The sequence below is a fragment of the Cyprinus carpio genome, chromosome A13, assembly GCF_018340385.1.
Source record: "Cyprinus carpio isolate SPL01 chromosome A13, ASM1834038v1, whole genome shotgun sequence".
Taxonomy (NCBI): Eukaryota; Metazoa; Chordata; class Actinopteri; order Cypriniformes; family Cyprinidae; genus Cyprinus; species Cyprinus carpio.
Window position 1 is genome coordinate 6,712,553 of NC_056584.1, and position 144,179 is coordinate 6,856,731.

Here is a 144,179-nt window from a genome sequence, read left to right on the forward strand (position 1 = left end):
CATGCAGAATTCGCAGTCACACTGCAATAGTTTAACTATCCATGGTGTACATTTTCATTGCCTACTAACTTAATGCACCGAACCCCAACACAATGTGCTAAAAACTAACAGCGGGCACCTGTGGGGCAGATGTCCTTGAACCACATTTGGATCCTTCCTCTCTGTCTTACAAAACAGCATGGGGTAAGGTCATAATATCATAGTAATCGATAAACACTGTAGCTTAATTTGATCACTTACAGTATTCCCATGTAGTGCATGTACTGTACTATGGTAGTATCCACCGCAGTATCATGATATTATTCTTGAAAGCATTCATTTGCCATGCTACATGCCCAAAATATAATTTTGTTTGCATATCACAGTACATGTTTGTAAGGCATATACAGTGCTGTAAATTTGAATGGTACTCCAGAGTTTTTCAAAGAATAACATAGCATCCCTCATTCTAACAAAAATACTTTTGTTTCCGGTAATAACATTTCACTGAATGATTTCTATATTCAAAAACTGTAGTATTTACACAACAATCCAAGGTACTTAAAAAAAGAACATCATAGTATTATGCAGAAATAATAATAATAATAGTAATAATAATAAAAAATCCTTAAAAACTAAAACATACTGTGGCAGTACCATGCTTGGTATAGTGATGAAAATAGATGGTAATACCATGGTACATTTACATGGTACCAAACGTTTTACCAGTTTATATATACTTCGCTACTGTATTTAAGCACAGTTTTTGGAAATGTCCACTTAGTATAAAACTTTTGAGGAAGTTTTCTTCACTACATTTTAAAGAAGAAGAAGAAGAAGAAGAAGAAGAAGAAGAAGAAGAAGAAGAAGAAACAACTGATACCTTTACTTCGATACGCTCGAAGTCATTTCCTCGAATATATCTTTGCTTAAGTATGGCATCTGGATACTTTCCGTGTTTTATTTACCATTTACGTAGAATATAATCTTGGTATTCTATAAGATTGGTATGCAGGTACTTGAGAAGAATACAATGATATTGGCAAGATATCAAGATGGTACTACAGTATGTCTAAAACCTCATACTTAGAGTTTATTTATTTAAGATTTATAAATGCACATACAAGGAACAGCATGTCAGATGGGACCTGCAGAAATAAATACACAATTGTATAAACAGACAAACAAACAAGCGAAGACACCTTGGGTCCTTCATAAAGACAGCAGTGCGCGCTTGAGTACTAGACTAGAGCTGCTGCTGCTGCTGCTGCTGCGTGAGGTCAGAGCGTGGCGCAGTCGGCCTCGGGCAGCAGCGAGCGCTGCTCTGCGTCTGAAGGGAAGCTTGCCGTGCCAAAGCAGGCGGAGTCGGAAACGCGAAAGCCCAGCGCTCATTATACTCCCTCCCCCGCCGGAGGTGTAAACGATCGTGGTGGAGCAGATCAGGGAGCCGCCGTGATCGACTGCCCCAGAAAAGCGCTGCGTTATCCGGACGGAGAATCATCCGCCAGTCGGTTGCCCCCGTTCTTGCATTTAAGCGCATCCAGAGGAGCCGGCGTGACATTACACGAGCTCTTCTCTTTCTTCTCAAACAGAAGACGAATTCCCCCAGTCGCCCCAGGAATATCTCCCTGGATATCTACCCCAGAAATGGACGGTTTCGCCGGTAGTTTAGGTGAGTGCGTCTGTCTGTGTGCTGAAATGCTGACTATTAATAGATGCGTCTTCTGCAGACATGGCGAATATAGACCCAAGTGTGGAATGTGTGTGTGTGTGCTGGCTCACTGTACATTCGTGTCAGCTGTATAGCCACGCTTCTCTGACACTGCATTCGTGGGCAGAAAGCTATAATGAGAGCAGCGTTGTGTCAAGAGACTCATTCCAAGATGCACGATGGCCGTATATCTTTACCCTGGTGTTTATTTCCGATGTTAAACTCTGCTGTGATTGGAACATGCTCGGAACACACAAACACTGCAGCTCACGCTGTATACCAGATCTGCATTTCTCAGGGAAATACCAATGCTTGTTTGCAATGAAGCAAAAGGATAGGGTTAACCCTACATTCTTAAATGTTCTGGGTCAGAGTGTAATATCCAGCCGTTGTCATAACACTCAGCTAGCGTCTTATGTTTTTTTGTCAGTGCACGAGAGTCGCATTATTGGCTTGTGCAGCCTTTTGCAATAATGTAACGCGGCATGCATGCTAACATAGTTTATGTATAGCTATAAGTATAAGACCAGGCCAATCATAATTGGAAGTCACAATGAAAATGCAAATAAACTCGAGAAGAGAGTTTAATAGTGACGCAATCGACTCGGTTAGAACTTTCTTTTAAGAATCTTAAAACATTTCTTAAAAATTATATGGTTTATAAAACCAAAATAGCACACTGAGGCTTAAATTAACACAGATACTGTTGCTGAATGAGGACTACAACCACGATACTGTGAGTTTATGCTTGACAAATCTGTCATCTGTTGCAGCAGCTTATTATTTATTTAATTTGCAAATCTCAGCGACTTTAAATTACTGTGGGTAATTTGTATTTTGGAACAAAACATGAACGTTATATTAACCACAGACCTTGATTTACTAATAAATCAAAAGGAACAATTATACAAACACACAGGAAATTCATAAGGAAACCAACAGTGAATTGGGTTGCCTTTTAAGTTAATGTCATGATTCAACAGCTGTTGTACAGATATACATATACATATATACTACATATAACTACATATACATACATATGTATGTATATGTTATATGAAAAATTAATAGAGCAGCAGTGCAGGCTGTGTGATCGTGGTGTTGGTGGTTTTAGAGCTCTGGCTGTCAGTGGAGATTATTTGGTCAGATAACAGTCCATGCCAGAGGCACAGGAGGCAGCAGGAATGTATATTGTGTTTATGAAGGGTCCACTTGTGGTTTGTGAATGTGCAGATCTGTTGATGTACTGAGTCACTCAGATAGCTACAGGTGACAAGTGTAATTGCATAATGGACTGAATGTGCTCTGACACAGAGAATGACATGACCAGCTTTTATTGCTGCTCATAAACCACTTGCATGTTTGCTGAAGCAGTAACAAAATATTACAAGGCCTTTTCTGTTGGATAGATTTTCATTTTAGTAGGGACTCTTTTCACATTTCCGGGTTTGTCAGAAGCAGAAGTGGGGTAAAATTATATAGTGGGGAATGGCAGGCTACATCAGATATGTTTTTTGCATTTCCCTTTGATCAAATAGCAAAAGAAAAACTCTACAATGGTGAAAAAAAAAACCTTTCAAAAAGATGAAAAATAGAGAGAGTTTGATACTGGCAGTCAAGAGAGAAAAATATCACATTTACTGTTCTTTTTGTAATTTGATGCAAAGGTAATATAATACAAAGTATAGTGTTATAAATGTACATACATTTAAAAAATGATGCTGATGACCATTGAAATGCATCATCACAGTCTGTGAAAAGGATCCATTTTACTTACGTACTTAAATAGTATTTAACCACATTTAATAATGCAATATAATAACATAATATAAACCACATTTAATAATCTATATATATATCACAGTCAAATAATCAAGTCAAAGCATTCAATAATATATATATATATATATATATATATATATATTATTATATATATATATATATATATATATATATATTATTGAATGCTTGTGTTTTTTAAATGAAATTAATATAAGCAGATGTATAATAATAAATAAAATCCTGTTATCAACTACTCTTTTGTGTTTTGACTTAACACAGTGTTTTAATAATTAACAGATAATATAGTTGAACTTGAACTTTTTTTTATAAAATAAATATTTTCATCGATATATACACAAACATAAGCAAATCTTAAAAGATCATTTTTTTTAATTACTTAGAAGTACAAAAATATTTCATTTATGTTTCAAATTCATTGTTTTCTGATGCTGAAGTGCTTCATTTTAATGCAACAGTGTCAAGTTGTGTGGGACTTTGCCCTGTAATTGTTGATTTGAGAGCGGCTGTTTGAATATCCTGTCATATAACGGCTGATCAATGAAATTCTGTGCTGATTATATAACTTGATTCTGTTGCTTGGTTACGCTCGGAGGAGGGTTGAGCGCTCAGTTTGTCCTGCTCTGAGTTACCTTGGTGATGTCCCAGTGTCTGGCAGGGATGCGATACAAAGTAAAGCGACACAGAGATAAGTTTCAGACTTTTCTGCAGGTGTGGCCTATATGATGGAAAACTTTATTTTGGGCCTGTTTTGAAATGGCAGTACAGTTTTGTGTATATGGACATTACGCTGTGGTCTGAATTATTGGATATGACTGCTGCTGAACTGCAGTGTGTGTGTGTTTGTGTGTGTGTGTGTCTGTGTGTGTGTTGCAGTCTCTGCAATATCCTACATTGTCTAAGCAAAACCCCCCTTCAACACTTACCAATGATTTATAGTTTCTCTTTTTTTTCCTATAAATAAGCTATTTTTTTATCTATAAATAAGCTAATTGTTATCAAAGTACATCATTAAATTTAATTTATTATTCCATTGAGTCATCAGTCAAATCGTAGATGAAATCTAGTTTTGGCTTCCTTTATTTTGTACTGGCTTTGATTTCCCCGAAACTGCTTTTCTAATGCCAGAGGTAAAGGTTTCAAACACAAAAGTGCACTAAGTGTGTAGAAAACCAGATCTAGTATCAGTTTTGCACAACAGGTACATCCGTCAGAGACCGACCGCACGCAACCTTGGCACAAACCTTGGCGCTTGCCCTCTTGTCACCTCCGTCTCTGCGTCACACATGGCACCGGCAGAGATTAAACCCACTCTTTCAAAGTTTTCAGTATGACGTGCAGGTCCGTTTGACTCACTTTGGTTCTTGGAAGATCTAAATGTGGGTTTTGACAATGTATAATGTGGTTTCGGTCATGACGACAGAAGAGCAAAACTTGCACAGCTAAACTCAAAGATGTGTGCATGTAATAGAAAGCGTACTGATTCACTTTCATGACACCTGTGTGATATGGGTGTGATAAAAGGAACATTCTTTTAATGCACGAGGCAAGTTCATAGAAATGTACTTTGTATTAAGGTTGGGTTTGGAAAACTTGTTGAAAACCATTTTCAAGAAAAGTTTATTTTAGTAACTCTAAAAATGTGCTGTAACCATCAAGTAGAAAACATAAATTATTCAATTCAGTTCAAGTTTATTTGTATAGCACTTTTCACGATACAAATCTTTGCAAAGCAACTTTACAGAAAATTAAGTTTCTACAATATTTAGCATTTAGTAGGAGCTTACCAGTGGTGACTGTCGCAAATTATGAAATTTCAATAATGATCACACAGAACTTGAATTTGGCAATTTTTTTTTTTCAGTGAAGTTGATTTTAAAAAAAAAATACCAAAAGTTGTTTGTTGAGATTTTATTTTATTTTATTTTAGTTGACTTTTAATTTGTTTTTTTTTTTTTTTTTATGTTTGTTTTTATTTTTTTTTTCATTTAACTTCAATTTGGCTGTTTTTTATTTTTTATGTTTATTTTTGGTACCAAAATAATTTGTTTGTAAATTATTTATTTATTTTATCTTTTAATGCATTTTTATTTTATATTATAATTTTTTCTTTCTATCAGAAATTAAAAACATACTCATAGAAGAGATATTTAAGTCATTGTATTATTGAAACACATTTTTTGTGTATTTTTGAATAAATCAATAGAAACAATGCATTTACACTTGTGTTTTAGATCAGTGCCTCTTAACTGGTTTTGCTTCAGAACCCAGATTTTAGATTAACTTGTTAACTTGTTAAGATTAAAAATATTATTGTAAGTAATAAATGAACTGCAACTAACTATTATTATTATTATTATTATTATTATTTTGCAGTTTTCATTGTATTCAGCTCTGCCCAATCAAAACAGACCTGAATCACAATTTTGGGTTGTGACCCAATAGTTGAGAACTATTGTTGTCAAGCGTGCTTCTTAGGGCTCAGAGGCATGTGCTTTTACGAGTGTAGGTCAGTAGGTTGGCCTGTGAATGGTGTGCTGCCTTTTAAGGCATGTGCGTGTGTTATGATGATGTGTAAAAGACGCTAAAGCAGGGTGCCTGATAGAGGTGTAGGGTCTTGCTCATGGCTCCTCTGTTAAAGGTCCCCATGTAGGCCTCAAGCGTTCAGTGTGCCGAGATGGCACCAGTTTTTGCTCTGCACCCAATCAGCCACCCAACTGTCAAACTCAACATAAAAATAGCAGCCGCCCCCGCTCCTTCCGCCTCCAGGTGCATTCCCCACCTCCATTGCTCAATCCCTGGCCTCTGTGGGGCTGTGTGTGGGTTATTCAGCTGTACCAGGCCGGTGTGACCAAGAGCTCAGGCAGGATAACCAGATGGTTGCTGGTTTAAGCCCTGTAAGGTTCAAGCGGTGACCTAGTATGGCCTTGATTATGGCACGGTTTTCCACATGGGCGTTCACACGTGAAAACGCAACCAGAAGCTATTTGTTTTCAGTTACAGTTGGTGACAGTTGCTGTCGGTTTGTCCAGTGATTCATCACATTTTTTATGCAGATGAACAGCAACGGAATGCGACAACTACATACATGAGTGAAGACATTGGTATGGAATAAAAAAGATAATTGCCATCTCACAATTCAGACTTTTTTTCTTTAAGCTGATGATACATGGGACAACTTTTTGATCAATGTTGCCGCCAACGGGCAAACAAATGAGACACAGGGCCCACGACCAATCTAAAGTATCCAGATAGACATTTGTTATCCATTCTCAATGTTAAAGTGCCCAAGCAACATTGCTCAAAAAATGTTGCCCTAAAAAAAATGTTCAAAAAATCGTGCATACATTACAATAATTGCTCAAATACATGAACATACAAACAACTTGCATGTGTAAGCAAGTAAAAAAAAAAAAAAAAAAAAAAAAGTAGTAATAAGATCCTGGTGGATGACACACACACACTCACACACACACACACACACACAACAGCTGTCGTTTCTCCATTAAATTAGCCTGTATGCCCACGATATATTGCCTAAGCTAAACTTTAGATAAATTATTACATGGTAGCTCATGAGTCATGGATGTTAGCAAGACAAATTAACTATATTTGCCTTTTGGATAATTAGCTGTAAATTCGAGGCACAGGTAGCTTAGTGTTTTGTTCATCACTCACCTCCACACCAAGACAAACACGACTGGAAAGGGAGGGAGGGCTTCACTTCTGTGGCTCTCTGCCTGTCTGTGATGTGCCGATCAATGTGTGCTACACTTCAGTGCTGCACGGAGACGCGGAGGGGAGAAAGGCAACTCGACAGAGTCTCAACATTTCCAGACCCGACCTGATATTTAAATTTTTTTTTTTTTTTATTTGTTTGACAGGGAAAGCTGTGTGCGAACAGAAACACACAGTCACACACATGCATACATAATACATATATTCATTTATAAAAAAAAAAAAAAAAAAAAAAAAAAAACTCCCCAGAAAAAATGGCATTTTCTCTCAAGGAAGAAAAAGGGCAGGTGCATAAGCCCCCTTTGATTTCTATGTGTGCACGTGCCTGAAATGCAGTGTCATGCGCCAACGGCCTGATGATTGCAGCGGGATCCATGTGAACGTCCACTTATTTGGGCATTTCTTTATGAGATAAATGCTATAGCCACTGTTATTTCTTGAATATGGGTATATCAAAACGTGTAAACTCAGAGCGAGGGTTTAAACTTTTAGTTTGGAATCGATTAATTTATTGATGTATTCTCCTGTGTTTGCGTAGGTTTGTAAATTATTTTCCTCACAAATCTGATAAAATGGCGCATGTTGCGTTCCCAGATAAACGTTATAATAAACCCAAACTCACAACAGATGGAGTTTGAAAAGCTCCACACAAGTAAATGATAACAGTTTGTGTGGAGCAGCATTTACTGTGAACAGAGCTGCTCTGAGACGCACGCACGTAACCTACACGCATGTAAACAGTTAAAGCGCATATATTAAACCTGCAATGCAAATATTTATCTATTTGAATCATAGCGCTTGTGAATTCACAAAAGCATTATACTTTATTATGATTTTAAAATGGGTTTAATATATCATGCAGCCTTGGAAGACATAATGTGTTAATGTGTTTCATGCATTCTGGTCTGTGGAATGCGCCACTTCCGGTATTTTTTTGCCGGTTACTTGACACTGCAAAATGCAATCAAGGATTAATTTGCTAAATGAAAGCTAGCAAAGAAACATGTTTAGTTTGAACATTAGCTCCAAATGGTTGCTTAATAATGTGTTTTGTTTTAAAGTTTTATTTTGTTTGTTGTAGATTAGTTTAATTTTTTTATTTGTTAATCTTTTGATTATAAGCGTCTTCTAAATGACTGTTGACTTATTTATTGGAACTAGCTAGATGCACCAGTGCGCTGGCTTAGGTTTCTGATTCAAGGAAACATAACAGAGTGTTTTTGTGTGCTCAGTTTTCCTCAGTGTTTGTGAAAACCCCAAAAGAGTCAGATGCAAATACATTCTAATGTCACAAGATAAACACAATGTGACCTCTGTGAAAGCTGTAACTGGATGTGAAGACCATATCATTGTTGAAATCCCCGACTTATGTTGGTTTGTGATGAATGGGTCTCCAGCATCGCTTACGGTTCATTTGTAATGTGTCATACTGGGTTTTCTGCGTGAGTTTCTTTTGGAAGTATCTGATTGTTTTCTCTCTAAATGACATGTGATGTGGTTTTGGTGTGTTTGTGATTGCATATGGCAGTTGTTAATGTTAAAGTGTGTGTGTGCTGAGTTGCACTTGGAAAGACAGGTTGAGGATCAGATTTCAAAATTCCTTTTTTTGAAAGAAAGAAAATAAAAAGATGGAGTTAAGCCGGACACAAACAGACAGAGAGAGAAAGCAAAGGGAGGGAGAGATCCGGAAAGGGACACACGTGTGCCCGAATGCTTCCAGATGCTGGAATGTTGCCTCCCAACTTTATGCATTCCTCATTCCCTTCTTCCCTCACAACAATGGATGAGATTACAGCTGAAGCACGAAGAGAAATATATGTATGTGAGTGTGGAGAGGACGGATAGATGAAGTGTGATGAATTGCAGAGCTGCTGATGTCCACAGATTCCAGCATATATGCACGTCCTTATTCTGTGCTACACACTAGGTCCAAAATACTCACCAAGTGCCAAATGTGAGTAAAAGCTGCCTTTGATGAGTAAGTAAACTAAATAAGTTGGCAGGTAGCTGTTTACACACTACACACACACACACTGTTAGTTGGTAGGTCCTGAAAAATACAGTTCAGTCAGATTATTTTTGGTGTGTGAGTTTGTCTGTAAGGGTGGATCGTATGTAAATCACTACAGTCCAGTGTCACAGCCTTTAATTTGAGTAGTTTCTCAGCACAGGACACTCGTATGGTCGAGTCCAGAGTTAGTGAAGGAGTGTCTGGAATTTCTCCCAGAAGCCCACTTCGTCTCTGTTTCTTTTTCTGTCTTTCATCCATGTTTGTTTCATTTCTGTTAATTGCCTGTATACTCCACTGAATTTCCTCTAGGGTTCTCAGGGGAAAACAGGAAGTAGTACAACAACAACCTCTGTTGTCTGTTTTTTTTTTTTTATCAAGAAACACACACACACACACACACACACACACACACACACACACACACACACACACACACACACACACACACACACACACACACTCATGCAGATGAGTGAGATGAATGATATGAAGTATTTTAATGTTGCCATTAGGGGTGGACAGTATTATATCTTGATTATTAATTGAATATTGAAAACTGATATAATGTATCTTGATGTTTATGTTTTTGTTATATATTTTTTTCAGTCATTGGAACCTTCATTTCAGCCAAACTCACTTTCTTAGATAGCAGATTCACAATGTTTGAACTAAATATTGCAAAAATCCAATCAAAAACAATCAATGCATGTTTTCTACACAATTCTTCACTAAATTAACTTTTTCACAAATGATTTTCATTTACACTAACGTTCATACTTGTGGGGATGGTATGATTTAAAAAAAATGTTTTTGAAAGAAGTCTCTTATGCTTAATAAGACTGCATTTATTTGACCAAAAATACATTAAAAACAGTTATATTGTGACATTATTACAGTTTAATATAATTGTTTTCTAATTTTAAAAGTAATTTATTTCTGTAATGGCAAAGCTGAAAGCTTTTTATTATTATCAACAACATTGAAATGTATTCTGCTTAATATTTCTGTGTAAACGAAACTGATACTTTTTTCAGGATTCTCTGATTTAATAGAAAGTTCAAATGAACAACATTTATTTCTGTTATTTTAATGCATCCTTATATATCCTTTATTTATTTATTATTTATTTATATATTTAATCTGACCCTAAACTTTTGAGTGGTATATGTGCATCAATATAAAAATTTGTGCTTTATATATAATTCATTAAAACATATTAATACATTAAAAATTATTAAAATGTATTGAGTAATGACACTAATATATCATTGCATATCAATTTATTAAAACTGATTAAAAAGAAATCCATCCAACTTAACAAATAACATACTTGTTTTGCTATTTAAGTTTAAATCAAAGATTCTTTTAACAATTATCTTAGTGTATTACAAATCATGAGTATATTTATTATATTACTTTTTTTAATCAACATATTTGTAAATAAATGAGAGTAGGCAAAATAGTTTCCATGTTATCATGTTTACTCTGGAAGCTCATGCACAGAAAGTCTATTAAACACACAAGGCTTGACTGATTTATTAGTCCTGGCCCTGGAGCCAGCAGCCATGAAATTGAGAATTGAATTAAGTTGAATCAGCTAATTTGAGATCTGTTTTTCTCTGTTTCTCCCAAGTGAGAAAAAAGAGCGAGAGAATGGGCTGTATTGGAGGACAGTGCTGGTGAACATAAGGGGCCAGATTTTGTGGTGGCTGTGTTATAACCTTAATCAGGATTAATCAGGATGTGCCGCCATCCCTCACAAGTGTGTGTGTGTGTGTGTGTGTGTTGGGGTTGTAATCTCAGGGTGGAGATAAATCCATATGTACAGTAGAACAGCATGTTATCTGAAGTGGTTCAGGATGGATTAAGCTAATGGTTGGGTTGGACACAGATCTTGGATGAGGTTTCAGGCACTCTTTCTCCACTCATGGAACCCAGTCAAAGTTTTTAGACACACATATTGAGTTCAAGATACAAATGGTCATGAAAAATACCATCTGGGTTATGTGTGATGTGGTTATGACTCTATAAAGGGTCCATGTGGTGCACTAAAATGTGCGTTAGGATAAACAGCAAGTTGTGCTTTAAAAGTTGTAGTTGTTTATAGTGTTGTTTGTCTTTACAAACCCATCTGGACACACACACACACACACACACACACACACACACAGGTTCTGTGTCGCAAAAGACAGGTGTGCGCTCAGCGGGAGCTGGGTCAGTATCAGATGTACTGCTATAGATGTGCCAGATTATCTGCTCACAGGCTCTTTTCAATTAGCTTGCCTTCTAAAGTCAATGGCTTAGTGTTTTCATTTGTGCTGCTTTGGTTTTTTACATATTAAAACAATATTTAATGGACATTCTGAGGTGACTCAGCCCCCCACATGCTCCAGATTCACCCCAAATAGTCTTGTTTGTTTTTGCTTCTTTTGTGCTGGTTTGTGCCGGTAATATTTTCATTTATGCTGCTTTGGTTTTTAAAACATTAGACATTACATTATAGGCAATGAAGTCTTCAGCCCTCCCACATACTTCAAATTCACCCAAAGGCCTATAAAGAATTTAGTCAAAAACTAAATGAAACCGATATAATAAAAACATCCGACTCTTCTCTCTCATAATGTAAAACCAAGAATAAAAGTTGCGTATTTCAAAGAAATATCATGGAATCATCAAAGAAAATACTCCTGGTACACAAATGAACCTGGCTGAAAAGTTTATATTGCATACCCTTGAATCATAATATTGCATGTTGTGTCCTGGATGATAATTGATCATAATTAAATAATTAATTGATGATTATTCTTGGTCTGTTTACAATATGGTCATTTCATGGAAAAATGAAAATTAAGGTATAGATTTTTTTGTATACTTTTATATATATATATATATATATATATATATATATATATATATATATATATATATATATATATATATATATATATATATATATATATATATATATATTTTTTTTCTTGGTCTGTTTACAATATAATCCCCTTTCAAGAAAACAAAGCATAAGGCGTCAACAGATTCATCTACTATCTATTTATGTTTTCTGAATAATTCATGCTCAGCAATAAGCTTTGAATTTACCACAAAAGAAAAATGCAATGTGACTGGTGGCTTATTTAGCGGAGAATATAATTTCTGATGAATAAATCATTAATTCTTATTCTAATTTTTACTTTCCCAAACTAACCTTTGTAGAGAACTGTGTGTGTGAAATGTGTGTATATGATGAAATAGGCTACAAACAATGTTATCAAAATGAAAAAATAACCTTTGTAATGTTTTTATTGTGAATAAAATAAGTAGGCTAAAATCAACATCACTGGTATCATATTTTCTTGTTTTAAATCACATAAAAACCAAATGGCATTTTATTGGTTATGAATAAAGCCATCTCTGATTTGAATATCATCTTTAAACATGCAGCATGTTTTTTATTTTTTTATTTTTTTGTTTAGAGGTTTTTATATTGTTAGCGGAGTAGATTACATGGCAAGGGGATTGTATTGTAATGTATTGAATTGAGTTTGCGGTTGCTGTGAAATGAATACTGTGTTGTACAGAAGACTGGGGAGAATTGACTAATCGGATGAAAAGGGTTTCAGGGTTGCCCACACATGCGAAACAAATATTAAAGCATAAACTCATTTTTCCACATGAACAAAAAATTGAAAAATATAGCTTTATTTTTGTTTTTCCATTTCTTAAAAAATAATAATAATAATAATAATACAAATAAATAATCACACCATTTTTTATTTCTCTTTACTTCTTTATAGAAAAATCAAATGACCAGAAAGTACATGAACAGACCCAGACCTAATCTTTGTGTTTTTCCTTTTGGTTTTGTAAATAAGTAATGAAATATTTTATTTGTGCACAGAAACTAAAATATGAATATCAAGTTTATTTATTTATTTATTTATTTATTTATTTATTTATTTATTTATTTATTTATTTATTTATTTATTTTTCGTTTTGTAAAGACATAATGAAATGTATTTTTTTTTTCTGATTTAATTAGCCTAATTGAATGAATGATACCAACAATTAAGTGAATGCGACTATTTAATGTGATTTGGTTTGGCGTTTGGATTTTACCTTGTTACTTTACCTTGTCATTGCCTATAATGTAATGTCTAGTATTTTAAAAACTGAAACAGCACAAACAAAAATATTACTGGCACAAACCAGCACAAATGAAGCACAAACAAATGAGACCATTTGCGGTGAATCGGGAGAATGTGGGGGGCTAAGTGACCCCAGAATGTCCATTAAATATTATTTTAATATCTAAAAAATCAAAGCAGCACAAATGAAAATTTTTACAGCACAAATGATTGAGTCTATTTTGGCGACCTTTTGTACAGCACAAATGATTGAGTCTATTTTGGCGACCTTTTGCATTGGGTGTAGGCCTAACTTCGTTTTGTTATTTTAAAGTATTTCTTGTAATTTTATGTGATGATAACTATGTTTACTCAGTTTACTGCAAAATATTTTTGGAAGTGCACGACTGACAAGACTAGTCTTGTCTAGATTTTGAAACTTATGGGAATGACCACTTCTCTTAATCGACAGGAAGTGTACTGTACTTGACTGAGGTCTCATTAAGTTTTTTTTTTTTTTTGTGTGTGATGTGCTGACAGATACAAGCTCGTTCTGCTGCTGTGGGTTACTCTGTCTCTGTCTGCCATGCTGTGCAGCTTATTTTTAGCCGTTTTGTCACTTATAAATCACAAATTTGCAGCGTCAGTCATTTTCTGCCATCAGACGCCTCCACGCTATTCTCCTGAAATGCTAAACTACCACACGCTGGCTACAGTCACACACCTACACACACACACATGGATACACACAAAATACTGAGTATAGCTGCCTTGTAAAAACACAAGGTTGGACTTCACAGTTAAGCTAAACAAAGTCAGCTAGTGTGATATAACCACAAAAAACATTGATTTAATTAAATAAACATCACATACTCTGATCATGATATGGCTCATGATTTGGTGTTTCCTTCAGTTTCATAATTTAGAGTTCAAATCACAATTGCAATATTTGGTCAAATTCTTTCTCTTTGTTGATATTTTCTGTATTACTAAAAAAGATATACATGGTTGTTTTACTGTGTCACGGAGCTACCCTCCGTGTCTAGGATGCCCTATCTTTAACCACCTTTTTGATAAAGACACTTACATCTTTGGGGTTTTAACAAAAAACTCTTTGTTTACCTTGAAGTGGCAGCGATGTGGAGTGCTGTTGGGCGTGCGCACACATACACACTCAAGCATGCATACACAATTAGCCTGTGGTGTCTCATACTGGCTAAATCTGTGGCAATTTCATTTATTTTATATTGCTTTAACAAACTTTAATTTGGATCAACACACATGGGGGCGGCCATCTTGATCTGTTAAAGGACCTGAACGGGTTTTAATTTATTTTTTTGTTTATGCTTTTTTTGTTGTTGTTGTTACTTTGATGCATTATGAAAGTGGAAGATACCAAATATGGTGAGAAGGGGGTTTAATTTAGTATTTATTGATGTTCATGCTCTTCAGTTTCAATAATTGTAGCTGAAATGAAGCTAGTATGTTTTGCTGTGTTTCTTGTCTTTATGTGTTTGAGGAAATGCTGTTACTCACCCACTAGGGTTGCAAGTTAGTCTGTGACTAATGTGTAGTGAGTGAAGATGCTGTTGGAGAATACAGATATTGAGTCATGGTAGTACCAGTAGAGCCATGGCCTATGTCATTTGGTTTATTTTCTCCTATTTCTTTTTTCGCATGAGTTTTGAAGTTGGACTTTTGTATGCCTTTCAAAAATTTTCCCCTTTTTGAATGTTTCATGTTTTTGAACGAGTGGTACATTGCAACATTTGTGCTGGCTTGGGAGCAAAAGAAAAACTGGCATTTAATGTCCTCCAGTCATTTTTAATAGTATTTTTCTAATGGTTTCCTAAGTTGATCCCTGACAAATGGTGTCAGAAGTGGGATCCTAATGCCACCCAAGACCAGACAAGATGAGGTGCTGGCCAGAAGAACAGCCAGGGTTAAGTCAGGAGGCACCCAGTTCTACTGAGGTTCCAGTAGCAGTTGCTGAGGGTGGGGGTGATGCTATTATACCTACTCCAGCTGTGGGCTCAACAGAAAGAGTAGTTAAAACTCTCCTGCAGTCACAAGCAGCTTGGGATGACCAAATGGAGCAAACGATGATGAAGCAAGACTAGCGCTGGCAAAGTATGCAGCACCAATTCCAGCAAATTCGGCAACAGGTCATAGAGATCCAGGCTGGAGGGGACCGACCCTGCCTTCAGCAAGCCTGGTGCCAGTGAGGAGAAAGCCCATCCTCAGGACTGATGGTCCATCCTCCACAAAAATTGCTCCACACGGCTCCGTGGGGTTTAAATAATGCCTCGATGCGAATCGATGCATTTGTATAACAAGAAAAAATATCCATATTTACAACTTTATAAACCGTAATCTCTAGCGTCTGCTAACTGTCATACATGCGTACAAAAAAAGTGGCGTCCAGCGCCTTTTTTGTTCCATCATATTTCTTTTTACGCATTTTTATAGTGTTGCGCATTATAACCATTCACACGTGGTTCTGTTGAGCTTATGAATGCAATGGCCCATCAGAGGCATTCAGATGAATCATTGCTGAAACGCCAGTGTTTTGTTCAGTGCCCGCACTGATTTTTGTTGTTTTGTGGATGTCGGGCGCGAGGTTGCCGCTCGGTGCAAGTGCAGAAGTACGTACGATGTACATATAAGAGAAAGTGCATAAAGTCGCGCTAGACTGAAGTCAGTCATGATATTCTTTGATAATGTAAAAGTTTTGAATAACTGAGGAAATGTCAGCATTACAATTAGTGACTTACAATGTTTTTATTAAATTGTTATTATGTTAAAAACAAATTCAGTCATATTACTAATATTTTATAACATGACATCCATATGCTACTTGATTAATATATATAGGCCTAGTTTGTAGTTAATAGATTAGACTAACATTAGATTTTGGATTAAAGAGCATGATCTGGCCACGGCACAAGAAGCAGCTAATCTTGCAGAGACATACCTGGCCTCTGGTTGAGAGTTCCAATGCAGCTTCGGGCGTCAGAGTCAAGAATGGCCAAGTAAGGCTGGGGTTGAGGGTGGTCATTACCAATGCAAAGCAAGTTTAAGTGGTAAGCAAGGAGATATAACTAACAACCAGGACGTTAGATGCTATTATTGTGGGGAGTTAGGACATACTAAGCCCTTTTGTCCATCTAGGAAAATTAAGCATTTTGTTGTATGTTATGTGATGTTTTATGAAAACACGTTCATGTGCTAATGTCTCTGCATAATTAGGGTTGAAAGGAGTGGACATTTGCACTGTGAGGTCAGCCAGCACAATGGAACTGCAGATTTTATGCTCCACGTAAACATGGGTCTGTCCGGAGGCCAGGTGGCACGGAGCGATGGCCTCATTCCGTCCCCGCAGTGCAGCAGAACCCAGGGATGACTCTGCATTTTCACTCAGGAGAGCTGGATATTTAAAGGCAGGCCACTGCAGTCCGTCCAAATTTCTCTTGTAGTTTTCCACAGCATCCAGCTCAAACATGACTGGTAAAAGGATTTCCATATTAACCAGGTGCACAGCAGCAGAAGGTGCTCACAGTTTGTCCCATCAGATAATCTGTGTGAGGTGCAGACAGGGGGCGCTGCATACACTTTAGAGAACTGGAGGCTGAACAGGGAATTGTGTGTGTGTTTGTTTCTTTGTGTTCATTAAACATAACATTTCAAGACTCTTTGAACTTTTTGCAATGAGTAATTAAAGGTGCACCAGATAATACAGTGACACCTAATGATTAGTGCTTTTGACAGATGTTTAAAATGAAGGATGAATATCCAGTCTTAGAAGTGTCCTAGAAAAGTTTTTTATTTGTATTTATTTATGATTTTTTTAAAATTATATTTCTACATGGGCACCATGTTGACATAACGTCAAATATACACTAAACTGTAAAAAAAAAAAAACATAAATTGCACTGGAAATGTCATTCCCGGACATGCATAAATTTTTAGTTATGCATGTTTCCATAAACTCTAAAACACAACACTTACGCAGTGCAAAATTTAAAATACAGGTAAATATTTTGTATACATGTAATATAAATGTAAACACTTACGCAGTGCAAAATTTAAAATACAGGTAAAACAACTAACGTTTGAGGTCAGTTTTTATTTATTTATTATTTTTTATATATATATATATATATATTCATCAAGTAAGCATTATATTTGTAAAATGTCACAGTAAAGTCCTTAAAAGCCCGAAACAATTTATTCAATATTAATAATACGAATTGTTTCTTGAGCAGCAAATCATCATATTAGAATGATTTCTTAAGGATCATGTGACATTACATTTTAATATATATTAAAATAGGAGATAGTTATTTTAAATTGTAATAATATTTTAATTTTAAAATTATTGTAATTATATTTTTTGATAAAAGAAATGTAGTCTTAATGGGCCTGAGAAACATTTCCAAAACATTAAAAAGTCTTACAGACCACAACCTTTTGAACCCTAGTGTACACTTGCTAAGTCATATGGAAGTTAGATAATTACAGTATAAACATTTACTATGGCATATATTGTATAATAAAGTAGACCAAAATGATACCTGGGTCAATTCCCAAGCCCATTTACAATGTGAATAAAAACTGGGCTAATTTCTTCTTCATTTGACTTTTGGGTTATCTGAAAGAGATCGGAGTTCTTTTAAAATGCAGTAAACTACTTAACAAATACAATGTTTCTTTGTTTTGTTTTTTGCAATGAAATAACTGAAAAGCTTTTTTTGTGATATTCCATCCTTGTGATAGGTGTCAGTATAACACACAGATCCACTAGATCCACCAGCTGTGAAACAAACAAAAAAATGCTTAGTGCACCTTGCATCTAGTAAAAACCATGAGTGCATTCAGTATTCTGCTCTAGAGACAAATCTTTAGTACCTAAAGTTAGCCAAAGGGTTTTTAAGTAATCCAAATCATTTGTAATTAAGCATTTGGAAGAAGATGTTTTTGAAGGATAAACTGTTATTGCTGTGGTGAATGTATGTGAGCTACTACAGACTGAGTATTGTGAGCCTGTGCACGAACCGTTTAGAACCGTGTGGTTCGGTTTTGCCATTGGAAACATTTCACTCCGATAGTGCACATTAATTCCTGTAAGTACCACGCTGGGGTTTGAGTGTGTGTACTTCCCCTAACATTTCATTTTGATCTTGCTTGAATAAATTTGAAAGCTTGCATAAGCACTTCAAGCTAAAGAGCAACAGAGACAGACGTGAAAGTGGAGAAACAGATGTAAAAAAAGAGTAAATAAGAGAAATATGTGAAGAGATATAGAAAAAGAAAGTCTGAAGCAAGATGAATGGCAACAGAAACAATTGCTTTTGTTTTAATATAACTTACAGATTTTTGTACCACTGAATGTCAAAAATAGATGAAACATTCTTCATGATATCTGATGATCTGATTCTGGTTTGCACATTTGATGGACACTTTAGTATCCCATGAGTCCATTGGTAAGATGTCATGGATTGCAGGTAAGCAACCCAAGTAAGTCACATGACAAAACCAGCATGTCATGGGTGTGAGCTGTGAGGCGTGTGGCTCAAACGTATTCTTTTCACTCAATTACAAAGCAGTTTCGGTTGGACTCATTTATTTCATAATGCACTGTCAATTGTGATAAAACCGACCTGAATTTATGTTTTTTTTCTGAGAAAATATTACAATAAAAATTTAAAGATTAATGGCAGAATTTATGATTATCATTTATCGGTATGTTAACAAAAGGATGAATAGACTAATCAGAAAATAATAAATACATTTATTGAGGGCAAAGAATAATCACTAGATTAATCTGAAAATTAGTAGAAAAGTTATAGTTGCAGCTTTATATGCTACATACATTTGAACTATATAGAAAATACTTTTTTAATGGTTACAAAATAAGTTCATGAAATATAGTAGCTACCTAAAGAATATGTGATTTTGAATGCAGTGTCCCATTTAAACTTCAGTAGCAAAAACAGAATTACTGTTGCTGCCTATGATGGCAAGACAAGCAAGAGTTGGGATGCTAGCTGATGATCTGTCACTTGTGCTTTTTTGGAGACTTAATGGGCGGTTAAAAAAAAGTGCTTTAAAATGATCTTATTATTCAAGATTAATGCTACAGTGCCTCCCAAGTCATTGTGATATTGTGAGCTCTTGTTACATAAGGACATTCTTCTCACGGATAGCGAAATTAAATTTGAGATACCATTTGGAAAAGAGAGAAGGGGAATTGGCAGAGACAGAGAGAGAAGTTACTGACAGCAGTTCTCCAGTCAAACGAGTGTCAGCTTGTCAGTAAGTGTCAGGTTTGCAGTTTAAATTCTCCAGCAGCCCTGCAGCACTCTGGCTACGTGCTTCATTTGATTTCACTCCTCAGTGCCAAAAATTGACACGCAAAGATTGACACTGTGGACTGCGTGCTGCGATCCGAAGACAGTTTTTTCATACACGTCTGACTGGGCATGAGCAGAGATGCTAATTATACATCTTAAGGTGCAGTCACAATTTTGGCCTTTCAAGAGAAGTAGGTGTTTGTCAGGGTGTTGCTAAATGATTTAAAGGTTTTTGGAGTGATTGTTAATGATAAGCCATAGCTTTGCCAGTTGCAAACTTGTCCTGCATGAAACTTTGCCCGGATCAATGTACAGTCCTCTATTCTAGTTCAATTACTGCACACCCGATCCATCTGCTATTATTTAACTGATAATGTGGCTTTCATTAGTGCAGGTTATTTGAACTGCGTCCTGCCATCTGCATTTCCTTCATTTAATGTGCAATGAAGCATGATCTGTATGTTTGTGTGTCTGTGAGCAAGAGATGAAACTGTTCATCAGTATTGGTTGTACTTGAGAAGGTTTTTATTAACCTCAATTGTAGTTGATGATTAACTTTCTCATGTACTAGAAAGAAGGTTCATTCATCACATAACATACTTCCATATTGCTTTGATTTCATGCTGCTGACCTGGTTGTATGGCAAGATTAACATTAACATCCATCCGATTTCTGGGTGGGCAGGTAAACTTCAGCAGATCGTTGCTGTTGCTGAATATGTTTGGGGACTTTCAAATACTGTTCTTTCATTTCTTATGTTGCGCCCCATGTGCTTTATTGAGGCGTCTAAACTGCCCTAGACCAAACCACTCCTTCGATCAGACTGAAGCATTGATGGTAATAATATATTTTAAAGCTTAATTTTCTTCATCCCCACTAGGAATTAGTCCATGCAGTCTTTATATACCACAGGAAAAGCCATTAACATTTGACACAGGTTGTTTGCATTCTCCTGATGTTTACACTCCCTCCTCACACACACAGAGTGTAAGCCGGCTCCACACCTGTGATTTCACTCAGGCAGTGGTGTCTGTGATCGCTGCTCACAGCAGAAAGCCGAGCGAGCTCTCATCTGTGGCATGCTGCTTGAGTGTGGGTGTGTGTGTGTGTGTGGTGAGCAGAATTGGCGGCAAAGGACACTTGCCGCCAAGAAACTTGTTTAAATGCAACTCTTTCAGGTTCGCCAAGTCTTGCATTACCATACCAATAATTTAATGGCATGTTCAGAAACATATTTGTGGGATTTCATGTGTTGTAGGATTGCACACAGCTTTTTTGAGTCTGTACACAGAGATTGTTGCCCAGAATACCACAGAGATTGGTTTATAATGTATGGTAGCGCAATACAAGTTTTGTGGGCATTGCAATAAATGAACTGTTGGGTTGCACCATTAGACATTCGTTGTTCTCTTCATGTATGCGCAGACTTTGTACTGTTTTGGAAGACAAGATTCAGTGGAATGTCAAAACATCAAAGCCTAATTTGCATGTAAATAGTCTTTTGGTTTTGGCGCCACCAGCAATAATCCTTTGGAGCATTTTAAAAGCGCAAGTATGCAGAAGCTAATAACAGCATCTGGTAGCAGTAGTTGTTCCTTTTGCAGGGCGGATGAAGAACGAGAAATACCAGCAAGAAATGTACAGCCAACTTTTTCCGGTCCACAAGAAATCCAGGTGAAACGCGAATGTTGCACAGAACATTTCGGCTTAGTATTGTTTCCACTCGGTTCTCATGGCCCCTCAGTACTGCAGCTCTCTTCCAGGCTAATTGGAAACAGGGATGCGAGGAATGCAGCCGATGCTGCTGAAGGGTTCAGCGGTGGGCGGCCAAATCTGCACCCACACACTTTTGACACACACCCATTTGCTGGGGCACAGCAGGAGGGCAGAAATCATGGCTCTCTTAGCGTTTCTTCTTCAATAAGACAGCCACACTGTAAGCTTTGATGTACAGCGTGTGTGGCTTGGAGAACAAAGTGGCTTAGTTGCGTGTGGATTTGGAATAACTGCTACTGTAGGCCGTACCTGTTCATATAATGGCTCCAAGCCAATGCATGTGTTTGGGGTTTGGGAATTGAGAACTCATTTTGGCCTTGAAGATCGAACAAGTTGTTTATTTTTAAATACCAAAGCCAAATGGTTTTCATAACAGTTTTGTTAAAGGTTATTGAACATCTGCATTTTTTTGGTGATTCAGATCCAGATATAATGTAATAAAATGCTCGGACAGTGTTTTCTGCACCGCGGCTGAATCTACAGAGGCATTATTTAACAAATGGTGCAAAATGATGTAAAATAATAGATTGAAAGCAGTAAGTATGTAACACATTTTTCTGCTGACTCACAAATCTGTGACCGTTATGAGAATGTTCTTTTGAATTAATCAGTCAAAATGAACCGCAGGTTTTTACTTTAGCTCTTATCTGACTTGTAAAAAAAACAAGAATCTTATTACGTGTTATGTTGTAAGGTTGTCTACCAAAGTTCTTGTAATTAACTACGGATTGTCATATGAACAACCAGTCAGTAAAGATACACATTTATAATATTGTTGAACAATAAATTAAAATCTCAAATATGTTGTCAAATATTCTATTGTTTTGTTTAGTTTTTGCTTATAAAATGTTTTATTTACATATTGTTTAATGTAGTTAAATATAGGATCAATTATTTGGTGCTTCCTCAAAAGTACTAATCAATAAAGAATAACATTTTTATTTAAAATCTTTTAAACTTATTTTAAAGCAGTTATATATTTTTTTATAACAAATTTCTGTTGCTTTTGCTGATTATTTTAAAGCAGTTATATATTTTTTTATAACAAATTTCTGTTGCTTTTTTCGTTCGTTCGTTCAATCATTCATTCATTCATGAGCCATTAAGTTAAACTGGAACATTCATTTTCTTATGTGTCCTTGCTTGTGAACAGGGATAGTGAATGGGAATCATGGCTAAAACATAAAAAAAAACAACAACAAAAAAAAAAAACATACACAAACAAAACCGTCTATGGGAATGAAGCTCGTGACGATACATTGGTGTGTAAAGACACAAAATTATCGGTCTGTGCAAGAAAATGAACAGTATTTATATAGTTTTTACCTCTGATAAATGCCTGACTGTCTGAACTGTGCTGAGCGCATCCTTGACACAGCCTGTGCGTGAGGCATCTTCTTCTTGCTTTACGGCAGATTGCAGACTTATAAGTGCATTACCGCCACCTATCTCTCAAATGGACCATTGACACTCCCAGTTGAGATTGTAGATAGAGTGTCAATGGTCCATTAGGTAGATAGGTGGCGGTTATGCATTTATAATTACGATATATAGATATTTTCTTTGTAAGCGATTCGATATGAGGCAATACCGTTTATATCGATATACAGTAGTTTGATATGAGCGCATCTGAAATTATAGCGGAGGACACAGACTGAGCTGCTGTGGAGAAAGTGCATGATCCAATTTGTTCTAAACATGTGACGAGCTTCTTATTAAGGCCTTTAAAAACTGGTAAGACATAGTTTATAGTTTTGTTTCACATATTGGTTTAACTTAAGCGGCTCGGCCCGTCATATGCTCTGACAGAAAGGCTGCGTGTGCCGCTGAAAGAGACACTAAATAAATAAGCTTTCCATTGATGAATGGTGTATTAGGATCGGACAATATTTGGCCGAGATACAACTTTTTGAAAATTTGGAAACTGAGGGTGCAAAAAAAAAAAAAATACTGAGAAAATCAAGTTTTCATATATTTACAGTGGGAGATTTACAAAATATCTTCATGGAACATGATCTTTACTTATTATCCTAATGATTTTTGGCATAAAAGAAAAATTGATAATTTTGACCCATACAATGTTTTTTTTTTTGTTTTTTTTTTTGCCTATTGCTAAAAAATATAGCTCAGCAACATAAGACTGGTTTTGTGGTCCAGGATTACATATTTCCATTTTTCTAGCAGAAGTGCATGAGCCTTCTGCTTTGAGATTCTCCACTAAACTTCACACAGAATTCAGTGTATGAGCACCGCCGCGCACATGCACGCCAAACAGACAGAGCTCAATAAAAAAGGAGCGCAATAATTCTGACTAAAATATACGTTCCGCTGAAATATTTGTAGTTGGACAATAATTGTGACATGCATCATTTTAAACCTAGAAGTAAGTCTATGTTTATGATAACACTGACTGTAGAGTGACTAATGGGGTAATCAAAATAGCCTAACACAACTCTGTGCTTTTGTTCTCATTTATTTTCATTTTTAGTTTAGTGAATTTAACTTCAGCTTTAAAAGCCTTATTTTTGTTTTTAGATTGCAATGTTACAATGTTAGAATAAATGTAATTTTAGCCCTTTTTTGCACAAAATATAAAGGCTTACATAGTTACATTCACTTTATTTGTTTTCACAGCCTTTAATATGCATTGTTTTGTTGGACAACATTTGACAGTAAGTGAAATATATAATATTTAAAAAAAAAATTTTCATCCAAATGCAAAAATGAAAATAGAGAGATATATCGTATGTCGCAAATCGGCCAAAAAATACAGAGATATTAATTTTTGCCTATATCGCCCAGCCCTGCGGTGTCCTAGCACAACCTTCCTCTAACAATCTGCAGTTGAAAAGCCATAAAAGGGTTTTGTGGCCAAGTTAAGCAACAAAAAAGCTTCAGACTTCCTTACTGTGTTGTACAGTGCCATTTATGATGCCACCATGTTGCCGGATGTTTATGTAATGCTTTTGTTAGCGTCTTGATCACAACCTCAGACGGCCCTCTCACGGACAATATGATGCAAATTACAAAGATGAATGAAAAACACTTAGAAAACAACATGCTTTATTCCGATTAGTTTGCTTTGTTTAATTTCTGGGAGTCAGAATGCAGCTTTTTGTAAGTTTGCAGTATTAGATTTAGATATTTACAGTTACAGAGTCACTTAGTACCAAGTAAGCAAGAATAGTTGCCAATAAACCTCAAAGTCCGTGGCTGGACACTATGCATGTCGGTCAAATGGCCCTTTCCTGTTTAAGTGGGCAGTTCTTGACCAAAATAAACTGCAGTGTGGACCAGACTTCATGCTGATTCTCAAAAGCCTTACTACATGAGACTAGCTGATGTGGGAGGCATTTCCCTAAACGCTAGTTTGCGTGTGACTGCTGTATGTCGAACATGCCTTGTTTTGTCAGGCTCACCCCAATGTGGTTTCTTTCTGTCTGTGTATGTCTCTTTTTCTGTCATTCCTCGCTATGTCTGTGTGTGTGTGTCAGTCCTATAACTCATGGCAGTCATTCTCTCAGTAGCCCGTTAGACCTCAAATGCCCTTATCACGGTAGGGACCAGCTGTGCATATGCATGCATGTGTGTTGGTGTATTTCTGGCTCTCTGTCTTTCTTGTTCTAATTTAGCGAGGCTAAACAAACCACGTTCATCACGGGAAGGAGCGGTGGAGCTCTGTAAATGATATTACAGAACCTCTGAAGCTGAAGTGTGATGTTAAAAGACTTTACCCTAGATAAATATTAATCTTTTGAGCGGTTCGAATGTTCTGTGACGTCACATAACTGCCAAATTGAAACTCTGCTTTTGCGCTTTTGCTGGTGCTGAGCCAGAGACGTACTGTACACGCTCTGCGCTTGTCATATAATTGCAATTATGCAGTATTTATTTTAAGTTTCAGACATTTAAATAAACATAAAACAATACATTTAGAGTTTGTAATATACACACTGATGTCTATGGAAGCAGCAATAACAATCCATTTAAATATAATTTGCCAACATGTTTTATTCATATTAGATACACATAGTGTGAGTCACTATAAAGTTCACCAGACACTTACTTACATGTATTTTGGGAGAAATTGATGAATTCACGTGCTGTAAAACCGACTGACTCTGACTCTCTGAGAACTGCAGTGCGAACAAACACGGCAGTGATGACATGGTAAGCTAGTTTGTGAATATTTTGAATAAAAAAAAGAACAATGAATTAAAAGCAATACATCTGTCATATAGTGTCATAGTGGCCGTGGTGTCATGAGGCAAGCATGACGCGTCACCATGGAAACAATGAGGGAAACGTCCTAAAATAATGGTTGCCTTAAAAAAAACCTCACTCTGGGGGGTCAGCTAGGATATTTTAAACTTACTTGTGAAAGGGTTATAGGGCAACTATTACTAAGCCAGGTTGATTCCCCCAAATAGTGTAAAACACTAGTGCTTTCAAAGCATTGCTATTTTTGTTTGAGAATCTGACCAGCTCAGCACAGCAACACTGACTCAGCCAATAGTGTGAGATTGGGGGGCGGGGCTATCTGTTTGTCAGACCAATTGCGGACAAGGAGGCTTTTCAGAAAACCTTTTGAAAAACAATTGTTTATATTTACCAAAACATATTTATTTTTTATTATTATTATTATTATTTTTTTAATTTTTGCTTTCTCTGGGAATTGAACCTATGACCTTGCTATTGTTAGTGCCACATTCTACCGTTTGAGCTATAGAAAAAAAAATATATATATTTTTTATATTATTAATTATTATTTTTGCAATTTCATTTAGTGGTGCAAATGGCTGGACATTACACACTTCACCTTTTACTTAATAATAATAATAATAATAATAATAATAATAATAATAATAATAATAATAATAATAATTTTACAAACAGCAGTTTTTTTTTTGTTTGTTTTTTTTTACCTGCTTACAAATGAAATGCATTATAGCAGCTAGAGATGTGCAAAACCACATTTACTACATCACAGCAATTTATCATTAGTACATATTAGTATATTAGACTAGACTAACTGTCTAGTCACTTATTTTTACTTTACATTCCCCTGATCAGGTGTTCAGATGGGGCGTGTTCTTAAGTTCAAAGCCTGACAGAGCACAATTGAATGTAAGGAAATGCAGGGGTCTTGAGTTTTTTTGTTTTGAATTGTGCAAGATGCTAAAAAACAATGCAAGATTCAAAGCAGTCACCAAAGATGCCTGTCAGTGTTTTCAGGAGAATTAATTTAAAGATGCAACTTTCTAAGACTGCTTTACTCTGCAAACTGTCCCAACAGCTGAAGCAAAGCATGTGGTCACAGGACACGCTAAATAAAGCAGAAATATCAGAACTAAAAATAAGAAAAAAATCTAAAACTAATCAAGCCCACTAATCAGACTTTAAGTCAGGGCTTTTCTAGTCTTACAGGGCTGCAATTTTAACTATTTGTAAAATGTCTAGTCCACTTTATAACTAAGAATTGCCCACTTATGAAGAAGGGTATTCTTACCATGATAGTAAAGGGTTTTTAGGATCCCCTGATTCGCCCTCTCAAACTCTAGTGCACTCTGGTCTCTGACGTTGACACCTCTATCTTTCAGCAAGAGAGAAAGAGCCAAACTGATCATACTGGTATCAGAGTGCATTACTCTCAAATATTGTGTAACCCTTAAAGCCACCGTTCAGACATGCCCAAATGTGTCATGTCAAAAACCATTAGCCTCATTATGATTTATGCAGGACAGATATGGAGAGATATGGAGCAAATTAAAAATAAGAATGGTGAAGAGGAATAATAATGCAGTAAATCAAATCAGAGATCTTCAGCTGGGTTTGACACCACAGAATGGATATGCATGTCTTTACCTACTCAAGTGGAAGCTTGCTTGATCTGTACCTTTCTTCTTTATCGCCACTAAAATAAAGAATCTTTGGAAATGTGCCCTTGAAAATGTTTTTTCTTCTGTCTAGCCTCAGTGGGTGTTGTGAGTCACCGGTTAAGAGTTTTGGTTGAAGCACTGAGAATTTCTGCGCTTTCACAACACTGTATTTATTTATTTATTTATTTATTTTTTACATGTACTGTAGAGTTTATTCACTCAAATGCTGTTTAATCACATTTATGGATTGCTGAAGTTAGTCACCCCTAGCCAGACTACCGACATAAGATGAGGTCTTCTTTACAGCTTATTCTGATCAAAAACGTCCTATTTAGGAAAGTTCTAGTAATTTTCATAAAGTAGTGGACTGCTAGTAAAGCCAAATCAGACTGGCACTGCTGATTTGTTGCAAGTTCTTCACAGTTTTATGTGTGACATGCATCAGTTGGTCCATGGGCGTTGCATCTGAGACTGAAAGTGACTCTTTCTTGGCTCCACAGAGTGATGTGGTGTGTTGGTTGACGATTTGGGTTAGTTACCAGAATGTTATAGGTTCAGACCCCAGAGCTTTCTGAGCATTACTCTTAACCCCTGTTTGCTCAAAGAGGACCGTCCCTATAATAACTAGAGTAATAAAGTGTTTTTAGATAAAAATGTCTGTTAAATGACTACTTACTCACTCTCATAAACTGCTGGGGTGTTTGATATTGCTGTAGCAGTGCGTTTTACTGGTGACAGTGTTTCTGGGAAGGGGTCGGGTGTTCGTGCAGATGCTTCACTGAAAGTATGTTCAGCCCTTCTGCTTTCACCCTTCGCACACTCTCTCTTTCCTGTGTGCCACCGGCTGCCTTCCTGTCATCTCTATTTTAGTGTGAGGTCTGTGGGCCTCTGACAAGCCTCGGTTTCCTTTCTCGAGATGACTGTGTCCACCGCCAGGCCACACAACAGCGGGTCCTGCTCCTCAGGCATGCTGGGACATGGGGAGTGGCACATGCCTTGTGTTTACAGCAAAGTTATTTTGCAGGTCTCGCTCTGGGATTTGTGCATTATGCCAACATGTTTGTGTCTATGGTTCAGGCCTCTCATTTGTGCCCAAGTTTGATTTAAAATTGTCAAGAATTGAGCCAAGTGAATTAAATATTATAAAGGGGGTGAAGTGGGTAGATTTACGGACATAAAAGGTTGGAATTTGCTCGGAGATCTGTTAAAATAAAATATTGCACCTTTTACTTGTTTAACACCAGGTATACACCTCAGCACTTATGTTACGTATCAGCATTTTGAATTACTGAATTTGCACACCTGTGTAAGGCAGTTTCAACAGTGTTAAATTTGCCTTAAGGTCTCACATGCCAACATGCCCAGTTTGACCGACCTGACTCACAAAAAGAGTTAACCTACTGCTGAAAAAGTAACTGATAGATCAAAAGTCTCATTTCATTCAAATTTCCAGTTGTGCAAGTGTGCCTTTTCCTTTTAAAATGCTATTGATCACTTCTTATGCATCTTATGAATCCATAAAAAAATAGGAGCCGATTAAAAAATAAAAATAAAATACATACATATACATAAGTGGAAGTGGACTGCACAATATCGGCTTTTGTGATTGGCCATAAAACATGCAGTTTGCAGCTAATGGAAAACGGTGTCATTCATTGATGCATACTGTACGATAATCCAACCAAAACATTTTTTACAACAACAGTAATGTGCTTACCTTAGTGTCACAGTTTAACTTCAGACAGAGCTAGCCTTTTGTGAAGCACATATTGTAGACCATAAAACAGAACTTGGCACAGTCCCATATTCAGTGTAGATTTTGATTAAATTATTCAACTTTGCTCTCATTTCAGAGTTACAATGATAATAGAGCCTTCATGTCATCTCCCTCAATAGGTGTAATTCACGTTTTAAGAGTTGAGTCAATCTAGCACTCTTTACCGTATAAGTTATGTTTAGATTGCTTGAATATAAAGTTATACATTCAAAATCGGATCCCTTATCATGCTAAAAAACTGTCACTCATGAATCATCACTTCTGACTGCTGATCCCTCGTGATTGGCTAAAAGTGCGGCTGGCGATGTCAGTGTCACTATCAGCCGAATCTGCAGTAGTCGTGTGTGTTTAGTAATGTCATGATGACTAATTGGATGCTGTACATGCACACTTGGGTTTTCTTTGTTTATCAATTAGCCTATACTGTTTAGATATTTGACTGACCCTAAACAAGCCCAAATTTTGTCCATCTGCCCAAACCAGTTTTTTACCCGCACAATCAAATTTAAAAATGCCCAGTCTGGCAACACTGGCAGTGTTTAGTTTATGAAAGAAACTGCATTTTTTTTTTAACAAATCTAGTCAATGATTCAATCACCCATTCACAAGGACAGTCCTGAATGAATCAGTCGTTTGAACAAATCGATTGAATAAATGAGTCAGTGACAAAGACAGTGACTTACTGGTCCTTTTATTTTCATTTTAAAGTATAATTCCAGTACTTAAAACCATTTAATATGTGTACTAATATTTTTTAAAAGATATTTTTAAACTTTATATATAAAACATTAATCTCATAATACTGATAAATAAATGCATTCATGCCACTTCTGAGCCTCTTAAACAATTTATTGTTCAATTCAATGTACTGTTTTCAATATTTTTTATATATATAAATATAAATGTATGAATTCGACACAAAAGATGACACATTTAATATGGTAAAAATCCATTACAAAGATGCCCCTGCAAATCACTTTAAGGAGTCAAATATCGCATACATTTTTGTCATTGATTAGAAGGTGCTCCTAAATTTATTAAATGGTGTTTTTAAATCATTCTCCCATGCATTTTATTAAACACAAGGGCTCATTAATAGTGCTTACATTATTAGCCCCCCTCCACCCCCTACCTCTTCCAAGATAGGGTCTACCCAGTGAAGTTTGGCCATTTAAGAGTGTGTGTGTTTGTGTGTATGTGTGTGCATATATTGAAGAAAAAAGAAAAAAGAAATAACTCATTTCTAATCCAGGTAATTAATGGGGAGTGGTTGAGCAAGTCAATGGAATTTGACATGTTTTTTCAGAGGTGGAGCAAGTTATTATATTTTAATAATAGATTACACTTCACACTATAATTATATGATAATTGTATTATTTATTTATTTTTATTTTAACCCTTACAACTTTTGTCTACACCAGATGCAAGCAGCGCGGTGCAGTGTGACAGACATTTTTCTTAATCAGCGAAAATGCCATGCTGGGCATTATGGGGTCAAGCTTGATGTTTAATACAGTATTTAAATTGTCAAATAGTAAAATTTTGTAACTTTTCATGATTATATCCTTGCTGGTTCAAATATATTATTTTTCAAATACTTTTCTGTATCGAAAAATAGTGGTGAACATTTGCAACTCTAGATGGATATCACTACTTCGGTGTCTGAGGGTTAAATGCATACATTTTCCATTTATCATGGCAACATTACTTCTGAAATGATGTAGTGATGCTGTATGGTCTCAGTAAAGTAGTGCATTTTGCATTTTGCAGTCTGCCAGATTGTGCTGATCTGCTGCATCCTCTAGAACTTAGTGCTTTGCATTCGACCCATGAAAAATTGTGATCAGCAATAATGCAGTGGATACGTTTGCAACAGTCCTCGATTTGCATAATTGCTTTTGCGCTCAAGCAAATGAACTGCACTTTGGTGCGATTCATTTTCTGTGAATTCCATTCTAGCAAATATTGCTGCAGATTTGCAGATAATATGCCAATGAACAGTTTGTGCAAGTGAATAAAAAAAAAAGACTTCCTCAGAAGACAGTTATCCAATTTGTGATTCTAGAAACTGTATGATTTTACCAACCAGATATAGACAATGTCCTCCAACAGCTTTGGAATGAAGTTGATATATGGTGTGTATATAGAAAGACTGCCACTGCTGTGTTAGTACCCATGTACTGTTATCTCAGTGCTTGACCAAGATTCACTTACTGTAGTTCAACTGGTAGAACAAGTGCCAGTAACAGCCAGATCAAAAAAATAAATAAAAAAATAAGCCTAACACTGCACTTTTTCAACTTGTGCATAGATTGTGTTGCTAGAGAGAGAAATGAGAAATGTTTATTATAAATATTCTAATTACTTTAATACTGTAAAGATAGAACAACACCGAAATTGTACATTTATTTAGTAAAATAAAACTATTTTCTAGTTCATTATCTGTATGATCCACAAAGCTCTAGACTTTGAAGAGTTTTCAGGGTTCAAACAGTTTGCAAGGTTTGGAATGTGCTTGAATTTTGATCGGTTGCATTTCAAATCAGAAGTTCCATTTCACTTGGGATACTGCCATCAATGAAACTGCCTAATGTAGGTAGTAGGCTAATGTAGCTTAGAAGGTTTTGGAAAAGAGCTAATATGTCTTTTTTGATCTTTCAGATGTAGGCGTACTCCCTGTTTGTGGTTTGTAATTACATTGTAAGATGAAATAAGTTTGGCTGAATGCAGACCTTAAGTGTGCAAGTGCATGCATATGCGTGTGAAAGACTTTGACAGTCCCTATGATTGGCCTTTGACCTACTTTCTTTTCATTCCTCGTCTGTAATTGTGTCAGTATGACACTCGTATCCAGTGCAAGATGACGTTTCCACCTCGTGTGCTGTCTCTTGCATTATGATTATCTTCTCAATCTCCTGTCGTTGGGTTTATGGGCTTTTTTATGCTGAAGGATTGTGGTGTATGTGGCAACAATATTTCTTCTCTCCTCGGTTCTCCTCTTTCTAACTTTCCTCCTGGCTTCCAACTAGTTGCATTTTGTTGTTGGTTTTTTGTCCAGCTTGGCAGCTGTGTGCTGAAGGAATGCTCTCTCTCACTTGCTCTCCTTCTCATTGTTTCATAGCTCTCCTCAGCGACATGCTGGCCCCTTCACAAACGTGGGATAATTAAATGTTTCATTCTTTTTTATACACTGCTGCTATGCTCCACTCCTTCTACTCAGGTGTAAGATTAATAAATAGATGTTGTTTTTTGAACGTGGGCCCACCAAGGCACACTTACCATTATAACTCATTGAACTCTGAGAGATATAAACTGCAAATATATGATAAGCACACAAGTTGTAGATAAACTTTGACACTAAGACTTGGAATGACGTTCAGGTAAAGACATGAGCCCCTAATAAACACGCATGCACAGTCATTCACTCACATTGTTTTGCAAAGCATTATGGTCATGGGATGAACATAGGATTAGTGATAGGGCTCATATTTTGTGTAGCAATCTGAAATAGTATGCTGTATAGTTTGTAATACTTGATTGTAGGATTCTACACTTCATAAAATACTATCCAGATACACCAACCGCTTTGTTGTGTATTATTTGCATTAGCATCTAGTTAAATTCATTGTGTAAAATTGTATACTACGTAATGTTATTTAAGGTTTCTTGGATTGGATCATTAAGGTAACTTAAAGGAACATGCCACTATTTTTGAAAATAGTCTCATTGTCCAACTCCCCTAGAGTTAAACAGTTGAGTTTTACCGTTTTCGAATCCATTCTGCCGATCTCTGGGTCTGTTGGTTGCACTTTTAGCTGCAGCTAAGCATAGATCATTGAATCTGATTAGACCGTTAGCATCTCGCTCAAAAATGACCAAAGAGTTTCGATATCTAGCTGGGGACTATTTTCAGGCACTGTGTAATATCATTGTGCCTGCTGCACCCGTGGTACAGCAGCAAAGTTACTTGATTATTGAGAGTATAGTTCCTAGCCATATTAGTCTAGAAAATCACAAATTTTCATTTTCTGTAGGTCTTAGTACACGATACAGAAGAGTCAAGTTTTGAATGGGAAAAATATCGAAACTCTTTGGTCATTTTTAAGCGAGATGCTAATGGTCCGATGAGCCCTTTTATATGTTATTTGTATAGTAGAAAAGTATAGTTTTTTTAAACATATAGTTTTAGGATTTGAAATATGCTACAAGTGTACATTCAATACAATAAAACAACCCTTTTTCACAAGAGAGCTCAGGATAGTTGCTAATGAAGGGTTTGCAGTGCCATCAGCCAATCAGCATTGTCATGTTATTTTTGTAATTAGTCACATAACATGTTTCGGGAACAAAGTTCCAATGAGCGAAGATGACAGCATTCAGCTTGTGTATTTCTGAGGTCTCATGTACCAGCCTATGCTATTGAGCTTATCACTATTTATACATTTGCATATTAAATGCTGTAGTATGCAAACTAGGGTGCTTGAGTTGTTCTCTATCCCGGAATAGTCTCAGCAGTTATTTGGAATAGCAATTTACAGCTTTGTTTTGCATCTTGATGTCTTAAATCATATGATGTGACAAATATTTCAGCATGTGCACTTCCAGCAGCCAGTGCACAGTCTTTTGAACGAGGCTTGCAGAGCTGCAGTTATTTGCTGAAGTGTGCGTGGCCAGTTTCTGGAAGCTTTGACACCTCCACGTGGTCTCCTCCCCTCTCCTGGGGCTCCCTTCCCCCCCGTCTCAGCACACATTAAAACAACATGCACTGTGTGTGTGTGGCTCCATCGGGACGGCAGAGGTTAAAGACGTGCGAGCTTTAGCCACTCCCTTAGCCAACCAAGATTTTCTTTTTTTATCCCTTTATCTCCTCCTCCTCTAGTTTCCCTTGTTCTCTCTCACCCTCGTGCTCACTCGCTCGTTCTGGCTTTTGTGTGAGCGGGTGTATGTGTGTGCAGCACTGTCCAGGAAAAAAAGAATGTGTGTGTGAGACACAGAAAGACAGACACAACCGGCAAAGAAAGACTGCAAGGAGTCAGACAGACCAGAAAGGAGGATACGAGGAGAAGCGTAGAAGCAGACGTGCAGCAGTGAAGATTGCAGACGTACGCACGAGTGGAGAATGGAAGACAACACAACAGGTTTAGCTCCAGTGTGCAACTCGGCAGCCACGCTGAACCACCACTGCACCGGTAATACAGCGCTGCGGCATTGTGGGGAGGGCTGTATGTGTGAATGAATTTATGAAGCGGGAGTACTGAGATGCATGCATGTCTGCGTGTGTGTGCCTGTGTGTGCGTGCGCAATGTATTAACACGAGTCTTCCTTTTTGTCATTTGGAGGTTCCCCTCTGCACACCACACAGAGAGGAAGTGTGTAACGCTCTAACCTCACTACATTGATGCACCTCAGTGTGTGTGTATGTGTGTTTGTTTAGTGAGTAAAGCAGTTTATTTGAATGCTGGTCCCTACACCAATGGAGAGTTCTGTGGTTGTGTATGTGTGTTTGTTTAGTGAGTTGAGCAGTTTATTTGAGAGAGTTTTTTTTGGTTATTTGTAATTTGATTTTTAGTTTTTTTATGTTTAAGGTTGTGGTTTTCTGAGAATAGATGATCAGATGTCGCCCTCCAAAATCCATTTTGCTTTAAATATTCAACATCCATTGAAAATTAATTGAGTTTGACTAGATTCTTCAAGCTACATCCAGCAGACTCGGCATTTGAATGCTGGTCCCTACACCAATGGAGAGTTCTTTTCTCTTAACCAACTGAATATGCGGTTTTCCCACAAAAGATGATCCAACATTGCAAAAACCATAGACTTATATTGAACATTTCTGACTGTGTTCAAACTAAATGCACCAAACTCGGCACAGCCCTACATGCTATCACACTTTATCTTTTCAAACCATTAAACTTGCACATTTACTTACAGTGTAGCAGATCCTTGGACCTTTGTTGAGGGAATAGGTACACTGTGGAGGATTTCTCATTTAAGATTTTTGTTAGAAATTAAATATTGAGAAGAGTGTTGAAAACTTTGTTCTAAGTGTAAAATAATTATTCATATTCAGAGCTTTCAGTTTGGTGTGAAATTTCAGGTCTAAACTACCATTAAAAAAAGTTTGAGGTCAGTAAGATTTATTTATTTATGAAAGAAATAAATGCTTTTATTCAGCAAAGACACATTAAATTGGTCAACAGTGACATTGAAGAGATTTAAATTGTTACAAAAGATTTCTATTTCAAATAAATGTTTCACAGTTTCCACAAAAATATTAAGAAGCACAACTGTTTTCAACATTGATAATAATCAGAAATGTTTCTTGAGGAGCATATTACGATGATTTCTGAAGGATCATGCAACAGTGAAGACTGGAGCAATGACGCTGAAAATGTAACTTTGTTCACAGTAAAAAAATAAAAATAATAATAAAAAAAAATAAAGGATATTGAAATAGAAAAGACAAAAAGGTATTTTAAATTGTAATGCATATTACGATGATTTCTGAATTTTTGGTAAAAATAAATGTAGCCTTGGTGAGCATAGGAGGCAAAAAAACATTAACAAATCTGTGTTGACCCCAGACTTTTGAATGGTAGTATATGTCTTTAAACAGAATTAGGTCTAGTTACTATGGTGGTATATATTCTATATACTTGCTTAAACTATGCATTTGTTTGGTAATATGTCTTATAGGACTTTCTTCTTCTAGTCAGATTCATGAGATATAGTAATATTCATCGACAAGCTGAACAACAAAGACTGTAAAATGTTTCTGTGCAAGCTGTTTGTTTTAACTTTAGTAAATATCTTTCTGTCTGTCTTTCTCTCAATCTGTCTATATAGTGTATATAACCTTCAGTCCTCAAGGCATTTAAAAAATTTGACCTTCCAGATAAGGCTTTCTCAAGTCAACATTCAAGGATTATCTTGATAAACTGTCATTTTCTAAGTTGATGTTTTTGTCTAGCATGCGTGTGTGTAGATGCTTGTATCTGTATCTTGTGGCTTTTTATTGCGATGCCACGTCTGTACAGAGTCTTGTTTGTGGTGCCTCATTCATGGTGAACTGGCTTGGGGGAAGTATAAGCAAATCTCTTTGTAAAAGTGTGTGCGTGTGTGTGTGTGTGTGTGTGTGTGTGTGTGTGTGTGTGTGTGTGTGTGTGTGTGTGTGTCTGAAGGGTTAGGGTAAGAGTATTACTACTGAGGATGTGAAACAGAAATACTCAGGTTCAGTGGCTGAATGTGGGCAGAAGACTGCCTCTGGTCAGGGTGTTTCTTCCTTTCATTGTAATAAACGCTGGTTGAAGAAACAATAAATATGTGAACGATTAACTAGTGTGTGTGTGAGAGAGTGTGAGTGTGTATGTTTGTTTGCACACACCATTTGTGTATCTACCTGCAGTATATGTGTTCAGCTGGTGTTCTGAGTGTGTTTGCAGATTGTACACAAGCTTTTCTATTTACTTCCTCCCCTGTCTCACTTTACCTTCTTTGTTTTTTTCTTTTCTCTTCTTATTTAATGAAAGCCAAAGTTTGTCTTTTTTTAAAAATGGTAAAACATTTTCTCCCATCTGGGTTTTTGTGCAGAGACAACTGTATGTAAACCATTACAGGTTTATTTCCTCTAAGTGTAAACACTGTGTGTCTGTGGCCCCTTAAAACATTGCCTTGTTTGTTTAAGCATCCAGACTAGCCCAGCCCAGCATGGCAACAAAGGCTCGACCAATAGCGTGAGTTTGGGGTTTGTCTGACCAATATGGCAGATAATGGAAACCTGTTTGAAAACATTATTTTTGCAATTCCATTAGTGCTGGAGAAAAGTTGTTTTAATTTTTAAGGCAATGAAAAAAGGGGAAAATTAAATGATGTTGCATGACAGTTGCGTAACAATGATATTACAAAAGTTCATCTCTCTTTTTAATATCTCTTTTATCTTTTCATGTCTTTCATTAACATGCTTGAGGGCCATCTATATATATATACTTTTATGGCGATACTGAAATTATGGAAATATCACAAATGTACAAATCACCATATGCATTTTGTGATGACTTAAAATAACCAGATGATTGCTGATTGCTTATTTTAATACTTCAAAAAGTTCTGAAAAGTCAAAGTTTTAAATTGAACACAAATAGCAGATAATAGACTGGTCATGCAAATGTATAAATATAAATTAAATGGATTAAATTGATGATTTTCACGATTACACAAATAAACAAAAATTATTTAGATTATATTTGTACTATTTTTTACAAATGAGAACGTTCCCAAAATGAGGATTTAGCTCACTTCTGAGTACAAATTTGTGCTCAAAATATGGTTAGGTAGCCACACACACACACACACACACACACACACACACACACACACATGCAGGTTCTATTACAACCCGTCTGCTTGTATTTGATGCTGGAGTTGATGTATGTTAGGCGAGATTCCAGCTCAGACAATTTTCACAGATGGACAACTGCTGTCTGCTGTGTGTGTGTTTGTGTAGGATGTGTTAGTGTGTTTAAGTTTATCTAGCGGTCAGAGGGTAGTTTGGAATTGTGCAATTGATATCTAAACCTTGTGAGCATGTGAATAGGAACTACTCGCTGTTCCGCTTATATATCCCTTGACGTCTGCACAGATATAAATGATTTTAAAATATACATATACCATGAGGAAATGACCTTTAGTTGCTGTTAACAACAAAATGTCACCAAAAAGCTACCATTATATTACAGTTAGGTTTTTGGCCACGGTACAATGTGTTTTTGAACATCCATTCCTTAGATGTTAATTCTGTAGCTTTCTTTGAAGGACTTTGGAGTACCATGGTATTGTGAAGATAGTATTACCATCTGATACCATCATTGTGATGGATTCTGCCTAATTATTTGCTAATACAGTGCTGAAATCTATTTCTAGAGATCAGGGTGCCTAAAAGCCAGTGTAGTAGTGATATGAGTATTAAACAGGGTAACACTTTATTTTAAGGTGTCCTTGTTACACGTTACATGTACTTATTATTATTATTATTATAATAACAATTAGTTATGCTTAATTACATGCAAGTAACCCTAAGCCATACCCTAATATTATAGTAAGTACGTATAGTTAATTAAAGGGATACTCCAACCCAAAATGAAATTTTTGTCATTAATCACTTACCCCCATGTCGTTCCAAATCTGTAAAAGTTTAATTCGTCTTCGGAACACAATTTAAGATATTTTGGATGGAAACCGGGAGGCCTGTGACTGTCCCATAGACTGCCAAGTAAATAACAGTGTCAGTGTCAACAGTCTGTTTTCTTTTAAATCAAAGCTAAATACACGTAGAAACAGCACATCCTTATGGCGCGGATGATACAGGAGAGCATACACAGCATGGAGAGACACAGAGGAGACTGTTGACAAAGGAATTGTTGAATAAAGTTGTTATTTTCTTCGCTTACAAAAAGTGTTCCCGTCGCTTCATATAACCCAGATTGCACGTTTGATGGCAGATGAGTATTCTGACGACGACTTTCATACCTTTTATGGACCTTGACACTGTTATTTACTTGGCAGTCTATGGGACAGTCACAGGCCTCCCGGTTTTTATCCAAAATATCTTAAATTGTCTTCCGAAGACGAACGAAACTTTTACGGGTTTGGAATGACATGGGGGTAAGTGATTAATGACAAAATGTTCATTTTAGGGTGGAGTATCCCTTTAATGTTACTCAGTGCTTAAATGCATTATTACACTGTAAGAAGGACACCTTAAAATAAAGTGTAACCTTAAACAGTTTAGTGACAACAAATAAGATGATGTACCTATTAAGTAACACAGGCTAAATCAATGTGTGGTTTTATAAAGGGGATGTGGCGTTCTCTGTGCATCTCTGTGATAATCCTGCTCGTCTATTAGCGAGCAGGCCACCGTGTAAACCCGTCTCTCCACTTGCTTGCTGCACATAGTTGGCCCGGCTGCACAGTCTAATGTCTTTAAACAAACATGTCACCACACGAGCTAAACAATATTAAATCCACTGAGTGCCAGGCAGCAGATCTCACTGCAATGCAATAATTAGCACTTCATGCAGACACACATTTTATGATTTCCGTGCACAGGCCTTCATTGTTGGGAACATGTTGGCTGTGTTCAGAATGGAATGCTAGCATACTGCATAATGTGCAGTGTGCACTGTATACCGCATACTATTATTTACAAATACTAACTGGATAGGGTAGTGCCGATAGACGATGTTGCAAGAAGGACAAATAAAATAAAAAAAATGTCTACCATTTGTTGCACTTTCTTTTATTAAAAAAAAAAAAAAAAAAAAAAAAACAAGTGCACAATTTTTAAGACTAGTGTGTTAGTATGCTATTTAAACACAGCCAAGGTTTTAACTCTCAAGTTACTTATAGATTATTAGTCATAAGTTCAAGTTGCTGTGCAGTGTGTACTGCTATTTTGTGCAAGTGCAGCAGGGTCTTCTGTGTATTGCAATGCAGTAAGTTGCATAGTATGCTTAGTATAAGGATTACTACAAAAATGGTGTAATATGCTGTTCTGAACAGCCAGTGGTTAATTGGCAGATGACTGTGCTGTCATTGTATGCTGTGGATTGGCTTAACCTAGAGTCTGTTTTGTCTTTTGACAGCAACTCCGGTCAGTCTGTCCATAATCTAAGAAGGAGAAAAGGTGGTGAAAAGGCATGTCACAACATTGCTCTGTGCCACTTATCATTATCTAATCTCACACGGGCCCCACAGATGTGGGAGCACATGTGTGTATCTTGTGTGTTCAACCCCGGGCCATTACAATGAATCATTAGCATGAAGCTTCAGTGCTGTGTAGTTAATTATGTCTGTTACATGCCTGCTAGTCTGCTGAAGGCAGAGGAATCCCATTCATAAAGCTAAGCCGAACCACTCTAACTGCAGCTCGCCACAGGCTGGAATAAAACAAACGGACTGATCAAAATGTTTTGCTTAAAGAGGTAGTTAAGCCTAGAGTCGCTGTATGCAAATGTGAGCTTTCATGTCTGTTACACATGTATGAGTATGTAATCCCCTTTGTTGGGACAAGCTGAATTCTAATGTTTAATTCATATTGCATGCATGCAACAATGATACTCAGTCCCCAGAGGCTGTCTGGAGCTGTGTGTGTTAGTCTGTGTCACTGGTACTTTCACAGTAGGACTTCAACCCTACAGAAGTATCATGGCATTACCACAAAAATATATATATTGGACTAATAATCATCCTCCAGTGGTAGCTTCATGGCAATTATTTTCAAAAGAGAATTTATTGCTGCTGTATTAGCATAAGTTTTGGGTTCAGTTGTGTAGTGTGAATCTTTGCATGTTCGTACTTACTTATTACAGTGCAATATCTGTGTAATAACTTGGTACTAACCCTGAATCTACCCCTAAACCTATTTCATAATGCGGTACTTTCCTGAGTAAGTACAATGTAAGTGAATGTGTGAAATAAAGTGCAACCAAAAACATGATAATACTATAGTATGATGTCCAAAAAAGGGTGTTACAACAGTACAGTGTACACAAAGAATGTGGAATGTGTCTAATAAAACATGATAATTCCATAGTACTTTTTGCAAGCATTCAGTGAACATTTAATTATGGAATGCATGTGTGAGCGTATAATAACACTACTTCAGTTAAATGTTTTGTTCTCTAAACCATATAAGACTTTCACACACACGTAACCAGTTCAGACATGTGCAGCTTTGTGCTTTACTCCAGTTTATAAGTGTGCCAAGTGTTTTAGTGATCTCCTTACCCCGGCAGCATGACTTGATTATTTTTCTTGCCAGGTACTCGAGAAGTCTCTACTGCTTTATGAGCATCAAATCCAACCCAGTTTTGTGTGTGACTAGTCGATGCTTCTGTCTAATCCTTGTCCCGTACTCGGGAAGCTCACAGCTAAAGACCACAACAGATTATCAGGGCTATCTGTTAACAATAAGTGTTGCAAATGGTGAACATTAACAAGACACATCAATCAATGCTAGTGAACGTTGTGTTTGTTTGTGACTAGAACCTGAATGTGGCTGATTGCACCACTGAGTCTTATCTCAGCTGTAAATCTGCCATCAAGTCCTGAGGACTTCCTCCATAGACCTGCAGTCAAAATGAAGCATGCCGAAAACAAGTCTTACGCGCATGCAGTCTGGCCACGTGCCATGGGATTGTCCCGTACCGGGTCTAGGATCTCACTGGAGTTGTGCGAATGAGTGTTTGTTGGGCTGTGGTCCGAGGTTTGCACATCTTGTATTCGAGATAAATTGGTTGCATTCTGAGGAGATGTGTGTTAGGTTGGAGGTGTGTGTGCATTTAGGTGTACGTGCTGAAGGGGTGAGGGAGAAAACTAAGGAATGTGACGAGCTATTGTGAAATATGACACGTGTGTAGGCCTTCCTTACTCTTAGCCTGCAAGGAATCATGGGTAGAAATGTGGAAAAGGACACATTTATACTCCGTTTAGGGGACCCCCATTATGGAGAAACATCACAGCTCTGATATATTTGGTGGAGGTTACCTGGGGATACTTCATCACCTTCCAACCCTCCCTTTTTCTTTCTATTTAGCGCGCTCCCTCTGCCCTCGTTATTTCCGTATGCACTGCCAGTATCAAACAACCTCCCAAAGTGATTTCCTCTAAAAGAAATGCATTGTATTATAAATGTTTGCCCTCTCCCTATTTCCGTGGGCTGCTGAGATAAGACCGTTTGAGAGGAAGGACCTGCAGAGAGGGAGGAAACCGCGGGCAATGAAAGCAAATGAAATATTGCGTCCTCTAGACTTCGGATTTTATTGACTACTTCCTGCAATTTTGAGATGTTTGCTTTTAGTTTCTTGGTCAATTTTTGACTAAGATAAAACAGTTGAGCAACGTTAGCGTGAGTGGACTTGTGTCTAGTGGATATATACACCCCAGTGGTGTATTTGTGGTAACTTGGGAATGTTTGCTTATGATCAGGTTCCTTAGTTCAGTGGCTCACAACTGGTTTTATTCATTTAAAGATAATGGGCTTCACAAGTTTTGGATAAATTTTTCGGGGGAATGCAAACCTTTTGAGAGAAAAGGACAGACTTAACTGGTTTAAAATGGTTCATTCTCAGTAGTAGCATGAGATTAGCAATAGCATTGACAATTGTCTTATTCCATATTAGTGCCTGATCTTTCAACATAAGATTTCTTGAAACTAGAAACTCTACGTTTGGCTACTTTGCCTCAAAAACCACCCCACTTATACAGTTCTTTAAAGTTTTTTTCCCCATGTATTTTGCCAGTTTTTTTTTTTTTAATTTTTTCACCATTGCATAAATTAAATAGCCAAAATGTGCTTCTTTTTGTTGATAACAGCTGATTTCTAAATGAGTCTCATTATGAATACATCCCACATAACGCATTGTCACATGCCTTGTAAAAATTCATAAAAATGTAACTGAGCAGCTAAAGAATAACACTGTTTCAGTTCAGATTTTCCTTGTGCTTTGGACTTTGAACCCTGGTTAACAAGCAGATAGCGCTGCAAGCTCGTGCAACAGAATACATGCAATTCGTGTGTGTAGAAGAAAACATAATGTTCTGCATTTTATTTGCTAATTGTTTAAGGCCATTTCACAATTTCAATCATCATACAGTAACCAGCAACCATCAACTCTTCCTCTTCTCATGGAAGACATGTGATGCAGTACTAAACAGTCTCTCGCTGTTGGTGCTTGTAATAATTTTTGCGTCTTTCTCAGACAGCTTTAAATACTTCCACGCTGCTGACATGTTGCATTATAAATAGTGTGCGCCTCTTACTCTACACTGGTTGCTATTTTATCACATCACGTCATTGTTCGGTACAATTTATTCTGTCTTTTCGCTTATTTGGCCCGAACACTGAAAGAGTTTTTATTTGCTACTTTCAGCCGAATAATTTTGGTTGCGGAACATTGGGTGCATCCCTAATTTCTGCTACTTTCAGCCGAATAATTTTGGTTGCGGAACCTTCTCATAGCATCAAATATTCACATGATTATTCTTTGAAATGCTGCCATAATCTGGCCTTCAGATTTCAAGACTTATAAAGTCTAAACGAACAGCAAAACTATGAAGGTGTTTTATTTTTAATGGTAGTTTTCGTGGTTCACAGAAGCAGGAGTGAGAGGTTTGATATGCGACTAGGCTAAAATACTGAAAGGGTTTTTATTTGCTACTTTCAGCCGAATAATTTTGGTTGCGGAACATTGGGTGCATCCCTAATGGTTGACTGAGGTTGAATCGTTTCTCTCACCATGGCTGCAGTTGCCAGATTGGACCGATTGATCTTTGTGCTAACAGCTAACTGTAAAGCGGGTTAGCACAGCTGTTGGCCTAGTATCTAGCTAATGCACTTGGCTTCATGTCTAATAATGGACTCTGGGTTAGAGTGCACAGAGGGTCCCTTTGTTGGCTTGTTTGACGTGTTTTGTTTGGGTATTTACCCACTGACTTCCAGTTAGGAGGTGGTGGGTCGGTCTGTGTGAGTGTGTGCCAGGGCATTCCTGAACCTCCTCCCCATTTCCACACAGAGCTCCGCAGTGACCTAAAGACTTATCGTAAGTGCTATGTGGGGAATTTGCCGGTGTTTCAAGAGTTGGACGTGCGGTGTGGTAATAAGCTTCCTGTATTTGTGCCCATGTGTTTTGTTTGTGAATACTGTGTGGGTGAGTGTGAGTACTTTCAGTGATTTATTAGTGGTATAAAAATGTCCTATGGTTTGGTTTCAAGCTTGGATCGGAGATGTGTTGGTGTGTGAGAGTTTGAGTTGTTATATGGTATTTTATGCTTCTTAAGCTAGCCAACTGCAGCTCAGATCGCAGGGCCCCTTCGGTCAGGGAACCAGTCCAGCAATCAAAATCCCAACCACAGTAACGCCTGGCAGCCAACTACAGTCCTGCAGCACCATCCAATGCCCCCCATACAGAACCCAACACTAAAGTACTCTAATGCACTGCAGCACCAGTAATACTGCTAAACTTCTGCTGCAAAGAAATGCACTTATTGAAAGTTCAGTAAAAAAAATGAACCCCCCCCCCCCATTATGTTGTTCCAAATAACTTTATTTATTCTGTGGAACATCAAATAAGATACTTTGAGAAATGTTTTTTTTTTTTTTTTTTTTTTTCATACACAGACAAAACTGTTTGGTTACCAAGATTCTTCAAAATATTAGGTAGTAAATATTAAAGTAATATTTTATTTAAGTAATAGGCTGCTGTTTGTGCCACTTATGTTAATCTAAGAACAAAATAAAAATAAAATCATTCACTGATTTTGACTCCTTTGTAACTTTTAAGGGGACAAAACACAGTTTCTGCCAATCTCATGCTAATCTTGAGTACCTATAGAGTGGTATTGCAGCATTCATATCTGTGAAGAGTTTTTAGTTTTATCAGATTTACAAAAGAAAAATAAAGCTTTATGCTCCTCTCTGAAAACAGTCAAGCTCCAGGAGGCGTGCCGTGGGTGGAGCTAAAGAGTCACGTGCAACTTCTGCATAGCGATCGTCTGCAAGCTGTGATATCGACATAATTAATTCCCTTAACGCTAGGTTCTTTGAGAAGCTGAACAAGATTCTCTTTCCCTCACATTCAAAAACACACTTCTTTGGTGACTGTTGATTTCGTGGTCTAAAAAAGATGAAGTAGTTTGTATTTCTGCCGACGACTAACATAACCCAAATGAAGCATGTTGATGGGCTGCTCTTGCTCTCACTCTGGTTGAGCACTCTTCCAGGAGAAGTGCCCATACAAGGAAGTCCACCCTTTATGACGTCATACAGGGCCATACTGAAAAAAAAGGAGTGTCTTTGGCACAGAAATACTAAATAAGTCAGAATGCATTAAATAGCATTAGACATACCCTATAAGGATTAATCTATATTTTATTTATATAAAAAAAGAAAAAGTGCAGTGCACTTTTTATTTTTAAATTCTATACCTTTCTATTAATTTTTATCACAGTTATCATCAAGACCCCACCCCTTCATTTCAGACAGATGAAAGGAAAACATTATTTAGTAAGCCTAGTTCACACTAGAAGACCGACTCTTCTCGTTCTGTCATATTTGACTGCTAGTTCATGTCTGTTAGCTTTGAGGGTGTGTATAAATGCTAATGTACTTCTCAAAGTGGACAAAATGCACTTTTAACAAATATTTGCTTTTAAGATGAAACAATTTAAATATAACATTTTTAATAAAATGTACTTTTTATTCAGGGAAAATGGCCTAAAACTATTGCCGGCATCAAATATTGATAATCCCTGCTAATTTATGACATCTGTCTCTGATTAGTAATTGCAAGTAGCAAATCATGGTTTATTGTTCTTAACTCCAGCCTACCTGTGTTTAGGTGCATTCATAGTCTCAAGCAAAAGAGCTTGAATAGCAGCAGCCAGTGAAATTGCTAAAGGAAAGTGCCAAGATGGAATGCATAAAAATGGCCATTGCTTACCACCGATTGCATCTGCAACTGATAAGCTTTCTTTCTTTTTCTGTTCTGTGTATATACAGCCGCAAGCCTATTCTCCACGTTTTCTGTTGACATTAGTGGTGCCTGGTGCTCTTCAGGATCAGGAAAGCACAGATGTCACGGCTGCAGTGGTGCTCTATATGGGCAGTGTGGCCACTGACGCTCTATGGATATATTCATCTAGACAATAGAGAACTGTTTTCAATTAACGCTACAGTATGAGAAGTCTGTGGAATAGTTTATGCTTTTATTTGCTGAAATAATCCAGATAAGAGGGATTTATATTTAAAATATACTTGCGGTCTTGGAAAGTTTGGAATATGGTTGTTGAAAGAATTCTCTTATGTTCACCAAGGCTGCATTTATTTGAAAATACAGTAAAAACAGTAATATTGTGAAATACTTTATACTGTTTTGTAAGCTATTTTAATATATTTTAAAATGTAATGTTTCAGCATCATTACAACAGTCTTCAGTGTTACATGATCCTTCAGAAATCATTCTAATATACTGATTTGCTTCTCAAGAAACATTGAATTGTTATTATCAATGTTGCAACAGGTGTGCTGCTTAATATTTTTGTGGAAACCGTGATACTTTTTCATTATGTTTTGATGAATATGCAGTTCAGAAGAAGAGCATTTATTTGAAATAGCTCTTTAGTAACAGAAAAGTCTGTACTGTAATTTTTGATGTATTAAATGTGCCCTTGCTGATGCAGTTCAGAAGATAAATAAAAATCCCAAACTGTAATATATTTCATCATTTTCATTTTAATAATTTTTATTATTGACAATGATATTGTTGTCCATAGAGAAAAAAAAAAATATCTGACAAAACTTCTATATTGTGCATCTGTATATATTAAATGTGCCCTTGCTGTTCTCTTTCTTTCTCTGCCAGATGACAGTATTTCTGCAGCGAGCACGTCAGATGTGCAGGATCGCCTGTCGTCTCTTGAGCTGCGGGTGCAGCAGCAGGACGATGAGCTGATGGTGATGAAGGCTGCGCTGGCAGACGTGCTCAGACGTCTGGCTCAGTCGGAGGACTCCGCCGCCGCTGCCAAAAAACAGCAAAGCAGCAAAGGTAACCTAGCACTGCTGTGTGTGTGTGTGTGTGTGTGTGTGTGTGTGTGTGCGTCTTTGCCTCCAGTGATCCTCGCACTGTTTACATGGAGGAAGTGTAGGAGCGCAGCCAGACCAGGATCTGTTAACGGTTTCAATCCAGCCTTGACCCACAGCACTGAACGTTTCCATTTGAATAGCAGCTGTGTGTGTGTGTGTGTGTGTGTGTGTGTGTGTGTGTGTGTGTGTGTGTGTGTGTGTTTGAGAGAGAGAGAGAAAGAGAGAGAGAGAAAGAGAGAGAGAAAGATAGTGTGTGATCTTGGGGGAAGGCATTTCAATGTTTGACCATTAAAAATGACTTCACTTTGTTCTCCTTTTAACACACCGTATAAAACACACTGGCTGCCTCCCGACCCATTTCTCTCGCTCTCACACACACGTTTACAACTTATGTATACTTTATGTAAACTTTATGCAGCTTAAAGTTTTTTGATGTTACAATATTTTTTAATATGTAAAGACTAAGGTTGACTTGTGAAGAGTGTAAACAGTGTGGCGCTGACAAAACATTGCTCTGTTTGTATGACAACTTGCTCCACCAATTACGTTTTGCGCAGACTACCTGATAATCTACTATTAACCACTGGATTTTAGAAATATCAAGAAAAAACGTAAATGTTTCTTGTTCCATAAATGTTTTAGAAAATATTATGGTACATAGTTGTCCCATGACCTAATCATGTTGATGCCCAGTTATCATATTGTAAATAAAAGCATTATTTTTGCATTATTTGATCAAATTTTCTGTAAAATATCCCTTTTTATATAAAAGGAGTGTTTAAAATACAGAATACCTCATATACATATGTGTCAAGTCAAGTGTCCCTTTTTATATAAAAGGAGTGTTTAAAATACAGAATACCTCCTATACATATGTGATATAATGGCAAATATAGCAGGTCATGCAGGTATTCTTTGAATAATAAAAAAATAAAAAGGCATACTGTGTACACTGTGTTTTGACCAAAAAAAAAAAAACTGGCAGCTGTGGTTGCCAGAATAATTCTGTAAAAATAAAGCAAAAATAAATCTTTACAAAGCAAGCTATAAATTTAGCAATTTACAAATAATAATTTATAGAAAACTGCATAGATTTACTATGTATACTAAGACAGTGGGTATAGAAAAGAATCACCCTCCTGTAAAATAATCACATTGAGTTTCTTTGCAGCCTGAAATGAAGACAGACTCAGTTTTTGTTTTATCCAGCTGTATTTGCTCAGTGCATTAACTCAGATTCTTTTCTTTACCCACTGCATATAGAAAGTGTAGTGTTATACACACAAATACAAAACGGCATCATGGTAACATAAGATTATAAAATAATGCGATTAAACATTTATGTATCAACATAATATGTAACATAAAAATCCTATTGTACATTACTGATAACAAAAACTATTAAGAAACAATTATTTAAACAAAATGGGATACAGGGAATTCTGGGAATGTCAGTTTACAGTCTTTCACTATAAATTATACAATGACTTTAGATTGAACACTATTTTACTGTAAAATTACCTGAAAGGTAAAGTCAGAGGTTAAGGTTATATAGTAAGGGAACTTGCTATTAACCAAATAACAGGGTTTTACTGTGGGATTGTCTTTTACAGGTAAAATTACAATTTTATTTTACATTGTACAGTATACATATTATATTTTAATGTGGGATTGTCTTTTACAGGTAAAATTACAATTTTATTTTACATTGTTTTTTTTTTTTTTTTTTTTTTTTTTAATTACAATTTTATTTTACATTGTACAGTATACATATTATAACAAGTTTGTAGGTGTTTAGGAACAGAAACTGAAAAATCAAATGTTAATTCTTGTTAAAACTACAAAAGTAAGTCAGCCAAGAACAGTGAGTGATTTTCTCTCTTTTTAATTTTTTTATTGGATTAACATTAACGACACCGACAGCAGCCAGTAAATTAGGCCTGGTCACTTTAAGACACAATGCATGGATCCAATATAATGAATTAAGCTCTTTTGCATCTTGTTGTGCTTGAATGTTTAAATTGGTGAGGTGTATTTGTTCGTTCAAGCACAATAAGACATGAAAGAGAACTCAATTCAGTCTTCGTTGTGCACACAGAGAGCACACCAAATTGAGATCTCTCTCTCATGCCTTCTTACGCTTGAGTGAGTACTCAGTAGTATTCTTTTGCGGTGTCTTGTGCTTGAATCCTAAAAAAAACTCTTAAATATTTAAATTGGAAAGGCTTAAAAACACATGCACATGATAAGCTTTTGTGACAATGTGCAGCAGTGGCCTGTCAACTGTCCTGAGTGTCTTTCATGCTGGCCTCGGGCAGTCGGTAGAAATCACCAGTGGCCCCCGACAGCTGTGGGCCCCTGTAATTGTCACCACCTTACTTCCCACTAGCGATGGCCCTGCTGCTATTAGTGCATAAATAACACTCTATACTTCTACATTCGTGTCATTTATACTCCTCAAGCTTCCTCAGATTTCATCATTATCATAGTACACATGTACTGTACGTGTGCAGCTTTATTGTAGATGAAACAACAATAGATGCCACAATAGTGAGTGTTTCTGTGCAGGGATTAAGAGGTACATGCAACTCTAGCCTAAACAAATATAAAAGCGTTTATATTGGTCATAACTTCTGTAGAGAAATTGCACAGATACCTGACATGGATGAAACTTTTTAGTGTGCAAGTGTCGAGTGCCTGTGTTTGCACATGCTAACAAATGAAGTACAATTCTGTGTATTCGGTTGTATGCTTTGTGTTAAAACTTTATTCCCATCAGCATCAGCAAATCAGGATCTTGTTTAGCACAAGACTGCTTAGTTAGATTTCCATTTGTATGTCAGATGATAGGTTTTGGAAAAAAAAATAGACTTGAATAATTATACGTATTAGTGTGCAAATGTCTCCATTTAGACCAATTGACAGACTAATGAATGTTTTACTCAATACAAGCAATAACAAAGAGCAGTTTCATCACAATGAAATAATGTACAGCAGAACAAACCTAGAAAGATTATTAATCATTATAAAAATTTCCATGACCTTGAAAAGATTTTACTCAGACTTTTCCAGGCCTGAAATTCACTTGTTGTTTTCAGGTTTTTGCCTACTAAAATTACATGCTTTGAATAGACAGTATTATACATTTGTATTAATATTTTATTTTGTATTATACATATTTTTTCGTTTTAAATCTAGTGTTGCACAGCTATTGTTTAGTTTGAAGTCTAGTGTGACGCAGCTTAACGGTAGTATTAGTGTGTGTATGGAAGAGAGAATGTGTGTGTTCAATTGCCAGACAACCATCAGAAAGAAGGCCAACCTCTGACTCAACACAGAGCACAGCTTGGAAAGCTACACTACTCATTCTTCATCATGACTGTTTTCCACATTTTACAGTAATATTCATCAAAACTCAAAGCTAATAGCCAAAGCAAACTTCAAAATAGTGGTATTATTAATTATAAGCATGCAGACTCCATCCTTACTAAAACACTTGTCATAAAATGAAGGTCAGATCTCTTTTTTTTTTTTTTTTTTTTTTTAACATGAAATTAATATCAGATTGAATCTTTATTGTGAGCATACTGAAAACAAAAGGGTGCATTCCTTCTAAAAACTATTTATTAGATTAAATTTGATATGTCTGGGTTTCAGGCTGCAACTGTTTGAATTCAGCAAATTCTTTGGATCTCAAAATAGCTTGGTGCTTAAGCTAGTTGAGACTGCATTTCATCAATAAAGAGCCTGACAGAACATCTCTGTCAGATATAAGCAGTTCCAACCTAATCCTGCAGTAATGTTTTATACACATTTTATACACTGTTCAAAAGTTTGGGATCAGAAAGATTTTGTAAAGAAATTTAATACTTTTATTCAGAAAGAATGCAAATGGTAACAAATGTGATAATAAGATAATGTGACATTGAACAGTGGAGTAATGATGCTGAAAATTCAGCTCTGCCATCAGAGGAATTAATTACATTTATTCAGAATAAATTAAAATGAATAAGTTATTTTAATTTGTAATGACATTTAACAATACTGCTTTTTCAATGTGTATGATCACATTAATGAAGCCTTTAAGAAATGTATTTGAAGGACATTAAAAATATTTAGAGCAATAGTGCATAAATTAGGAGTTTATTAACATTTAATGTTGTTGTTATTAATATCCGTAAATTTGTCATTTAAAATGAAATTATTTCCATTCAAATGTGCATTTCCGTGCAGAGAAAATGTGCATTTTTTTGAGTACGTGCACTTACATTTTTTTTTTTCTGTTCATTTATTTTCATTATAAATTGTGTCATATGATGGTTGCTAGTTCTCATTTTTCACATTCTCAGTCCCTGAATGAACCACATTTTCTTTCCACTGCCCATATTTACTCACTGCGCCCATTATGACCCATTTTTCTCACTTTAACTCCTCTGTTTCTCTTTCTTTCTCACCATGCTGACTCACTGCTCCTATCACATTCAATCCCCATATCTATTCCCCCTCATTTCCCATAATCCCCCACACACTAGTATATTTCCCCACACTCTCAGTCTTTCCACTCACGTCCTCTCCCAAACCTCAGTGTATCCTTAACCAACTGCTCTCTGGACAATATCTGTGAAAGGGCTCAATTCACTAAGGAGCAGAGAAGCGTTGGATCCTTCACAAACTGCTTTTCCCCGTTAGAGATGAATGCTAATCTTTGATTTATTGTTTTTGTGAATAATCTGATCACTTATTTGGCTTATCACGAAATAAATTTGAATTGATTTTTGCAAGCTGTCTGGTTCAGTAAGACAGGCTGTTATTGAGATGCTAATAAGAGTGTCTTCTATCATATGAAATACACTGAATGTGATTAAGAGTGACTATGTACGTAAATCCAGCAAACTGTCCTGTATTTTGAGCATGAAAGTGATGGAGAATACCAGTGGTTTTGGTGATGAACAGCTAGTGACAGGCTTCTGATGGAAGGCAGATAATTCCTTGGTTTCCTGTTGGAGTGAGGTCAAATGAGGACTTCCTGTGCGGCTGTGCTGACTAGACACACACCCACCCACCCATACAGAACCATGCACAGGAAAAGATCATCTTATGCTTGAATGCTCAATCTCTGTCCATGAAAGCCAACTCTCTAAACACATGCATTAAATATTTATTTGACCCAAACAGCATGATCTGTTGTGACAGCAGCGGGGGATTCCAGTAAAGTCACCTATTACTGACACACGAGTCTGAACGATTAGGTTTCTTTAATTATAACAGTATGATGTCAAAAATAAAAGACTGTATATAGTTTGTTTGACATTTACTGTTAAACATGGAAAAACACAGAATTCCTTTATGACTGCCCACTGTCCACAGAATCACAGTGTCTGTAATTCGAAAAGTTGACCCTTCTCCTACCCAATGCATGTTTGTTTATTAAATATTTTGGCTAATTTTCAGCTAGCAGTAATGAAACCAGAATGTAATACAACTTTGTCAGAATATTATTTTGTGCATTTTACTAGAAATGTTCCTAAGAGCCTGAAAGTGCATTTTACCTTTTTTTGTGTGTGTATAATACTGGTACTTGGTGTAATAATAATAATAATAATAATAATAATAATAATAATAATAATAATAATAATAATAATAATAATAATAATACTAGAAGAAGAAGAAGAAGAAGGTAGTAGTATATTATTTACTGCTACTATTAAAAACTATTAGCAACAACAACAATAATAATAAAAAACTATTAATACTGTATTTGTATATTCATAATATATTATTTATAATTATTATTATCAATAGTATTAAACATTATTAACATTTAATTAACTAACCATAAAACCATCAACAACTAAAATTAATAATAATAATAATAATAATAATAATAATAATAATAATAATAATAATGCAATGTAGGTCATGTTGGAAAAAAGTGTATGCCAAATGCATAAATAAACATTATTATCATTTACTATAAATTGTAATATTTATACTGTATTAATTTATATTAGGTAGTTTTTCTGTGGTGTATATATATATATATATGTATATGTATGTGTGTGTGTTTGTGTGTGTGTGTGTATATATATATATATATATGAATGTATATATATATGTATGTATGTATATGTGTGTATGTATGTTTTTATCTTATCTTTATTGTTAGCACATTGAATACAAAAGCTGAAATGACAATCAGTTGTTCTAAGGTTTTTATTTGTATTTTTCCTTCAGTGGGCAAAACAACAGTCCACAATCCATTTGCAAACATAGTGGTAGTTCTAATAATTGTTGAATCAGTTGATCATCAAAATAATTGTTCATTGTAGCTATAGCAATAAAAACATTGCATTTTACAGAATTTAGCAGATTTTCCCATAAAATCAGCATAGAACATATACAAAAATTTGCTGATTCTGTGTGGAGCTGGAACTGTTTTAATTTAAAAACAAACCAAGAGAACTAGATCATTAATATCTTGTTAAATTTGTTGATGCATTAAATAGAGAATGAATGACATAAATGTAGAGAAAAGAAGTGGTTGGAGGTTTTTCAAGCACACGCACCGGTCACATCTCTCAGCAGTCTGATGAGGTCAGCCACACGCTGTGTGTTTTTGTTGTGGGCTAATGGAGTGTGAAATGGAGCCATGTGGTACTGACATTGCATCGCCAGCTATAAGATAATATACACGAGTACACATGCCCTGGAGAGAAACGATTAATCAAATCCACCACGCAAGGGCTGCAGGGTGCCGTAACAGAATAGATACACAGGTCTCAGTCTCTCTCAGAAAACTAAGGGGTCAAAGTGAAGTGACCGGTGAGCAGCCAAGAACCTAAATCAGATATTTCCACATGCAGGCCATTCAGAGAGAGTTTTAAATAGCATGGCTGATGCAAACCATTGCAATCATGGCACTGAGGTTTAGCGTGAGAATACCAAGCTCAAATGGACACCTCAGTCTGTTCTGTAGTGTTTCAGCACGACCACAATAAGGTCAAATGCTAGTTTAACACGAGTCTGTATGTCTCAGCTAGGATCCAGACATCTGAGACTGCTTCTGTTGTTTATTCTTTTTCTTTCGAATTTAATTTATTTTTGCATTACAATGTATAATATACAGTAGAATAATGTATTCAAAACCAGGTTAAAATGGAGCATAAATCGCAGATTTTCATTCTGGTCTGGTCTTTTGGAATCCACTATATGTTAAGAATACAGGTCAGAACATTATATATACATAATACTGTCTGTACAAATTACATCAAAATCAGATGTTTTCTATTTGAATATATTTTAAAATCTGTCAAAGCTGAATTTTCAGCATCATTACTCCAGTCTTCAATGGCACATGATGCTTCAGAAATCTTTATAATATGCTTATTTGCTGCTCAAGAAAAAATAAAAATTATAATTATCAGTGTAGAAAATGCTTGATGTTGCTATGGTGACTTTTATTTCATGTTTTTTCAAATGATTTGTATACAGTGGCACCATGTTTTGAACACTTAAGCCACACTTATTACAATTTACAGTATGAATGTCATTGCATCTTTTTATGTCAGTGGTACTGTAATTAAGATGGACTAGTATATCAGGTGACTGATCCAGTTAGCATGTCTGGATTCCTGCCCTATTTAAGTCAGACATGATCCTCCCTTTACAGTCTATCCCGTCTCACTCTATTTCCTGACTGTTGATTATGTTTAATTATATGATTTCCAAGCATGCAAAAGTCATAGAAATTAATAGAATCTTAAGTCACAGAAGAGTCTGGAAATGTCTTTAGTTAATATAAATATTTTATTTTCTCTCACAAATGTGAGTTTTTATCTCACAATTCTGAGGAAAAAGTTGCCATTAAAAAGTTGCAATTAAAAAGCCCTTTCAATGATTTCAGTATAATGAAGTATAAAATGGACTAAAACCGATGTGTGACATGTCTCCTGCAGGTCAGACCCCGCTGCGTGAGGCCTATTCAATGTCCTGTATTGCCAATGGCAGTTCCAGTGGCCGCAAATCTCACAAAGATAGTTCCACAGTGTCTATAGCCAAGAAAGAGACACTCTCCTCTGCCGCTAAGAGGTAATGTGCGCACACACACACATACAGGTTTCTATTTTTTTTGTGGGGACATTCCATAGATTTAATGGTTTTTATCTTTGGGACCTAAAAAAAATGTCCCACAAGGTCCAGTTTTACTAGTATTACTATACTTGTGGGGACATGTGGTCCTCAAAAAGTAGGAAAAACCAGGTACACACACACACACACACACACACACACACACAACTGAAATATGCAAATGATCTCATAGCCTCCTCTACACATTTTGGATGATTTCCCTTCTCTGACCCATTTCAGCTCTCCACTAATGAGCTGATGATTTGAAGCAGGTGTGTTAGATTAGGGAGACAATCAGAGTTGTAGTGGCAAACCTCCATGACTGGTTTGGGACACCCTGTGCTAGGATACTCTTAATTAATTTTTAACAGATACACTTTTAAAATGTACAGTCTTCTGGAAAAATGCTCCAAAAATATCGACAACTCATCTTTCGCTGACATATTCAAATGTTGGTCCAGTCAGATGTTCTCTGTTTAATGTGTGATGTTCTTTCAGCCTGAAGAAATATATTCATCTGAAAGTCTGTGAGTGTTTCACCTCAGTGTTGAGATGCTCAGCTCTCCTCATCTTTTTATGTGTGTCAGATCTTCCTCTGTTGACCTGCATGTTGTTTTTGCAGTGGTGGCGAGCGTAAAAAAGACAAGCCTCAGATGGAGGGAATCAGGGAGAAAGAGGAGGCTCCACAAGCTAACGATAACACCCCCTCAGCACCCAGCACCCCTCAGGCACCGTCCCCTTCCAGCAACCCCCCCTCCCCTCATCCCCCACAGCCTCAAAGACAGCTCTCGGAGAACAAGGGGTCAACCCTGGCCAAAAGGTTCCTCCCAACAGCCGTGCAATTTCTGGCGGCATTCGAGCAGCGTTTGGCAATCTGCTTGCAGCGCTTTCGCAACCTATTGACGTAAAGCCAAGGGGCAGGGCTGACATGCTTCCTCAATCAATATCAGGATCAATAGAGCACAACAGTTGTTATTCACAACAGTCCACTTTTTATCTGCTTGGTTCCGGAAGTATCTTTCCCATTCATGTTCTCCATTCTCCAAACCAACCAAATCCACACCATTAAAACATTTCATTTGAAGAAGGAAAATGCAGTTTTTTTTTTTTTTTTTAAAGTAAATGTAATACACATCCCATAAAGCATTGCACATGTTGTAATAAGATCAAATACAATGGTACATTACAAAGTAATTAATAAAATTATGCACTTCTTCTCTTTGATAAGTTTGAAAAAGTATAAGAACAATATAAAAGTATAAAAACAATATAAAATATATAAATGTATTTTTAAATCTAAACACTATCATTAAAAATTTTGGGGTCAGTATTGATATTTTTATTATTAAGATTATTATTATTATTTAATGGCTTTTTTTTAAAAAAGTATCTAATAATATTTTTTTATGTTTTTTTTTTTTTTTTTTTTTTTTCTATCTATGTAGTTGTATAATGTAGGGAGAACAATTCTCTTCTATCATTTGAAAATAATAGCCATACATAAGTTTCTCAGACTTGAAGAAACAACCTCCAATCAATACTCATTATAAAAACCAAATTTCCAGGCTCTTAAATTAATTATATCTAAACAAATTATTGCTTTCTCATCATTTATCATTGTTTGCCCCTCATATTATGCTAAATGTCCTGCTAGCATCAGGCTGACAGTACAGGTCAGAATATGTTATGCTCTGGATCACTCCAAGCAGTCCACCCAGAAGTGGAAAGTAATGGAAAGCAGATGTGATGTCCTCTCAGTGCTCAAACCCTTGGTTCTTGCTTAATAATCTGCAGAGTAATCAGGCTAACGCATTAGACCAGCCATTCTTCAAAACCATTAGCAAACCTTCTAGTCTCTGCTTAATAACCCAAGAGCCAACCTGCTGAGTTATTCATATTGACTCTGCAAGCTGTCCCATCCAATTAGCTAAAGAGAAGTGGAAAACCAATTAGCTGACTCCGTAATGTCATTTCACGGCCCGATCCATGCTTGTTTGACGATGCAGCAAGAAGATTATTAGCCAGGATTTGGCCACAGTCACATTACTTAACCTCTGCAATCGATGAGGATTCCACTCACACTAGCAAAGACTTGAGCTTTCTTATAAATAATTAGCATCAGAAATGCTAAATTTGTGATTGTTGTGATTAGCACAATGTTTTCTAGAAATCTTGCCGAGATTGTACAGATGTCAATATAGTGATGCGAGGTATGTGGTTATCTGAAGTCTACTTCAGATTAAAAGAAGAACTCTTAAATAGAAAATGCAGTAAATGCAGGAGTGCTATATTTTACGTGGTGTGTTTTGCTTATAAGACAAAAACTAGCATAGATATTAATGCTGGTCTAGGTTTCTGCTAGTAATGCAACTCAACTAGTGAACTTAGTAGACCAACTAAGTTAGTATCATGGTATTACATGGTCATTTTGTGATAGATGGTATGGATAGACAGTCATATGGAGCACTCACACAACTTTTATCACACATATACTAGAGATCGACATCGTTAGACCTGTATACCTCACAGGTGGCCCTATATATAGAACTCAAGCCAGTTTTTCACATGTGGAAGTGTGTCCGCTCTGCCCTGGAGTACTATCCATTCCCTTCCCTTCCCTCCTCTCTTACTCCCATGTTTGGTGAGGTTGGAGGTCCTTTGCTACAGCTCTGACCTGTTTAATGGCCTCAAGCCCAAAGTATACTTCAGGTTTAACTTGTACTCTTAGCATATGCAGCATATGTGTACAGCTGATAGCACAGCCTTTCAAAGTATACACCGTTTAAACACAGATGTCGACACTCGCACTCTAGAAAGTTTTATCCTTGTCCAGTGTGTGTGCTATTTCTCTATAGAAGTTATGACCAATAAAAATTTCTTCGTACTCATTTAAGTCTATGGAGTCGATTAACGCGTATACGCGTTTTGGGGTATTTTCTCCTGATAACCCCGAAAAGAACTTAAATTACACTTTCAGTTTTGATCGTACAGATAAGTGCAATACATCAATCGAATCTGTAAAGGGTCTACTTTTTTTTGTATACAGACATAATAACAACAAAACTTTGTGCACTTATAAAATAAAGATAACAAACAAGGAGTGCTGTCTGCAGCCTTTGTCTGCGCTGATCTTCAGATACAAATGCGTCATTAAAATGAACTGTAACTCAGTGAATACTCAACGAAGAGACATGAGAGAGACATCTATAGAAAGCCTGACATGTCTCAGTGAATACTCAACGAAGAGACATGAGAGAAAATATTCTGTGTTAAGTAATCCATATGAAAACAACGCGATGTCCGTTTTTTCACGTCTCCCTTCATTATCTTCTAATGCGACCACGCCCCCGCGCCGAGCGCGCTTTTGAGATTCAAATGTTTCACTGAAGCGCGCGGCTTTTGAATACGCCCTCACAACAGAAGACAACGCAGCGAGACTGTTCTTCAAGTTTTTATTATTTTACTGTTTGCTTCGCGATGAGAGGAATAAGACATAAATCACCCCAAAAAGATGTGATGTGGTTGAGGATTTGAGATTTGGATTTCCTCAGAAAAAAGAATGAAGCACTTTATTCAGCAGAGTTCATAAACATGAGTAAGTCTCTTTTTATTTATTTATATACTTGTACTAGTTTTCACATAACGTGTAAACATTTTACTAGTTAGACTTTTTCCAAAGACTTTTTCCAAACTATAATTCCTGACTAAATGTATAATCAAGTGAAATATTATGAAGTTTCAGTAACAATATACACTACTATTCAATTCAAAAGCTTGATGTAAATAATATAAATGTAACAATAAATGTAACTGTAACAAATGTAACAATCATTGCTGTTCTTTCAATTTATCCCCCCTAAAAAAAACCTAAAAATAAAAAATATTCTCAGCTCTTTTCAACATTAATCGTTAATAATAATAATAATAATAATGATAATAATAACAATAAATGTTTTTTTTTGTAGAAAATAAGATTGTTAAAAGGATTTCTGAAGGATTGTGTGACTGGAGTAATGATGCAAACAATTCAGTTTGAAAGTCAGCTTTGATTTTTCCTAATAAACTGTTTAACTGCACTCACAAGTGAATATTAAATTATGTTGTGGGATAATAAAATATATTCTAAATAAACTACAAACATAAAATTATATAGATTTATTTTGTCCTCACATTCTTTCTTGTAACTCATCCCTCTCAGTGACACAGCTGACTGAATGGCTCATTATGCAGCTCATTATGCAGGCCTTTGTCTTCTCAGGTGTGAATTCATGATAGTTGACGCCTACTCGCATATGACTTTTACCAACAAAAAAGTGTCTTAGAAAATTTAAATCATATATTGTTTTCTGTAAGTGAGTAAACAAGATGATTTTCACATCATTTAGAAAAAAAAAATTCTAGGCTACAAGCTCCAGTTCTCAAAATTCCTGGGAACCAATTTTCTATATGTGTTTTATTGCCTTTTTCAAGTGATTTAACATTTTTTTAGTTTTTCACTAACCACGCATAACATATTTTTTTCTCAAAAACACAATCATGTACATACATGCTGCTCACACATATTATTATAGCCTAGTTTGTGCTGATTACAGTGAGATTAGACTTTAGCCATTTAGATATTTATAAGAAACTGAAAAAAGCACAAATGTCAGGGCATGACAAAACTTCTCCAGGCCCCAAAAATACCCTTAGACTCCAGAGATTTAAACTAGAATTGTGAGTATGTCTTAACTCCCTCACACAAGGGCTGGTGACATGGATAACTATTGTTGGTGCACTCTTGAGAAGTTTGTTGTTGTTGTTGTGCCAACTCCTCGGTTACATTTTCAACTGTGAAACAACGGCCGATCCAACTTAAATTGTACGAAACTTCAAGGTGCATTCAAGGAGCGAGTACACGTGTATAGAGAATTCTATCTAAAAACTGAATGTAAAAACCGAAGTATACTTTTGGCTTTAATGTTTGTGTGTACATCTGTGAGTTTCTGGATCACTTCTACCAAAATTTCTTCCCATGCTCCCTGCCTTGACGTTCATATTCTCCACTAAGCTTGAGAGATATGACATAAATGGCTATATGGCATATAACTGCTGGTGACCAGAAGTTTGTTGGTTCAAGCCCCAAGATGAGCCATCGTTAATTATTATTATTATAAATTTTTGGCTTTAATTTGCATAAAGTTCAGATTCTCCCAGGATTTTTGTTGCATCTCCCACTTTTTGGTCAAAATGTGCCTCTGGTTCAGCTCCAATAGCGAATAAATTGGAAACTGGGTCGGTGAGTATTAGTGTAGAAGCTTTGGTCCAGAAAACAAGTTTGTTTTTGAACTCTTTAACGTTTTCTTCTTGCACACAGCTTCGCGTGAGGATAACGTTCCTCTGTTTTCCCTTTCTAAACTTCTGATGTGTTTTCTTCTCTACCTTCCTTTAGCTTTGCTGTGTGGTGTCTTTTTCCCGAACAATCTCATGCAATTTACCACAAGACTGGGTTTCAAGTTTTTCAGCTCCCCTGTGTGTACTAACCATCGAGTGGATTATGCTTTGGCATATGCATGATCTTTTACCTGAGGGATGCAGCTTTGACTTTCAAGGGCCGTTGCTTGTTTTCTGGCTTCCAGTTTGAAATGAACCAAGGGGGAAGAGTGGTTATTTGAGTTTGGAGGACCTGGATAGAGTTAGCATCTAGACATTGCAGTCCATCCTAAGTAAAATTGTCTGGACGAACAGGTGGCCCATTTTGGTGGGTCTATGTAGATCTATTTAGAGTTAATGGATTATTCTCCTCCAAGCTTACAATACCACTCCTCTAAATTTGTAACTTCTTCCCTGGACTCGTTTTTCAGCTTCTCTGCTATCGCTTTCTTTTCCAGTGAAACCCTTACATGCTTTTTCTGTGTATGTTGCGTCTGCAGCAGGGGTAGCAGTGCGAAGCGTGGAGGAATGGAGCGTTCTCAGAGTAGCACATGGGACAGCGGAGAGGAGAACAGGAATAAGCTGGTGAAAGCAGCCTCCACCTCCAAACTGCTGTCCAAAGTGGTGAAGAATGCAGAGAAGTAAGTGTTAGGTTCCTTCCATCCCCTTTGCCCTACTAAGACTCACGCTGTAGATTTGAGTCCTCATATAAGTCATTCAACTGAAGTAGTAGAGGTAAAAAAAAAATAAAAAAAGTGTTTTTGAAACAATGCTTCAGGGTTTTTAAGTAATTTTTCTTGAAATCCATGAAAGTCCACAGAATTGTAAAGCCTCTCATTTATGAAGTTACACCAAAACTTAATGCATTCCATGTTCCATTTAATTTTTGGTAATATGAATATGCTTTTAGCTACCGATATTTAGTTTGGTACTTGCTGTTCAACAGTTTTTTTATACGTTTAAATTCAAACAACAAAATTAACATATAACATGTAAAAAAGTCCACAGAATCCATCCTGGCCTAGCCATGTGTTATTGCAAATAATCAAATTTATTTGTGGCACTTGCTTTTGCTAGAAAATTCTTCATGCACCCTCATGATGTTGTAAACCTGTATGACTTTCTTTTTTTCATCAAAACTGAAAATGAAAAATTATGAATAATGAAAGGGAATTGTATGCTATATATTCCAAGTCTTCCGACAATAATGTCTTAAATTGGTGTGGTTATTCACTTAAAATATTCCTCTCGCCATAACACAAAACTTATGATATGGTGCATTCGTTGTGCTTTTATGTGATTTTGGTAACACTTCACAATTAAGTTCCATTTATTAACATCAGTTAACAGCATCAGTTCACATGAACTGACAATAAAATATACTTCTAAACCCTTTATTAATCTTAGTTAATGTTTATTTCAGCATTTACTAATAAATAATTAAAATCAAAAGTTGTATAATTAAACATTATTTCATGGACTAACAATGATTAATGAATAAATGATAAAAATTATTAATTGTATTTTAATTAACTATCGTTAACAAAGCTTAATAAATACTTCAACAAAGGTATTGTTCATATATTAGTTAATATAATATTAATGAGCTTATGTAAAGTATTCTATGATTTCGCTGAAAATTTTCATTGTATGGGAAATTCAGAACTCAGAGATTCTTTTTTTGTGTTCTTTGGAAAATAAAGGAAGTCATATGATTTGGAAACATCATGAGAGTGAGCAAATGATACCAATAAAATGAAGCTTTATTTTGCAACTGTTCCTTTAAGACATTCCTGTAGTTGAACAAACATGCCATTTTCGGAACTCACTTTTTTGTCTCGTGTTAACAGTATTTGATTTTCTTCCCTTTTCCTCTTTAGACACAGAGATCCAGTCATCAGCCAAGGTAAAGTCTCATTTTGCCTTTACGTGATCTATTATGTTTCAACTTCATCTTTTTCTCATGTGCTCCTCTCATTTCCTGTATCACAGTGGTTCAAGCAAACTGGTGCCTCGTGCAATATGTCAGACCTTCTGTGCACTTTAGATCAATAAAAATTCTCATTTGTATAAACATTTAAGCTGTGGCCTGCAGCCAACTTGCATTTCATAAGTGTTAATAAAAGCTTGCATATTGCCACTTCTTAGTACTTGGCTTTGCCCCAGGGCAAGATTAGAGGTGACACTGAAAAACACTGTTAGCACGGGTCAAATGCCAGTGGTCACAGGCTGAGTGTGCCCTGAAACGACCTTATCCCGAATCTGGATTTAGCCCTGGGCCTAGAACAGTACAGGTGTGAGCACCACCTCCATCTCTCAAGTCATTTTAATCTTGGCAAAGACACAGACAAACTGCATTCCTGTGTCTTGTGGTTCCTTATTTGTTCTTCCAGACTTTTCTAATGATCACACCCATCTTAAAAACTGTTGACAGGCCTCTCTTAGCATACATCAATAAAACTGTTCCTTGTCTGTCATTCTGTGTTTGTTTTTTGAGATATTATTATTTCTGTCCCATACCCAGCTAAAATGTCAACCCGTGAAAAAAACAGTCAAGGTAAGGCCTTCCTCTCTACAGGGCCGATAGCCGCCGAAAGAGTTTTCCTTGCCCTGCTTCAGGCTGGATATAAACATTTCTGGCTCTAATCCCACTTTAATTCCCTTAACATGTTGATCGATCTATCTGAAAGATCAGTGGTCTGTCAGTTCTTCCACTTTTCTTCTGTCTCTCTATCTCTCTGCCGCTCTTGCTCCTTAAAATCTTAAATTACATTTCTGGAGGAATCAACAGTAAGTGGATTTCTTCCCAGCTTACAGGCATGTCAATAAACACACATCTCGCTTGTTCATTTCTTCTCGCAATTCAGTTGGTGTAAATAGATGACTTACTGTAGATTCACCACCAGTAACCTATTAGCAGAGGAATGTGTTTGTTCTAAAGGAAAAATACCAGAACAGCTTTATGGCTAAATCTCACTAAAGCCGTTATGAACATATCTAGCTCATATTTCACTGCAAAATCAAAAAAAAAAAAAGAAAGAAAGAAACAAGAACACATTTTTTTATGACTTTATATTGTAACATTATTTTTTATGACAGCTAAGCTTTTTTAACGATAATGCTAAATAGTCTCATTCTCATTGCTATAGAGTATGCAGGGGGATTTATATATAAAAAAAATTTACTTAATTTTCAATGAAATGCTGAAGGTCTTAATGGTCCTAAAATATAGTTGTTGTTTTTTGTTTTTGTGGGAATAATATAATTCTTACTGGCCTGAACAAGTTTGCGTAAGATTCACCTTTATACCTTAATTCAGTAAGCATACAACTGGGATGGTTCTCCCAAAAATGAAAATACCCTCATGTCATCCCAAACCTGATGACTTACTTTCTGCTGTGAAACAAACACACACACACACAGACATTTCTCATTTTTCTACAGGTTTGGAACAACATGAGCATGAGTAAATGATGACAGAATTTCCATTTTTGGCTGAACTATCCCTTTAAGGATATCGGTATCAGTGAGGAATGTTCTGGTGATTCTCGGCCAGCTAAATTGTTTTTAAAGGTTACCTGTGGTCAGTGTTAAATACTTTATAGAATTATACGATGCTATTATAAAATGTGCTACTGCACAAAATGATTCTGGAGATCAGAGAAAATACTTTATTTTTTCTGCCTCGCTCTGTCTCTGCCCATTTTGAGGTTTCTTCTTCACACTTCTCTTTTCTTTACTGAATCACAGTCAGATTTGGGCATTGTCATTGATCTGGCCCTTCTGCACGCTGCTCAAAGCTTCACTTATGATTTGCTTGGGTTTATGAATGAATTCAAAGCATGAGCTTTAATAACTCCATCAAAGAGCTTGCTTTAGAAATGTATAGTATTTAAAAACTAACTTTTTTACGTTAGAAGGAGCAATGCTAGAAGCTAAAATATATGCTATGTGTTTGTTAAATGCTGCTAAAATGAACACTCACACAGTCAGTTCTGAATGACCATGTTCACTACCAAATTTCAGATAACGTCATGATATATTTCATACAAAGAAACGTGGGTTTTGTTTGAGATATATACGTTTCATTGGGAGTAGTTACTAATAATTATTGATTCTTAATTATTTAATTTTTTTCTAGTATTTTCTTAGAATATGTTTTCTTCACCAAATCTCTCCACAGAGGTATAATATGTTGGAGTGTTTATTAGAGTGTTAATCATCACAATGTTTATCCCATCGGATGTGGAGAATTACGACGATGTCCGCACCGAACTTCCCCCAGAGAGACTCAAACTGGATTGGGTGTATCCTTTCTAGCATGCTTTGCGCGTATTGTATTTTACAATGGTGGTTTTAAAATGGATTAAAAGTTTTATGGCAAGAAAATAATAAAATATTAACCTGGGTTGTCCAATTTAATTAATGGCCAATTTAATTTAATTTACTTGCTGAGATTCTGTGAATTAAACATTACAACATTATGATGGTTAATGGTCCGTGTACTTTTGCGTCCATTCTTTTTTCATTTTTTAACCCAGAAATGAAATATGGAAAATGCGGTTTCTTCTTTAATGGTTCAAACACTGATGAATAGAATAAGCAGACACAAACTAATTTTCATTATTTAAAATGTTTATTTCATTAAAAATCTTTAAAATTATGTTCATTTGCCAATTTGTGTGAGTGGATGGTCTGCCCTGCTCGTCAGATTTCACTGATCACGTGATTTGACTCAGGAACAGGGCCTGTCTGTATCTGGAGATTATAACTTTATATATTTCTAAATTAGCCTATATATATATATATATATATTTATATTTATATATATATTCACCCCATATTTAAAACCGTGTGTAGCGCTCTAACACAATGTAGCCTACTGTACATACATTGACTGACCACTCCAATAACGTACCCATAAAGCACATAGTTATGACAAAATTATATCCCAATCTATAATTTCATGATGATCGATTTCCCAGGATTCTGCAATGTCTATTTTAAAAATTATATTTGTATTTAGTCTCTGCATTATTCCAAAGATGGCTCTAGTTCTCAACTGAACGTGTGGGAGAAGCATCACAAAATTTTGCCAAAGAAAACTTGTTAAAATCAAAAATTTTCTGTATTAATTTGTGCGTTTTTCAAACGTTTATTAAAAGTGCAAAAATTAATTTACCAAAAATCTGAAAAGAAGTCAATATTTTTCTTTTTCGGGCAGCATTATGTCTATACGGTTCTAATTTCAATTTTGGTTTACAGCAAAGCATTTAAAAATACAATCATTCTTTTTTCATTTTTTCTGTCATGGTTAAAAAAACTAAAAACAAATGGACGCAAAAGTACACAGACCGTTAATGTAAAGCATTGAATATATATATAACATACATATATTTTTTTTGTTTTTGGTATATTGTTGTTTTCCCTTGACTCCTTGATAGATATGGCTACAGGGGACGTGACTGCCGTGCAAATGTGTACCTGCTACCTACCGGGGAGATTGTGTATTTCATCGCCTCGGTGGTTGTGCTCTTCAACTACGAGGAGAGGACACAGCGGCACTATTTAGGACACACTGACTGTGTCAAATGGTGAGAATGATGAAAACACATATCGTGTTATTGGGGGCATGCAGTTATTTAATGGTCTTATCATTTGTTTTATGGGACATTGACACTGACAGTGATTAAATAACCAACTCTTACTGAAAATTTCATTGAAAGATGTAACAGTTTTTCTTGATATTTTTGGTGGTTAAATAACCAACTCTTACTGAAAATTTCATTGAAAGATGTAACAGTTTTGCTGGATGGAAATGACAGGAAGATGTCTTCTGTGAGCCCTGAACTAAACAAATGAGCTGATAAAAATCCTGAGCATTGTTAGCAGTGATGATGCTGGACATACCTGCTCCTGTAGACTTTTAAATACTGTGTAAAAATAGTTTATATAATGGAATTCATACTCTCTTACTGAAAATTTCATTGAAAGATGTAACAGTTTTTCAGACCTTATTGGTTGATCTCTAAACGATAATTTAGTATGCAGAGTATGACATATTACTGGATGACATATTAATGATCACAAACGAAAGCCATATTCACCTCAGGAGGACTTCAGCAGTGTTGTTCAGTGAACTGTTTCTCTTGTAGTCTTGCTGTTCATCCAGATAAGATCCGTATCGCCACAGGACAGATAGCAGGCGTGGATAAGGATGGCAGGGTGAGTTTTATCACTGCAGCTACTATGATAAAGCACAAACCTATGTTTGCCTTAATGTACACAACCGTTTAAAAGTTTGGGATAGATTTTTTTAAAGAAATTAATTTTTTTTATTTAGTAAGGATGCATTAAATTAAGCAAAGGTGAAAGGAATGACTTTAATATTGTTACAATACACACACACACACACACACACACACACACACATATATATATATATATATATATATGAAATAAATGCTGTCCTTCTAGTTATGAAAGTATCCTGAAAAAAACTGCATCATGGTTTTCATGAAAAATTTATGAAAATATATTGAAATAGATTATACAATGAGACCGTATACTGTTTTACTGTGTATTTGATCAAATAAATGCAGCCTTGATGAGCATGAGAGAGTACTTTCAAAAACATAAAAAAATCATACCAACCTCAGTTTATTGAAAATAGTGTAGTTGTAGTAGTACAATTGTAGTTGTATTGTTTAATATTTCTCTCACTTTATTTTGTCGTGTCAGTAATTTTTTTCCCATAACATTTACTCATTGCACATGTTTTTCTTTTCATGGCCCTGTTCAACTACTGCACTTCATTTTCAAAAAAAAAAAAAAAAAAAAAAGTTGGCTTTAGTTATGATAAACAGGAGAACAGGTTTAGAATAACTGGCTTTAGCAAACAGACATTCAAGACAAACAGTAAGTCTTGAAAGTGCAAAAACAAACACATTAAGCTGGCAAGTATTCAAAAGGATCCCCAAAGAACATAAACCTTTAAGCACTGTAAAAACACTTTACAGAAGTTTTATTTTTCTGTCTTACTAAGTTGTTCTTTTCCAGGTTATCAGAATAACCTCTTCTGGATGTTTGACTCATGAATCCCTGCTGTGATATTTGACGTCTCTGTATTCTGATCTGTGTTTGATCCTGCAGCCGCTTCAGCCTCACGTGAGAGTTTGGGACTCGGTCAGTCTGTCCACGCTGCAGATCATCGGCCTTGGCACCTTTGAGAGAGGAGTTGGATCCCTCGCTTTTTCTAAAGCCGTAAGTATAACATCAGCCATCTGTTTTGTTTTATTTGCATTTTTTTTTAGCTTTTTTTTAAATTTGTTTTGATGATTGATAAACCTGATGTTTTTTTCACCTTTGTCTAATATTTTTCACAATATTGCAGTGCTCTTCCTGGAACTGGGTCATGATAGCATTTTCTTTTGTCGATAATTCTAACCTTGAAATAAGATTTTGCCATAAAATAATGTCATGTGTCTGAAAATCAAATGAGTATTGATCATGTTTGTAATATTTGTAATATTTATTAAAATTTGTAACTTGGCTCCTGATAATATTTTGTAATATTTGTAACTTGACTCAGAGGAAGTTAGGATTTATTTATTTATTTATTTATTTATTTATTTATTTATTTATTTATTTATTTATTTATTTATTTATTTATTTTTTGCCTTTGTGACAGTTTTTCTGGTGATTAATGAATGGTGGAAGAGTTAGTTTTTTTGAAAATGGTTGTTCAACATCAAACGCTGTACTTTTTGGTCATTCTCAATCACTATGTTTGAATAAAGACTTAATATAAACAGCTCTTTTCTGAGGTGACTGAAGAAACCGGAAGTGTTGTGATTGTTTCTTTGTTTGTAAAAAGTAATTTAATCTAAAATGTTTACATATGGAATTATAATGCTCAGTCTGTGTGTGTGTGTGTGTGTGTGTGTGTGTGTGTAGGACTCAGGCATTCATCTCAGTGTGATTGATGACTCTAATGAGCACATGCTCACTGTGTGGGACTGGCAGAAGAAATCAAAAATCGCTGAGATTAAGGTTAGGGTCACACTTCTTTTATTCATTTTGTTCTCTTTTCTCACATATCATCACTCCCTTCCTTGGTTCCTTTCTTTTAGATTTCTTAGCCCTTATCTTATTTCCCTCTTCTCCATTCTTCTCAGTCGTTTTCATCTTGTTTCAGATTGTTGTCTTCCTTCTCGTCTTTTTATGTTTTGCCATGTCTGTTCCATTTGTACCTTTTTGCTCTGTTTCCCTGCACATTCCTCCTCTCATCTCTTTGTTCTTCATGTAATGATTTTACCAATGTGCTGTTTTATTAGACAACCAATGAAGTGGTCTTAGCAGTGGAGTTTCACCCGACTGACGCCAACACCATTGTTACTTGTGGGAAATCCCATATTTTCTTCTGGACCTGGAGCGGTTCCTCACTCGCCCGCAAACAAGGCATCTTTGGCGTAAGGACACACAAACTTATATTTCTCATGGGGATTTTAAAGGAGTAGTAAAAAAAAAAAACATTTATAGACTAATGCTGCAGTCAACTTGATATACAAAGCACAGACTAGTACCTAGTACATAGAGTTTATAAAACCTTACTTTATGTTTGTTACTTTTGTTTTTGTGTCTGTGACAGAAATATGAGAAGCCCAAATTTGTACAGTGTTTGGCCTTCCTCAATAATGGAGACATCCTGACTGGAGACTCAGGAGGAATCATGCTGATATGGACCCGCAGCACCGCTGAACCAGCACCAGGGAAAGGGCCGAAAGGTAGACACTGGTCTCTGGTATAAAAAAAAAAAAAAAAAAAACGAAAGGTATTATTAGCTCCTCCAGCCTTCACATTAACATTCTCCTAATTTTTTCCATCACCTGCATTTCCTTACAAAAAAGTGCTGTGGTTGCAATTGATGGTATCCTCCTCCAAACGCAGTCTGATCCTGCTCTGCTGCATGCTCTGAAACCAAACAGACAAGAGAACTTCCTGCGCACCATAAAAGAAAATAAAGGAAGTAGAATGAGGCCAGATGCACGTGGGGTCAATGCATAACCACATTCTGTTCTATCAAAAGACACATGCCATATTAACAGTAACAGGCAAGTTACTGCACAGGTCAGGAAAGACTGTAGGATTTAACTCTCTGACAACACTGCTGTAGGAAATCTTTGTTTATTTCTCATGTGAAAATGACATGAGAAGCTCAGTTTATGATTCCATAGTTTTTCACTTCAGTAGTAGAATACACTCCGTTAAAAAGAGGATTTTATTGCACTATGGTAAATGCTACAAATAAAACCTCACTGACCCACACATTTGACCTACTATGGCACCTGTGTGCCCCATTGAAATGTTAGTACCCTGGCACATCGAGGTACCTTAATGTTATATTTTGTTTCTTCAATTCTATAATGTCCATCAGTTGAGAGTTATGTTAATGAGGCCAACAGTCATTTCAGGAAAACGGTGACAGAAGCAGTAACTTCTAGAAATCTGTGACAGAGAGTACCTTTTAAGAAGACTTTCACTGGAAGTCCACAGCTCGTGATATGTGACTGAAACTGTGTTTGCATGCACGCATGCTAGTGTCTTTGTGCACAGGTTGACAGATTGTTTTCTCCGTGCTGATCATGGAGTTGTAATGGTTTTTACTGGCATGCTGTGGAACTGGAATGGCTGCACCACAGGCTGAGACGCTGCCAGCTCCTGCTCATTTATCACTGCTTTATTTACCCCCTCAATCTGTACATTACAGTTCTGTGACATAGCGCCCCCTAAAGGACAGAAACTACTGCTACTAGTCATAGAGCCCAGTTGAGCACTTCCGTGTGTGTGTGTGTGTGTGTGTGTGTGTGTGTTTGTGTGTTTGTGTGTTGTGTGTGTGTGTGTGTATATATATATATATATATATTTTTTTCAATTAAGTTAATATTTACATTCTGCAAGGATGTATTAAATTAATCAAAAGTGACAGTAAATAAAGACATTTATAATGTTACAAAATATTTCTATTTCAAATAAACTTCAATTTCAAACTTCACTTCAAATTCAGCTTTGCATCTCAAAAATAAATAACATTTTAACATATATTTAATTAGAAAACAGTTATTTTAAATTGTAATAATATTTCACAATAGTACTGTTTTTACTGTATTTCTGATAATGACATTTTTATGAGGAAGTCGTGGCCTAGTGGTTAGAGAGTCCTAACCCTAAGGTTGTGGGTTCAAGACTCGGACCGGCAATACCATGACTGAGGTGCCCTTTAGCAAGGCACTGAACCCTCAACTGCTCCCCGGGCACCGTAGCATAAATGGCTGCCCACTGCTCCGGGTGTGTGTTCACAGTGTGTGTGTGTTCACTGCTGTGTGTGTGCACTTTGGATGCGTTTAATGCAGAGCATGAATTCTGAGTATGGGTCAGCATACTTGGCTGTATGTCACGTCAATTTAAAGTAAGTTTGATGAGCATAAGAGGTTTCTTGCAAAAACATCCCGATCCCAGATGTTGTCAGCTTACTTTACCTAATTCTCCTCCAATTGTTACTTTACCACAATCTACATAAGAAAACGTGTTGTGTTCTGAATTACATTATGACTTTAAAAATTCAACTTGCATAGACAGAAGCATCTGTTCTTGTAGGTTTTGTGGATTAGTATTATGCTAAATGAGTTGAAAAATGTAGTGACATTGTGCAAAAACAGCAGACAGACAAGCACACGCTTTATGAAAATGAGTTTCTGCTTGAACGGCATAACATCCTCCTGTTGTGAAGCCTTACATGTATTGCATTGGCTACTGAAATTCATTTCTTCTTTTCCCTCTTAAGTCATTTGGCATATGTGCTGAACTGGCTTCGTCTAGCTGATTTCCTGTCTCTGTGTCTGCTTGCAGATACCATGTAACTGTAGAAGTGTGGTAGTGCAGGTGTGATACAGTGTGTAATGTCAGTCTGTTCAGAATCACACTCCGTTTCAGATAAGTGTGCGTGTGTGTGGAGTTATGTGTGTATTGACGGGGCCTGTTCAGCACTCCAGGAGTCTATATTTCTCTTGGTTTGGCTCTTTTTGCAGACAGCTGAGCCATCAGTATTATTATAGGGAGAAGTGATAATCTGCTGGAATTTCCAAAATGCAACATCATCACACACACACGCACCCCTGGCCTCACTGGCAAGCATATCTATGAGCTTCTCTTTCTAAAAGCCCTATCACATCCCCAATAGCAAAACAGTCTGGCACTTAAACCGCATTAGCCAGGAGAGATATTTGTGGTGTTCTATTCCCAGAAGTTGCGCATGAGTGGGTCTCCATCTGTCTTACTAACCCGCCCCGTCCCCACAGGAGCGTTTCAGATCATGCGTCAGATCAAGGCTCACGACGGCAGCGTCTTCACTCTGTGTCAGATGAGGAACGGCACTCTGCTTACAGGGGGCGGCAAAGACCACAAGATCATTCTGTGGGACCACGACCTGAATCCAGAGAGAGACATCGAGGTGAGAGACCAAGCTGAGCTAAAGCTCACACTCACACATGCATGTTTTTAAAGAGATACATATGTTGTTTCAATCTTGCCTAAATATATCTGCTGCACAAGTTATTTGAAATATTCAAGTACTCACTTTACTTTCATTTATTATGTATTCTTTTTGTATAAAATCGCTATTGTAAATTTAAATTGATGCAGACACCAAAATGAGACATCTCATCTTTTAGCCAATTACACAAATAAGAACGAGAGTATAATATTAAATAACTACATAAACTTACTTTAGGGTTTGGTTTAGGGTTAGTTAGTTGTACTTATGCATAATTTACTGTTACACTCGTACATGTAACTATAACTATATCACCTTAAAATACAGTGTTACCAGTAAATCATAAGATATAATATGAGAAACATAACAAGCTCCTATAACAACATAAGAAAATAACATATCTATAATGTATGTTTGCTTTTCTTTAGGTCCCAGATCAGTATGGCACTATTCGTGCAGTAGCCGAGGGTAAGGGGGAGCAGTTTCTAGTGGGCACCTCACGCAACTTCATTTTGAGAGGCACCTTCAACGATGGATTCCAGGTGGAAGTGCAGGTAAACCAGATCTTTAAGTCAAACTGTATGAATTTCATGTGCAGCCTTAGTTATAATAACTACACTCTGACCTACGTATAAAGATAACGATAAAGATATAGTTCTAAAAATCGTTTTCTGTATTAAAGAACAGCAGCGTCCACACCACAACTATAACGATAAAGACAAAGAATAAACGATATCGTTGGAATCACTTTCAAAACGATTTTTTTCCAGCTGATGAACGATAAAAAATTGACAGCCAATCAGAATCCATCCTGTTTGTAACGCGCTCGAGAATTTAAAGCGCCAGACGAGCGTGCGCTTAGAATAAACAGAAGATATCGTTCGCTGGTGTGGACGCTAATATCGTTATCTTTATAGTTATCTTTATAGTTATCGTTCTTGGTGTGAACGGGCCTTTATACTCTTAAAAATAAAAGTTTCAAAAGGGGGGTTTTTGCAGTGATGCCATAGAAGAACCATTTGTGGTTCCCCAAAGAACCTTTCCATGAACAGTTCCTAAAAGAACCTTTTTTTTTCTTAGTGTGAAAGTTATTTTAATGATCTGAAGAACTTTTTTTTTTTTTTCAATTAATAAATAATCTTCTGTGGAATGGAAAGATTCTATTGGTGTTAAATGTTCTTCATGCAACCACCAATGCCAATAAAGAACCTTTATTTTTAAGAGTATAGTGAAGGTCAATAAGCAATTCCACACACACTGTACACACATATGCTTACAAAACAAAGGCAATAATCTTAATCTCTCAAATACGTAGAAAAGAGCCAGTGGTTATCAAACACGTGCTTGTACCTGCAGTCATAGTTGTGGAGTTAGTTTGATGGGAGTTGCTATTTTTAGGGACACACGGATGAGCTGTGGGGTCTGGCCGCCCACCCGTTCAAGGACCTGTTCCTCACCTGTGCTCAGGACAGACAGGTGTGTCTGTGGAACTCAGTGGACCACACACTGGAATGGACCAGACTGCTGGACGTAAGACACTCATTTGCATACACATGCTCTGACGGTCAGTGGTCTGTCAAATATTACATATATTAATAATAATAATAGACACAATACGCAACCTTTTCTCAAGGTAATATAGTTCATCAGCCTCAAGGGTTATGTTAGAGATGGCCTTAAAAGGCATAACCTTTTGGGGGTTCATTTTTGGAACAGTCAAACCACCCAGTGCTGCAGTTATGTTCTGTACTTAAGACTTAATTTCACTGGTTACTGGCATAAATTATGCAATATCTGCATTTTCTATCGTGTTCTGTAAACAAAGTTTAGACCGGTTAAATTATGGCCTACTGTTTTGTTCTTCTGAAAACACCAAAGAAATTAACTTGTTTGTGGAAACTTTCTCTTTATCCAGATGTAATACGTACTGAAAAATTCAGAGGCATCTCAGAAAACAAAGCAGAATAAGCAGATGTGCTTGGGCTTTTGTCTGCAAACATTATGACACATGCCATGACATTAATGGTTCCTGAAAAACCCTTTTATTAAGACATCAGTAAAAAGTCAGCTTGCGCAGTTTGGCAAATACTGATTTTTATTTTGTTATTTTTTCACAGGAGCACTTAATGTAAGAGCGGTTGTTTTTGGACAGTGTGTCTCTGAGCTAAGACTATGGTTAGCAGGACCTTGAAAAATTTAAACATACTCTGAATAACCACTAAATACTCCTTGTCATCTTAACTGTAGGCTGTTTACAGTTGTATTAAGGCAGTAATACAGTATTTATTTGAAGTATGTATATCAGGTTTTGTTTTCTTTTTTTGTCACCTCATCCACGCATTTAGAGCAGTGGTTCTCAGCCCACTAAGGGCCTCGGCACACTTCAAAGAGGGACGTAAAATGTAGTAATATAGTATATAATGGAAAATGTATTAAAGTAATATTTTAAGACATGGAAAATCTCATCACGAAAAACTGGAAACGTCATACAGATGCATTGGTCATAAAAAGTGTACATTTGAAATGCATTCAGTTCTTAAAACACTTAAAATTCTAAAAATGTTAATAATTCTAATTATATATAATTTGAATTATTTTAATGCATTGTCACTTTTAGTGTCTGTAAAAGTTTAAGAGCTCCTTTAATTTCAGCAGAAATGTATTAGAACATCTGCTCTTTGAGCATCTCAAAGAGTCCCATACTCTGAGCGTGACAGTATTGATGGTGTTTGTGTGTTTTTAGGAGCACGGGCACTGCGCAGATTTCCATCCTAGCGGTTTGGTTGTTGCCATTGGTACTCACTCAGGGAAGTAAGTGATCTCTATGTCATCTCTATGTCAAGTTTACATGAATAACTAACACATTTAACATAATGGTTCGACGGCTGTAATTGTTGTTGTTCAATGGCAGACATTGTTTTGTTTGCGTCTCAGGTGGTACGCTCTGGACGCAGAGACGCGAGACCTGGTGGCCATTCACACAGATGGCAATGAGCAGCTGTCATTAATGCGCTACTCTGTCGGTGAGTAGAAGTGCTGTTTGTGTGCATACTCTGTGTTTTTTTTTTTTTTTTTCCTTGCATTTCTGTGTTGAGTAGACAGCCAAACGTCTCTCTGTCTCTCCTCAGATGGCACGCTGCTGGCAGTGGGATCACATGATAACTTCATTTACCTCTACACGGTGTCGGATAAAGGGCGCAAGTACAGCAGATATGGGAAATGCACTGTGAGTATCTGCCATTTATGTGACTGTTTGAACAGAATGTGTTCTAGCATTAAAAAAAAAAGAATAATACAAATATAACAATATAACAATACAAAGATTACATTTTTAAAGGTTACAAGAATTTGTATTATGCATTTTAAATGTATTTGTCATCAAGCCATAAATAATGAATTGAGATGTATTTTACAATTCTTATTATTGTTTTATGGCTGTATTATTGTCTATTTTCATTTTTCCCTTTTCTGCTGGATTCGAGGGGTCAGGGCAGAGTGGAGAATAAAACTTTACAGTGCGTGACTGTTTGCCCATGTCTGACCTAGGTCTCGTTTCGCTCGACTGTACTCCATCTACACAATCTGAATCACACTACTGTTCTTCTGATTCTTCACATTTTCTTGCATTTTTAGTTTTTTTCTGTGCAGTTTTTCAGCAGTTGAGAAGTTTAATATCATTAACATCTGTGCTCGATCACAGTTATAATAGTGAATATATTTTCAAGAAAATATCACGAGAACTACAATCCACCAAAACATCAGCTTATTAAAAGTATTTGAAAATGGTTAGTTCTGATAAAAGCTCCAGCAGCGTTTGAGTGCAGATAACATGGTATAATAGTTTATCTAAGCAATTCATAAGAGATTCATACATTTTTAAATGTGACTGAAATGTGCTAAATTCTCCAAATACTGTTGAGGTCAAAAATTCCAAGCAATGCACCTATGAGCTATAAACCATTTGCATTACAGTGCAGCGTGGGAAAGTTTGGCTTCTACTGACCTCTTACGACAGCCATAGAAAGGATATTCAGGATCAGGATAATGGAAACATAAAGCACATGTCAATATGTGTATGAAAAGCGAGAAATGGAGATATAAGTGCAAAATTTATTATATTATTTTTTTTTCAGGATTTTTTGATGAATATAAAGTTAATATAGTATGAAAGAAAAAAAAAACATTTGTGAATGTAAGCTTTTGTGTTGTAGTTTAGAATGTCGACTCTTTGTGTCTCTCTTTGCACTGCGGAGACCCTCCAACATTATATATTGAGACCACTGTGTTCAGTCTTTGAAAAAGCATTTTTTTTCTGCTTTTCCATCCCTTTGAGTAGTTGTCAGCGATGCTCAGACGTTGTCTCATTTTGAAGAGGGTTTATTTGTGCTTTTAGATTAATTGATTTTCGACTGAACTTTAGAACTCTGTTGCTTTGATGTACAGTATATAGGTTTAAGACCTAAGAGTACCTCAGAAATTTAATTGTCATTATTTTCTCACTTATATGTTGTTTTAAACCTGTAAGATTTACTTTCATGAAGAAAAAAATTTAGATATTTTGCAGAAAGTCCAATCAGCTGTTTTCCATACAATGAACATGGATATTCATTCACTCTGCCAAGTCCCAAAAAGGACAACAGAGCACCATAAAAGTATCATAAAGAATCATAACATTTCTTAAATGTATATTGATTACAGTTAGCAGGACTTCAGAGTTTTGATACATTATTATATGTAATTTCATTTTTACTTTTATTGTCATTGAAGTAGGGTTAAAGTGTACTGCCAAATGCATGTGTGGTAACCTAACATATAACTGAATGTGATTTTTGTTTAAATTTTTATGTATTTGAATATATTTGCAATTTCATATTTGTAATGATGAAATTACAGTTTATTACAATTAAAATATAGTAGCTTGAAATACAATCTCAAATAACACACATCAGATAATTATAATCAAATACTTTACATATGCTGACAATGTTATTCATCAAAATGTTACACATCAAAATAAGTGTACTTCTTTAAAGCGCGACAAAATGTCCTTTTATTAAAATGTCATTATTTAAACTTTAAAGTAAACCTTTTCATTTGACATTACAAAGTGTACTTAATTTTAAGAAGTACACTTAAATAGCTTATTATTTCATTAATATTATGTTATTTGCAAGTAGAGTTTTTATATACTTGTAAGATTTGAAGTACACCACAAGTGCACATTTAATAAAAATAAGTGCATTTCTTTATGACAAGGGTTGCAGACATTGAAATGTTTGCTTAAATATTGAATGAATAACATCTTAAATGTTGGTCTTTTCTTTGAACAAAGATATTGTGTGCCTTCTGATGTCTTAGAATGTGTAAGTTGAATGTACGTTTTTAATGCTTTTTGGAACTAAACAAAAGGAATCACTGTCAAAGTCATTGCAGTGAAAAGATGAGCTTAGATACTCTACAGAATTTCTATATTTGTGTTCCATTGAAGATTCGAGCAGCTCTGTGATCCATTACAGTTCAGTTCTGCTTATTGAAAATGCTGTGATAGAACTGTTTTCTTTGTCCTTTTTCATTGTAAAATCTTTTAATCTCTGTCCTTAGGGACATTCCAGCTACATTACACATCTTGACTGGTCCCCCGACAACAAGTTCATCATGTCCAACTCAGGAGACTACGAAATCCTTTACTGTAAGTGGATGACCGCAACGAGTTCTCTCTGGCTCGGTTTCTCTGAAAAACATTCATCTCCAATCATATTTAATTTTTGTCTCATTGGTTTGGTAGAATACATCATTAGTGATTCAGCTTGTGGTTTGTGTTTGCACTTTTTTTGGACCAAAATCTGTTGAAACTTCAATTTTGCACCATATTCCAGATTTTCCTGACCAGTTGTTTTCCCTCTTCCACAGGGGACATTCCAAACGGTTGTAAGTTGATTCGTAACCGTTCTGAGTGCAAGGACATCGACTGGGCCACATATACCTGCGTGCTAGGATTCCACGTCTTTGGTCAGTATCTGTAGAGTGATGCATTGTGGGTATTATTGCTAGTAGGGGTTTGATACCCACTGCTGAAATCTCGCCACCTTCTAAGGGTCTGTCACTGAATGAATGTGTATGTGAATCAAACTTATGACTGAAGATTGGCTAGAAGAATGCTTGCTTTATGTATTATGAGTAAGTGTGCGTGCCTCATTCGTTTTTTCCAAATGTGTGGCTGGTATTTGAACTATTTGCTCTATTCACACTCATTCCCTGTCAGTGGTTTAGTTTTGATGGGGTTTTAGTCAGTCTCTTTCTCACACATACAAACACGCATTTGCTTGGCCGTCTAAATGAGGGGACATACCTGACTTCTACTATAACTTCTATACAATTCTGTATTTATACTATCTATCTATATCTATATATATCTATATATATATCTATATCTATATATATATATATATATATATATATATATATATATATATCTATATATATATATATATAGTAATCTGTATGTAGTAATCTGGTATATGCAAATAAATGCTTTATTATATTTAGCTCATTTCTGGGGACAAATTTTGCACATTACCTTTATTTAGCCTGATTGTCAGTCAGCTGTTCTCCCTTTGCAGCATTTTTCATCTCACTTACTTTCGGTCTTTGCAATTCTGTCTTTATACACACAATTATAGTCTGTCTTTGTAATTTAGCTCACATTCTGAGTGACTTCATGTCTAAGCATGGTGATTACAAAAAACAAAAGTAGTTCAGCCCACACAGACTCACTTTATCTGTCAGCATAGCGAGCTGTCTAGTGTGTGCAGGTCTGTAATGCTGCTTTTGAATAAAGCCAGCCCAGTCCTGACCACAACTCCACATATTTTACCACTTTATTAGACTAGGAAAATATTTGGGAGAAAGAACTGTACAAATTCCCTAGCACTGAGCCAACAGATTAGAGCAGTACAGTGAATGTGATACAGAAAACTTAGTGTGTGTGTGAGAGAGAGAGAGAGAGAGAGAGAGAGAGAGAGAGATTCCTGTACCTGGTGGTGTTCTGCCTCCTGCTGGTGTTCGTAGGCTCCTAATCCATTCATGATCATAGCTTTTGAATGTGGTGAGGTATCTGTGTGCTTATGGATATTACATTATTATAGTGATGAGGTCAAAAATACCTTTCCTTGTTACAGTTATTTAGGATTTTAAGTTTCTTTCTACCATTTTAAAATGGATTTTAACAATATTAAATGATCAACAACATAAAAGAGCGTTAATCAAGCACAAAAAAAAATATTTATTTTTTATTTAGGATCTCAAGAATAAATTTGGACACATTAAATAAAATTTTTAATTTTTTATTTAAAGTAAATTCCAATTTATAGACTTAAGTAAACACTGTAAGTAAAAACATAGTGATATAAACAGTCTAACTGCAGAAAAATGATAGGGACAGAAGAGCGATGACTTTTTGAATGAAACAACTTCATTGTGTAAAAAAAAAAAAAAATAGGATAAATAATATTCTGATTTACTGAACTGACTCCCTACATGATACCAAAATATACATGCATTTTTTGTGACTTTACACTTCACATTGGGAAACATTACTTGTTCCTGGAAAAGCTACAACCTGAGATTCTGACAGGCTACTGATGAATGTCGTAATTAAGTTTGTAATGTGGCTTCTAGCTAGTAACACCCCATTGTTGTACACTGATGTGTCTCTGTGTTTGCTGTGTAACAGGTGTCTGGCCGGAAGGTTCAGATGGGACAGATATCAATGCCCTTGTGCGTTCTCACAACAGGAAGGTGATAGCTCTGGCTGATGACTTCTGTAAAGTGCACCTTTTCCAGTACCCCTGCTCAAGACCGAAGGTCTGTCACATCACTTTACTGTCATATTTTATGGCTGATGACTTCTGTAAAGTGCACCTTTAAAGAGTATCTTTACGATGTGTATTACAGTAGTTGATGGTTAAATATCTGAAGGCAGACCTAAGTGTGTGAAACAGTAAATCAGTTTGATTCATGATTCAGTTTGATTCATGATTTATTGGTTTTGTTTCAGTTTGTTTTAATACACTGAACAGCAATGTGATTCAGTAACTTTTTAAGTAACAGGATTTATTTTCTTTTAAACTTTAGCGAAAATTCACCCCATCTGTTTTCTAAATGAATGTTATTGATTTTATTGTGTACAGTTTACTCATGCAGTTGTTTTTTGACCCTGTAATTCTTAAAGTCATTCTTCCAATGAAACTGCAGACTTAGCCAATTATTTTTTTTTATTTAACTTAAACTCTGCCCCTTTCTTACAATTGACTGCAAGATCACATTCAGATCTGCCTCCATCCTATCAACAACCATTGGATTGAACCATGTCACTATCCTACTTTTCTTTCTTTTTTTTGGGGGGGGGGGGTGGGATTGGGGGGGGGGTGGGGGGGGGGGGGGGGGGGGGGGTGGGGGGGGGGGGGGGGGGGGGGGGGGGGGGGGGGGGGGGGGGGGGGGGGGGGGGGGGGGGGGGGGGGGGGGGGGGGGGGGGGGGGGGGGGGGGGGGGGGGGGGGGGGGGGGGGTGGGGGGGGGGGGGGGGGGGGGGTGGGGGGGGGGGGGGGGGGGGGGGGGGGGGGGGGGGGGGGTTAATCCATTGTACGTCACAACACAATATGGAATTTTATCCCAACTTTGATAATATTTGGGGAGGGGGTAATGAAATGTGACTGGACATGTTCTTGACAAAACATGAGCTGTAATTTGGTAAAATTCATGAAGCCTGGGGTGTGTTATTTCATCTCTTTAACTGAAATTTCACTAGTTTTATTATTTAATTGCAGGCCCCAAGCCACAAGTACAGTGCCCATAGCAGTCACGTGACAAACGTGAGCTTCATGCACAGTGACAGTCATCTGATTTCAACGGGCGGCAAGGACATGAGCATCATGCAGTGGCGTCTGGTGGAGAAGACCTCATCCTTGGTGCACAGTGACTCCAGCCTGGGTCTGGGCGATTCCCTGCTGCACAACTCCACTCCTCGCACCCTGGCGTCGGTACCCAGCGTTCCCCACACTCCTACTGAGCCCATGCCGGTGCCAGCCTCGCTACCCATCAGCACCCAACCCAACACTCCCCCTCCCACTCCAACCGAACCCCTGCACACGGTTACTCCTAATGGACAGCAGGATGGCTCCCCTGAAACCCCACCCCCTTCGGATGAGGCCATGTCCACATCCGACAGCACCGTGAGCCCCAAGGACAGCCTAGAGCCTAGCGACGATACAGCCACACCCAGTGATGAGGGCATGACCTTTAACCCACCCTTATAAGGCAGTCCGACCCCTTCTCTGGCCTGCTCGATAGCCCCCCCAAAGGCACCAGCATGTCACTGCAGCCTCCCTGTCGGATTACAAAAGCAGGGTCTCCTCAGTTTTTATCCTTTCAAGATTTTCTTTTCATTTTGTGTCTTAGTTTGTTGTTATGTTGACATTCAGTAGATGTGGTTGTGGAGGCATTGGTTTGGGTTGGAAGGTTGGAGGTTTGGAATGTGTAGTTAAAAACCTTTGGAAAGATTTAGTACACCTACAAGTTTACACTGACACACACACACACACACACACACACACACTACCACACAAACACTAATACACACATGCATAGACACATCAATAACTGTGATACATTAAAAAAATAGAAGAAAACAAATGATTTACCAGTGCTAGATACAAAGTGCACATTCATGTAAACAGATAAACAGACAAATACAACATAAAATGGACACATGCTTTCAATTTATTGGCATTTGCATATACATCAATACACTTACTGCTTAAGGATCAGTAACTAAGGATAAATTAAGTTGAATTACTAAGCTTCTCCTCACTTTCCTCACCCCCAAAAAATTTACTTTCTGTATTTATTTACCCATCTTCGTTGTTCCAGACGTGTATGACTGACTTTCTTCTGTGGAACACAGATGTTTTGTAAATGTTTTAAGGATCTTTTGAAGATCTCTCGAAAATCTTTCAAAGATCTTTTGAAGATGTTTTGAGGATCTTTCGACTGTTTGTCCAGACAATGGAAGTCAGTTGGGTCCAAATCAACATTAGACCACTTTGACTTTCATTCTTCAAAATATCTTTTTATTTGTTTGTGCAAAAGGCAAGTCATATAGGCTTGGAACAACATGAAGTTGAGTAAATTATGTTCATTTTTTGGGTAAACTGTCCCTTTAAATGAGTAAACCTCTTGCTCTCTGTGAATATTGGTGGAGGGCTGCATGTAAAGCTGATTTGCATGCTTGCATAGCATCTGTCCCTGAGCCAAAACTGCAGCACATATATATCTGGTGACGCCAGGCAGGTGCCCCTGGCATATTAGTCGGACTCAAGGACTTCAACAATTCAAGCTGCTTCTGCCGGTCGCCATGGTCATGGACACCTTGAATTTCAACTCGGCACAATTATTGCCGATTTACAGAATAATAGCCATAAACAGCAGAACACTTAATTCAGCACAAACACAAGTAACACACACAATTCTGACCTGCCTCAAAATGGGGTTTGCATGGCGATAGCCCAGCTATTTTATAAAAATCCGCCTGTCTAAAGATGCCGTATGACCATCACATCTCCCTCGGTTTCCTCTGTTGGACTGGAGAACCTCATCTGTACTCATACCATCCATTTTAACCTTGCATCCAAATGACTCTCTTCTCACTGAGACTGAATTGTTTTTAGGTTTCATTTTGGGACAGTTTTTCTTGTCATTTTGTTCATTGGACTGAGATGTTCTTGTTTTTTATCATATGAGAGAACGATAGATTAAACGAGTCTTAAATGTGCGTGAGTGTGTATCTGCGCGCAAGTTGCCCCTTCTTTCATTCCGCTGAAGGGTGTTCACCCTCCCCATCTCTCCCTTACATTTCTCAGGATCACTCTTTTTGGAGAGAGTCCAAAAGAGAAAGAAAGTCAAAGGATGAAATGTTTTTCCCCACTCCTTTTTGTAATGCTTACAAAAACAGTACCAGAAAGTACCATGATTATACCATGGTATTATTTGTACCTATTATTTGGCTAATTTAGGTTATTTGTGCTATTTCTTGACATTGCCAGGATGGAATATCATGGTATTTGAATATGGTGTCCTATTATATTTATATATACAGTGATGAGGTGGGAGTAAAAATTATGTTTCAATGCTTTTGCATTATCTCTTAAATGTATTGTGTTCCTCTAAGAAATTTAGCATTTTCTTGCAAAAGTAGTGCATTCCCCTGAGAAATTTTGCACTCATTCACAAAACATTAGCTTTTTTCTCACAAAACTATTATGATCCCCTGAGAAACTTTGTGAAACATTTGTATTCTTCTGTAAAAGTATTGTGTTCTGCCGAGAAAGTTTGCATTCATTCACAAAACAATTGTGTGTTCTTCCGAAAGAAAATTATACTGCATTCCCCTGAGAAACTTTGTGTTTGCTCGTAAAAGCACTAAAATATAGCTTTTCTTCCCATCTTATATTTCCATCACAAAAGATTTCTGAGAGAACACAAGGGAATGCAAAAGCATTGAAATATAATTTGGTATTACCATATGATACCATGGTACTTCCACAGTACGTTTTGTAAGAGGATGCTCTCCCAAGCCTTTGTATGTTTCCCTCAACAAGAGATATGGATGAAAAAGAAGATTAAACAGCATTCGGAGGTGCCGATATCTTGAGTTGAAGTGAGTCTTTTCTCTGAAATGAACCAATATCAGAGAAACGCAAGAGCACAGCTGCTGAGAGAGATTCCCTCCAGTACTTCTTTAAGAATGTGAACATAAATCATCAATATTACACCAGAAGAGATATCAAAACAGCTCTCAAACCAGCTTTGGAGGCAACCTCTAGATTTTAAAGCATTGCAGAGTATTAAAACACATTTTATGTGCAGTCTCTGTGCACAAAAGCTTGAAAAAGCATGGTTTACATGCTCAGATTTAAGGATGCAATGCTGTATTGATGTATGGAATTGAAAAGCCTGGTTCAAATACACATTTACAGCAATTTGGGTTTGAATTTTTGATTGTGAAAGAATGACAATCTTCTGTAATGTGTATAACACAATACACATCAGCATTCAGATGCTAGGTATTTTACCCAACTGCCTCAAATTCATATGTTTGATCCAGTTGTTTTAGGTTATTTTTAAGTGCATAAAATGGATGTAATAGTGGACTAGGTGGCTTTAGAAATGTTTAGATAGATTTAGGTAGATGAAATGATAACTGATTGTTTTCTGGGTGTTGGTGTTTTTATGCAATGTTGCGCTGTAGACAGTGATGAGTTGAATGCCCCTCAGCTGGTCTGCAGTTTCTTTTTATAACTTTTTATGAATGCTTTATGGACTATTCCTATTTTTAAGCAAGATGGAAGGTTTTCACTGAGATTGCCTTAGTTAGGTTTTCCATGGACTACCATGCTTGATGTTTTTGTCTTGTCCTATACGGTGGGAAGTAGGGTGGGGTGGGGGTGGGGATATTGCATCTAACTGAATGGCATTCAGACATTTTTAAGTGTGTCTTGAGTATCAGAATACTTTTTGAGGCCACTATCTAGGCTCTCCTGAACATCTGGCCTCTTAAAACGTCAGGACACCATTGATATCAAAAGGGCAACTCTCAGAATCTTTACACAAATTGCAAACGAGGATGTTGATCTTTCACAGACCTTTATTGTTGCATTCAGGGCTGGCTTTATTGTGTATATATTGGTGTACCTGTATGTATATAACTTTTGTGGGTTGGTAGGTTCTCTGAAAGGGCAATGTTTCCATGTTTGTTTTCATCCACGAAAAAGCTGGGAGACTGTTCTCCTGCAGATGCAGGTATCGTGGCCTTGTGGCATGAGTTCAGATTTAAGGATTTGTTGCACTGTGGCTGGTGGTTCTCTACCTGGATATTTCTCAGTTTGGAGAGTCCAGGGCTTTTCTATAGACCTGTCACTTCCAAGAACATACTTGTTAATCTGAAACCTGTTAGCCAAATGAAGCGTTGCATACAGAACTGTTTTTTGAATGTCACAGATTATTTGCCTTTGTATTTTGATATTGAAAAGAATGGTGAGTGTGTTGGTAGTAGTAATGGTGAAGCGTTTGGGTATTTTAAGAGAGTATTTGAAACTGCGCAGAAGCGGTTGATATCAATGTATTGGTGTTCACCATTGAGGAGACTGCTGTTTGTGTTTTTATATCTGCTAATATCCAAGAGCTAATTTCCAAAACATACACAGGGAAAGAGAGAGAGGGAATGGAAAAGTCCAGTTGGTGATTTTATCTACAGTTGGAGGAAATGCTGGGCTTGAGTACAGCTCTGGACTTCCAAATGCTTTGCTGTTTGCAGGGTGTCTGACTATATCTTCATCGAATAAAGGTGCGGAGATAAAGCTAAGCTTTTCTGATAAACAGAATGACAGTTATGAAAACCACAATGATGATCTGCAAATGATTCAATGTTAACAAAATATGAACATTTTGCGAAGCTTCTTTTGTTTTTTCTTTTTCTTGTGACAAAGTTTGAGCCAATCTGTCTCTTATGCATTCCTGCCAATGGGCAGAAAATACTGAAGAATTTAGAAAATAAAGAAACATTTTTAAAAACAGTTGTGTTGTCTCTTGGAGATGCCTGGAGTAATTTGTGCATATACAATATACAATTCTTGTGCATATACAATTTTTGTGTATATAAATATTTTTCTATAGTGTGAACATGTGTGTGTATTATTGTTATTGTGGATATGTTTTTAGTGTTGTGTGTTCTGTACACACATGACTAGCTGAATCCTGTACGTACTTTATCTCTTTATAGGAATAGTTCAGCCAAAAAGCTGCTTTTTTTTTTTTTACCCTCCGCCATTTCAAGATGTATATGAGATAGTTTCTTTGTTGGAACAAATTAGTGGTTTCATCTGAATGAGGAGATGAATATTCACAGATCAAGCACCGTTTATAAGCAAAAACAGTTCCAAGACAGTTCTAAGTCAGTGGATCTTAATGTGAGGGGACAACAGGGGACTTTTACAATGGAATGGCATTATTATGAATCATGGACTATGGCCAGAAGCAACAGTTTGAAGTTAAAATGCCTTTGTGATGGATTTGTTTCTCAAAAACAACTAGCTTTTCAATTCACAACACATTAATTGATGGACTGGAGTGGTTGTGGATTATTGTGATGTTTTTTTTATCAGCTGTTTGGACTCTCATTCTGATGGCACCCATTCACTGCAGAGGATCCATTGATGAGGAAGTGATGTAATGCTAAATTTCTCAAAATATATTTGGATGAAGAAACAAACAAAGGGTGAGTAAATATTCAGCAAAATAAAATTTTTGGATGAACTGTTCCTTTCACACTTAATATGGTTCAACACTTGGTCAACTTAATGGTTTCATTGGTCAGCTTTTATGTATTTTCCAGAATAGACATTACTGTCTGGTTGTTTAAAATATAAGTACAAAAAGATTTAATTTAAATCTATATATCTGTACATATGTGCACATATACATACATACATACATACATACATACAGTACATACATACATACATACATACATATATATATATAAATTGTACAATTATATTCTGCCCTTGGGGATACTGGGATTGTGTTTCATGGACCTGAGCTTTCCAAAGATGAGTAGATCTAACTAAAAATAAATATTAGCAATATGTTGCTTCCAAATAACTTTTGTCAGAATACACAGCTAATTCTAAATGACTGTCAATGAAGAAAGCTTCTTTTTGCTGGCAGATGGTGTAGTCATGAACGCGATATCTACCAGCAGGGGCTAATGGAGTCATGCCAAGCAAACCTTGACCCCTCAGACCTGGAGCATCTGTAAACGCTGAAGTTTGGATCAGTAAACAAGCAAAATTGCAGGCGTTGAATGTTGTTTATGTTCTTTATTGCTTTCTTCCGTCTGTGTTAGAGAGTGAGGTTATGTTGTGTTGAAACCTACAGAGCACCTCACTGAGAGAGACACTCCTGACTCAGCAAAACTGCCTGTTCTTTCCTGTCCAAATAAATAACTGACCAGGCCAAAGTTTGGTGTATGTGTCTAATGTGCTCTTTGCAAAACATTGGGTAACATGGCCAAGTGAGAGCACAAAATCACATGCTGCTTACTGAAAATGACTGATTTTTTTTATTTTAAATCATTGCTGTCACAATATAAAATCGTATTGGTGTCAGAGTATAAAATGAAAACAAGTGACTGAGGCATTAATGAAGCTGGCGGTTAGCAGACTCTGTGAGGATCAAGCGTTGCACAAGTTTTCATAACAACATGTCCAGCCTTTCCTTTGACAGAACTCCACACTGACGCAGCCTTTCTCTCCAGTTGCTGTGGAAGAGATATCAGATCAGTAACAGAACATGTAAGATGTGTTCAAATCTCTTATTGTGGTATTATCTTTTGTAGTAGGACCTATTTCATACTTCTATTGTCTTTTAAATATGGTTAAAGTTTTCTGCTGAATGACTTGACAATCATTTATTGTAAACTACAAAATACTTCAATGTAATTACTATTGAAACTTGCATGCATTTAAAAATATTTACAATTACACATTTGCACTAATGAAGCTACAACTTAGTACATTTTAAATATATTAATTTTAAATGTAATATAGCACATAGTAATACGCTGCAGTTTAAATTAAAGCACGTTACATTTGCTTTAGTATCTTAGTAAAAACATCAAAATAAAAGACAAAAAAACAAAAGATTATTAAAAAAAATGATTTAAAATGTACTTTAAAGTAACATTTTAATTAGTAATTTTTACAAAGTGAACTTAAGTATGTAAAGAAACAGTCATGAAAATCTGTCTTTAAGTAAGCTTTAGTGGTCTTATTTCATTAATAATATATTATCTGAAAATATACTTTTAAGTTCTGAAATACACTACAAGAGCACATTCTAAACAATTAATGGACTTTTTCACAAGGGTTGTTATGAAATAAAAATTTTATAAATAAATGTGAGATTTCATCTTTAAAACATTTAATGAAGATTGAAGAATCTATTGCATGACTTATTAACTAAGCAATATATGTAAATGTTAAATTAAAAAGAGTATATTTTATTATTATATTGTTATGTTACCCATATTATCCTGACAGCTAAAATGATAGTAAGGTGTATCATTACTTTAAGGTGTGTTTTTAATTAGAATACTGCTTTTTTTTTTACCTCCATTCATTCGTGACGTCTACCTTTCCACCATGACTTCGTGTTATTTCTGTTCGTACGTGTAAATGTTTCTTATTAGAAGATGACAGCAGTTGTTACAGTACCGCCCTGATCATCCCTACAGCTTTGTTGTGTCAACAACTTGTCACTGTTATGAAATCCACTGTTCTTTGAAATCCATTTTTTATCTGATTCCCCTGATTGTGTAATGCAGAAATATGCAGTGTTTATAGTGCCCTGAAGCTGCCCTTGAGTCTCGGTTGACTTTGCTGTGCACTCATTTACCTCTGGTATAGCAGGCCTGAGTAACTTTACTCCTGCACTGCAGAACCATGTTCCTCACCATCAGGAAATCTTCACCATAGCACTCAATGTAGTGATCCGCTGCACAACAAACACACAAAAGGACCTTTAGTTTGTTCAGTTTGGCATCAAAACAGCGTTATGAAGGATTTTAGAATATTGCAATGGTAATACAATAGAATAGAAAATAAAATGCTGTATGTTACACTAGTGTTCAAAGGTTTAGGGGTGGTAAGATTTGTTTATTTGTTTATTATTTTTGGTGAAGAAATTAATACTTTTATTCAGCAAAGATGCAGCAAATTTATCAAAAGTGACAGTAAAGACGTGTTATTTTGAACTTTCTATTCATCAGAGAATTCTGGAGAAAAAAGTATCATGACTTCCACAAAAATTTGAAACTGTTTTCAACATGGATAATAACAACAGATGTTTCTTAAGCACCTAATTAACATATTAGAATGATGCTGGAAATTCAGCTCTGAATCACAGTAAACTTACAATTTAAAATATATTCAAATAGAAAATATTTATTTTAAAGTGTAATAATAGTTCACAATATTAGGTACAGCCTTTGTGAGCATAAGAAACTTATTTTAAAAACAGTAAAATTATTTGAAACTTTTGAATGGTAGCGTCTCAAATTACTATGGTATTACTACAATTATGTTTTTAATAACTTTATCTATTAATTACATTTTAACTTTTAATATTCACACTTTATGTTCATGTTACTATGTATTCACAAATTCTAAGTAATACTAATGAACTAAATTACTAACGAAATTCCTTGAATTTAGTCATTGCTTTTTATTACTTTTATTTATTTATTTTACTTTATTGTAGTAACCTCCATCCATTCTCCACACTGCTTGTCCTTTAAATTGCCCATAGGAATATTAGGAATAAGCAAGTCTATTCCAGCATATCTCAGAAACCCTGGACGGATGGCCAGTCCATCACAGAGCCAACACACACACGCACACATTCACTCACTCACTCACTCACTCACTCCTATGGGCAATTTAGTGTCTCTAATTCACCTGACCTTCATGTCTATGGATTGTGGGGGAAACCAGAGCACCTGGAGGAACTCCACGCCAACACGGGGAGAACATACAAACTCCCGGGTCAGCATGGACCTCAAATGAGTCACCGTGCCCCCCTGTTGTAGTAATATGTTATATTTACAATAAAGTTTTTTAATTAAAATCGCTGTTTAGAGATTTTGAAAAATACTCTTCTTTGAAAGCAAAAAATTAAAATAAGTTAATGTTGTAAAAATTTTCGGCAAGGATTCACAACTTGCAACAACAAAGTAAAATCTTTCAACAATGATAGCAAACAATCTGAAATGACTTACCCATGCAGAGAGGCAGCAGCAGGATAAGAACGAACCAGGCCTTCATCTTGGATCTGTGGTTTTGTTTCACTGCTGTGTGGCTGCTTTGAAATAATTGCTGGAATCTGAACTTTTGCTCTTTTATAGGGGTGGAGACGCAGGGTCACGTGTTTCAAACACACACGTACACACACTGTGTGCAAAATGTAAACAGTCTTATCTCCACGGATACTTCTAGGAACAAATAATGATGAAAGAGTCTTCTATGAATGAATGAGGTCAGCATCAAATATACAGATAAACCCTGCTTTACTGGATATTGTAGTGTTTTAATTACAAAGTGTACTCAAGTGTGTTAAGAAACATGAAAGTGTCTCTCATTTTATGGCCTTTTATTTAAATAATATATATTTTGCAAGTACAGTCTTTTTTATACTAAATATATAAAATACACTTTAAGGATTTGATGTAGCCTACACTACAAGCCCATATGGAAATGTAATAGTAGTTTAGTTTAGTTTAGTTTAGTTTATTTCAAACAGACAACTTAGGTTCAACACAATTGAGCTAATGTACAACAACATATTTACATCAGTCTAAACAGGTGTAGGCTGAAGCTCTTGCTTATAATGCCTACCCTTTTTAAAACATCTCATCTTTTGATAAATAAACAAAAAAAAAAAAAACTGTTATTTTACATCAATATACTGTTGACAAACTAGTATAACTAGACTACAATAACATTATTTTTGCCAAGCAATACAGTTCCACAATCCAAAGTACAATAAAAAAATATATATATGTGATATATATTGCCATAAAACCTATAAGGTCATTATATTTGACAAAAAGGTCAAATATAATTTAAACATACATACATTCTCTGGGTAGATGAAGATATATAATTCCCTAAATAGGTATATGTACAGTACATATGTTAATAATGTCAATACTATGTTTATATATATATATATATATATATATATATATATATATATATATATATATATATATATATATATATATATATGTGTGTGTGTGTGTGTGTGTGTGTGTGTGTGTGTGTGTGTGTGTGTGTGTATGTATATATACAGTACAGGTCAAAAATTTGGAAACATTACTATTTTTAATGTTTTTTGAAAGAAGTCTCTTCTGCTCATCAAGCCTGCATTTATTTGATCAAAAATACAGAAAAAAACAATAATATTGTGAAATATTATTACAACTTAAAATAATAGTTTTCTATTTGAATATACTTAAAAACAAACAAAAAAAATATATTCCTGTGATGCAAAGCTGAATTTTCAGCATCATTACTCCAGCCTTCAGTGTCACATGTAACATCCAGTCTATCACATGATCATTTAGAAATCATTCTAATATTCTGATTTATTATGAGTGTTGGAAACAGTTCTGCTGTCTAATATATTTGATGAATAAAAGGTTAAAAAGAACTGCATTTATTCAAAATAAAAAATAAAAATTCTAATAATATATATTCTAATAATATATTTTCTTTACTATCACTTTTTATCAATTTAACACATCCTTGCTGAATAAAAGTATTGATTTTATTTAAAAAAAGAAAAAAAAAAAACCTAATTACCCCAAATTACTGACCAGTAGTGTATATTGTTATTACAAAATATTTATATTTTAAAAACATAGCTTCTTTTTTTTTTTATTCATCAAAGTATCCTAAAAAAGTATCACATGTTCTGAAAAAATATTAAGCAGCAGAACTGTTTCCAACTTTGATAATGAATCGTCATATTAGAATGATTTCTAAAGGATCATGTGATAATGATCCTAAAAATTTAGCTTTGCATCACAGAAATAAATGATAATTTAAATTATAATAAATTTAAAAACAATTATTTTAAATTGTAATAATATATCACAATATTACTTTTTTTTTCTGTATTTTTGATCAAATAAATGCAGGCTTGATGAGCAGAAGAAACTTCTTTCAAAAACATTAAAAATAGTAATGTTTCCAAACTTTTGACCTGTACTGTATGTAGCAACCATATGTCAACAATATATATATATATATATATATACATATATATATATATATATACATATATATATATATATATATATTTGTTATCTGTTATATATATATATATATACATATATATATATATATATATATAACAACATATATATATATATATATATATATATATAGTGGTGTGAAAAAGTGTTGGCGCCCTTCCAGATTTCTTATGTTTTTGCATGTTTGTCAACAAATTTAAATATTAGTCAAAGATAACACATGTAAACACAACACACAGTTTTTAAATGAAGTTTTTTATTAATAAGGGAAGACAAAATCCAAAACTGCATGGCCCTGTGTGAAGAAATGTTTGCCCCCCTGTTAAAACTGTGGTTTATCACACCTGAGTTCAATTTCTCTAGCCACAACCAGGCCTGATTACTGTCACACCTGTTCACAATCAAGAAATCTCTTAAATAGGACCTGCTTGACAAAGTGAAGTAGACCAAAAGATCCTCAAAAGCTAGACATCATGCTGAGATCCAAAGAAATTCAGAAACAAATGAGAAAATAAGTAATTGAGATCTAGCAGTCTGGAAAAGGTTATAAAGCCATTTCTAAAGCTTTGGGACTTCAGCGAACCACAGTGAGAGACATTATTCACAAATGGCAAAAACAGTGGAGAAATTTCCCAGGAGTGGCTGGCTGACCAAAATTACCCCAAGAGCACAGCGACGACTCATCCTAGAGGTCACAAAAGACCACACAACAACATCCAAAGAACTGCAGGCCTCACTTGCCTCAGTTAAGGTCAGTGTTCATGACTCCACCATAAGAAAGAGACTGGGCAAAAATGGTCTGCATGGCAGAGTTCCAAGACAAAAAACCGCTGCTGAGCAAAAAGGAGCATAAATGCTCGTCTCAGTTTTGCCAGAAAACATCTTGATGATCCCCAAGACTTTTGGGAAAATACTCTGTGGACTGTCAAGACAAAAGTAGAACTTTTTGGAAGGTGTGTGTCCCATTATGTCTGGCGTAAAAGTAACACCACATTTTAGAAAAAGAACATCATACCAACAGTAAAATATGGTGGTGGTAGTGTGATGGTCTGGGGCTGTTTTGCTGCTTCAGGATCTGGAAGATTGCTGTGATAAATGGAACCATGAATTCTGCTGTTTACCAAAAAATCCTGAAGGAGAATGTCCGGTCAACTGTTCGTGACCTCAAGTAATATTTAAATTAGTTTGATGATCTGAAACATTAAAGTGTGACAAACATGCGAAAAAATAAGAAATCAGGAACTTTTTTTTTATTTCCTTTTATCGTATCAACATGTATTGACTGATGGGTTTTAGGATGGATATACATGTACATGACACCTAAGTCCAAAATTAAACTTACATATTTCTACGGGCTAGATACTGTATGTAGTTCATGTATGAAATTGTTCTAATTTCTTATAGATTTTATATAGTATGTTTTAACGTCATGTGACAATGTTTCAGTTCTATGTGTTCTGAAATAAAAACTGTATAACTAAATTGTGAGATTATCGTCTTTAAAAAGTTTCTATTTTAACACTGTTCTCAACTTATTAGCTAAAGAATATATTTACATATTATATTTAAAATAATACATTAAGAATAATGTATTTACAATATAACATTGTTCAATTTAATTAATAAATTAGGCATTATAATGTGAATCTTTCTATTTTAAACACATTATCCTGACATGATTTTGGTTTACCTGCTCAATACATGTATAAACATTTTATTGGTATTTTATTATTATTATTATTATTATTTAAATAATAGGTTGCAGAATTATGCAATATGAAGAAAACATATCCTCTGGTGTAAACAGAAGACAATTTTACTGAAATTTTACAAATAAAATTGTACAAATTTTCAAATGATTTATTTAAATAAATGCAAGCAAATTTAATACTTGGATGATTGAATTTAGGTAATTGCAAGAGTTTAACTTTTCCCTTTATGCCAGGTGTGTGAAACTCAGTTCCTAGAAAGCCACAGCCCTGCAGAGTTTAGATTCAACGCTGATTAAAAGCACCTGATAATCCAGCTAATCGAGTCCTTCAAGCTATGTATGCGTGTTGGATTAGAGTTGGAACTAAACTCTGCAGGGCTGCGGCTCTCCAGGAACTGAATTTGACACCCCTGATCTATGCGAACACCACCACTCCCACTGCTGACAATTTCATGATGCATGAAGCTAGACTGCAGAACAAAGACAGCTGCCGTTCACTACCTCTGTCACACTTCATTTCCCACCAGTTCACATTCCTGAGATCAACACTACATGTGAGAACATTGTGTTTATCTGTAAACAGAACTCTTTAATGCTGTGTCATCTGAGAACGCTACTGATTTGGGACATCCTGTGCTGTGTGTAATATCAGTGCATAAGTGAATCCAGTACATGAAGAACCAGATAATGAACTGGTTGTAACTGGAAGTTAAGAAGGAAAAGATGTGCCTGCTGTGCTTGACATACAGAGAGATATAAAGAATAATATACATTTTCCTGCATGTTCTGGGAACATTATTAATTATTTATTATTATTATTTTGTTGTTGTTCGAAATAATAACCTAACAATAACCATCAGGGAACGTTCTGTATGTTATTTTTAGGTTATTTGAAATCATACGCTGTAACGTTCTAGGAATGTTATTTTATGGTTAAAATTACCTATACTAACTTTAAGGGAATGTTCTGGGTTTAAGGATATTTACTGACACATTAAAACTTTTTGGAAATATGAAATACATGCTATCTACAAACCTGATTCCAAAAAAGTTGGGACACTGTACAAATTGTGAGTAAAAAAAGGAATGGAATAATTTACAAATCTAATAAACTTATATTTTATTCACAATAGAATATAGATAACATATCAAATGTTGAAAGTGAGACATTTTGAAATGTCACGCCAAATATTGTCTCATTTTGGATTTCATGAGAGCTACACATTCCAAAAAAAGTTGGGACAGGTAGCAATAAGAGGCCGGAAAAGTTAAATGTACATATAAGGAACACCCGGAGGACCATTTTGCAACTTATTAGGTCAAATGACAACATGATTGGGTATAAAAAGAGCCTCTCAGAGTGGCAGTGTCTCTCAGAAGTCAAGATGGGCAGAGGATCACCAATTCCCCCAATGCTGGCGGCGGAAAAATAGTAGAGCAATATCAGAAAGGAGTTTCTCAAAGAAAAATTGCAAAGAGTTTGAAGTTATCATCATCTACAGTGCATAATTTCATCCAAAGATTCAGAGAATCTGGAACAATCTCTGTGCGTAAGGGTCAAGGCCGGCAAACCATACTGGATGCCCATGATCTTCGGGCCCTTAGATGGCACTGCATCACATACAGGAATGCTACTGTAATGGAAATCACAACATAGGCTCAGGAATACTTCCAGAAAACATTGTGGGTGAACACAATCCACTGTGGCATTTGCCGTTGCCTGCTAAAACTCTATAGGTCAAAAAAGAAGCCATATCTAAACATGATCCAGAAGCGCAGGTGTTTTCTCTGGGCCAAGGCTCATTTAAAATGGACTGTGGCAAAGTGGAAAAACTGTTCTGTGGTCAGACGAATCAAAATTTGAAGTTCTTTTTGGAAAACATCTCGGTTACGTACAGCTCTACAAATATCTGTCAGCAAGGCACCACGAGCCAGCGCCCAGGAGGATGCAACACTTCTAGTTGAGTGAGCTCGCAACCTGAACGGGCAGGGCAATGGCATCCACAATCCAGTGGGCCATCCTCTGCTTAGAGACGGCATTCCCCTTCTGCCGGCCTCCGTAACAGACAAAGAGCTGATCTGAGGTCCTGAAGCTTTGTGTCCGGTCTACATAGCATCTCAATGCTTGGACGGGACAGCCAGGGCTGGGTCTGCCTCCTCCAGGGGCAGCGCTTGCAGGTTCACCACTTGGTCTTTGAAGGGTGTAATGGGAACCTTGGGCACTTAGCCAGGCTGGGGCCTCAGGATTACCTGGGAGTCAGCTGGGCCAAACTCTAGGCATGAATCGTCGACCGAAAATGCGTGCAGGTCCCCTACCCTCTTGACGGAGGCCAGTGCAAGCACGAGCAGAGTTTTCAATGAAAGAAACTTTGGCTCGACTAAATGCAAAGGTTCGAATGGGCCCTGCTGTAGTGATTTCAGCACCAGAGTCAGGTCCCAAGAGGGTATGAAGGGGGGCCGGGAAGGATTTAACCTCCTGGCACCTCTAAGGAACCTGATGACGAGGTCATGCTTACCTAAAGACTTCCCATTCACGGGGTCATGGTACGCAGCAATAGCGGCAACCTGGACTTTGAGGGTGGAGGGAGACAGCCTTCGCTCCAGCCCTTGCTGCAGAAAGGAAAGCACAACCGCAATCGGGCATCTTCGGGGGTCTTCTCGGCGAGAAGAACACCACTCGACGAACAGGTTCCACTTCAAGGCATAAGCGTGTCTCATAGAAGGTGCTCTTGTTGAAGTGACGGTGTTCACTACCTCCTGGGGTAGGTCACCTAGAACCTCCGCGTCCCGTCCAGGGACCAGACATGGAGTTTCCAAAGGTCTGGACGCGGGTGCCTATTGGTGCCCCGTCTCTGAGTCAGTAGATCCTTCCTCAGAGGAATCGGCCAAGGAGGGGCTGTCGTGAGGAGCACTAGTTCGGGGAACCAGGTCCGAGTGGGCCAATACGGCGCCACTAGCAAGACTTGCTCCTAGTCCTCCCGGACTTTGCACAGTGTCTGTGCAAGAAGGCTCACTGGGGGAAAACGCATACTTGCGTAGGCCCCGCGGCCAGCTGTGTGCCAGTGCGTCCGTGCCGAGAGTTCCCTCGGTCAGGGAGCAGAACAACTGGCAGTAAGCGGTCTCTGGAGAAGCAAACAGGTCTACCTGAGCGCTCCGAAGAATCTCCAAATCAGCTGGACCGTCAGGGGATGGAGTCGCCATTCTCCCGGGAGCATTGCTCGAGACAGCTCGTCGGCTGTACGGTTGAGCAGGCCTGGAATGTGGACGGCACGAAGTGACCTCAGAACCTTCCAACTACAAAGGAGGAGGTGGCGGGCAAGTTGTGACATGCGATGGGAGCGCAGACCACCTTGTCGGTTGATGTACGCAACAGTCGCCGTGTTGTCCGGACCTGCACACGCTTGCCTTGTAAGGGACCTTTGAGACGGTTCAAGGCAAGGTGCACTGCTAACAACTCTAGGCAATTGATGTGCCACTGCAGCTGCGGGCCCGTCCAAACCCCTGAGACTGCATGCCCGTTGTACGTGGCCCCCCAGCCGGTGGTGGAGGCATCCGTGTAAATCACCACATGCCTTGAGATCTGCTCTAGGGGCACCCCTGCCCTGAGAAATGCAAGATCCGACCAAGGGGTGAGGGTTTGGCGACAGGCCGGTGTAACTTGGACCCGGAGAGTGCCGCGCTTCCACGCCCACCTCGGGACTCAGCCATAAAGCCAGTGCTGGAGCGGTCTCATATGTAACAGCCCGAGCGGTGTAAGTGCCGCTGCAGCCGCCATATGCCCCAGGAGCCTCTGAAAAAGTTTCAGTGGGACCACTGTCCTGCCCTTGAATGTATTCAAGCAGGCTAGCACCAACCGCACACGTTCCTCAGTGAGGCGTGCTGTCTGTTCGACCAAATCCAACTCCATATGAAAAAGTTTGATTGTGTGCGTTGTCCTGAGTTTGCTCTTTTCCCAGTTAACCCAAAGGTGCAACAGGCTGAGGTGCCGGAGCACCAGGTCCCTGTGCTCGCACAACTGAGCCTGAGATTGTGCTAGTATCAGCCAGACGTCTAGATAGTTGAGAATGCGCACACCCTGCTCTCTGAGGGGAACAAGAGCCACCTCCGCGACTTTCGTGAAGACACGGGGGAGGCAGGGACAGCCAGAAGGGCAGGACCTTGTACTGATATGCCCGTCCTTCAAACGCAAACCGCAGAAAAGGTCTGCAGCGCGGAAGGATCGACACATGAACGTACACGTCCTTCAGGTCGATCGCTGCAAACCAATCTCGGGGACGGACGCACCCGAAGATGCGTTTCTGCATCAACATCTTGAACGGTAGCCGATGAAGGGCCCCGGTTCAAAATACCAGGTTTTTGCTGAGGAACCAAGCCGGCGCCTTTCTTGGGTACAATGAAGTAAGGGCTGTAAAATCCCTTCCTCATATCAGCTGGAGGGACCGGCTCTATCGCGTCCTTCGCCAGTAGGACTGCGATCTCTTCCCGCAGAACAGGGGCATCGGACGCTTTCACTGTAGTGAAGCGGATACCGCTGGACTTGGGGGGACGCCGGGCGAACTGAATAGCATAGCCAAGGCTGATGGTCCGCAGGAGGTCCTGCAGGGACCCAACTCGGGCGGCTTGTGAGCAGGCCTGAGTGTGGTGCGAGTGTGGAGTGCAGAGGGTTCCACGGGTTGGCAGAGGGTGCGTGAGTAGGGCCTTTGTTGAGCTGGAGGGACCGGCTCTATCACATCCTTTGCCAGTAGGAGCATCGAGTGAGGTCCGGTGTTTGGCCGTCCGCAACTCTCCGTGCCCTCCTGGGACCCAGAGACAGAGAAAACCGCTCTCTCGTCGAGATTTCCAGATTCTCCCCTGGCCCTCCTCCAGGGGAGGGAGAGGTGCTTTCACCATCCCCCAGAAAGCGGCTACCTCTCTCTGGGCCACCCGTCCTGGGGCCTCTTGCTCTTCCGCTCACCGCCAGGTTTGACGGGGGCCAGGACGGGTGGGGTGGCCTGCCTATGCCCAGCTCTACGGCGCCACTTGCTGGAGGCTGCTGCGGATGCGGCGCAGGGGGCCGCCCTCGGCGACAAGCAGGCTGGGGCGCTGCAACCGGCAGACGGGTGGAGGCAGCAGCTGCCCGCCGGGCAGAAGGTTGGACCACCTCAGTCTGCTCCCGTGCAGCCAAGAACTGCTGGGCCAGGTTCTCGACCACGTCACCGCAGAAGCCGGTCTGGGACACAGGCATTAAGGAACTGATCTTTGTCAGCGTCCCTCATTTCAACCAGATTCAGCCAGAGATGGCGCTCCTGGACCACAAGCGTGGACATCGCACGACCCAGAGAATGCACATGACCTTCGTCGCTCGGAGCGCAAGGCCAGTGGCGGTTCTGAGTTTTCAGAACTTCTGGATCATAACCATCCTTGTGCAGGTCCTTCAGTGTCTCGGCCTGGTGCACCTGCAGTAATGCCACAGCGTGTAAGGCAGAAGCAGCTTCCCCGCAAGCCATATAGGCACCGCCGGTTAGACCAGACGAATGCCTATAGGCCCGGGAAGGAATCACCAGGTCTCCCCGCCAGCAGGAGGCAGACTTAGGACACAATTGCATCGCTACCGCCCGCTCCACTGGGGGAATCACCGAATACCCCTTCGCTGCACTGCCATCGAGGGTGGTGAGGGAGGAGGAGCCCACCAGCCAGTTTCTGGCAGTAAAAGGTGCCATCCACGATCTGGTGAGCTCGTAATGCACTTCCGGGAAGAAAGGCACCAGGGTGGGGCGCTGAAAACCAGCGCGCGCCACCTTGAGAAACCAATCATCCTGCTTTGAGGGCTTGGAACACGGTGGAGATTTCCACTCGAGCCCTACCCTCTCGACGGCCCGGGAAAGCATAGCTGTCATCTCCGGATCCAATTCAGGCTTCTCCACCGTCCCAGAGGGCAGCAGCACAGCTGAATCTTCATCTGACAGCTCTCCCTCCGATGCTGAGATCGACATCTGGTCAGGGGGAGGCCCACTGGATACCCACTGGTACGCTCTTTGAAGAGGGCCCAGCGCGTTCCGTGGGTTACTCCTCTGGATCGGAGATGCAAGAGGAGTGATGATCCCCAGAGGGTTGGTTCCCTGCGGGGTTTGCCACCACTATAATCCTCAAACCGCCCGTGCTACTGCTGGAAATGGTTTTCGTCTGTCGGCCGCCAGAACGAGCCCCAGATCGCGGCAGCGGCAACGGGACTCCGCCCCCTTTTTTGAAGGAAGCGGAGCCTGGTTCGCAGCTCTGAGATGATCATCTTCCCGCAGAGAGAAGATGACTCATCCACGAAAGCTACCTCAGGATGTTTGCCCAGACACGTGAGGCAGCAATCATGACCATCACCTGTTGCCAGGTAACGACCGCACCAAGAAACGCATGGGTGAAATGGCATCTTTATAAGGACGATCCGTCAATTTACAAAGACGCACCCGTGAAGCTTTTTTAGAGAAATTTGCTCTTTAGGAAATGCTCTTTTAGTGCTGAGGCACACAGGGGAATTGGCCGCTTGCAACACGACAGGGGGTAGTGCAGCCTGAAGTGTGCAATCCACTCGACGCTGGAACGACCACCGCTGAAGCGCCGTCTCGCCAACACACGAAGCTTCCGAGAGCGTGCTGAACTCGTAGTTCACAGCAGACACAGTTGAGCAGAACGATACTAATGCTCGGCTCCGAAGCGAAAAGCTGGTATGCATTGCACCTGCTGCCTTATTATACTCATGCTGTGATCAGTGGCAGCTGGATGCAATAATTGCATGCCAATGTGCATTGGCTCGTTTAGTTTACACTCTAACGGTATCCCATTTTCAAAACGGTATCCCATTTTCGTCGGTCACCGACGTGGCGTCGAGAGTGACCGACTGAAAGGGAACTGGGACACCATGTCATCCGGACTAAAGAGGACAAGGACAACCCAAGTTGTTATCAGCGCTCAGTTCAGAAGCCTGCATCTCTGATGGTATGGGGTTGCATGAGTGAGTGTGGCATGGGCAGCTTACACATCTGGAAAGGCACCATCAGTGCTGAAAGGTATATCCAAGTTCTAGAACAACATATTCTCCCATCCAGACGTCGTCTCTTTCAGGGAAGATCTTGCATTTTCCAACATGACAATGCCAGACCAAATACTGCATCAATTACAACATAATGGCTGCGTAGAAGAAGGATCCGGGTACTGAAATGGCCAGCCTGCAGTCCAGATCTTTCACCCATAGAAAACATTTGGAGCATCATAAAGAGGAAGATGCGACAAAGAAGACCTAAGACAGTTGAGCAACTAGAAGCCTGTATTAGACAAGAATGGGACAACATTCCTATTCCTAAACTTGAGCAACTTGTCTCCTCAGTCCCCAGACAAGAGGGGAGGCCACACAATGGTAAACATGGCCTTGTCTCAACTTTTTTGAGATGTGTTGATGCCATGAAATTTAAAATCAACTTATTTTTCCCTTAAAATGATACATTTTCTCAGCTTAAACATTTGATATGTCGCCTATGTTGTATTTTGAATAAAATTTTGAAATTTGAAACTTCCACATCATTGCATTCTGTTTTTATTCACAATTTGTACAGTGTCCCAACTTTTTTGGAATCGGGTTTGTACATTGTATTTAAGGCTATTTAAAGGGTCATGAAACAAATGACATTTTCTGCAATGTCAACCAAGGTTTCTGTGTTTGCACAATATCGAGTTCAATGTTAGTATGTGTTTATTTTTAATTTCCAGTGTAACTTAACTCATTACTTTTGTAAAATGTTTTTGCTCTAACAAAATCAGCATGACAGCTGTTCACAACACCAGTTAGAAGATGGTAAAGTCTCTGCATTGTGTAGATCCTGTATAGCATTGGACAATCAGACATGGGGCAGCAGGCATTCACTTATCTGGATCTTTTATTCTGGCTCCTTATACAACACCAAAAACATGCCTCTTTGAGTAAATCGTCCTTATAAACTGCCTCTCTCTCATGGGGTTACATGGCAAAAGCGGAAAAGAGCTTTAGCTGAAAAGAATTGCATTAATAGTAACCTGATACAACACAGAAAACAAGCAGCCTTTTTGAATAAATGGCCCTTATAAACTGCCTCTATAAAAAAAATATAATGTACACAGGTCACCATGTGCTCTCATTTCCATATTGAGACAAACATATAACTCGAAAAGGCGGTAAAATTACATTATTTACATGAACTGGGGTGAAAATGTGAATATAATAGCAAAGATTAAATAAGATTATCAGAGTGTCAAAAGAAACCTTTCTCTCCCATGCGGTTACATTGGTTTGAATTTCATTTTATACATATGTTTAACAGTATTTACAGTATTTACTTTATGATAATGTATCCAGAGGTATTATAGATCTTTGGCATCATACAAACACACAAAAACAAAGAAATATATATATTTTTATAGTTTTTTGGGTTTTTACTTTATGATAATGTATCCAGAGGTATGTGACATTACACCTTTACAGGAACCCCCACATGGAGGGCAAAACGAGGCTTTCCTCTGCTGACCACCAGTTATTTTTATGCGGTTTGCATTAAGTAGTAATGTAGTAAGACAGTGATATTTAAAGGCCAAATTCAGTATACACTTTATTGATGATACATACTTTGAACAGCCAAGCAGATGAACCCAGAATATAAACGCAATGTGCAAATATTTTCCCATACCAAACAGTTATAAACAAAACACAACCATTTAGCATATTGTGTTCATATTCTGAACTCATCTGCTTGCCTGTATAAAGCACTACTGAACATGATCTTTTAATATCACTGTTTTAAAGGCACTTTAAGTGTTTTCACATTAATCGTTTAAGAATGTCATGCTGTTTTAAATGTATTGCAAATGGCCAAAACTAGCATTTTGTTCACATATCTTTATTTTATGATCTAAATATCTGTGGATTTGAAACAGATGGAAAATAGACTTCTGCTGTAGTTATAGGTGTTTTACCCACCAGGTCTTCGAGCCAGTAACATGACTGGAAACTATGAATAGGCTCATGAAAAGATGCTCCATATTTATGCTGGTAGCCTGGTTCATGTCCAAAACACTATATTAAAGCCATGGTCATTTTGGTACTTTGTTGTATGTGACATGTATAATGTAAAGTGTATAGGAGTATGGTCTATTTTGAGTAATAATGTTAGTTACAACTTAGGATGCCTCTCCTCACCCACCCACTCACCTACCCAGCAGGCGGCATCAGCTATCACGAGGAGATGCTCCATATAGAGCGTTTGCACCTACATCACGGTTTGGTCAGTTACCAAGTATGTACAAAGATGTTTCTTTTGAAAAAGTACCACTCCAGTAACAACTTTTGTATTTTTTTATTTTTTTATCTTGAGAATGTGGGTATGTTCAATCAGCCAGTTCTGAAGTGATGGTTACTGCCACCTTCAATGGCACAACTCTCAACGGCTCAGTATTCCTGCCCTGGTCACTCACACATGGAGAGAAGAAAGGAATGAGCTTTTTGGTGGGCAGACGTGAGAAGGTGTAGATATGCGTCATGTCAAGTGGGTCGTAAAAGGAGATTTCCTTATTATTGTTGTTCAAGCAGACACGGATCCTATGTGGTTTTCTTTTCACGTAGAGTGTAGTCCAGGGTTTTGTACTGGCACTGTATTGGCCACCCTCTCTTAAAGCCAGAGCCCAAAATCCACATTCGGAGTTGACGTTCAGAATGCCCTGATGGCTCACAGACTCCATCACAACACCCAAGTCCCATTTAGTCTTATTCCCCACCTCCACCTCCCAGCAGTACACTCCTGCGCCGAGAGTTTCGTTACCCAGAACGCAAACACAGAGGTCAAAGCGCTCTGGGTTATCTGGGATGTCTGACTGCAACTCTCCGTAATGCACGCTGGTCAAGTCCTCAGACAGTTTTAGCCATTTAGCTGCAGTGTTTGGATCCATTATTATGGGACCTGAAATGTGCAACAGTTTAAGTCCATGTAGGCAGGTTTGAAAATGCTCTTTTTCTCACAGACTTCAATGAATCTAAGAGTATGTTTACACTTGTGCAGTTCTGTTCTCTTGGTTCTTTTGGTTTGGACCAAAAATAAATGATACATTTAGTCCGGTTCGGCTAGTCCTTTTTAACACAGAATCTAAATACAAATAACAAAAGCATATAGATACAGTCATAACTCATAATATGCCTGGACAGCTTGAATGAGGTTTGCTTGAGCATTCTGTCTTTTTGTGACATCATGTCCTGTTTTTGGTTCATTTAGATTGCTTTGGTCATTGCATTCACATTTCAGTAGAACCGGACCAGAATTAATTTGGAAGCAGACCAAGACTCCTTGTTTGGTGTGCACAAAGGTTCAAATGGCAGTGTTCACACTTTTTCAAATGAACTGCACAAACAGAGCTATTGCACCAGAGTTTGTTTTAATCAAACCAAACCTGCTAAGTGTGAACACACCTTAAATGATCCTAATACTTACTGTACTGCACTTGTCCCAACATCTTCTCCCACACTTTAAACTTCAGGTTTCCCAGGTGTTTAGCGACATCTATAAGAGAATCTGCCACTAACACATTGGAGTCTTGAGGATTGTAAGGAACACTGCAACAGAAAATTGATCAAATACTTTACATTGACATATTCATAATGGAAAATAAAATAAAATAAAATAAAATTAAAAATAATTGCTTTGAAACAATGTACTAATTGGGGTGTTTTTTATTCTCCAGGAATATCACGATTCATGATTTTATCATGATTCTTTTTCATGTTGGTTTTACTATTTTGCAAGTTGTCTGAGCAGTACAGCCGAACTAAATTCCCTATTTTAAAAACAAAGTCAAAGTGGGTGAAGATAAGAATCTTTGTCATTATTTTATATTTGTTATTAAAAAATAAGAACAAAGATACGCACTACAAATACACATAATATACAAATAAATCAAACAGTCCTTTATTTTTTTAGGTACGTATTTGTAATTAGAAGTAGCATTCAAGAAATTTAATTAAAAAATATAAAAATAAAACGCTATATACATCAGTTATACACTGATTATTATTAAAGCAACTGCATTAAAGAGCAGTTAGTGATATCTCTTTGTGTTTTGTTGTTTTATTAACATTAAAGTGATAGTTCAAGGTAGTTCGTGATAGTATATATATATATATATATATATATATATATATATATATCTATATATATATATATATATATATATATATATATATATATGTGTGTGTGTGTGTGTGTGTGTGTGTGTGTGCGCAACTTTTTCTTTGAGATTCACCCTCATATTACCTGTCAGTGTAGCTTTTATAAGCCTAAAAGAAATGGAAGAAACAACAATTACAATAAATATTGCAAACTTAAATAGCAAAAATTACAAAATATACTTTAGAGGTAAGTGTCCCACAGGAAGCACTGCTTGTTTTATGCATTACTGTCTGGTTACCTGTAGGAACTGGATATCTTCTCTTTCTAGATCTGTCTCTTTGTTTTGGATGGTGTGCGAGAAGCTGACTATTTTATTGCTGAGATCCTCTAATTTCTCCTGTATGATTTCACTTTTCATCTCTGCTTCATCTTCCAGCATTGAGATGCGTGCCGCTTCCTCCAGCCGCAGGAAGTGATGCAACTGCTCAAAATCCTTTTTGATCAATCTCCTAGTGAGTTTGGTTTGTTCCTGGGGAAAATTTTTCAGTCAGTGTATCTCATTTAATGAGATATATAGATGAAGTTACACTATGACTTTGTTGATTGTGTTCAGTACCTTGATGAGCCGTGTTGTCCTAAGACACTCTTCCTTTTGTGTCTGGAAGGTCACTAGATCCTCCTTAAGTGGCCTTAATGAGAGCCTCACCTTTTTCTGAAAAGATGGAAACTTATGAATTAAGGTTCAGGTGTGAGAATAATGCCATATCCTACCCCCATCTAAATTCTACATCCCTTGGAACCCAAGGTAGTCAATTGTAATGGATCAAAAATGCTATTTTTTTCTCTTTTACATGTGTGCTTGTTTTTGTTTACAGATATCAAGTTTGTTTTTGTTTGTTTGTTTGTTATTATTATTATGTAGTTTTTTTTTTTTTTTTTTTTTTTTTTTGTGGATCATCTGACCTCATTTACTTCACCTGTGTCTCATTTTTCTCTCTATTTACATCCTCCTCATTCTCCTGTTGTCTGCCAGATTGTGTTTCCCAATACCAGTCCTGCTGTGTACTGTTTGTTAAGTCTTATCCTATTTGTTTGGTCTTGGATTACATAGCTTTTCTGATGGATTATGTGTTTCTGCCTGCCAATTTATAGTAAGTCAGTCTTTGTGATGTTTGCTTTCCTGGTTTATAAGCCCTAGTTTCCGGTCCTGTCAGCATTTGTTTATCGGCTGGAAGAACTTTTTTTTTTTTTTTTTTTTGACTTGCCTTTCCTGCCATTCACTGATTTGTTAAACGTATGTCTGCAAATTTTTTCACATTTATTTTTTCAATATATAGTAATTTTTGACACTTTTGAAGTCTTGAGTTACAGGATAATACAATTAACTACTACTAAAAATCTAAGGTAAGTAACATGAACTAACAACTTACAATTAAGTTGCATCTGTTAATATGAATGGAAATGAGCTAATATGAACTAATAAGAACAGTAATTATAAATAAATATATACTGTTAAATAATAAATACTGCTAATGTTAGTTAAAACATTAATTTTAAAACTTTAGTGTGTCATTAATTCATTCATTCATTCATACTGTACATTCATACAGAGTCATCAGCAATGCCAGCTCCTTCAGCTCCACCCACTCATTCAAAATCACCAGAATTCTGATGCACTTCACCTGTCAGCACCAGTCTATTCACAGTATAAAGCCACCTTCTTATCACCACCTCAGTGTCTGGTCTTGTTGTTCACTAGTGTCCGTCAACTCCCCTGGGTACTTACTTGCTCTACCTACCTGTTCATTGAATCCATCCCTCCCAACAATTTCTTCAAAACTGTCTTCCTTCCAGCTCTCTGTCTTCCTTCCACTGTGCCTCACCCTGAAAAGAAACCTCAGTGACTGTTCAGCTAAGTCTTTGCTCAAGATTATCTACTTTATTATCTCACCTTTGATCATCACTTGCTCCTCTCCTGAAGCCTGTAAATAAACTCATTTACCGTCATTTACCTGTGTTGTCTCCTTCTGTTTGCTGACAGAAAGCCAGACCAAAAAAATACAAAATAACACAGAGTCAAGCGGTGATAAGAACCTGGACCATTTGAGCTGCAACTATTCCCCAGTGAGCAGGCTAAAATTGATTATATTCTTTTGCTCTCGTCTGGACGCGCATTGCAATGGGAACGATCCATATGGGAGACCAACGGCCTGATAACCAACTCCCTCATGGCTTTTGTCACACACTTCAAAGAGAAATCTGTCCATCAATGATCAGCTCTTCTGGTTACGCCAAGGCTAATCCACTGTGAGTGACTACGCACTGCAATTCCAGGACTCTAGTGGCAACCAGCAGCTGGAATGAGAGGGCGCTCATCACGGCATTCAGACAAGGGCTTAATGTGAATATCCATCAACAAATGGCCATTTACGATGATGTAGTGGAACTTGAGAATTTCATTCAAAAAGCCATCTGCATCTCACAACGTCTAACAGCCTGCTCATTGGACCATCCACCTGCATCTCCTCCACTCACCTACCATCTGTCGCAGCTCCAGCAATAGAGCAACTTGACTCTTACCATCTTACTCATACCGAGCGTCAATGGAGAATTAATAACGAGCTCTATCTGTACTGCGGATGAGGAGGGCATTTGATATCTGCCTGTCCTGTCCGTCCACCACACCCAGCAGTTAGTACCCTTCAGTTACAACTTATGATTATTCCATTAACTCATACTACCATGCTGGTAACCACTGTCAAAGATCTATTTCAGCACAAGCCCTGCTCAACTCGGGATCCGCCAGGAACTTCATCTTGCTGAACCTTCTTTGACAAGAAAAAAAACATGTTCTCAACCTTTAAACATTTACACTATACTGGGAAAACCACTGGGCAAAGTCAAAATCCAGTACTGCTCATCGACCATCACACTCCGCATCAGTTGTCTGCATCAAGAGCCCTTCTCCTTTCTAGTGGTGTAGGGTTCAACTGCCGACATCATCCTGGGACACCCTTGGTTGACTCAACTTTCCCCTAAGGTAAAGTGGAACACTGATTAGATCCTACAATGGAGTGATGATTGCATCCAAAATTGTATATCTGTCTGAACTGTTCAGAAATCATCTGCACCTCCCATAGATCAACCATAATCATCCACGACAAGGAAGGTCAAAAAAAAGTCCAGAACCTCGGAAGCTCCAGAGATTCCACCAGATACCAGGGTGTTCCAGGATGTCTTCAGCAAACAGGCATCCATGGAATTACCACCTCATAGGCCACGGGACAGTGCAATTGATCTGCTACCTGGGTCCATGCTACTGGAATGTAGAATTTACCCGCTGTCCATCCCAGAACAGAAGGCCATGGTGGAGGCTCCCTAACTCCCTGGAACCACTACGTGGGGCTCGCATCTTCTCCAAGCTAGACCTGCTTAGTGCATACAACCTCATTCGGATCAACAAGGGTAATGAATGGAATGGTAGTTCGAATAATAGTTATATCTATGTGCATAGCTGCTGTACACATTCAAGGTGTAAAATCATAGACAGGAATCTGTCATCGTTTTGTTGGTTTCTCCCACACAGGTAGTAACCTTTGTGGAAAAACCTATGCCAGGTGGGCTTTGAGGCACCTATGCATGTTGCTATAGCCTATAAGTTTTATTATAGCCCGAATGTTCCTTGCAACACAGGCATTGTCTGTGCAGGAATAAAGCTAGCTGAAATCAATGTTCAGCATTCGTCTTAAATTGTTGCAGCCCCACCAAGTTGGTAGCGTTTGATTAAGTTGTGTCAAAAAAATACTGACTGGGGATCAACCCCATAATGCACGTGTTAACCCCACATGCATTATGTTCATGACAGCATCAGCACCCCTGCTACAGTGGACATCCGTACTAAGTGTTGGCATGACTGTCACCATTAACCGCACAGCACGGTCAGGCTTGTCACCAGTTGCAACATTATGCAATAGTGTCTGTGTTGCTGCTGCATGCATTATTTGGCCACCAGCACACTGTGGATGTCACATATTCCAGGGTAAACATTGGTAAGTGATAGTGCCGTCACCTATCCTTGCTTGTGCAACTTGCTCTTATAGCTGCCATGCCACTGAGCTAATGAGGTCTTTTAATTTGTGAAGTGTTTTTAGATGGTCTTGAGAGGGAACGTCTCCGGTTACCTAATGTAACCTCGGTTCCCTGAGAGTAGGGAATGAGACACTGCGTGCGCTGCTGTGCTACATAGCTCAGAGTCTTTATCAGCTGCAATCTGCTTCAGGGAACCGAGGTTATGTTAGGTAACAGGAGACGTTTTATGTTTCAAACAGAGATGGCAATAGAGAGGCAAAAGTTACATACTGCAGCTTTAACTAATAGGACATTATTTTTTTAAGTACCAAAAATAAATAAATAAACAAATAAATAAAATACTCATGATTTGACCTTTTAAACTGTTTTTGAGGATGCAAAATACACAAATAAACAAGTACTGTTTCAGCTTGATCTAGTGTACTTACAATAATCATTGCATAAGCATCTATTTGCTTGAAATTGAATGTTTTACCAGACCTTAAGTTCTTGGGCAGCTTCCTCCAGTGGAATAATTTGATGGTCCTTGTGCCTCTTAGATCGCTGACAAACCATACACAAAGCCTCCTGGTCATCCTCGCAGAAGAAGAAGAATCTCTTTCTATGCACAGTACAGCGCTCCTCTGGACTCTGTGTTGATTCCCTTTCTTGACTCTCTTCCCTGGATTGTTCTGTCCTTTCTAAACTGGGCCGTTGCCCGACTCGAAAACTCTCCACTATGTTCCTCAGAACCAAACTGGCTGGAGGCCTTTCACTAAGACATGGCGTCCTACAAACAGGGCATATTCTTTTGAACTGACCATTCCAGCAGCTGTCAATGCATGTCTTGCAGAAGCTATGGCTGCATTCCAGAACCACAGGGTTGGTGAAGAGCTCAAAGCACACAGGGCAGTGCAGATCTTCTTCTGAAAATGAAGCCCGGTAAGCCATTTCTCAGTATGTTTTAATTTTTTTAGGTTTGTTCAAGTTTGGTTGAGGTCTCTGGTGTGTGCGGCGGAGTAATGTTACTTTGACTAAAGTAGATGAAACCTCAGTGGTTTAAGAATGCCGTTCAGCAGGTAAAACTAAATGAACCGGTAGATCCTAAACAAAAGTGATAACCTGAGTAACACTGATTGTTGCTAACATATATTTCTCCTTTTTTTGTTCTGAACATGATTTACAAACATAAATGTGCAATTATAATTCTGCCTGGTATATTTTATGTTTATTTGAAGGTTAATAAAATCTCCAAAAGAAATAGTTCAAGGATGAAACAGGTATTTAAATAGGAGAGGACCATATCCTCATTTGTTTGTGATTGCTATGGCCCTTTATATATTCTCATATGTGATCTAGAAGTCAGTCCAAATGTTTATCTAGTCCTGAATGCATAAATATATCTCTTCATACTACACTGACTTCCTATGTGACAACATGTTTTGTGACAATGTTCCTTTAGTGTTTGTCATTTCATTTATTACCACTAGAGAGTGCACAAGCCACAAAAGTGGGTGATCAAAACAGTCTTTATCTACAATAAATGTAATTTCTCACTTGAAATAAAAGAGACTGGCTTAGAGATTTTTATTTATTATTATTTTTTTTTAATGAAAATACATTTAAGCTTTTATCATATACCATGCCTGATAAATTTATATCAACATATTTTATGCAATAATATGTCTAAGTAGCCCTGGAATAGAATGTTTACTGTTATATGTTCTTAATAATTGTAAAATTATTATTATTAAAAATTATATAAAAGAAAATGTATTTTGATACCTTTTTGTCATTTTAAAGACATAGCCTTTTAATGAAATTTTTGCCTTAATTATTGTTCCAGAATAGAAGCACAGTCCATTTAATAGGTGCTGCTACGTGTCTTGGTGTCAATCATTTTCTGCTCTTATTTTGAAGAAACAATATTAAGTACACCCACACTCAAAATTACAGCGTCTAGCCTAACTAAGATCCATACAAGTTCGTTATTCCTTTAATATAAAATCAATTATTTTATTTTTTTAGTTAAAACATTTCTCCAATAATCTGCAGTTTCATTGATCATTTTGCAGTGTCAAATTAGTAAAACGGCAGCCACGTAGTTTATACGAGATGATTCTGGCCTGAGAGTACAAAAATAGGCCACATTCTGACAGTGGAGTTAAGGTCATTCCTGTCATTTGTTCAATTTCATCTGAAAAGCTGAATCCATCCTGCTCTACTTTCCACTGCATGAAAACGTATGTGTGCACCCCTGTGTGTGTGTGTGTGTCAGGATTTCTGATAGCCAGCTAATATTTGAGTGATGATTGTGTACTGGGAGATGTCTGATTAGAAGAATGTTGCAATCAGTAAAATGCTGCAGAAGTAGTTTAGTCCAGCTTCTATCACAGAGGGAACCAAACAAGTGTGTGCTTCAGCGTGTAGAGCCGCCTGTCAATCATATACAAGTGCCGATGCAGTCTTTCGCTCCTCAGCAGAATGAGGGACAGATTAAGTGTGCCCAGTGCATACTGGCACCATGTGCTCACACCTCCATTACCACTAAAAATAAAATAAATTTTTTTTGGCACCACACAAATTACAGCTTGCATCCAACCCAAATAATTTCTGCAAAATACCAATTCAAATATTAATATCAGTCACTCTTTACAAAGGGATGACATGCTCAGGCAGTGCATTAAAAGAATATATATATTGTGGAATTGCTCTATAGAGCTGTTTTCTATAGGTGGTTATAATTCTTTTTGGCAATGAGCCTAATGGGATGTTATGCCTCATTAAACAAACTCAAGCTCAATTCAATCCTTTTAATGATTATGGCTGTCACACTATGACTGATCCTTTAAAAAAACAAGGTATTCTTATATTGTGATTTAGTCTAAAGTTTCCGCACTCACTAGGTCCATTACAATGTCTGTAAACAATATGACGGCTCACCCCTGTACCCTTACAAAGAGAGTTTCAAATTAAGCGAAGCAGAAGTGGGGAATCTGAAAATAAAGCTGATGGTTTTTCGTCATGCTTTTCCAGTTATATGAGTCACAGAAATTGAATGGCAGGGATTCATTTGAATGAAGTTCTTGTATTCCCCACAGGGGAGATATTTGCAATACTTTGAGTTCAGGCAATACAATTATCTTGAAGCCGAGAAACCACCATCCTCCTAAAAATCCTAAAGAGTGCTTATCTGATCAACAGCCCTTTTCCCCGAAAGTGGACAAACTCATTTTGGCTCAGAGGCTGATTTATAAAAACAAATTTCCACTTTTACTGTTTTGTTCACATGAAAACATTACAGATTATTATGTGTTTTACTGCCTTTTGTGTGTAGATTTTATTTATTGTTCTACTGGATCCAAACCTTCGGTCTTAAAATAGGAAAATACTGACATAAATCAAAACTGTAAAACAAACAAATAAATAAACCACAATATGTCACACTCAACAATCTTTCTAATAATAATAAAAAAGTTACAATGCATTTACCAAAACATATACTGTAAGTGTCAGTGAAGTGCTTGAAAATGTGAAGAAAACTAAGAAAAATCAAGGTAAATATCATTTATGAACAGAATATTTTCATTGTGCATCATTTCCAGTTAAACTAAAAATTAGTCAACTCTTGTTAATGGTTATGACAATGTTAATGTATTTGGTTTTGGAAGACTAGATCTGCTATGCATTATGTGTACATAACATCCTGTAGCATATTTAGACAGGTGGAGCTGGGGGAGGTGGAGGGTTTCAGAGGAGCTTCTATAGTTACTCCCGACTATGCCGTGTAGCAAATTATGTGATTGGTAGTAGAATGCATGTGAATGACCTATCTGCTTCATCTAGAATTTCATCACTGAACTAAATATTTAACTTAGGATGCATAAAATGCTTTCTAAAAATGATTCACACTGATTAAAGAAATGTCATTTCCACCGCAGGATGCCATCAAACTAAGTACATTTAAGATGGCAACAATATTGTGGACACCGCTGATAACATGACAGAATTTGCCTGCAATATATTGGATAATGTTAGTGGACAACTTAAGCTGGTCAAATTGTGGATTTTTAGAAATTAAAAGTGTTCATAGTAGAAACGGGCAGTAAAATTTTTGTGAGTACACACTTTCCACTGCTAGCTCGATAATGCAGTATGTGGGCGATATAAAATGTTACCTGTGTGGCATTTCCAAAAGGCCTTGCAGTGAAAACATTCAGATGAGAGTGTGTATTATGATAGGAAATGTTGTGTTTCTCTCCCCTTAGCTCAAATAAAATAGAACTAAGTGGTATGAGAGAACAGACCACAGAGAAAGAGAAGAGTGAGTCGGCCAGAAAGGGAACAATCTGAGCCAAGCAATACTCTTGATTTCATAAAATCTTGTGAATAATTTTCTATTTCACCTTTCAAAAGAATGCATTTTTGCCTGGTTCTTGGATTTTTAGGTGCTGCAAAGGTCAGATATGTAATATATAATAGTTAAATGGCACATTTCTCAATGCTCCAGAATTCTATTTATGAATAAAGTCTATGATAAGGCCCAGTAGAAAGTTATCCTTTCATTTCAATGGCAGTTTCTTGGCCTGATGAATAGCTGAATGGCAATAACTTCTCTGCAGGAGCCATTGTTGTTGTATTAGACTTTAATGGAAATTCTCTACGTTCTCTTTTTGGTAAATCACAGACTGACCCACTGGCCACACCAATCATAAGACCCTAAAGTCAATTTAGCCTAACACTTACAATTTTCAGAGTTTGATGAATATACAGGTGATGGTCATATAATTAGAATATCATCAAAAAGTTGATTTATTTCACTAATTCCATTCAAAAAGTGAAACTTGTATATTATATTCATTCATTACACACAGACTGATACATTTCAAATGTTTATTTCTTTTAATTTTGATGATTATAACTGACAACTAAGGAAAATCCCAAATTCAGTATCTCAGATAATTAGAATATTACTTAAGACCAATACAAAGAAAGGATTTTTAGAAATTTTGGGCAACTGAAAAGTATGAACATGAAAAGTATGAGCATGTGCAGCACTCAATACTTAGTTGGGGCTCCTTTTGCCTGAATTACTGCAGCAATGCAGTGTGGCATGGAGTGGATCAGTCTGTGGCACTGCGCAGGTGTTATGAGAGCCCAGCTTTCTCTGATAGTGGCCTTCAGCTCTTCTGCATTGTTGGGTCTGGCATCGCATCTTCCTCTTCCCAATACCCCAAGGTCAGGCGAGTTTGCTGGCCAATTAAGAACAGGGATACCATGGTCCTTAAACCAGTTACTGGTAGCTTTGGCACTGTGTGCAGGTGCCAAGTCCTGTTGGAAAGTTAAATCTGCATCTCCATAAAGTTGGTCAGCAGCAGGAAGCATGAAGTGCTCTTAAACTTCCTGGTATACGGCTGTGTTGACCTTGAATCTTAGAAAACACAGTGGACCAGCGGATGACATGGCACCCCAAACCATCACTGACTGTGGAAACTTTACACTGGACCTCAAGAAATGTGGATTGTGTGCCTCTACTCTCTTCCTCCAGACTCTGGGACCCTGATATCCAAAGGAAATGCAAAATTTACTTTCATCAGAGCACATAACTTTGGACCACTCAGCAGCAGTCCAGTCCTTTTTGAAGCGAGACGCTTCTGACGCTGTCTGTTGTTCAAGAGTGGCTTGACACAAGGAATGCGACAGCTGAAACCCATGTCTTGCATACGTCTGTGTGTAGTGGTTCTTGAAGCACTGACTCCAGCTGCAGTCCACTCTTTGTGAATCTCCCCCACATTTTTGAATGGGTTTTGTTTCACAATCCGCTCCAGGGTGTGGTTATCCCTATTGCTTGTACACTTTTTTCTATCACATCTTTTCCTTCCCTTCGGCTCTATATTAATGTGCTTGGACACAGAGCTCTGTGAATAGCCAGCCTCTTTTGCAATGACCTTTTGTGTCTTGCCCTCCTTGTGCAAGGTGTCAATGATCGTCTTTTGGACAACTGTCAAGTCAGCAGTCTTCCCCATGATTGTGTAGCCTACAGAACTAGACTGAGAGACCATTTGAAGGCCTTTGCAGGTGTTTTGAGTTAATTAACTGATTAGAGTGTGGCACCAGGTCTTCCGTATTGAACCTTTTCACAATATTCTAATTTTCTGAGATACTGAATTTGGGATTTTCCTTAGTTGTCAGTTATAATCTTTCAAATTAAAAGAAAGAAACATTTGAAATATATCAGTCTGTGTGTAATGAATGAATATAATATACAAGTTTCACTTTTTGAATGGAATTAGTGAAATAAATCAACTTTTTTGATGATATTCTAATTATATGACCAGCACCTCTCTCTCTCTCTCTCTCTCTCTCTCTCTCTCTCTCTCTCTCTCTCTCTATATATATATATATATATATATATATATATATATATATATATATATATATATATATATATTTTTTTTTTTTTTTTTTTTAATCATGCATCCTGCCAACAAATTGAGTTTGCATGATTATCTGCAAAATGACTTTCTGTATGAGTGATGAAAACATGGCCGAATTAACTTTGTGGTCTTCTTCCCACTTCTGCAGGCAGCAGTATTTTGACGGTAAAAGTAATTAACTCCTGTTATGTGGACAGATGAAGGGAAAAGAGTGGCATTTTTCCTTACTGAATCCAACAAACAGCAGCACTGCAGGTGCCAGACTGACAGGTGAAGTCCAGATCATTCAGGTCCTAAAGTTGGCCAATTAACATTCTTAAACAGTATTACAGATATTACATGTGTCTACATGTGGTGTTGGAGTTTACATAGCCAAACAATTGGAACAAAATACAGTTATGTTAAAGACCCAAGTCATTTGGCTTTTCAAGTAAATTTAAAATTCACGTAATTCAATATGCTGTTATAATGCTGAGTTTACTGGACAACCAGACAATGATTAGGCAGTGTACCAGTTCTCTCATTCTTTATCTCTCTCTGTGTCTCTTATCTTTCACTGTGTCTCTTCCACAGAGTGGAGTTTGTCAATTGAATGATTAAGAAAGATTAGTAGAGACAGACTGCGAATTTTTTTCCCCCCTTACGAGAATTTCCCTCCCCCCTACACCATGTTATGCTTCACTAGAGCATCTTATTCCATAGTATGAAAGTTTGACAAATCAACGGTTACTTAAATTGTGTTATTATCTTTAACAAAACACTATTGACTGAATAACTGAAATAAAGCTGAAATAAAAAAAATATATAAATAAAAAATATATAAATATTAGATGGAAGGTTTAAGCTTAAAAATATTGAATGTGTTGAAATAGTAAAATTACTGAAATAGAACACACACACACACACACACAAAATCAAAATATTTAAAGATAAAAAAGATAAAATTAAACAAAAATAGAAAAAAAATAGAAATTCAAAATATTAATAAATATTATAATAGTATATCAATAAATAATACTGCTGTATATGAACAAATATTATAATAGTATATAAATAACACTTTTGAACACATACTAAAACAACAGAAGTGTACAGTAGTTGGTTGAATATTAAATAATGTAACTGCTAGAGTCTGCTATACTGTAGGTAAATTAACTCAAATTTTACTGTACTGTACAGTATTTACTCCAAATTAAATATTTATTTATTGAAAATATTTAGAAGCTAACTCTTTGAGTATTGCTTTTTTGCCTGTTGTAATGTTTAAAAAAATAAAAAACCCAATACAAATTAACAGCAATATATTATAGACAGATTCTAAGGCACCTTTGAAAATATTTGATAAGTGACTTTTGAACATAATTGTAAATGCATTCCTTATCCTTATCTTTTTTTTTATTTTCTTTTTAATTTTGATAGCTCTGATGAGTAAGACACATTTCTATTTAAAATAAATAAATAAATAAAAATAATCCCTTTGCTTTCTTTTAAATGTTCCTTACCATTTACTCCTTGATCAGGTCACAAACTTTATGCTGAGCATGAAGTCTAAAGGGCAGTACTTGATGTTCTGAGAAAGCACGTGGCAATTATCACCACAGAGTGTAATTGCAGATGCAATTTTTCACACTTCACAGAGGTTCCCTGGCTCTGAACTATGAACATGACATTTACTCACATTTCACTGCTGGTTATATATGCTCTATATAATCGTGTATGTGACGAATAAAAATCTTGAATCTTTACTGAAAGTTGAGGTATTTGTCTTATGACTTTACCTCTAGAGTGCCCATTCTGTACTCATTTAAATTTTTTATTGATTGGCTACAGTTTGGTAACTTCAAATCAATCATATTTGACATCTCCCACATATTAAAGGAGTGTCATTATTTATTTATTTTTTTGTGTTTTGAGTGTCATTATTTTTTTAACTTGTTTTCGTTCCAAAAGCAGAAAATAACTGTCCAGGGGTGCGTTTCCCAAAACCATAGTTGCTTTTCAATTGCATTGCAACCAACAAAATTGCTAACTTATGGTTTTGGGAAACGCACCCCAGGTTGACTACTGTTAAAGTTAGAGTTTAGGGTTAAGGCATATTGACTTCACTGTTACTCCACCATGATGGTAGTTACCCTGGAAGAGAAAACTGGTCATAAAGGAAGATTCATGTAAAAACGGTTCTTGTGCAATATGGAAAATGTAGCAAATGCTTATATTGCATTTTGACTTTCAGATTGACTGAACAAGGCACAAAATCAGCCTTGAAAAGCAAATGTTTCAGTCCTTATAGGACATACAACATACACATTTTAATATATGTGTCCGTTAAGAATCAAACCAATGAGCAGAAAATAACTGTCCAGGGGTGCGTTTCCCAAAACCATAGTTGCTAACCTGTTATATGAATGGAACAGGCCCATGAGAGCACTCACACTGAGTTGGTGTGATGACTGCTGGGCTGCTGAAGAAAACTGAGAAATTAGGTCTCAAACCCACTGGAATGAGACAGCTCCCAAAAGCCTATAATCACACATTTGTCTGCTTTCTGAAAAAGCCTGACTGCTCAAATACACACACACACACACACACACACACACACACACACACGCTTTCTGAAAAAGACTGACTGATAAAATCACACACACACACACACACACACACACAGGTAATTATAATTCATAACTGGGCCATGACGCTAATTCTTAATAGAATTGTCCCAGAGGAAGCTGAATATATTAGCAGTAAGCAACTGCCCTGAACTGCCCTGTTTAGTAAAGATCCTTGAAAAGACAAAAACATGTAAAACAGCTGTGCAAAGTTTCTGTTAAACATACAGTAATTACAACGTACAAATATCCCTGATGCAAATGTTCTGTGCATTATACAAGTGATATAATAAATGTATAAAAATGTTTTGTGAACAATGTACATGTTATGTAAATCTTGGATTTTTAACGTGTAATCTTTACTTAATGGTATTTCAACTTGTAATTTTGTCTATTGTTATATACTGTACTGTGTATATTGGATTTTTTTTTATAGTGAATCTATTCTGTGTACAGCAAAATATATTACCCTGCTTTTCTTATAATGTCTTCTGATGACTTTCCTGTAGCTCAAACGAAGAGAATGTGTTAGTAGTGCCAAGGTCATTGGTTCGATTCCCAGGGAAAGCATTTACTGATAAAGTGTAAACTTTGAATGCAATGAAAGTTGCTTTGGATAAAAGTGCCTGTAAAACGTAAACTTTGAGTACCGTACACTTTGGACGGTCTGGCTCCCAATGCAATACATTTCCAAATAATTTCAACAATAATTATCTCAGTTTCCTATATGCATAAATAAAGTATATTTATTGGTAAAGTGGGTTTTAAATGCCAGTTAAACTACCAACACTCTCAGAAAAAAGGTAAAAAAGTGGGTTTTAAATAAACTGCCACTACCTATGTTTAACATTTAGTGCAACCTTTAGGTACAAATATGTACCTTAAAGATACTAATATCCACCCTTTAGGAGTAAATAGGGTACAAAGATGTACCACCTTCAGTGACAGCTTTTGTACCTATTTTTCTAAGAATGTACCTACCCATCAGTCCATGAAATATGGCCATTCTGCCAAAACTGCCTCAAAACTTTTGGCTGTAAAAGCTTAAAATCTTGAATTCCTCTATATAATATAGAAGGGCAAACTCCAGAAAACAATAAAAGAAATGGTCCGTGGCCAAATACAGGTCAATGCCTCATTTTATTTGACCGGCCTAGACATCTGAAATATGAACCATATGAGTGTGAATGACCAATAACCAATGCCATTTTAAATTTAGTATTGTGTAACTTCATGTCTTGCATTGAGAATTGATCTGCAATCTATGAAAATAAGCCAACAAAGGTGACTGGCTGAGATAATTCAAAGAGATACAAGATGCTGAATACATCTTCAGTGAGATCCGAGTGTCTAGATAGCAAAGAAAACAAATGGAAAAATATATAATTTACCTCAGAAATATATATTTAACACAATCAGATGAGACTCAAAGCTAACTGTGGCTGTGTTAAGCAGGTTGAGAGGTGTTTGAATTAAATTAATTTAGTCTTGAACAAATTAGTTTGGCTTAAAACAGATGGGATGCCTGTACAGCGAGAAGAAAAAGGGATTGATGGGACTTGAGATGAAATATGCTAGAGGAGAGAACTTCTGTTCTGCTAACATCCTGTCATTGTATTATTCATCAAGAGGAGCTACGTGGCAATTCCAGGGATTTTGAAAGAATTAAAAATTTAAAGTGACAGTGGCTCATGAATAGGTGTCCCTTTCAGGCAAGTCAGCAGCCATCTTGATAATGCTCCAATGCTCCAAGTCCACCCTGTCAAGTCCAAGTCATCGAGTTTGAGTGGGAGACATTTATCATTATATTTTTATCTTAATTTTGTTATTTCTTATCTTTAATGTTATACAGTGTGTGAATTTGTCTGTACTCTGACAATTTCTGCTTCCAAAATGTCTGTGTCTAAGTCCACCTGAGTCTGTGCAAGTCCTAGTTCATTTATAATTGAAGTCCGAGTCCAAGTCCCAAGTTCAAGTACCCCAAATCTAGTAATGTAATTGTTTTTGTGTAAATCCTTTTTTTTTTATAATTGCATTTGATGTAAAGTGACTACGTAGGTTTTTGGGGATGTTAAATGTCACAATGGACACCTTTCACAGCCTTGTGTTTACAATCACACTCTTACAAACTTTCAGGGATTTTTTTTTTTCTTAAGTAAAGACAAAATAGTTGTTGGAAGTTAAATGGAAACTGAAGTCATGCAACCATAGTTTAGTTTGTATTTAGGCTTTAAAATTTGTTAAATTTGTGTTCATTTTTATGAAAATTATCATGTTGAACAAAACGTCAACTTTTGTTGGTTACAGAGCTTTTTTTCTGCAATAATTCAACAGCCAATGGAACAATCCAGTTGTGTTTTTGCCGAGGGAGCCAAGATAATACTAACTTCCAGGTTGGCCTACAAAAGTACACTGCTCAAAAAAATTAAAGGAGCACTTTGAAAACTATCATGAAAAATATCATGCAGGATATCTATACTGATATGGACTGGGTAATTTGTTAGGAATGAAAAGATGCCACATTGTTTAATGGAAATGAAAATTATCAACCTACAGAGGGCTGAATTCAAAGACACTCAAAATTAAAGTGAAAAAAGGATGCAGCAGGCAAGTCCATTAAGCTGAAATTTCATTGCAGCAACTCAAAATGGTACTCAGTAGTTTGTATGGCCCCCATGTGCTTGTATGCATGCCTGACAACGTCAGGGCACGCTCCTAATGAGACGAAGGATGGTCTCTTGGGGTATTCCCTCCCAGATCTAGACCAGGGCATCACTGAGCTCCTGGACAGTCTGAAGTGCAACCTGGCAACGTCAGATGGACAGAAACATATTGTCCCAGAGGTGTTCTATTGGATTTAGGTCAGGCGAGCGTGGGGGACATTCAATGGTATCAATTCCTTCATCCTCCTGGAACTGACTGCATACTCTCACCACATGAGGCCAGGCATTGTCGTGCACCAGGAGGAACAAGGACCCAATGCACCAGCGTAGGGTCTGACAATGGGTCTAAGGATTCCATCCGGATACCTAATGGCAGTAAGTGTGCCATTGTCTAGCCTGTAAAGGTCTCTGTGTTCCTCAATGGATATGCCTTTCCAGACCATCACTGACCCACCACCAAACCAGTCATGCTGAACAATGTTACAGGCAGCATAACATTCTCCACCGCTTTTCCAGACCCTTTTACATCCGTCACACGTGCTCAGGGTAAACCTGCTCTCATCTGTGAAAAGCACAGAGCGCCAATTCTGGTGTTCAATGGCAAATGCCAATCAAGCTACACAGTGCCAGGCAGTGAGCACAGAGCCCAATAGAGGACGTCAGGCCCTCAGGCCACCCTCATGAAGTCTGCTTCTGATTGTTTTCTCAGAGGCATTCACACCAGTGGCCTGCTGGAGGTCATTTTGTAGGGCTCTGGCAATGCTCATCCTGTTCCACATTGCACACAAAGGAGCAGATACAGGTCCTGCTGATGGGTTAAGGACATTCTACTGCCCTGTCCAGCTCTCCTAGAGTAACTGCCTGTCTCATGGAATCTCCTACATGCTCTTGAGACTGTGCTGGGAGACACAGCAAACCTTCTGGCAATGGCACATATTGATGTGCCATCCTGGAGGAGTTGGACTGCCTGTGCAACCTTTGTAGGGTCCAGGTATAGCCTCATGCTACCAGTAGTGACACTGACCCTAGCCAAATGCAAAACTAGTGAAAAACAATCAGAAAAGATGAGTAGGGAACAAAATGTCAGTGGCCTCCACCTGTAAAACCATTCCTGTTTTGGGGGTTTTCTAAAGGTTACCCATCTAGTGCACCTGTTGTTAATTTTATTAACACCAAAGTAGCTGAAATTAATTAACAACCCCCTCTGCTACGTAACTGACCAGATAAATATCCCAGAAGTTTAATTTACTTGATACTATACTCTGATTAAAAAATGTATCTTTAATTTTTTTGAGCAGTGTCCATCATCACTCCAAAAATTAACTTCAAAGATGAACAGTAATACCAGTTTGGGCTGTACTTGATCTAACTCATTCAGTCTCCACATACTCTCCTCAGTAGCCAACACTTCTTCCCACCATTTTCTCCTTCCTCTTATCCACATAACAAACCTGCCACCATTCAACTGTGCACTCGTTAATATTTCCATATAAATATGCAAAGAGGCTTGGAGGAAATAAGGCTTGCTCCCCATCCTGCCATCACAACTAGCTCAATCAGGCATGGGACAAGGAGCAGATTAACTTTGCTATGTCCTCATTAGCTCATACCTCTGCAAATTAGCTCCTGCAAGGCAGCGCACAGGAAGAGTCTTGTTATGGAACATTGCGCGTGACTAGTTAACACAGAGACCGCAAGAGACAGAGTGGACGGTGTTCGCTGAAATCATAGCGAAAGACAATGCGCTTGGTAGATTAGATTGAGACTAATCTTAAGGGCAGCCTGAAAATGAGGGGACTGCTGGGGGTAATTGTTTTGTTTGCATAACATGAGGCAATGTGATTTTAACCTCAGATTTTCCTAGAGAAAGCGGAGTGCACAAGTTCATGGATGGAAGGGCAGAAATGGAAGTGGGGATGGGAGAAGGAGCAATTGCTGGGAGTTTCCCATGGGACATGTGGGACATCAGAGACTTTGGACACCTGACAGAGAAGGTCAGAGGCTTTAAAATGTTCCTGCCATAAATCAATTACCTGAGCCTCAGTATGTCCACACACATTCACATCAGCTTAATTGGATTTCTGCATCATCTATCTTTTATGCAAAACAACAAGTGGAAGAGACTCCGCTGAAGGGAAGGCGAGCCCATTATTTTCTTGCTAACTTGCCATTTCATTCAGTATGAAGGGTACTCTATCTAAATGCCAACTGGGAAGCAGACACTTAGAGAATGGGTGAAGTTAAATGGCTTCTTAACAAACAATATGTTCAGTGTAGCACAATTAACATCCTCTGATGTCTTTGATTAATTGCTTAATTTCAGTCATAAAGAATCCTGTCATTGAAATAGGCTTGTTGTTTACCTCCGATAACATCCCATTTGATCCCCGTTCCAGTGTGTAGACTAAGTGTGTGCTGTTTTATCTAGATTATTACTGTGTTCTTGCCACTTTGTGTGAATGATTAACCTTCTATTACATGACAACAGCAATGACACTAACTCACATGTATGTCTGCGGTCACATGGGCTTTGACCATCACGTCCTCTCTCTGTGATTCACTTGGGATGCCGGCGTTGGTCTACGATTATCGAACCTCTCTTCTTGTTCATCCATTATGTCTTAGTCAGATGGAACATGAGCTATATCCCATTAACATAAACACTAGAGACACATTTCACTTTAGTTCTCTAGTGGAAGTTATGATATTTAAGGTCATCTTTATAATACAAGATAAAATGAAAATCTTTTTTTTTCACATTGCCTTGTTGATCCTGGAACAACATTCCAATCAATAAATCAGAATAGAGATAACTTTTCAGGAAATATCTGTTTCAGGCTTACAATTAGGGTTAGGTGCTTCTATACCCTTGTTAATCAACTATCATTTCTCACTGATTTTAGCAATAAATTATGGGTGGGGTTAGGTTTAGGTGTAGGGATTGGGTTAAGTCTATATTTTGGAAATTAATGTTGATCCAGGATCATCAAAAGATGTTGATCCAGGAACATGTCTTACTTGGATAAATCATGACGTCCTTCCTCACAAGGAGGTGTAGCAGTTAGTGCAGCCCAATCACAAAAAGACCAGGGGTGTCAAACTCAATTCCTGGAGGGCCGGAGCCCTGCAGAGTTTTGTTCCAATACTGCCCCAACACACATACCATGTAGTTTTCAAATAAGCATGAAGGACTTGATTAGTTGGATCAGGTGTGTTTAATTAGGGTTGAATCTAAATTCTGCAGGGCTCTGGCCCACCAGGAATTGTCTGTAACTAATTCTCTAGGATCAAGTTGTGTTTTTTTTTTTAATGAGAGGCTTAGGCCCCGTCCACACAGAAAAACGTTTAGCTGTATACGCATAAATTTTGTATTGTATCGGTGTTTCATGCATTTTCATGCATTTGGACAGAGAAACTGTATATTTTCTGAAACGATGACGTCATCAGCCCACGTCTCGCCCCTAGTCAGAAACCTCTACGTCACGTAACAGCAACAAAAACATGAACAAACACTGAACGATTGTCTTTTTATTAACTAACATTAACACAGACTAAATAAATGTATTTTTTCATGTTCGTTTGTATACCGTGCGCAAGGTTTATGCATAGTCCAAGTCTTCTTCTCCGTTTTTAGTGTATCTCTGTTACAGAATTACAGCGCCACATGCTGGTCTGGCTCGATACTACATCCTTTTGTGTCGATTTAATGGTTTTGTGTGGACACAGATATTTCTTGAGATGAGGGGATAAAAAAGATTGGATAGGGAAAGCTCTGGCTTCGTGTGGACGTAGTCCTAATAACAGCCAGTTTGAAGGTTTTGGGGACATATCCTAACGACATTGACAAATTAATCATATTCAGAAGAGGATCTATGACTTCTGGAAACACCTCTTTTAGTAGGTTAGATGGAATAGAGTCTAACATACATGTTGTAGGTTTTGATGATTTGATAAGTTTATACAATTCTTCCTGTCCTATAGCAGAGAATGAGTGGAATTGTTCCTCAGGGGATCTATACTGCACTATCTGATGCGATACTGTGGCTGCTGTTTAGACTTACTTTTTAAAGGGGTAGTTCGACAAAAAATTAATCTAATTAATTTGCTATGAAAAAAATATTTTTTTTTAACCGCAAAATATTTTAATGCAATTAACGCACCTTAACGGCATGTTCGAGATGCATCGTTGCTGCGCAGAACGATCGGAATATGACATCAAAGTACTAATGCATTTTAAGGACGATCGGAATATGACATTGCTTTTGAATTGTTCTCGCAGAACGATCGGAATATGACATCAAAGTAGTGCTGCGCCAATGCATCTTCAACAAGCCTATATACTTAATTCCTAAATGAATCAGCTGTTTGAATGAATCAAAAGAATGACATGTGCTGCCACCTACTGGCAGTTTTAGTTTCTTATTTAGAGTATAATTTAATTAAATTTCATGTAATGTGTGATTTATTTGCAATTAATTCAATTAATTAATTGCCACTTTGTGTAATTAATTAGATTAAAAAATGTTATCGCTTGACAGCCCTAAAACGCTTTATAAAATATTCTTAGAACAAAAATTTGGAAGTCCTAAAATTAGGACTGACATGCCCATTATTTTGAAGTTTCTCCTAAAAATGGCCCCAGAGCTGTAGCACAAAAATATAACACAAAACACAATGGGGAACATATGGCGGAAATAATCTGTAACGCACATTTTAAAAATGCTGGTAATCACCGTCAGAAATGGGAAATTTCAAGGGCAAAACTATTCATATTATATATTGACTGGCCATTCATCCAGGGTGTTTCCCTGCCTTTGGCCTGAGATCATGGGCTCCAGCATTCCTGTGACAAGCAGTTTGAAGTATGGATGGATGGATATTATATTTTGATCTAAGGACCTCCATTACTGAGTCCTGAACTGTGTGAATGGCTCCTCGTTTACATACATAATATGCATAGTTCATGACCTTCTTTGTTGTCTTCTATCACAGGGGGAGTTGGAGCGTCTTTTGGTTGTGTAGCTGTTAATGCTGATAGTATTTGCTTAAAGAGTGAGTTTTTAGAGTGTCATATCTAAAATTGCTTCTTTTTATAAATAAATATAAATAAAATAATGTTTTTTGGTGCAATGATGTAAATTATTAAAATGCGAAGGAGATTTAGATTGTTGTTTCTGAATTCTTAAAAAGACTCATTTTACCACTGTATGCACCTATCACTTAGCAGGATAAATGATAATAGATTAATGCCCTACATTAAAGTGATAATTCACCCAAAAATTTACATTTTGTTATCATTTACTCACTCCCATGCCATTCCAAACACATTAGACTTCCATTTATCTTTGAAACACAAATTAAGATTTTTTTAATGAAACCTGAAAGATTTATTTTTCTTCATTGAAAGTTAATTCCACTAAAACTCCAAGAAGTTTTATAAAGACATCATTAAAGTAATCCATATGAATCAAGCGGTTTAACCTAAGTCTTCTGAAGAGACATGACCACTTTATAAGATGACTAAAATCTCTCAGGTTTCTTTAAAACATATCCACCTTTTCTGTTTTTTGAAGATGAATAAAATTCTTACAGTTTTGGAATAACCCATACCAATTTCTGTTATACACAAATAGACCTATGTTACTTGTCAGCCGATAATTAGCAGTTAGCGTTTATCGTATTTATATTATCGTAATAATTTTTTGGTGACACAACCAAACAAGCCCTAGAAAGTATACAGTATACCTGGAAATCTTCACAAACTGAGTTACACATTTTGTATGAACAGATGGAGGGTTTGTAGTGCCAGCCTGGTCTCATGTTTATACGTAGGTATTAATTAGGGCTGGACCAGAATATTTGATTATTTGAAAATTTGTTTGGTAGTTTGGCATTCGATTTTCTCTTTTGAGATTCGAATATTCTTTTTTTCGAACACTTGGCATCCTCCGCTAAACGTGCGAAACAGTTCTCATTCGGCCTTGAGTGAACGTCATGATTCAGTTAATCTGGAAGAGAAGACAAAAATGCCAAGACCTCAGCTGTGTGGGAGCACTTTAAATTGAGTGAGGACAAGACAAAGACAAGTGTGCCAAATATGCGATTTGAAGCTGTGAGAGGAGAGAAGAATATGTTCAGCCCCCTCTTCTTCGAAGCTTCAAATATTTGGTGTTGATTACTAATGATGCTTTCAAGCTCAGAAAATGGTATTCGGACCAGCCCTAGTATTAATACGTAACATTTACAAGCACAAAATGTACTAATATTTTGTGTACTTTTTTATTGATGCTAAAACATACAATTTACACGTATTTCAATGTTTAAAACGTACAAATCACTATGTATTTTTAGCTAAAAAAACAAAAATATTTATGTATCTTTTATATCATTAAGATATTCATAATGCATTTTTATCATTTTATCAATAAGCGATTTAGATTTTAAAGAGGTCATATGATGCGATTTCAATTTTTCCTTTCTCTTTGGAGTGTTACAAGCTCTTGGTGCATAAAGAAGACATGTAAAGTTGCAAAGACTAAAGTCTCAAATCCAAAGAGATATCTTTATCAAAGTTAAGACTCTGTCATGCCCCCCTAAAACAGCTCATTCAAACACACCCCCACATATCTATGTCACTATTGGAAATATTTGCGTAATGCCGCCCCAAATGTTCACGCAAAGAAAGAAGGCGTGGTTTCAGTAACCGCAGTTAGTATTGAAGCAGCCATGTGATGGAGATGCTGTGTGTAACTAGGTGAAAGCAAAAGCACTTTATTTGGCCTTCCAAAAGTAGATGCATTTAGGAATCTTTAAGATTACTTACAACATAACAGCAATGCATTTTATAGATGACCATTTCGTGAACCTAGAAGAGGAAGTAATTCTGACTTTGCTACGACAATCTGGTGCTTTTGAATCAGCTACTGTAAGTATGTTTTGTTATTAGTTTAAGTATTTGCTATTGAATGTTGAAATGCGGAGTTTTGCCAATATTATCTGAACGTTGTGTGTGTGTGTGTGTGTGTGTGTGTGTGTGTGTGTGTGTGTGTGTGAGTGTGTGTGTGAAAGAGAGAGAGAGAGAGAGAGAGGGAGAGAGAGAGGGAGAGAGAGAGAGAGAGAGAGAGAGGGTCACATCAGAGTGGAGTCAGCTGTCTTAACCGTCCGTGGCTTGTGTACTGCAAATACATACAAGCTTCATCACTGTGTCTGTCACGCAACTCTGTTCCCTTTTCAGGCTTGAACTGATGTTAAAACTAAGGACATTATTAACTGTCTTTACATTTATTTTAAAAGATGAAGCTCACAATTATGGAAAGGCTCACAATTACGTGCATTTCCGACGAGTACTTGCAGTGATCGGCCAATCACAATGCAGTGTCAGTTGGCCAATCAGAGCAGACTGCTCTCGTCAGAAGGAGGGAATTTGTAGAAAAAGAAACGTTTGAGAGAGGCTGGGCATAGAGGACCTACAATAATGTACAGTATTTGAAAAATAATGTGTTTTTTGAACATTAAAGCATGTCAAAATATTCTGTTACACCAAATACACAAAAAAAGATCTTTAAAAAAGCATCATATGACCCCTTTAAGACCACTTAACCTACCCTCAAATCTAAACCTACCCATTTTATAACGAATATGCATTTTTATAATTTTATCAATAAGCAATTTAGATTTTTAGACCCCTTAACATACCCCTTAACATTAACCTACCCATTTTACAGCGAATATGCATTTTTATTATTTTATTAATAAGTAATTTAGATTTTTAGACCCCTACTCTCAAACCTTAACCTTCCCATTTTATAGCGAATATAAAAGGATATAAAACGCAGTTGACCAAAATACTCAGGAAAATAACCATTTTAGTAACAATATAGCATTAAAATATTTTTTTAGTCGCTAATCCCACTCCTACCTATAAACCTAAACATTTCTGTACAGTATAAGAAAAACATGACATACAGATAAATGCAATTGCAAACATTTATTTATTGCAAACATGTCAAAAGCAGTACCAAAAGTAATCCAAATGATGATGCGTTGCAGCTGCAGTCTTCTCTGGAGGAATACAGTGGGTTTGTGTAAGGTGTAGAGCAGAATTTAAGTTGTTAATTGCTGAAAATATTATCCAGATTATTTTCCCAATCCACTGTGAACTTGTGAAGGCACTATAGGTGCATTCCCGCCACCTACTGGGCTGAAGTGTGGACCATTGAAGGAATCCACCTTTTTCTTGCTGTAAAAATGGGCGCGGCCATTTATAAATTCTATGGGTCTAGCTCCCGGTCTCATCCGCATCCAGCTATTTTTAGCTGTAGCCAACAGAACTGCTCCTTTTGCTGCTTGATATTGAAAATTGCATTATAAAAAAAAAGCATTATAAAAAGCATTATATACAAACCCGATTCAAAAAAAGTTGGGACACTGTACAAATTGTGAGTAAAAAAGGAATGGAATAATTTACAAATCTCATAAACTTATATTTTATTCACAATAGAATATATAAAACATATTAAATGTTGAAAGTGAGACATTTTGAAATGTCATGCCAAATATTGCCTCATTTTGGATTTCATAAGAGCTACACATTCCAAAAAAGTTGGGACAGGTAGCAATAAGTTTTGGGTTTAGTTAAATGTACATATAAGGAGCAGCTGAAGGACCAATTTGCAACTTATTGGGTCAATTGGCAACATGATTGGGTATAAAAAGAGCCTCTCAGAGTGGCAGTGTCTCTCAGAAGTCAAGATGGGCAGAGGATCACCAATTCCCCCAATCCTGCGGCGAAAAATAGTAGAGCAATATCAGAAAGGAGTTTCTCAGAGAAAAATTGCAAAGAGTTTAAAGTTATCAACATCTACAGTGCATAATATCATCCAAAGATTCAGAGAGTCTGGAACAATCTCTGTGCGTAAGGGTCAAGGCCGAAAAAAACATACTGGATGCCCGTGATCTTCGGGCCCTTCTGGAACTGCCGGCTAAAAACTCAATAGGTCAAAAAAGAAGCCATATCTAAACATGATCCAGAAGCGCAGGCGTTTTCTCTGGGCCAAGGCTCATTTAAAATGGACTGTGGCAAAGTGGAAAAACTGTTCTGTTGTCAGACAAATCAAAATTTGAAGTTCTTTTTGGAAAACTGGGACACCATGTCATCCGGACTAAAGAGGACAAGGACAAACCAAGTTGTTATCAGCGCTCAGTTCAGAAGCCTGCATCTCTGATGGTATGGGGTTGCATGAGTGCGTGTGGCATGGGCAGCTTACACATCTGGAAAGGCACCATCAATGCTGAAAGGTATATCCAAGTTCTAGAACAACATATGCTCCCATCCAGACGTCGTCTCTTTCAGGGAAGACCTTGCAATTTTCCAACATGACAATGCCAGACCACATACTGCATCAATTACAACATCATGGCTACGCAGAAGAAGGATCTGGGTACTGAAATGGCCAGCCTGCAGTCCAGATCTTTCACCCATAGAAAACATTTGGCACATCATAAAGAGGAAGATGCAACAAAGAAGACCTAAGACGGTTGAGCAACTAGAAGCCTGTATTAGACAAGAATGGGACAACATTCCTATTCCTTAACTTGAGCAACTTGTCTCCTCAGTCCCCAGACGTTTAAATAAAAAGAAGAGGGGATGCCACACAAAATTATACATGTTCTCAGTTTAAACATTTGATATGTCATCTAAGTTGTATTCTGAATAAAAAATTGAAATTTGAAACTTCCACAACATTGCATTCTGTTTTTATCGACAATTTGTACAGTGTCCCAACTTTTTTGGAATCGGGTTTGTATTTTATAATGATTCAAGGAATTATTCAACAGAGTTTTAAGTGTAATATTTTCTATCCCTATTTCTTTTAATTCTTCCAACAGAAATGCTCTTTCATTATCATAAGCAGAATAATGTAATAGTACATGCTCTACTGTTTCTGGTAATCCTCACAGACTACAGTTCCCAGACTCATGATTATTAATTTTATATAGAGAACAATTTAAAGCAGTATGGCCAATGGGAAGTCTGGTAATGATTTTATATTCTCTTCTTCTACCAAAATTAACTCTTCCAACCCCAACTTGATTTTGAATATGATAAAGATTTCTTCCTCTCTCCTCCTTATTCCAAACTTCTTGCCATCTCATTTTTATTGCAGTTCTAATTTTAGCCTTAACTTCTAATTTGCTTAGTGGAATAATAATTTCTATATGTGATAATTTCAGCGCCTGTTTTGCTAAATGAACCGCAACCTCATTTCCATCCACTCCCACGTGTGCTGGAACCCAAAGAAAAAATATCTTAATTCCTATCTTATTTACTCTATACATACATAAAATAATTTCATACAAAATATCTTGTCTTGAAGATCTTCCACTGATAAGACTTGATAATTTAGAGAAAGAATCTGAACATATCACCGCATTCATTGGCGGAGTATTCACCATCCACCTGATAGCTAATAATATTGCTACCATCTCTGTAGTATAAACTCCTACTTGATCAGAAACTCTTTTACCAGTTTTGATTTGATAAGTTGGGACAAATACAACTGCTGATGCTCGTCCTGTCTTGTGTTCTTTGGAACCATCAGTGAAAATTGAGATTGCCGAGTTGTAATTCTATTTTAGATACAGTTTAACCATAACATATTTTGCTATTACTCTATTTGTGTCATTAATCATGTCTTGCAAATTAAAGTCTACTAATGGTAAAGGAAATAACCAGGGTGAAATGGGTGACACTAACACTGTAGGACTAATTTTTACATTTATGTAATGCCAAGCCAGCAGAGGGAGCGCTCACCTCTGCACTGACTGTTACTGCTCCCTCTGCTTGCTCTATGATTATTTCCTGTTTGGCAGCCATATAATATAGACTCTAATATTAAATGTATATTCTGAGAAAATTACAATGTTTTCTGAACTTAGATACTGTTGTAGGGCACTCCAACACAATATTAGGACACTTTAAAATACCATATGACCTGCTCTTTAAGGTTTAAAGTGAAGTCTTGTTTAACATAATGTAGGCCTATTCTTGGAAACGAGCTGGCAGCAGAAATCACACAACAACAACAACAACAACAACAACAAAAAAATGTTATTTTTTTTTAATTTTAAGTTTTAATTTTGATAATGCAATTGAAAAGATTGTTATTGATATTGAAAATGACTAATAATAAAATTAATGCCGTGAGTTCAATATTCATAAGGATTCATTTTTAGGTGTTGTCAATATGTCAGTTTTGTACGATTAGATGCTGAAAATATGTCAGTATTGTATATTTTAGTGCTTGTAAAAACGTAAGTAAATGTGCGTTTTATAGAACCGCATTTTACGTAAAATGCATACTAATTATCATGAGATCAGTAGTGCAGCCGGATGTTATTTGGGTTTGGGAAAAGTATCTTAAGCTGTTTCAGGCTAATCAATGCTGATGGCTGAAGAATGCACTGATGAGGCTTTCATTTAGTTATTAGCCTGAGTGCTGTCCAGACGGCCAGTAAAATGACTTCCTGTGGGATTTCTTTCATGTTGTTCAGTTAAGAATGTTAATGTTGCTGTGCCTGTCATGTCATGGAGATACAGGAAATGATAAATAAACCATTTGCCAGTTCATAATGCATTAGTGCAATTACAGTATTGTGTGATCCCATTGATTGTAAACCAGAAGAGATTATCTGAATTGAGAGACATTATACCCCCTCGCTGACTGTTCTAAAGTATTTGGGTGAAAGGCTTTAGGCTGTAGAAGTTTTTACAGAGTGTTACAAAAGAAAATAAAGAAAAGGACAGTAAGTCTGGAGTTGGATCTGGCTGTGTATCTGTGGTTTTGTGTGATCAGACACATCAGAATCTGCGGGACAGAAGTCTCACGCCCCTGTCTCCTGCTGATTCACTCCTCTCAGCGCAGTCAGGCAGCCTCTCTAACACTGATTCACACTGATGCTCCAGCCAGAGCTCTGGGAATAGCCTTGAGGAGGAAACATGCTCATCAACAATCAACCCAAGAACTTTTCACACAGTGACTAAAATTCATTTGCCCTTTTCCTGTGGTTGAAAAGACCAGTTTTGTTGTTGTTGTTGTTGTTGTTGTTGTTGTTGTGTGTGTGTGTGTGTGTGTGTGTGTGTGTGTGTGTGTGTGTGTGTGTGTGTGTGTGTGTGTGTGTGTGTGTTTTGAGCTCTGATTTGCTTTTGTTTACCATCTAAGTTTGGTTGTGAACAGCAGGGCCTGGACCAGTTACATCAGACCAGAACTAACTTGGAAACCCTGGATCGGCATATAACCATACAGGTTTATATTTAATCACAAATAACATGTATTTAAGTGTCTGAGAACATTACATTAGGTTTGCAATTAAGTATATTCTTTTAAAGTCTGTTAAAAGTATTCTTTTTAAAAGTATGCTAAGGTGTATGTTTTTTATTATTATTATTATTTATTATTATTATTATTTTTTTTTTTTATAGGGTGTTTTTTTTCTGTTATTGGTTGTTGTGATAGTAGTGTTGTTTTTTTTGTGATAATACAATATTTTGTTGGTGAACTCGCTGTTGGCACCATATAGATGAAACCAAGACCAAGCCAAAAGGAAAGCTCCTCCAGAAATGGTGTAAGATAGAAAGAGCATTCTGTAACACTACTGGCAGATTCATTCAGACTCCAGACTGCTGATCATTGTGGTTGCGGTCGTGCAAAAGAAAATTGCAACATAGCTAAAACACTATATAGAACAGTTTTTTAAACTGTCATAAAATATTTACTTATTAAAAAGAAGCCAATCCTTTGTGAAAAAGTGATTTTAAATGATATTAAATGTGCACTTGTAGTTCGCTTCAAAAATATCAAAAATGTCGTAAATTCAGTTGTATAAAATTTAAGGCCATGAAAAGTTTTAAATGGTATAAGAAAGTCTTAGGTATGTATTTAAGAGGTCTAAGTTTGCTGTTTTTTTTTTTTTCAGAACTTCAGACCAATGTGAAAATCAACCCATGTTTTTTGCTGCAAACGTGCAGAGTTGTAACTCTAAACTGGTGGATTGACAAGAAAATAATGCATTATAAAAGTCTAAACAATTTTGACAGCAAAATATATTTATGTTATTTAATAAATATAATAATTGATTGATAATAGTTGTGTAAAGTAATGTAATAATTGATACTTTTGACTATCTGTTTTCTTGAAGTTTTTTCCAGATTTTTTTTTCTGAAAAGTTTTTATTTTATAAAACTTTATAAAAAAAATTTTTTTTTTTTTTGAACCAGAGTCAGGTCCCAAGAGGGTATGGAGGGGGTTTAATGTTGCCAAAGATATTGGCCTACCCTGTTCATATGGTATTCATTTTATTTGTGCAGGTCTTAAAAAAAATCTAACATTTGAACTTAAAAATCCTGCAGATACCCTGTCAAAGTATGTTTAAAAATGATTGTGTTTATGAAGCAAAACACCACTGTGTACACCACTGTGTCATGAAAGTGTGCTCTCTGTTTCTTAATTAACACTATTCAACTAACACTATAAAAAAATGCACTTTGCAATAAAGTTTTTTAAAAGTTTTACTTCAGTCATGCTTTAAGGAAGTACATGTATTTTGATATGTTTGATGTGTTTGTAATAGTGAATACATTTTAAATGTACTAAATTGCATTTAAGAAATTTAAACTATAAAGCATTTTCATTCAATTGTACAGTTCCTGAAAACATTGCATTTAGTTCGCAAAAGTTCTATTTTTAAAAGTATCCTAAAGTAAACTTCTTTCTCACAAGGGAAGAGCTTTGAATCATCTGCAGTTTACCCTATTTTGATGAATACCAATTTTTCTAAATACTTCTGAGTTCCCAAATCGTTGTTGATTGCAAATTTAAATAGAATTAAAGGGTGATTTGATCTTTTGAAGTGGAAGAGCTCAATATATAATAACTTTTAGTACTCAAAACTTCCAAAAAGACCATTTATTAAAGATGAGTACATCAACAGATGATCAACTACATTTATACATCAATGATGTCTGTTGAGTAACCAGAAACTTGGTCCACTCCGTGACAGCGAGGTATTGAAGAGAAAGCATATAAATACTGTTATTCTTCAGCAAAGGCTTAGAAACTAGATCTTTCTTTTTCTTTATCCCCCAACTAAACAAAGCACTGTATGAATCTCACATTGTGCACAGGGGCATGTTTCTACTGAGTTGGGCACTCAAATCCAGATGCCTTTGGCAGTCTTAAACCACTTTTCCGTCCTCGCCAAACAGTTGGCACTATGCATGTGGACAGGCACTTTTTTGGCAACTGCTAAAACCAAATTTGTCCTTTGACTGTCAGATGGCGAGCCTCGATCATCAGTGCACCAATTGCATTTCTAGTTTTACGCAACTCCAGCTGATCCTCAGCCTCATGCATGGTGATTCTAAGTTTGCATGCAGCTGCTCAGCCCATGGAAACCCCTTTCCCTGCTGGGAAAATCTCATTTGTTCAGGAATTAGAGAAGGCTACAAACAAAGCCAATCCCTTACAAATGCCACTGACTGAGTTACTCACTAGCGACTGAGAGCATTTCCCCTAAAATAAATCACTTTGCTACATTGATTTGATGTTTGGTCACGTCTGAGTGACTGATTGAATATCAGGATGATCCGGCAGTATGCTTCCATTTGTTCAGGTGCTTTAGAAACTGAGCGCACTTGTGCATTGACAGAGTATTAAAAATGTCTGACTGAATAGTTGAATCACCTCAGACAGATTGATTGACAAGTCTGTCTTTTTCTTTCTCATTCCATTCCACTCCTCTCCTTCTTTCTTACTCTGTTTTTAGGCCATATTAATATAATGACCTAAAAAGTGGAAGCAGGGCTTTTCTCTACCCATTCTATTGAATTAAAGATTTGGGCTGAAATGTGAGGAGGAGAATACCAGAAAAGAGAGACACTTTCATGCACATATTTTGTGCAGAAATAGTGCCTGAGAATTGTGCGACTCCTCAAACCCTTGACCCAGATCTTTTCAGAGAGCGGTTGCAATGTATGTACAGCAACAATCGGAATCCTCCTAAAATTTTTTATTTTTTTTCACACTGAAAATAATGGATTATTTGAAGAGTGAAGAAGTGTTGTCATTATTGACAGACTTTTTGAAGAATGCTGGCAAATGTAATATTCATCTGGCATCAATTCAGTCACTACATTCCAGCTTAATATATATATATATATATATATATATAATATATATATATATATATATATATATATTTATATATATATATATATATATATATATATATATATTACAAATTTATATATATTTTGGAAGAAGTCTCTGAAAAGTCTCTGAATCTTGAGCAACAAATCAGCATATTAAAATGATTTCTGAAGGATCAATTGACACTGATGTTAATGTTTTAAACTGTAATAATATTCTACAATATTATTGTTTTTATTGCAATTTTTGACCCTTGCCTTGGAGAGCACAATATACTTCCTTCAAAAACATTAGCAATTCTTAATTATTCCAAATGTTTTTCCATGTGTGTGTGTGTGTGTGTGTGTGTGTGTGTGTGTGTGTGTGTGTGTGTGTTTGTGTGTGTGTGTGTATCACTGCTAATATACTAAAGTTAAGCGTACCCCATACCAAAATCATGGATCTTTCTTACCTTTCTTTACCTACAAAAGCTTAAACACAGCATGACAGAAATGAAGACCTACTGTAATGTTCCATACTTTAAATATAGTGTAAAGTCTCTACTTCTGCAACAACAGCAGCTCAGAAGTATTGAAAGAAATCTCTCTATATAAAATATTGTAACAACTGATAAGCATTTTTAAGTAACATATCTTTGAAATATTTAGAAACAGCTGATTCCAGTCTCAGTTGGAGGAATAGTCAGGTGCTTTTTCCATTACATCAACACAGAATTTTTTTTATTTATTTATTTTGATGCAGAACAACACAAAGAATGAGAGAGAGAGAGAGAGAGAGAGAGAGAGAGAGAGAGAGAGAGAGAGAGAGAATAATGCCTGTGAGAGGAAGAGGAAAAGTTAGGGGGAGCGGAGTAGCTTGATCAGAAAAAGGGAGAAGGAGAGGTAGGAGAGAGGAGTAAGAATATGTGCTGGACTGTGCATTTATGTTTGTTTGTTTGTTTTTTCCCCTTACACATGTGGAGCCTATGAAAGCTTATTTCTGCTATGGAATATAAAGGGTAAAGGGTAATTGTGATTTTTTTTCATCTCACAGTTCTGACTTTTATTTCTTGCAATTGTGAATTTATCTCACAGTTTTGATAAAGTCTGAATTGCAAGATGTAAACTCGCAATACCAAGAACAGAAGTCCAAATTGTGAGATAAAAAGGTCACAATAACCATTTTTACTTTTTTATTCTGTGACGGAAACAAGCTTGCATAGTAACCAAAGGCCATGCATTTTGGAATTTTTGTTGATCACTGGCATCAGCTACCATGGGGCACCATCCACATCCAACCCCCTCCCACTGACAAGCGATTTCAATTTTAATTTCAATTTCAATTTCTTTATTACATCTTATTAGAGACGTGTGAATATAATTTCAGATCAGATGTGCTAAAACATTAGCCACTTTTAAATCTAGACTCAAAACTCATCTGTTTAGCTGTGCATTTATTGAATGAGCTCTGTGCGATGTCCGAACTGATTGCATTGTATTTTATGTATTCACTGTATTTTATGTAAAATCATTTTCATATTTTTATCTGTTTTGAATTCATTTAAAATCAATGTTTCAATCATTCTCAAAGTTTTTAAATTCCTTGTTTTACTTTTGTGGCTATTATTAATTATTATTATTATTATTATTATTATTATTATTATTATTATTATTTTCATGATTATTTTACTTTCTTTTATGTAAAGCTCTTTGAATTACCATTGTGTATGAAATGTGCTATATTAATAAACTTGCCTTGCCTTAGAAAAAGGTATTCGGCATTTTGAAACGCTGAGTTTGTATTTATTTAACAAAATGTGGTTTTGGTCAGAAAATTAACTATTTGGCTAATTGTGTGATGTAAGTGTGTTGCTGTGTTAAGAGTTTAGAAAAAGTACTTTAAGTATTGGTACACGCTTGTTAGCAATTGAAAAAAAAAAATTTAGTATTGATAAATTATTATTATAAGTTTGAAAAAATTAAGCTGTTAAATATGTTCTGGTCCTTCTCAAAAAATTAGCATATTGTGAAAAAGTTCATTATTTTCCATAATGTAATGATAAAAATTAAACTTTCATATATTTTAGATTCATTGCACACCAACTGAAATATTTCAGGTCTTTTATTGTTTTAATACTGATGATTTTGGCATACAGCTCATGAAAACCCAAAATTCCTATCTCAAAAAATTTGCATATCATGAAAAGGTTCTCTAAAGGAGCTATTAAGCTAATCATCTGAATCAACTAATTAACTCTAAACACCTGCAAAAGATTCCTGAGGCTTTTAAAAACTCCCAGCCTGGTTCATTACTCAAAACCGCAATCATGGGTAAGAGGTTAACCCAGAAAGCCATCATTGACACCCTCAAGCGAGAGGGTAAGACACAGAAAGAAATTTCTGAACGAATAGGCTGTTCCCAGAGTGCTGTATCAAGGCACCTCAGTGGGAAGTCTGTGGGAAGGAAAAAGTGTGGCAAAAAAACGCTGCACAACGAGAAGAGGTGACCGGACCCTGAGGAAGATTGTGGAGAAGGACCGATTCCAGACCTTGGGGGACCTGCGGAAGCAGTGGACTGAGTCTGGAGTAGAAACATCCAGAGCCACCGTGCACAGGCGTGTGCTTTTGAACCAGAAACAGCGGCAGAAGCCCCTGACCTGGGCTACAGAGAAGCAGCACTGGACTGTTGCTCAGTGGTCCAGAGTACTTTTTTCGGATGAAAGCAAATTTTGCATGTCATTCGGAAATCAAGGTGCCAGAGTCTGGAGGAAGACTGGGGAGAAGGAAATGCCAAAATGCCTGAAGTCCAGTGTCAAGTACCCACAGTCAGTGATGGTCTGGGGTGCCATGTCAGCTGCTGGTGTTGGTCCACTGTGTTTTATCAAGGGCAGGGTCAATGCAGCTAGCTATCAGGAGATTTTGGAGCACTTCATGCTTCCATCTGCTGAAAAGCTTTATGGAGATGAAGATTTCGTTTTTCAGCACGACCTGGCACCTGCTCACAGTGCCAAAACCACTGGTAAATGGTTTACTGACCATGGTATTACTGTGCTCAATTGGCCTGCCAACTCTCCTGACCTGAACCCCATAGAGAATATGTGGGATATTGTGAAGAGAACGTTGAGAGACGCAAGACCCAACACTCTGGATGAGCTTAAGGCCGCTATCGAAGCATCCTGGGCCTCCATAACACCTCAGCAGTGCCACAGGCTGATTGCCTCCATGCCACGCCGCATTGAAGCAGTCATTTCTGCAAAAGGATTCCCGACCAAGTATTGAGTGCATAACTGAACATAATTATTTGAAGCTTGACTTTTTTTGTATTAAAAACACTTTTCTTTTATTGGTCGGATGAAATATGCTAATTTTTTGAGATAGGAATTTTGGGTTTTCATGAGCTGTATGCCCAAATCATCAGTATTAAAACAATAAAAGACCTGAAATATTTCAGTTGGTGTGCAATGAATCTAAAATATATGAAAGTTTAATTTTTATCAAAAGACCTGAAATATTTCAGTTGGTGTGCAATGAATCTAAAATATATGAAAGTTTAATTTTTATCATTACATTATGGAAAATAATGAACTTTTTCACAATATGCTAATTTTTTGAGAAGGACCTGTAAAAATTGTTTTATTTAAATTTATGTAATTTTTAAAAATATGTTGATTTTTTTATTGTGTATTTTAAGGTGGTACTTAAAAGTGTAAAGTAATGCAGTTTTTGTAAAGTCAACAACTGTTAGTATTTTGACAATCACTGTGCTATAAGTGATTATATGTTCCTGTTGGATAGAAAAATAGTGCTAATGTTTTGACCAATGACTTGATTTTGAACCGGGTTTGCTGTGTTTTGATATAGTTATTGTATGTAGAAAAAGGTATTTATCATTTTTAAATGTAGAGTTTGTATTTATTTAACAAAATTTGGTTTTGGCCAGGAAATGAACTATTTGGCTAACTGTGCAATGTATGTGTGTTCCTGTGTTAAGAGTTTAGGGAAAAAAAATACTTCAATTATTGGTAAACGCTTGTTAGCAATTAAATAAAAAAAAAAAAAAATACAGTTATATATTACTATTTATTACTCAACTTATGGAAAAGCTACTTTCTCTATTCCAGTGTATTATTAAGGTACTGAACAGATTTTAGTACTTCAGTATGTTGGTATCTTAACATTATATCAGTTAAGGAAGTATACTTTGTAAATATAAACTGTAAATGTAAAATTCTGGCAACTACACGCAGCTGCCTTTTTTGCAGTAATTTTTTTTTTTTTTTTTTTTTTTTTCACCAGTGTACTATATGTGGAACTGTAGATATAACAGCAGTATTTAAATGCATGTAAATTAAATGCAAACATACAGTAATCTTGTAAATTAATATTACTATTTGAAGTAACTGTTTCATATGTTATTTGAAAAAAGCTGTGACAGCAAAGCCATTATTCCAGTCTACTAAGAAAGCCTTGTGTTATATTGGAAGAACTATGGCCTGCACAAAGCCCAGACTTGAACCCCTTTAAACACCTGAAATGAATTGACCTCCATGATACTTATGTTTAAATGAGAAAAAAATCCCCACAGTTTAGATCCAACATCAAGTGGAGAGCCTTTGCAAGAGGAGTGGAAGCTGTCATTGAGGGCTGGTTCTGTATCAATGCATGTTTTTGAAAATGAAAGTCCTCAACAAGACAAACGGGTGTGGTTTTCAGTAGTCCATGTTATTTGCTCCTCCAATGTATATCCACTGTTATGGGTGTCATGCACTGAAGGGTTAAACAGTAGGATGAATGATAAGGAAGCACACATCTGAACAAGCTTCAAAACATCATGTGGGTGTGTGTGTGTGTCTTCAAAAGAGAGAGAAAGCTAAATCAGCAGGGAGATGCTTCACTCAAAGTAAAGCATGCTGATGAAATCCATTTTCTCTGCTCTTCAGCCCCCTCATAGTTTCATCCACATGCGAGGGTGATCTGCCTCTGGTTTTCCAGTCCAAGACAGTGTTGTTGTTGTGCCGTGATGCAGCTCTTTCATCTGTTGCTCCAGGGTCTTCACAGCAGACAAATAATCGTTATAAGCTATACAGAATTTCATTGTACTGAAAGAGTTGGGAGCTGCATTTGCTGCATTTTGTACATCTGGTCAGAGATGATTATCATTATTGTTACTTAACAGCATCTGCACTTATCTTATTATTGGAACAATGCTAATTTTCAGATTAAAAAGAACTCATCAGGATGAAATGCTTCTTTTGTCTTCCTTCTAACACGAGACTCATGCTTCTACTACTTTATAAGTGCCAGTGATTATGAGTACATGCTTGAAGTAATTCAGTAATTCATTACATTATTACACAAGTGGGCTGCTGTGTAAAAAAATATCTGTGTAATTGGAGTCTACCTCCTTGTGTATGCATGATAAATGCCAATTTATTGTAAGTTAATTACAAAGGGGTCATTCAGATGAGTATGTCATGTAAATGATATTTTAATGATTGTCAGTCATAGTTCAATTCAATTCAGTTCAAGTTTATTTGTATAGCACTTTTTTATGATACATATCATTGCAAAGCAACTTTACAGAAAATTAAGTTTCTACAATATTTAGTAGTAGCTTATCAGTGATGACTGTCAGTTTATGTGCATACGGCAGAAATGTTCAGAAAAAAATTAATAAAAGACATAAACAAACAGACGATTAACACTATTAACAGTTCTGTATGTTGTCTCTGGGTTAGCATCATCTGAGGTCCTCTAAGGGGTTGGCATCATCTCTTAGTAAGAGAAAGACTTTGTCTATAAAATCACTGGCAATGAAAATGATGGAAAAGTATAAAAATAATGAGGTCTACTTTTTATGTTACTTTTATGACCAAGATTACTAGATTTTAGGGACCTATTTGGTTTGTGAATGGAGATTGCTTCTGAAAGATATGATGGTGCTTGGTTATGTAGAGATCTAAAAACAAAAGTTAAAATTTTACAAAAATTCTAAATTTGATTGGTAGACAGTTTAGCTAAATAAAAATGGGAGTGATGTGATCGGACCTCCGTCTGTCTGTCAACATCCTTGCAGCAATGCTTTGAACCAACTGTAGGCACACTAAAGAGGACTGGCTTATACCATGATATAGGGACATTTGACAAGATATAATGAACAAGTGAATAATCTGTTTTAAAGAGAGTAGAGATTTGATTTTCGATAAACGCCGTAAGTGGTTGTCTGTTTTAAATGGAGTAGTGATTTGTTTTTTTTTAAGTGAGTTGAGTTTTGATTTTTGATAAATGCAGGCACAAGGTGTTATGTAAGAAGAGAGATGGTCGGATTTTGATAAATGCCGTAAGTGGACAAAACACAAGGTGTTATGTAAGGTTTATTTATCTATTTGCTGAGTTTATACATACATACTAACCTTTCCTTTTACTGTTTATTTTGGTCAACTCTGCGTGTCCCAACCAGGATCTAAACATGGTTTGTATTCATATACTACAGTCTTAGCTTACTTAATGTCGTGTCATGAACATCTGTCCATGTATGTACTTCTAGTCTTTTCCCTTGTTAAAACAACAGCAGTGTTTCATTATTAATCGATCCATTGGGCTGCTGATTACATCCACCCCTGCAACATTAATGCACTCATGCAGCTCATCGCTTTTCTATTGAGCATTTCAATTATTTAAATCTTGAAAGCATTGCTTCTGAGATATGAATTTGATATGTCTAGACTATACTTTGTTTTGAAGGCCAATCTGTCCAAAAATAAACAAACAAATAAATACTGAAAATTAAACATATTTCAGATCATTGAGCCGTTCTTAGCACTTCCATGTAAACTTAAACCAAAAATAAATTAATTAACTAATTAATAATAATAATAATAATAATAAATATCTAAACACCCTCAATACTGTGGGTATCAACATTGCTATCATATTGGAACATTTTAGGGCAAATGTTACTCGTTCAAATGTTGCTAATGTTACACGTAAAGTAGCTCATATAGGACAAAATACTGTTTCTTTTTCTTGGCAGGTTTTTATATAAATAAGCCAGCGTGTCATCACACATAAACTGATGCACCGTCTCAGCTGTCTCAACTCATCTTTTTATGTCTGAAGATTTGTCTGAGGCCAAGCTATTTGCATAAATACATTTCATAGGATAAGACACAATCACATTCGTGCCTGCATGGTTCACATTTGGAAAGCTGAACTATGGACAGAAAAAAAACATGCTGCAGTCCGAATATAGTCTGCAGACTGAAATTTGCACAGAAAGCTCTCTGATATATAATGCAGCACAGCAATTTCATCTAAATCAATCGAAGGGTTTCATAAAAATGATTGACGGCTTAGATTCAGCCTGCAAGCTACTAGATGATGAGCCCTGCTCTATAGTCTATGTAGACTGCTATAGATCTTTCTGTGGAAATGCACATAGCTGACAGAGAGGAATTTGTAATCAGTAAAGTTTCTCCGCTGGCACATCCCAAAAGTCAATGGGTCAGCCCTGTCACCAAATACAGCCTTCAGAGATTCTGATGGACAGATGTAGCCCACCAGAGCGCAAACAAACTTTATCAAACTAACTGCATCTAACCCTTTGATTGTCAGCAGGGCTCAGGTAGCCAACACACTCTGAGGTGATGGTGAGACAGAGGCACACATGGCCCCTGTGGACCTACTTTTCGATTACCTATCAGATGGCGAAAATTAATCCTGCTCTTGCTGCTTAACTTCATCTGAGCCATTGATCCACCTATCAGAGTAGATGTAGTGTGTGCCATTAACAAACAGCAGAAGACATCTGACTGTTCAAAAAGTTGAAGACACAAATCAGAGACAGTGGCGCCAAGCCCAATGGAGACCAAATGACACCTTGATAGGGACAAAGCTGTGTAATCTAAACACAATGGAAAGCCATTGAAAGTTGCAATCTGAAACGATTAATCGTTTCTTTTCTCCTGCTCCTTCAGCAAGAGTGATTTTTATGGCTGGTGAAGAAGGTTGATGATGGCAGCTGCACAAGTGGGAGACATTGCAAGAGACTCATCACTGTTAGTGTCCGTGAAATGTAAACTGTAGAAAAGAGCCAATGAAAGATACATGTCAGTGGGTTAAATTATGAAACCGTCTTTATTTTAAACTCATGGTTCTAATGACCCATTCCATAGCAACCAGGATCGAAACTGTTCAAAAGAATCAGTGAAGATGTTTTTCATTCAGACATGGAATGCTTGGAGTTCTATAAATTTCTGCTTCCCGGAAGAGTGTGAAAGGACATTATTCCAGCTAAAGAAAGTGGCTTTAGAAAGGACAACAATGATAGAAGATAGAACTCAAGGCTATGGATGGGGAAGAGCATGTTGAATAGACATGTCATTTCAACGGTTTTGCAAATGGGTCTTTCAAATCATAAATACTTTGCATATGCCACTAGAATTAGAATTTTTATGTTTTCACCTACAGTAATTTGATAATTTACATTGCAGAACAAAACGTCAAAGTATAGTCAAGTTTTGTTTACCACAGGCTTTATTTTACTAATAAACT

General features: G+C 37.0%; 3 protein-coding genes across 4 annotated transcripts; 1 reads left to right on the forward strand and 2 right to left on the reverse strand.

Annotated features, from left to right (window-relative positions):
- Positions 1 to 33,715: 33,715 nt before the first annotated feature.
- LOC109052099 (echinoderm microtubule-associated protein-like 4) lies at positions 33,716 to 85,505 on the forward strand. Its single transcript, XM_042768493.1, is given in 24 exon segments — positions 33,716 to 34,337; positions 46,569 to 46,751; positions 54,745 to 54,877; positions 55,539 to 55,736; positions 60,832 to 60,969; positions 62,209 to 62,234; positions 62,853 to 62,890; positions 64,514 to 64,635; positions 65,773 to 65,922; positions 66,484 to 66,553; positions 67,481 to 67,591; positions 68,285 to 68,380; positions 68,665 to 68,799; positions 68,979 to 69,114; positions 71,686 to 71,837; positions 72,308 to 72,433; positions 73,278 to 73,409; positions 74,623 to 74,690; positions 74,814 to 74,902; positions 75,008 to 75,105; positions 77,481 to 77,568; positions 77,790 to 77,888; positions 79,612 to 79,742; positions 80,703 to 85,505. Coding segments are annotated over 24 exon segments (3,078 nt in total). The 5' UTR covers positions 33,716 to 34,267; the 3' UTR covers positions 81,192 to 85,505.
- A 1,528-nt stretch (positions 85,506 to 87,033) lies between these two features.
- LOC122147184 lies at positions 87,034 to 89,908 on the reverse strand. Of its 2 annotated transcripts, XM_042768494.1 has the most exons (4): positions 89,768 to 89,874; positions 89,453 to 89,569; positions 88,387 to 88,485; positions 87,034 to 87,250 (listed from the first exon to the last, which is right to left on the reverse strand). In XM_042768494.1, the coding sequence occupies exons 1-4, from the start codon at positions 89,811 to 89,813 to the stop codon at positions 87,165 to 87,167; spliced, it is 348 nt and encodes a 115-aa protein (XP_042624428.1). In that variant the 5' UTR covers positions 89,814 to 89,874; the 3' UTR covers positions 87,034 to 87,164. The 2 variants fall into 2 exon arrangements, with proteins under 2 accessions (XP_042624428.1, XP_042624429.1); XM_042768495.1 differs by lacking the exon at positions 89,453 to 89,569 and having other exon boundaries at positions 89,768 to 89,908.
- A 12,076-nt stretch (positions 89,909 to 101,984) lies between these two features.
- Positions 101,985 to 109,773, reverse strand: LOC109072033 (zinc-binding protein A33-like). Its single transcript, XM_019088321.2, has 6 exons — positions 109,238 to 109,773; positions 105,285 to 105,380; positions 104,967 to 105,197; positions 104,813 to 104,835; positions 103,994 to 104,115; positions 101,985 to 103,468 (listed from the first exon to the last, which is right to left on the reverse strand). Exons 1-6 carry the CDS (start codon positions 109,685 to 109,687, stop codon positions 102,900 to 102,902), a joined length of 1,491 nt encoding a protein of 496 aa, XP_018943866.1. The 5' UTR covers positions 109,688 to 109,773; the 3' UTR covers positions 101,985 to 102,899.
- Positions 109,774 to 144,179: the final 34,406 nt, after the last annotated feature.

Bases quoted from the DNA above. Each gene is read 5' to 3' on its own strand.
- LOC122147184 (XM_042768494.1), bottom strand. From the start codon at position 89,813: ATGAAGGCCTGGTTCGTTCTTATCCTGCTGCTGCCTCTCTGCATGG. The intron at 89,570-89,767 runs GTAAGTCATTTC...TTACTACAACAG, and splicing joins GCTGCTGCCTCTCTGCATGG to GGGGGCACGGTGACTCATTT. The intron at 87,251-88,386 runs GTAAATGAGTGC...TCTCTTCCACAG, and splicing joins TCAGGCCTGCTATACCAGAG to CAACTGGAGAGAAAGGCTGC.
- LOC109072033 (XM_019088321.2), bottom strand. From the start codon at position 109,687: ATGGCTTACCGGGCTTCATTTTCAGAAGAAGATCTGCACTGCCCTGTG. The intron at 105,198-105,284 runs GTACTGAACACA...AATTTTCCCCAG, and splicing joins GGACAACACGGCTCATCAAG to GAACAAACCAAACTCACTAG. The intron at 104,116-104,812 runs GTAATATGAGGG...TTTCTGTTGCAG, and splicing joins TATAAAAGCTACACTGACAG to TGTTCCTTACAATCCTCAAG.